General features: G+C 39.4%; 3 protein-coding genes across 4 annotated transcripts; 2 read left to right on the forward strand and 1 right to left on the reverse strand.

The window, feature by feature from the left end:
* The first annotated feature begins 3364 nt into the window (after window positions 1–3364).
* On the forward strand, window positions 3365–20899 carry ACAT1 (acetyl-CoA acetyltransferase 1). The gene is made up of 12 exons (XM_061374507.1): window positions 3365–3486; window positions 5508–5555; window positions 8643–8760; window positions 9701–9796; window positions 10254–10354; window positions 12775–12918; window positions 15662–15812; window positions 16379–16474; window positions 17637–17750; window positions 18152–18216; window positions 19151–19308; window positions 20529–20899. Exons 1-12 carry the CDS (start codon window positions 3430–3432, stop codon window positions 20647–20649), a joined length of 1269 nt encoding a protein of 422 aa, XP_061230491.1. The 5' UTR covers window positions 3365–3429; the 3' UTR covers window positions 20650–20899.
* Window positions 20900–22173: 1274 nt separating this feature from the next.
* On the reverse strand, window positions 22174–50821 carry LOC133223577 (protein NPAT). Of its 2 annotated transcripts, XM_061374387.1 has the most exons (18): window positions 50640–50821; window positions 46490–46608; window positions 45057–45117; window positions 43683–43755; window positions 41960–42000; window positions 40855–41085; window positions 40273–40357; window positions 38425–38551; window positions 37366–37457; window positions 37201–37288; window positions 34228–34324; window positions 33575–33706; window positions 31080–32762; window positions 29295–29410; window positions 29098–29206; window positions 27997–28054; window positions 24765–25920; window positions 22174–23467 (listed from the first exon to the last, which is right to left on the reverse strand). In XM_061374387.1, the coding sequence occupies exons 1-18, from the start codon at window positions 50674–50676 to the stop codon at window positions 23390–23392; spliced, it is 4383 nt and encodes a 1460-aa protein (XP_061230371.1). In that variant the 5' UTR covers window positions 50677–50821; the 3' UTR covers window positions 22174–23389. The 2 variants fall into 2 exon arrangements, with proteins under 2 accessions (XP_061230371.1, XP_061230370.1); XM_061374386.1 differs by having other exon boundaries at window positions 22174–25920; window positions 40273–40354.
* A 26-nt stretch (window positions 50822–50847) lies between these two features.
* On the forward strand, window positions 50848–116248 carry ATM (ATM serine/threonine kinase). The gene is made up of 63 exons (XM_061374388.1): window positions 50848–50992; window positions 53094–53195; window positions 53281–53393; window positions 54622–54767; window positions 55210–55374; window positions 57942–58107; window positions 58395–58633; window positions 59481–59644; window positions 60013–60182; window positions 61608–61979; window positions 64283–64477; window positions 64810–64905; window positions 65915–66140; window positions 66740–66871; window positions 67480–67605; window positions 67718–67807; window positions 70580–70751; window positions 71929–72128; window positions 72599–72681; window positions 72793–72948; window positions 73301–73376; window positions 73528–73658; window positions 74762–74882; window positions 76999–77175; window positions 77934–78103; window positions 78407–78653; window positions 79256–79371; window positions 80858–80984; window positions 81934–82133; window positions 83070–83244; window positions 83798–83962; window positions 84250–84382; window positions 85348–85443; window positions 87046–87217; window positions 87587–87728; window positions 88408–88584; window positions 88977–89148; window positions 90297–90384; window positions 90729–90884; window positions 91794–91902; window positions 92641–92729; window positions 92825–92927; window positions 93972–94120; window positions 95498–95602; window positions 96148–96267; window positions 98480–98714; window positions 99256–99423; window positions 100706–100825; window positions 101842–102059; window positions 102827–103034; window positions 103973–104086; window positions 104472–104630; window positions 105727–105865; window positions 106218–106300; window positions 107758–107898; window positions 108677–108793; window positions 110149–110298; window positions 111032–111197; window positions 112053–112139; window positions 112218–112332; window positions 113860–113923; window positions 114570–114706; window positions 114841–116248. The coding sequence occupies exons 2-63, from the start codon at window positions 53124–53126 to the stop codon at window positions 115019–115021; spliced, it is 9201 nt and encodes a 3066-aa protein (XP_061230372.1). The 5' UTR covers window positions 50848–50992; window positions 53094–53123; the 3' UTR covers window positions 115022–116248.
* Window positions 116249–131886: the final 15638 nt, after the last annotated feature.

Raw genomic sequence — 131886 nt, forward strand, 5'->3', positions numbered from 1 at the left:
TCGCATTAAAGTTTGCCAATCCCATGGCACCATAGATCCAGCACTAGCCACCATTTCTACCAGACCTAATGTATAAGGACTTTGAATTCCATTTTCCATCACTGATTTTTTTTCAATTCCTTAAACTCTGCTTACAGAATACTTTCATGTACCGGTTGTTGTTGTCCCTGCCCTTCTGTAGTAGCCTTCTGGTTAACTAACAACTGGCCAAATGGTTCTTTATCAAGATCAACCAAGGGAGGTGTGGTAGGCTAAGGAGCATGAGGAATATTCAGTGTGAATGCCTTTAACAGAGTCAGAGGTGGGTATAATTTTGGCTCCTTTTCTGAAACTATGGGGCTGGGATCAAAAGGATTATCAGCCTTCTCAGAAAAGATATTTGCATCGTTCTGTCCTTGCTCTTTCAAATTGTCAGTATTTTGATTATTTGTTTAATCACATTTCTGAATTATATCCTCAGCAGGTTGTAAATTATATAATGCAGAATAGATAAATCACCATGTCACTGTTAAATCAGCAGGAACCTCCATACCGAGGGGATTTTGAGTCTGTAAATGTTCTCCCACTCTCTCCCATATCCGAGTATGAAATCACCCTGTTGCTGGAAACCAGTTGCAATTTGTTTTGACCCATAACAAAAGATTCGTTACTTGCCTCTCAGACAAACGATATCCAGAGGATTTTAAAATCTGTTGTAAGACTTCCAAATATAATTTCTGTTCAGCTGATTCTACTTGTCCAGTTTTTCCAACACAACCCCGTAATCCCCCATTCAACGGGTTTTAGTGACCTGTAACAGGTGAATGGGGGTACCAGAAATTCCCCTTCGGAATGTTGAGCAGTTTAGTGCCTCACACGGAGCACCATTTGTGGTGTCTGTAAAAAAAAGAAGCTAAACACAAGAAGCTGAACACACAAACACACACACACCGTGCTTGAATACTAGTTCCACTTGTTTTGCTACAGCATGGTAATATATAGCATATAGACACCAGTGTGAGCTAGGAAGCCAAACAGAAACCACATCAACCACAGTGACTGTTTTCAGTCACTATAAATTCCATTCTGTAAACAATCACTCCCCAGGTGGTTTTCGAGCCTGACCCATGCACACGAACACTCCTTGGCTTGCTCAAGACCCAGGTGCACTGTCAGCAATTCTTCTTTAATCATCCACACAGCAGGAACAGAACGGCTTGCAGTTCCCAGTTACCGGCCTCTTTCTCTTTCTTGTGTGAGCTCCAGTAAAGGACCTGTTAACATCTTGGAGGGTCTTTGTGCCTTTCTCACTGAGATGGTAGGAATGTTAGTCCTGGAGCATAAGCAGGCTATAACCAGGCCTTATCACAGTAGGGCCTTATACTGCAGGAGTAAAGGCAAAGTTAAAGAAGAGATTCTTTTTTTCTTTGTTCTATATGCTTTTTGGCATTACTTGTCTGAAAAATATCCTCATCTAACCAAGCTGGATGTCTTTCCTACATGATACATATATATTTTCAAGGTAAAATCTTCAGATCTTCCTGAGTCAGTATTTGTGAGTTCCTGTGTTATCTCTGGCTTGTACTTGATAACTTCGGCTCTAAACCAAAGGGCTGGACTAGACTGGTCAAACTCTCAGAACATCAGCTACTGACAGCCAAGGAAGCAGGGTGCAAACACTTCCTCCATCTCTGCCAGTCCCCATCAGGCTCTTGCCACGTGTCCAGAGAAACTGTACACACACATGGAAAGCAAGAAGTATTTTAATTTTGAAAACAGACAAAGTGAAATCTTCTCTCAAAGGGAAATGAATGAGAACAGAAAATGAGCTGAAGCAGTTTTGATGAATGTTGCTTTACAATGTGAAAAGAAATTAATTAAAAAAAAAAACCAGTCAAGATAGCAAGTGGATGGTAACAAATTGTTGAGATACTCCTGCTTTTCAGATGTAATGGTTGGATCTGATGATCTTAGGTCTTTTCCAACTTAGTGGATTCTATGATTCCATGCTGTGTCCAAATGCTTCTTGGTGTTTCAGCTGTGGTCTGAAGTGAAGGGATAAGTAAATGCTGCTTTACTTGGCTTGTAGGCACCAGCTCCAGGGAATGTAGCTGTCAGCTGTGGGTTACTGTAACAGACTCCTTCAGGAATCAAAAGTGGCTGAGAAGGTAAGCAAGACTGATGAGAAACAAATACAGAGCTGCTTGTCCTACAAAGTGTGCAGCAGCACAGACACAGAGGAAGGCATCTTGTCTTTTGAACCTGTTCTTTTGAGATGTAAAGCTCAAGACTAGGAAGGATCAGGCTTTTCCTGGCCCAGCTCTATGCATGTTGGATAGACAGAGGGGAGAGGGACACTGCAGGCAGGCAGCTGTAGAGATTTAATACTGGCCTTCATCTAGAAATCCAGAGGCAGAGAGCATGAGGAGGGAGAAACAAAGTGTAGGACTGTGGAACCACTATGGGCATCCTGAGACCAAGTTGCCGTCAAGCAGGTATCAGCCTCTCTGTAAAGGCAGCTGCCAAGCCAGCTTGCAGCCAGGTTTGAATTCTGGGGTAACAGGTAGATAGTTATGCCAGGGCCAGACAGGAGGAAGTTAATGGGAATTAAGCTGTTGGCTCTTCTGAAGACAGCACGCAGCTACAGCACAAGGGCATGCAAGGGCCTGGTGCACTCCAGGACCTGCAACCCCCAGACCTTGTAACTGCATACGTGTGTAACTGCATAGGTGTGTAACTGCATAGGTATGTAACTGCATAGGTGTGTAACTGCATACGTGTGTAACTGCATAGGTGTGTTTCTGACACGGGTTCCACGAGGGGATTAATTTCTGTGGCTCATTTCAGTTTAACGCTGACACGTGGATTGCCCAAGGGCAGGTACAGGGTGGCCTCAATCGTTGTTTTCCCTTCCCTGGGGAAAGCAGAGAACCCTGAGCGCTGGTTCTCACTCCGCAAAGATCTTCATTCCGTTACTAAGTTACTCAGAACGAAAATCAAGGTTTTCTGCCCCCCACAGGGGGTTGCTCCTCCGCAGGCCCCCGCCTCCTCCTCAGGGCATGCTGCGGCAGCCCCGCTCCCGCCGGTCCCTAATCTGCAGCATCGGCGCCGAAAGAAACGCGCCCGTCACCGCAGAAAGAACCCAGGGAGGGCGGAGGTCCCGCGGCGACGGCAGGAGCTGCCGAGCACCAGCCGGGCACACACCGACATCCCCCCTCACACCGCACGGACTCCCGGTACCGAGCCGCTCGCCCTCACTGTGTCAGGCGCCGGGCCGCGCGCCGCCCGGCTGACGCTAAGGCCTGCCTTCCAGTTCAGCCAATGGCGGGGACGCGATTGGCACCGCCCTCGGCGCCAGAGCCAATGGGAGCCGGGAGAGGGGAGGAGCGTCGCCGTCTATAGGCCGAGGCGGGGGTGGCGGTGAAGGTGACGGGGGCGGCCGGTGGCAGCATGGTGGTGGTGGCGGCGATCCGGGGGTGGCGGCGCCCGGCCGCGGAGCTGCTGCGGGTGAGGCGGCGGTGCGCGCCCTAGCCCTTCCCTTCTCCTTTTCCTCCCTGCACAGCCCCGGCCCCGCCAAGGCTCCGCCAAGGTCACACTGCCCCTGTGACGGGGAGGGCTGCGCCCGCACCACCTCACCCCTGCGGCGCGGCGGGAGAGAGGGCGAGAGTGAGGCCCCGGCGCGGGAGGGAGCGGAGCTCGGACCGGCTCCTGCCGCGGGGCCTCGGGCGGGGCAGCGGTGTTTGCTGCGGCCTGCGGGCCTGGGCGGGCCGTGCTGTGCCGCCCCAGGGCCGGCGGGTCGGTGAAGGACGGCTCCCTCGCTGCAGCCCCGCGCCGGTACCGCGCTAAGCCGACGGGACCTTTAGCCGCGATTTTGAGAGTGGCTTTTTCCACTGCCTCATGACCGGCTGTCGCGCCGGGAGCGCAGCCGCTAGGCAGGGCCCTCCCCCGGCTCTGCAGCCCGGTCCCTCGCAGCCCGGGGCCCTGGAGGTCCCCTGTATCCGGCTGTTACCCGGAGCAGCGGTGGGGATGTCAGAGACTTTCAGCTGTCAGAGGCTTTCTCTAGCCAAGGCCAGGAGAGGAATCGGGTGGGCAGACAGGCTGCCTTGCTGTGCCTGAGGCAGGGCCATCAGAATGGCGGCTGAGGTGCGGTGCTGGGTGCTCCTGCCCACAGCTCCGTGCAGGCCTGCACTGGGACGCTGCTCGCTTCCCTGGAGGTGCTTTCCCTGGAGCGCCGGGGGTCCTGTCAATGTGCTAGGGAGAAAAGGGCAGAGGAAGCATCTGCGTTGTGCTGGATTGCACACGTATCTCCATATGCACAGCTGCAGGTGTGCCTGGCGTGGTTTTTTGTTTTAAAAGCCTGTAACTGACACAGAGCATGAGCACCACCAGCAGATGCCGGTTATGCTTAGAAGACTGTTGTGTGGTTTGTCCAGTTTACAGCAAAGGTGAACTTAAGCTGTTGCCCCGTAGGGACATGTTACTTTGCATTGCCCTTGAAAGCGACGTTATTAAAGCCCTGCAGGGACAGACTTCGTTTACAGGTAGAGGTTTAATTTAAAACTTCCTGCTGGTTATTACAACATGAGCTGGGGAAGGGGAAAAATATAAATCCAAACCAAAACCAACCCAAAACAAAACCAAACACCTCCTAGAAAAAACAACGGTGGTGGGGGGAGGGGGGGGAAATCTGTCTTTTGTCGGTTGAAGGTTGTCAAATGAAGGGAGAAGCAAACTAAATTCCCACACTGTGGGCACGATGGTAGAAAGCATTCTTTGATTTATAAAACTGGTGTTTTTGTGGTGTCCTGAAGTGGTTATTTCTATTAGTATTTATCTAACTGTAGTTCAGTAATAACCAGAAGTTTCCAATGTACTGAAATGTTGCCTAAGGAAGTGGCTAACAAAGTGGTTTAAAGCAGTAATTGAAAGATCATTCTGTTAGTATCTGTAACAGTGCCTACAGATAGACATTTGTATCTTTACACTGCATATTTAGATAAATCTAGTAGCTGGTGAATTAGCCTGCTCAGTTGATTTGTCTTTTTTCTTCATTACATTATCTTTTATTGCAGCATTCCAAGTTCATTATCCTCATTTTTGTTCATGAAACACCAGTGAAATGAAACTGTAGATACAAACTGCTACTGTTTAAAAAGCAGGGAAGTTAATGTTAGGAATGAATAAACCAAAGTCCAGAGAAGCAGACGGAGGGACTAGTAAACTTTTCCAAGACAGCACCACTCACTCCCTGGTTTAGACATCCATTGTATGTGCATGTAACACACTTGGCCAAAATGAATTGGGTTTTGTTTTTAAAGGAGTGCCTGTTTATTTTTCAGAGAGTTTTTTATCACAGATACGATAACACTTCTCTTAAAAGGCATGTTACAATTTTTAGTTCAGTATTTTTCCAGTGTTTCTTAGATATTATTTTTTAAAATAATGACTTCTATGAAAATGATGCATTACTGAAATGTCATGGCATTGCCTTTCTTGATGTGAAATTCTGAGGATTTTCTTCTTTTCAGGCTTTGAGGTGCACAAGCCGTGGCTATGCATCACAACGTACTTTAAATGTAAGTACAAAGCATCTGACCTACATTTTGACTGTTATAAATCACTGGTTTAAATTTGTTTCTTAATCAATTAAGATTTTTTTTAAAGTTACCACAAAAAATCCCTGTTGAAAACAATGTGACTTGTGCCCAAGTCACACTTTAATGCAAAATCTGGAATAAAAGTCAGATTTATTTTTTTATTATGGCTTGCTAATAGTTGGATAGTGTGGGACAACATTGGCTAAAGTGTGTCAGCTAACTTCTGTGTGATGCAACTATTTGCCTGTTCCTGAAAAACACAGCTGATGCCAGCTGACCCCTTTAGGTTATTTGAATGTTGTCCTGGAACTTGCTGGTACAATGTAAAAGATGAGGACAAGTATGTTACTATCACTGAAGTCAATCATGATGAAGAAGGGGTTACAGAAACAGACAGCCCTTCTTAGTTTACAACAGGTATAATTTGTCCGTTTATTTGGTTGATGCTTTTTGTAGTTTTTTTTCTTGGCCTGTCTCTCTAAATAAAGAACTCATGGTGAGATGCTGTAAAGTTTTGTGTCTAACTTCCACAGAAACCAGCACAGCTGGAGGTCTTCATTGCTGCTTCTAAAGAGCTGTCTGGAGCAGCCAGAGGTCAGAAATGTGCATCATCTTGGTGCCAGTTTCTCATGCTGCTCTCACAGGGTTAGCAGGTAGACATGTGGATGTAGCAAAAAAGCTAAGAAGCAAAATAAGAATAAATCTGTTTTGTGGGGCTACTAGGTATAGAGCTGAATGCCATACCGTGTCTTAAACTACTGCTTATGTGTTATGCTGGGATCTGGGCTTTTGGATATCTCCAAGGATGGAGACTCCACAACCTCCCTGGCAATGTGTATTCAGTCACAGTGAAATGTTCATGGGGAAGCTCATGTGTGTCAGTTTGTGCCCATTGCTTCTGGTCCTGTCACTGGGCACCTCTTCCTTCAGGTATCAGTACATGTGGATGAGGTGCCCCTGAGCTTTCTTTTCTCCAGGCTGAACAGTCCCAGCTCTCTCAACCTTTCCTTGTGTGAGGAATGCTCCAGGCCCTTAATTGTCTTAGTGGCACTTGGACTCTTCTCCCTGTAGTATTCCCAGGTCTCATACCCAGGAGCTGAGCACTGGACACAGTACTCAGGTGTAGCCTCACCAGGGCTGAGTAGAGGGGAAGGATCACCTCCCTGGCCTGCTGGCAATGCTTTGCCAGTCCAGGATGCCATTTGCCTGCATTGCTGCATGGGTCCTTTGCTGCCTAATGGCCTTGTATGCATGTTGGTGGCAAGGACTCATGGCTCATGTGTCCACCAGGACCCCAAGGACCTTTTCTTCCAAACTGCTCTTTCCAGCTGGGCAATTCCCAACATATGTTGGTGCCCAGGGTTGCTCCACACCAGTGCAGGACTTTGCTCCTTGACAAACTTCATGAGCTTCCTGTCAACCCATTTCTCCAGCCTGCTGAGGTCCCTGTGGATGGCAGCACAACTCCCTGGTGTATCAGCCACTTCTCCCAGTTTGGTATCACCAGCAAACACTGCCCATCATTCGGATCACTGATGAAGATGTTGAACAGGACTGGACCCAGGTTTGACCCATGGGGAACACCAGTAGTTACTGGCCTACAACCAGACTTTGTGCCATTAATCACCACCTCCTGGGCCCCGATGTGCAGCAAGCTTTCAGTCCACCTTACTGTCTGCATATCCAGCCCATGCTTCATTACCCTCTGTATGAGGATCTTCCAGGGGACAGTGTTAAATGTGTTTCTGTAGTCTAGGCAATGTCCACTGCTCTTCTCCCATCTACCAAGCCAGTCATTTCACTGTAGAAGGTTATTGGGTTGTTAAGAGTATGGCTTCCCCTTTGTAAATCCATGCTGATGACTACCTTCTTGTTCATGTTCCTGGAAATGATTTCCCGCATTAGTTGTTTCATCACCTTCCTGGGGATCAAGGTGAGGCTGACTGACCTGTAGTTCCCTGGGTCCTCCTTTGTGCCCTTCTTGAAGGTAGCAGTAATGATTGCCACTCTCCAGTCCTCAGGCACCTCTCACAATTGCAGTCGCCATTCCAAGATTATTGAGAGTGACCTTACAAAGACATCAGTCAGGTCCCTCAGCACTTGTGGATGCTGCTGAGCAGGGCCTGTGGGTTTATCTATGTTCAGTTTGCTTAAGCATTCTTCTTAAGTATTCCCTGACCTGATCCTCTTCTTCCAAAGGTACATGTTCCTTGCTCCAGCCTTCTCCCTGGTCTGTGGGGCCTGGGATTCCTGAAGGCTGGACTTGCCAGGTAAAAAAGGCATTCAGTACCTCAGCCTTCTCCATGTCATCATGTCCCCTGCCCCACTCAGCAGCAGGCCCAACTTTTCTATAGACATCCTTTTACTTCCTTGATCCTTATGGAAGCACTTCTCATTGCCTTTGACATCTCTGGCCAGTTTCAATTCCAGCTCAGCTTTTGCTTTCATAACTTTGTCCCTGCATGCTTGGACAGTGTCTGCCAGGTTTCCTGTCCCTGTTTCCACCTTCTGTGTGCTTCCTTTTTGTGTATGAGTTCTTGTCATCCATGCAGCCCTCTTGGCATTTTCACCTGACTTACTGCTTTTTGGAATGGACTGCTCTTGAGCTTGGAGGGGTAATCCTTGAACATGAACCAGCCTCTTTGCCCTCCCACCACTTTGCTCCAGAGCCTTTGAGACTCTTGCAGGCATGATGTATCTGAAGCTGAATGCACTCCAGCTGTTCTGTCGCACCAGGGACAAGACCCCACCCCATTGTCTTCTCAGCCTGTCTTTCCTAAAGAACCCATATCCTTGCATGCCAGCACTTCAGCCATGGGAGCCATAGCAGCACAGGTCCATGATCCCAATGTTGGAGTCGTGTAGCTGCACACCAGTCTTCTTATATTTACTTCCCTTGCTGGATGCATTAATAAAGATTTATTTTAGTTCTCTGAAATACTTGCAGGATAAAAAAGGAGTTGTGACATCAATGAAAGAGTAAAAGTTGTTATAGTTAAAAAACACTGGTACATATGTGCATATGTAAGAGATACTGTGACTTCTACTCCATTCTTCTCCTCTTAGGAGGTGGTGATAGCAAGTGCTGTAAGAACACCAATTGGATCTTTCCAAGGATCTCTTTCATCACTGCCAGCCACTAAACTTGGTTCCATTGCAATTAAGGGAGCAATTGACAGAGCAGGTATATGTAAATGTTTTATTTTGTGGCAAAGAAGAGCTCAAGTGGCTCCAAACAGTATCAGTGTGTCTTAAATTGCTTGGTAAACAGAAGGTGCTGGTTTTTTTGATGCTGTGGCACTCTTTAAGTCTTTATCCACAAATGATATTTAAGTAAACTGTTGGGCTTTGTTTCGGTCTGAATTAAGTGCTGCTTCTCAGAGCAGAATATTGTTTAGGGATATCTGTGCTAATCCAAATCTGAATAAGGATGCTGATTGTTTTTCTTGTGTGGTTTTTATGACACAATTAAGCTGATGCAGAGGCTACTTGCTGCTGAAACCAGTGGCCCTTCCTTTCAGTGCCCATCTTTTCCATGGGCACTTCTAGGACAGCCCTGTGAGTATATTGATGGATTCAAATTGGCAAAAAAGCCTTTCTGGGGGAAAGGAGGGCTAACTTTCTATACATTTGGCTCTTCCTGAAACAGCATATTACAGGAACTTGGACACCAGGGTTGTTGCAAGAAATCCAGTGGGAGAGCAGGCCTCGTGGCAGCTACCTGTGGCCTTGTATTGCCCCTGTTAAAAAAAAAACAAACCAAAACTGTTTCTTTACACGTAATTGTGGCAGGTAGAAAGTTTTCTGCATTTAACCATCCATGGAAATTGAGCTTCTCAGGTGACTAGTGAGACTTGTAGGTGTTTGCTTTTGTTAGCTAACTGTAGCTTGTTCTGTAGGGTAACAAAGGAATTCTTTCCTGCAGGGTCACCAGTTCATCATGATTCATGAATATGAGGGTAGTGTTTTGGGATGCACCTAAAAGGGGCCTGTGTATTGTTAGTACACAGGTTGGACATGCCATGTTTCATCAGTCTTTTGTAGAAAACTTCAACGGGAGGGTTGGTAGTAGGAAGTTACGCCTTCTCTGCAGAGTCCTGACTGGAAACAATTTTGTTTTATAGGTATCCCTGCAGAGGAAGTGAAAGAAGCGTATATGGGTAATGTCTTGCAGGCTGGACAAGGGCAAGCTCCAGCAAGACAAGCAGTCTTGGGTGCAGGTATTCATTCTCTTGATACTGGGTTTAAAGGTTTTCTGTCTTTCTGTAGACAGCATCCATTACTGAGCTGTGAGTTAAAGCAGAGTTGTGCCCAGACTTTTGCCAAAACAGCCTGTTTATACTTTTCAGTCTTTAATACTTCTTAGAGGTGGGGGTTGGGGTTTCAGGAGGAGGAATAGTTCTGAAATCGCTTTGCTGATCTGCTGTCTCTGATTCTTCACTTACTTGCCCCTTCATCTGGAGTCTGTGTTTGAAGGGGGGAAACTGGATTCTTCAGGAAGGATAGTAACTAAGGGTGAGAGTAGGTGAACTGCCCTGGCAGGCTCAATACTGCAAGCTGGACACCCTGGGCTTAAATAAAAATTGGTCCCACATGAAATATTACTTGAACACCAATAAGGTATTAGTCTACCCTTTAAATAATACAGTTGTTTGTTTGTACAACTTCTTTACTCAGGACTGCCAATCTGCACTCCTACTACAACTGTCAATAAAGTCTGTGCTTCAGGAATGAAATCAATCATGATGGCAGCACAAAGCCTGATGTGTGGGAGTCAGGTAGGTGAATTCTTATGCTGGATTATGGAAGAAACCCACACAACTCATGTTGCAGATCCTGTCTTACTAATGAGAGTGATCTTTGATTTGGGTCTGTCTTTTGTCTTGGGATAAGGAAGCTAATTAGGCAGGTTTTGTTTTGCTTATGCAAAACCTCAATTTTATAGACACTTATGTGTGTTTTGGTTTAAAACAGAGAAAAAAATAAAAAAAAAAGGAAATATTAAACTTAGGAAAATGTCAGGTGTATTTTTTGAGCTGAGCAGATAAAGTGGTTTTTTTTTTGGGGGGCTGGGAGGTATTTGCATGTTCTCCCTATTGCCCTTCTCCAAGCCCTCTCCCAACCCCCAAAACATGATTTTCAAGCTTTGTAGTCTGCGAAATTGAAGATATCTTTATAGATTTGATTTTTGCTAATGCACATTTGATCTTCACATTCAGACACTTCTAACACTTCAGTAATTTCAATATACATATTAGAGCAATGTGTTTCTAATTATATTGAAGATGTTTTAGGCTTTTTTTATTGTTCTAGAAGACATTAAATCTATTGTTGCTGATTGAGCATTTTAATTGAAGAGCTTGGTGGAAGAGAATTGCCTGGCTGTGTCAACTGTGTTCTAAGATACTCAATATGATGGGGAAAATAGTCTCACTTAATAGGAGGATGGGAGAATACATCTTGTTCAGCAAGCCACTAAATGCTATGCAGCAAAGTGTGGGAGAAGTGTGAATGTGAAGAAAGACATTGCAGTTTTGTGTTTAATTCCATCCTCAAAGCATCTTGGCTACATCTCCCCTTCCCTGAAGTGAAAGTATTGTCAGTTCAGTATGTATTTTTGGTTTATAAAGTAAGTGGTTTATAAGTGAGAAATGTACTTACTTTTGGTCTTTGTTGTTTAGAACAAAAGTATAGTATTTAAGTTTTCTTGTCCCTTCTGTGAAAATAACAGTATAGCTGAGGTAAGCAGCTGCTTAGTGCTCTGTGGAGAGCAGCCCTTGTCCTGTGTCTGCTGCAGTTGATAGAAGTCTTGTCACTGGACTTTGAACCAGGCCAGCATGTTTATGTAAGCAGCTACACTTGTATTTAGTCATTTACATCCAATACCTTCATGACAGTGGCTGTGCATTTGGTTGGTTTGACAGATGCAGTCCATGAGCTCTGAGGAGAACTGGAGTTTTTTGCTGAGCTGATCATACATGCTGTGCTGCAGTCTCAGCAAAAGCAGAGGCTTGGCTGGGGATTAGTGTCTTAGAGTTATAAATTATGGGGGTCATTTTGTGTTTGTCTTTCCTGGCTGTGGACTGTAAAGTATCTGTGGTAAAAAAGTCAGTGATGGTTCCCATTGGTTTGAGTCAGTGTGCATCGTCATATAAATCACTGTAATTTCTGTCTCCAAGTCTTTCAATTTATGTAATTGAAATGCCAGGGACTCTCATTCCTTTGGTCTGTTGCTGCTTCCATATCTCGACTGCCTTTCCAGTTTGTCTCTAGCATTCTTTCTTTTCTTTATTACTTCATGTCACTGTTCCTGGGTCTAGTTTATAATTTATTTTGAATGAGTTTTGGTCCCTGCTATACAAAAAAATGTGGACAGGCTGGAGAGGGCCCAGAGAAGGGCCACAGAGATGATCAAAGGACTGAGAAGCTATATGGGGAAAGGCTGAGAAATGAGTTTGTTTAGCCTAGAGAAAAGAAAGGTCAGGGGAGAACTTATCACCATTTTCCAGTATGTAAAGGGTGGCTACAGAGATGACAGAGGCTTCCCTTTTTACAAAGAATCATAGAATTACAGAATAATTTGGGTAGGAAAGGACTTTAAGATGATCTAGTTCCACCCCCCCTGCCATGGACGGGACACCTCACACTAAACCATCTCACCCAAGGCTTCGTCCAACCTGGCCTTGAACACCGCCAGCTATGGAGCATTCACAACTTCCCTGGACAACCCATTCCAGTGCCTCACCACCCTCACAGTAAAGAACTTCTTCCTTATATCCAATCTAAACTTCCCCTGTTTAAGTTTTAACCCATTACCCCTTGTCCTGTCACTACAGTCCCTAATGAACAGTCCCTCTCCGGTCCTTGTAGGCCTCCTTCAGATACTGGAAGGCTGCTACGATGTCTCCATGCAGCCTTCTCTTCTCCAGGCTGAACAGCCCCAGTCTTCTCAGTCTAACTTCATAGGGGAGGTGCTCCACAAGACAAAAATCCAGTTGTCCTCAGGGTGGGTTAACTGTCTTCAGCTGTTGTTCCTGCCGTTTGCTTTTCAAATGCATGAAGATTCTTTTCCTCTTTCTCTAAGATTCCTCAGAAATATAAATAATCCGTTTTTAAGTTTTGCTAATATGTGTCTCTACAAGAAGTTATGGAGAACACACTGCATTATTGTTAATTTAAACTTGTTTCCTTTGAGCAGGATGTGATGGTTGCTGGTGGAATGGAGAGCATGTCTAATGTTCCCTATACAATGAGCAGAGGGTCAACGCCTTATGGAGGAGTAAAGCTGGAAGACCTGATAGTAAAAGATGGGCTGACAGATGCTTATAACCATATCCATATGGTAAATATTCCTGTATACTACTGAAGTATCAACTGTAGACCTGGTACAGCTTTAAAGAGCTTGCTTATGATCATTATGAAACTGCTTTATCTAGCCAACCTAGAAATGAGGAATAACTTTATCAGAGGAGGAAAAAGTCTTCCATTTCCAGGCTCCCTGTAAGACCTGTAATGGAGGGATAGACAGTAGGCACTGTGTGTTAATATTCATTTGTCCCTGATTGAAGTCTGAATAGCCTAGAGCAGGGATTAAAACAAAAATAATCTGCTCCTGATATATTGCTGTTGCTCTGCCTTTGGGAGACAGCAGACAAGTTACTTGGTGTCTTTGAGGGTATGTATTTGGTGCAGTTCACGAGGCTTTCATATTTTTCCCCTCCCCCAATGTACATATATCTTCTGTTGGAAGGTTTGAGTTGGCTGATAAGCTTATTCATTACATGGCAGCAACTGCAAGCTTAGGCTGGGTTTGGAAAACAACTGATATGAAGGTAGTGAAGAACAAGCAGGAGGGAAGAACAGTTTGAAAAGAGAATGACTACTTTCAGTTTATGAGTATGTCTGACCTTTACCTATAGTAATTCACAACTGTGGGACATCACTGACTGCTTTGTTAGTGTTTTTGCTGGTGTACAGGAAAACATGTCTTGGAGAATATTCTGCTGTGATCCATACGTTTCATAGAATCATAGAATAGTTAGAGTTGGAAAGGACCTTAAGAACATCTAGTTCCAACCCCCCTGCCATGGGCAGGACACCTCACACTAAACTATCTCACCCAAGGCTTTACCCAACCTGTCCTTGAACACCACCAGCAATGGAGCATTCAGAACTTCCCCGGGCACCCCATTTCAGTGCCTCAGCACCCTCACAGTAAAGAACTTCTTCCTTATATCCAATCTAAACTTCCCCTGTTTAAGTTTTAACACATTACCCCCTGTCCTATCACTACAGTCCCTAATGAAGAGTCCCTCTCCGGTCCTTGTAGGCCCCTTTCAGATACTGGAAGGCTGCTATGAGGTCTCCACGTAGCCTTCTCTTCTCCAGGCTGAACTGCCCTAACTTTCTCAGCCTATCTTCCCACAGGAGGTGCTCCAGTCCCCTGATCATTCTCGTGGCCCTCCTCTGGACTTGTTCCAACAGATCCATGTCCTTTTTATGTTGAGGACACCAGAACTGCACACAATACTCCAAGTGAGGTCCCTCTGGATGGCATTCCTTCCCTCCAGCGTATCAACCGAACCACACAGCTTGGTGTCATTGGCAAACTTGCTGAGGGTGCACTCAATCCCACTGTCCATGTCAGTGACAAAGATATTGATCAAGACCGGTCCCAACACCGATCCCTGAGGGACACCACTCATTACTGGTCTCCAGCCGGACATTGAGCCATTGACCACAACTCTTTGTGTGTGGCCATCCAGCCAGTTCTTTATCCACCGAGTGGTCCATCCATCAAATTGATGTCTCTCCAATTTAGAGACAAGGGTGTCGTGTGGGACAGTGTTGAACGCTTTACACAAGTCCAGGTAGATGCCATCAACTGCTCTACCCCTGTCCATGAGTTCTGTAGCCCCATCATAGAAAGCCAGCAAATTTGATACAGGCCTCACCGCTTCTATGTGGGATTGTATTTGTTTTGCATTATAGGTTATTCTGTCTGGGCTATTTGTTGAAATCCATTCCTGCATTTCAGCTAGAATAGGTATTGATTGTGAGGATTTCTCTAGGTGTGTAAGTAGGGGCTTTGCTACCTCCTGTATGTGGGGAGAGACTCTAGGAGTTGGTTTTAATACACAGAGTTTTAACAGACTGGGGCAATACTTCAGAACCTTTTGTCTTTATAGCAGCTGCAGGTTGCTCAGAACACATTAACAGTCTGTGTGATAATATCCAGGAAGGCCCACCCAGTGGCATGAAGAACTGACTCTGGTCTGTGCTTTGGCAATAGACTCAGCTGCTGGTGCCACAGAGGCTTAAGGTTCTTGAATAACTGCATAGAACTGAACCTGCTTTTTTGAGGAATGTGATACTAATGGGTTTTTTTCTCAATTCATTGAGTTTTCTACAGAAATTAAAGGTGAAACCTTTAAAACATGTTAAAGAACAAATCCGTCAGGTTGACTGAATGAGTGCCTTTTGGTTTCTGTCACCAGGTATTTAAGCAGTATTGGTGATGAATAATGATTGTAAATTATCATTGTGCTTGACCTGCACATAACATAGATTATTTCATTCTACTTGCCTCATTCCAGTGAGTTGCCAAAAGGTATATACATACTTTTATTTGTACAGTTTTTAGAGTATGAGACCCTGAAGTCTGAGCAAGCCCTGTGTGCTGAGCTGTTCTGTTAACCTTTGGAATAGGCAAGCTAATAATGGAACGAAAACACCAGTAAGATGATGTGAACAGACTGTTCTGTGGCTGAACAAAGATCTTCAGTCTCTGAAGATGTCAGCCCCACGCACTTTACAACTTACTTTGCATGCAGTTTTTTAATTAAAAAAAACGGGATGGTTCCTTCATGGAACCAAATCTAATAATCTGGGTCCAGAAAGCATTTGCTAAATCTGAAGATTGCATTCCAAACCCAAAAATTACTGTTTGATTATGGCTATAAATTAGAAGTGGAAGCCAGATTGTCCCATTGAGTTCTGGAAATCTGCTGGTTGAGCTTTTTCAGTTACATTTCTACTTCCCATCTCCAGAAACAGCAAACCTAACATGCCTGGTTTTCTCCAAGGGCAACTGTGCTGAGAACACTGCGAAGAAGTTCACCATTTCACGTGAGGAACAGGACTCTTACGCCATAGGCTCTTACACCAGAAGCAAAACCGCCTGGGATTCAGGAATACTGAAAAATGAAATTGTTCCTGTCACTGTTTCAAAAAAAGGTACCATGGGAAGGTGTGACAGATGAATTGTGTCTCTCATTAAAGGCTGTATTCAGTGCAAATTGTGGTGTTTAGACATGTAGATCCCAGGAGCACTGATTTTGGACTAGCTAAGAGTTCTCTGTTATGCAGGCATTCTGGTGAGCTGCAGGCAGTGTCATCTGGTTTTGGTTTCTTTAGTGTTCTTCAGTGTTATATGTCATATGTCATATAGTGTTATATGCCATATCTTTTTCCTCTTTTATATTGGCGGAACACTGGCTATTGAACATAGCTAATATGGCTTGAGGACATCTGTGGTTTAATTTCCATTGTAATTACCATAAAGATGTGTTCCTTGTCCCCTTCATTCAGCCATCAGGACTTACAAATGGATTTGCTAGGAATAAATAGGATTAAGGACTAATTTTTTTTCTTTCAGTTTTTGACATGCATTTTTACATGTGTTTACGTTTTTTTAACTGAAATAGGTTGTTTAAATAAGGCAGCATTGAATCGAAGTACTGTGTTGGAATGTCTTAAGAATGGATTGTTCTGTAAAATACTAAACCAAATCTGATTTTCAGGAAAACCAGACACAGAAGTAAATGAAGATGAAGAATACAAACGTGTTGATTTCAGTAAAGTTCCAAAGCTGAAAGCTGTTTTCCAAAAAGAAAATGGTAAATATGGTTAAATCAACTGCTTAATTCCTTACTGAGTGCAAGGATTCTTTTTTACAGTCCACAAGAATCCAGTCCACAGAGCTTGAATGCCCAGCAGCAAGTAGTCCATTAGCCTTCAAGTATCTGAGATAACCAGCTGATGCTTCACCACAGCGTTACCTAGTTTGGATTGAAAGGCGGTCGGAGAACTTCAAACTAGTGACAACATCTGTTTTGGACATTCACTGTAACATGATTGGAACAGATTGGTTTCTATGTGGCTATTGCCTTCCCCTCTACCAGGTGTAAGCCCTTGTTTCAGTGGCAGGCAGAGTGCCTGTATAGAGTTCATAGAATGGTTTGTGTTAGAAGGGACCTTAAAGCTCATCCAGTTCCAGCTCCCTGCCACGGGCAGGGACACCTTCCACTAGACCAGAAGTTTCTTTCAAATGGTAGCTCCAAGCCCTTGTGTCCAACCTGGCCTTGAACACTGCCAGGGACGGGGCAGCCACAGCTTCTCTGGGCAGCCTGTGCCAGTGCATCACCACCCTCATACTAAATAATTTCTTCCTAATATCTAATCTAAAACCACCCTTGTTCAGATTAAAGACATTCCCCCTTGTCCTGTCACTACAGGCCCTTGTGAAAGTCCCTCTCCAGATTACCTTGTAGGCCCCTTTTAGATACTGGAAGACTGTTACAAATTCTCTCCGGAGCCTTTTCTTCAGGCTAGACAGGCCCAAGTCTCTCAGCCTGTCTCTACAGGAGAAGTGCTCCAGACCTCAGAGCATCTACATGGCCCTTCTCTGGACCAGTACCGGTTGCCTGGTACTTCCCTGGATCTGTATGCAATCAATCTTTCTGGCCAGATCAAATCTGCCACTTGTTCACAACCATTTTTGAGTTGTGTTAATTCAGTGTTAATGGCAGTAATGCAGCCAACATAGAAGGGATGATCCAAACCACCACCCACGTGAAATACAAATAGATGTAATTTACTTGTTTAATCAATTCCAAAAAAAAAACCCGAACAAAACAACACTCATTTTTAGTCAACTCATTGCAACAGGTATCACCGTATTGTCAAGACCTTGTATTTAAGGGCCTAAGGTTACAAAAGTTGTTAACAAAATGTAAGTTGTATTTCTCCTCAGTTTAAACATTGCTTTACCTGTTCCAGGAACAGTTACAGCTGCCAATGCCAGTACTTTGAATGATGGAGCAGCTGCTTTGGTGCTGATGACTACAGAGGCAGCCAAGAGACTGAACGTCAAACCACTGGCACGGGTAGTAGGTAAGAGGTAACTTTTCCTGTCTCTGAGAACAGTCCTGGAAACAACTCCCATAGTTTACTATCGGACTGGGAGTCCTGCTCAGGTGGTTACCTGATGTCCCTGCACCACAACAGGTGAGCCCTTGGGCATGATGGCCGCATCTTCTCGGTACAGCCCTGGCAATCTCAACTGTTGTGCCAGCAGCTGTTGACCATAAACAGAATTTTCTGTATGGAATAACATTAAAAATCTGAAAACATTATTATGTGGCTCACTTAAGGCACTAAACTTCAGCTGTATCTATTTTTGGGGCCATTCAATTCAGAATTTTTCTATCTTAGCTGGGTTTGCTGCTTGCACGAGTAAAAATCATGTGTGGTAAAAACCAAAGGTTTTGAAACAGCTTTTGCCATTTTTCCAGCTTTTGCAGATGCTGCTGTTGATCCTATTGACTTCCCCATTGCGCCTGCGTATGCAGTTCCCAAGGTAGGAATAAAACTGAGGGGTTTCTGAAACCCAGCAGACTTCCTTAGCACTGATCCTTGGCTCATGTGGATCTTCCTCTAATTAGGACTGAAATTATTACAACATAAATACACAGAATACCTTCTTCAGAGGCTCACTTTATCACTCGCTACAGCTACCTGAAAGTACGTTGTAGGGAGGTGGGGGTCAGTCTTTTCTCCCAAGTAACAAGTGCTAGGACAACAGGAAATGGCCTCAAGCTGCACCAGAGGAGGTTTAAACTGGGTATTAGAAAACATTTCTTCCCCAAAGGGTGCTCAGGTGTTGGAACAGGCTGCCCAGGGCAGTGGTGGAATCACCGTCCCTGGAAGTGTTCACAAATGGTGTAGATGCCCTCAGTGACATGGTTTAGTGGTGGACTTGGCAGTCCTTGGGTAGCAGCTGGACTCGATCTTAAAGGTCTTTTCCAGGTACTCTGGATTCTATGATTCTCTCATTGATTGGTTGATTCTTGATTCTATGGTTCTGTGATTGTTTTATAGTACTTTCACCAACTTTGGGCTTATTTCATACTTTTGAAGCTTTGCAGCTACTGTGGCTAAAAAGACAAAATGAACAGTTACTCAAGTGCAGCCAAGTTCAAAAATGAACTGAAGACAAGCGTGTGGTCTGAGGCAACACTGCACCAGTTTAGATGCACTTTCTGTACCAGTGGTCTTGGTCTCTGTGTGATGAAAGCATTCTGAGCATAAGGTACTCCCCACTTCTTTTGTGAAAGCTCAAGTTTGTGCTTCAGTCTCCCAGTTTTGCTTTTTCTGGCAAAGAGGTTCCAAAATGTGAACATGAATCAGACTATGGGCAGCCTGAGTCACCCACTTCAAAACTGACCTAGTTACTTCTGTAATTACCTTCCCAATCTTTTAATCAGAGTAATTATTTCTGTTGTTATTTCTAGATTCTGAGTGAGACAGGCCTGAAAAAGGAAGACATTGCAATGTGGGAAATCAACGAAGCATTCAGTGTTGTGGTGCTGGCCAATATTAAAATGCTGGGTATTGATCCACAAAAAGTAAACATGAATGGAGGTGCTGTCTCTCTTGGACATCCTATAGGGTAAGCAGAAGAGCACTGGCTGTTTTTCCACACAGAGGCACTGTTTTCTAGCCATACTGCTGACACACCTTCATTTTCAAGTGTAATGGAAGCAGGAAGGGAAACAGAAATTGGCTGTCAAGTATGTAGTGACTTAACTCAGGCATTGAGTTTCAAAGTACCTTGAAAAGAACAGAAGCCTATTTTTCCCTTCACCGTTTGTTATAACCTACTTTTACAAGGAGCTTGCTTGTTACCACAGCTGTGTTGATTTATGAAGTATTAAAACTAAATCACCATTAACATGAATGAAAATGAACCATCAAGTAGTTAATCAAATTTACATGGTAAACTTATGAAAATAGTGAAGGATACGGGCACAGGGACTTGTATTTTTCTTACCTGAGCACAGTGAAATTCCAGGTCTTGCCAAAGTATTTTTGGCAGTGCTCCAAGCACCTGGGGCAGCAGACAGGGTGGTCTGGGGGATGGTGGTGGGTCATTTGAGGTTGCGTCCTCTGGTTAGAGGAGTCACATCACCTGCTGTCTCCTCAGCAGTTGTAACTTTTGACTTTATCCCATTAGTTCTCCTAAGAGTGATCATGCTCCAGTGTCGAGGCCTGTAAGGAAACCTCTAACTAAATATAGGTATGAAGTAACTGTTATACATCAGGAACAAGCAGGAGTACTTCATGGTTCATAAAATGCTCTGGCCACAGCCTAATCCCGCAAGACATAATGACACCTCTGCAATATCAGTTTCTGAGAGAGGAATATGTTTTTGGGTTTTTTTTTGTCTTAAAAGCTAATTTTGTCAGTCTAATGACACAATTTAAATATCTGATTTTGCACATTAAGAGGATCAAAGTAGGGTGCTGCAGTGTATCAAGCGAGTAAGAAACTGATGTTCATTATTACTATTGATTGGTTTTTGTGGTACATTCATTACCTTCCTTGAATGAGCCTTGCTACCTGTAGAGCTCCTTTCATAACATATGGTGGTTTCCTTTTCCAGACCATACTTTAGATAAACACAGTTTTTATTTGTGTGTATGTAACAGTCTTTCTGATACAGCTTGAGAAAAATAACCTCTATTGCATCTGAATGGAGGTGAAAGGGGTTTTGTGTATTTTTTTCTCCTCCAGTGCATCACTTCTATGTTCTGCCAACTGTCCTGCAGGGGTCAAATTAAGAATTTCCTTTAAATTAAGCTATATGCATTTTTTTTTCTTTTATTTAGAATGTCTGGAGCCAGAATCGTTGTTCACATGGCCCATGCACTGAAACAAGGACAATATGGCCTTGCGGGAATTTGCAATGGTGGAGGAGGTGCTTCTGCAATTCTGATACAGAAGCTTTAGGCACAACCAGTGTCAGAAACAAAGCTGTAAATGCTCTCGGATCAAAGCATGAATGGTACCTGTTACATCTTATTCATAAATAAGTGGATGAATTCCATAACTGCTACTCTAAAAATTTCTTAAGCTATCATTCATACAGATGACTGAGCTTTTACACTGAGCTAAAGCAGTAAGTTTTTATACAGGCAAAAAAATGCCCAATTATGATAATGTTTTGAGACCTGACAATAAAGAATGTTTGTTAACTGTGGCTCCCTGTCACTGATGTATGGTTTCTCAAGTGCCACTGAAAAGGAATGCTCTTGGTAACTCAGTTTGTGCTGTTACTGCTTTTTTGCAGTTTTGTTGCTTGATTTTCTTAACTACTGAGTGATTCTCATGGAAAACGTAAGTTTAGTCAAGGGTTAGGTTTCTACTGCTATGTACCTTGAAGCCAAGTCAAAGAGCTCTACTGTAACGCTGCCCTGGGGGCAGCAGCAAAGCAAGTAGGAGACGGTGTTGCAAATTACACGTGCAAGTACTAATAATGGCTGAAGATGCTACTGCTCCATATTTGTTCACATAAACCCCTGTGATGTCAGTTCTCTCAGCTGTTTTCAAATAGAGGCATACAGGGACTGGAAGAATACAGTTGCCCTTACTACTGATTCCCTAGGCGCTCCCCAGCACCTGCTGTACTCCTGCATCCAGAGATGAGTTACGTGTTTGTATTGCAGGTGTGGGGAGACAGAGTAAAATACTGTCCTGGAATGAATTGTGTTCAAGAGGTCATTGTCAACTCATGCAGTTTCCTCAGCTGTCTTTTTACCAGAGGGCAAAACTTGACTATTGCCCCAGTATAAAGCCTATTTCCCTCACCTTTTCTTCAAGGGACAAACATCAAACACTTCAAAGTTTCTTAGCTGGGATTTAGGACACCTGCTTTCTTAATTTTCACAGGGATTTCAACAGGAAGTCATCTTCACCGACTTACATTCTCCTCCATGAAACAGGACTAAATACATTGGGATACAGTGGGATCTGTTTTTTCAGGAAGGAACGTATGTGTGGAGGGAGCAGATGAACAGTGGGGTTTAAATGCTTCATGATAAGAAAACACCTTCATTCACGCTCTGACACCGGCTCTGCTGCAAATTCTTTGCCCTGTGACAGCAGCTTGGAACTGAAGATGTTTTTTCCAGTTGAAAGCGAAAGTGAAGGGATAATGCACTTCAGTATCACCAGTTTACCTGAACTGAAAAATACTATGGTGGATAGCAGCTGTCCCATGCACGAGCTATGCCAGGTCTCAAAGAACTAGCAAAGCCATTTACAAACATCACCTACCAACTGGCAGAAAACTATTACTCATTTTTGATGCTTAAGACAGTTTTCTTTGCTCACCTCCCTGAGCCCTCTGACAGCTGCTGTTAGACCACAGTGGTTAATACTGAATTCTTTAAAATGACCGATCAACATGACTCGTCTATAGAGCCTCCTTAGAGCTGCTTCGTGGATGTACAAAATACCAACCAACGCACAACATTGTTATTAAACTAAAAATATTTATTCAAGCTGTGAATGCTATGCAGTATTCAGTTATTGGATGGGTTTAATATAAACATCTACTGCATAATATTGGTTCCTTAGGAATCCTTGTATACTATCTGAACCATTGCCCTGTCGCTGTACAGATCTCTTACGAGAAAACTTGCAACTTTTTAAGACCTCAACAATTTGAGAACAAAGAAGGAAATACCAGTAAAAATCCTGCAGTACTGGAGCAAGGCTAGTGTGGTAATTTTTACCCATGCTAATTATTACTCAAATGTAGGGCTGGGCTTCTCCTGGGCCTGTCTGGAAGACAGTTTGTAGAAAAATTCTGCATCAAACAGAAAGATTAGCTGCCAATTCTTCTGTGTCTGGCTGAAAGCACAAGGGGGGTTAACAAACGCTAACTCACCAGTACAAATGACAGTTAAAAGAACCGACTTTTGCAACAGAACACCCCAAAATGCTTGTCTGGCTGTTGCAACAGGTTCAGTGTTCATACAACTGGGGTAGGCATAGGGGAATTAACCCAACAGCACAGCACACTGTCTGGAAACAGCTTCTGCACTCAACTGCCGCTACTGCAAACAGAGGCTCATCCAGATGAAAGCTTTACCTGGATAACTGGCTGGGCAGAGCTTCATTAGATGAGAAATATGTTTGGAGGTTTTATACTGGCCTTATGTTTAGTTACCGGCATTCTTGTTAACTCATTCAAAGCCTTACAGCATGGGTTTGACAGTTAGGAGGGAGAGACGGTTAGAACAAGGCAGTTTCACCCAAAGATTAAATCACTTTTGGATTCAATGAGACAATGGGAAGTGGCCCCTGTCTCAGAATAGTGAACTACAAACACCGCCTTTCACAAACTGTCTAAGCGGTTTGGAGGGGAAGTAGAGAATGCAGCAGAACACAGACAACGTGGTGTAACAGGAAACATACAACTTTTCTTACAGTACATTTATACAAATTTACAACTTTGCAAATTAAATGGCTCTATAATTACGCAAGTGCTTTTTCAGAAATAAACACAGACCAACTCAATGATATTTACACTTAGCAACCTGCTTCAGGAACAGCATGATTTTGCTATAAAGTGAAACTCCAGTGCACTGAAAGTGCAACTCACCCTTTAGAATTAACTTCTCATGCAAAACCTCGGCAAATACCACCTGGCTTTGAACAGTCACAGCTCAGCTTCTTTATTTTTTCACTCATCATAATGCAAAGACAACAAGAACTTGTCCACATCCATGCCTGCTGGGAAAGAATTCGGTAACTTCTTTTTCTGTAGGAGAGGAAGAGAACAGTTAGGTTAAATACTGAGAGCCTGGGGCTACTGATGAAGCATCCCTTTCTTCCTCAGCCTTCCATCTGTGCTGTAGACATAAATGCACTAAGCTCCCATTGGAACAGACACGGGAATGGCTGTATGCTGTTGGCTTAGGGGACAGGAGTAGCTGCATGCTCTGATCCAGCAGGAGCCAACCCAGGCTTCAGGAGGGCACGGCCTCTGGCTTGTCATGTACACAGGAGTAAGTCAGTGTTTCTCAGTATTTCAGGAGTGTGTTCTAAGCCCGGTGAGTTACAGAGCTATACCACGTTTTCTTTTGGATTCTTTGCATGTATCACCTTTTCTCAACTCATCTTTGCTATTTGTCATTAAATCCTCAAGTCAAATGCATGGTGCTATGGACTGCAGGGACTGGGAATACATAAAATGTGGGTTCCTAGTCCTGATGGAAAATGGGGATGCAAGAATGTATAGAATCCTAGCAAGGCCTAGTTTGAGTTTGTCCTATTTCCTACATTCCACCTGGAAACATAGTTTGAAGTTAAGAATTCAGAAACTCATTTAACAGATTCCATAGGTATGTGCAGCATCAGTAGGAGTTTACTTGTGGGTATCTGAAGACTGTCATAGAATCACAGAATGGTTTTGATTGGAAGGACCTTAAAGATCACCTACTTCCAAACCCCAGCAACAGGCAGGGACACCTTTCACTAGACCAGGTTGCTCAAGAGGGGCTTGAACACTGGCCTTGAACACTGCTAGGGATGCGGCAGCCACAGCTTCTCTGGGAACTTGTTTCAGTGTCTCGCCATCCTCACAGTAGCAAACAACTTCTCAATACTTAACCTAAATCTCTCCTCTTTCAGTTTAAATCCATTCCCCCTTGTCCTGTCACTATATGCCCTTCTAAAAAGACCTTCTCCAGATTTCTTGTAGGCCCCTTTAGGCACTGGAAGCTACCCTAAGGCCTCCCTGGAGCCTTCTCTTCTACAGATGGAACAAGCCCAACTCTCTCAGACTGTCTCAACAGGAAAGGTGCCGCAGCCCTCGGACAATCTTCATGGCCTCCTCTGGACTCACTCAAACAGGTCCACATCCCCCTTGTATTTGGGCTATACTAATCTTAAGAAAACTTAGTTCAGAGGAGGCTGAAGAGTCAAAGTTAGTAAATCTGACAAATATAACTAGAGTATCTGGGATTTGGACTAGCACCTCTGAACCATTTCTTCATAAATATCTATATAGACAACTAATGTATGTTTAGAATTAGCAAGTAAATGCCAGCACTTGCCTTTATTTTCTTCTTTTTTGATGGTGTTGGAGAGCTTTGAAGGTCTTTCCTAGTTGCAGAACGAGAATTTCTCTCACCCTCGTTCAAGTCCTCCAGTTTCCTTTTCTTTACTGCGCTCCTTACGGATCGGAACTGCTGGGTGTTGTCCTTCAGGGGGGTTGCAGTGCTAGTCCTGGCAATGGCTGCCCGGGACAGGATCATGAGCGTGTGAGCAGCCATGCTGACACTGTTCTCACTGCCTGTTTCACTGGCTGGGCTGCAGGCAGGCAGGTCTGGTGTAGCAGGAGGCACCATGATTCTAGGGGTGGTGCTGTCCTCGTTGAAGCGCCGACACATCGGTGTCCGCACGCTGTCTGTAGTATCATCTGTGTGCCTGTCCCCAACTCCAGACGGCGTACGGGGGACAGGCAATTCTCCGTTCTCAACTGTTTTACTAGTGGGGCTGTGCCACTGAATGTCTTGCAGCATTTCCACACACTGCTTAGTGAATGGGCTTGACAGGCAAAGGCCTTGGCTGGAAACTTTAGCTGGTTCTCTCTTTGGCTCCTTCGAAGACAAAGAAACAGACACTGAGGATTTGCCATTTCCACTCGACAGCGACCCTTGCTTTTTGTTCAGCTCCGGCACTGAAGCAACTGTCTTCTCATTCCACAAGCTTACGCTCTGTTGGCCATTTGAGAGTTTGGCAGTGTCCTGGCTCTTCTGTTTTTCATCAGTATCCCTTTGTAATTCATTTTCTTTATTTGCTGTAGTCTTGTGGAAGGGATCTAACGGAAGCCCTGCAGCTGATGCCTTCCGCTCAGGCTGCAGCTCCTTTGCAGATGCGCTTCTGTTGCTACCAACTTCTGGCTTACAGAGAATTCTAGGCAATGTTTTATCTTTCTCTCTCTTTGCTACCTGTGCCTTAGCAGAGGACGATGCAGAGTCAACAGCAAATACAGTATTTTCATTTCTTTCTTTCTGGGATAAACTCTTAGTAGTCTGAATTTGTGTGTTTCCTCCTGGAGCAGGTAGGACGTTATCAAAGCAAAGCACTCTTCTGTGGCTTTCACTTTGCCTTGAACTCGAGCTTGTGCTTTCTACTGGTGCAACAGGTAAGTTCTCCTCCACCTTCCTTCCTAGCTCTGCAGTGATAAGCTTGTCTGAGTTTCCAGTTCTGAAAATGAGATGAAAACACTTCAGCAACATACTTGTTATTACTAGTCAAGTCAGCTTCATCTGGCTGGAAGTGCTCACCTGCCCCTCAAAACACCTGCTTAAAGCTCTCACTATTCTCTAAATGTATTTATCAACACACAAACACCAGGAGTAAGGGATGACAACCACAGAAAGCTCAGAGAAGGTCAAAAGGATGACAAGAGAAGTATGAAATAGAGCCTGTACAAAGAACAAGTAGGTAGACTGGGGCTCTTCAACCAGGAAAGAGAGATGACTGAGAGGAAATGCAACAGAACTCTGAAAAAAAGCCAACTAAAAGGAAACTACTATAACTTCCAATGGAAGAACTAGGAACATCAAGTAAAAGTAGTATCAGGGTCAAACGAAAACAAGGAGGCTTTGAAGTGAATGTAATTAATCCTGGGAACATTTTACCCTGGGGTATTTGTGGATGCTGGTAGTTCACTTGAGTTCAAAACAGAAACAGAGTGCATTCATGACAAGATAGTCCACCCCAGAGTACTGGTTGTGGCTCTGGAAGCCCTTGGAGCTGAAGCTGCCAAGAGGCTGCCAGAATACTCTGGGCAATATCATCATATGCACGGCTTGTACTCTCCCCTGTACATTGCTGTAAGTGACAGGAAAGAGAGCAAGACACAAAGTTTTCAGTGGGCATCTGGGCAAGAGCACACAAACTACCTCAGGCTGAGTCTGCACCTGACAACCAGCCACGAGTGTGGAAAATGCCACCGCTGTGCTGCAGTGACGTCAAGAGAAGGATATTACTGCTCTGTCAGCTCATACCACTATTACGTCTGTGCCCTCTTCCTGCTTACACTGTGTTTCCAAGAAAAGCCTCTTCATATTCATCTCTGCTGGTAAGATAAGCCTGTGCAGATCAGCCTTTATGGTTTGCAAGAGGAAATGGCAAATTAACTTCGGGATGGTAACTCTGGTACCTTTGGAGCAGTAAAGGAAGGACAGGTGGGGACACTTTGTTCTATTCCCGTGAAATTTGAGATGAGGCAGAAAGCATAAAGAGTAGAAATGGGAAATGACATCTCTTTACAGGGAACATTTTGTTCTCTTTGCTCTGCAAAACATATATTTGGAGATTGACTACAATTAACAGAAAGCTGAATTATCAAAAATCTTGCTTCTGTGGCTTTTTAAAAATTGCTAGTTTTTCCAGGCACATATACTGTATACATTGAGATACATTTTTTTTAATAAGCTGACTTTATTGTTCCTGTTTTTTTCACTTTCCCAATATTTGAACTGAGTTCTGAATAGGTAGATTTTTTTAAAGTATGTTTTATTTTTAAACAATAAAAGGATGTTTCACCTCTACTATTTAAACTGAGCTTCTTATCTTCTCGTACACTTTTGCTCATTCCAACATTCTCTTGTTTCTTAAGTCCATGAACAACAAGGAGAGTTATTACTGAAGCCTTACCTTCTCTTCTCTCACTTGCCCAACAGAAAACTAGTACCTATCCCAAGTAGCATTTAAGTGATACTCATCACTCACAAAGTTAGCATGCTGTTCTCCTCACCATCTTTCCTTTGGCTTTTCACTTTAAAGGACCAAGCAGTGCTCTGATCTGCACAGCTAGAACACACAGCTGCAGAACCCAATCTAACAAGCTCTACGGTCTTTGGGCCAGAGAGCAGTAAAGGCAACAAGGCTGTACTACAAAACCGTGGGCAATACTCATCTGAAAAGGTGGGGGGAAAAAAAGAAAAGGTTTTAGTCATTAAAATCTCCCGGTAAATGTAACAGGCAATTGCTCCTTGCTTGCACTCCCCTCCAACAGTTTTTATTTTACAACTGAGATAGAAGTAAACACAAAGCCATACAAAATTAGCCTAGGAACAGTACCACCAGAATTCTAGCATGTACTGCACCAGTACTAGCACACATCTGTACCAGTGCTCCTAGCAGAAAGACAGGAGAAATAAAGAGGGTGCTTGTACCACCGTTAATAAAACTTGCTCTCCTCTCCAGCAGTACTGTTCAAAGCAATTCATGGCAGGAAGAAGAAAGCAGGTTTGAATAGCTGGCTCTACTGACCTTTGTGTTCGAGAACTTGCGTGGTTCAAAGGCTCAGCTGCGCTCGGTACCAGTTTTCCTGGAACAACAGATGAAATGTTAATAAACCACAATATTCCAAGGAAATCATCTCACAGCGAGTACAATGACATTCCACATGACAGAGAATCAATAAAGAAAAACCCAAGACAGAACTCTGCCTTATTTTTGTAATTTTCAAGTTTACAGATTAATAGATTAGCAAAGGTCACCAACTAAGGACAGACAAGAAACTTGCTGCCTACACCTAACAGGTAGTCCTGGCAAGACAAAACCCAGCACACAAACACATGGCAGGGATTTCCAAGTGGGAAATAACTGCAGGGAACTCTCAGTTATCCATCAGCAAAGCAGAATGCAGAACTAACTATACAACCCCAGCTTTTTTCTTCATTTGCAGCTTTGTTCCATTTTATGTGTAAGCCGTCTCTGTTTCAAAAAGGTAGACAGGCTAAAGCATAAACTGTCCTTACAACTCAATTTATTTTCCATTTTCGATTATTTTTCTTTACCCCCTCCCAACACTGAGAAATGAATGGAACTCCAGTCTTGTTTCAATTCCTATTTAAAGCAGCAAGATGTCAATGAAATGAATATACACAAGCACAAAATATACACAAGTACCTGAAATGGCAAAGAGAAAACAGGCAGCAGAGTGTATATGCATCCCTTCTATTAAATATTTTCCTTAATAAATGTTTAGAATTGCTGACTTCCAGTAATTTCTTTGTTATTATGTGGCTTGGTTTCAATGGTAGCAGTCAACAGTACTCACAACCAACAAGATTAAAAATAATCAGAAATATAAAGAAAATTAAACTTTCAAAACTGCATTAGAGCCTTGAAACATTACACTGCAAAATAAGCTTGATCCCAAACTGGAATTATTATTATTATGCTGGGAGTTCTTTGTAAACTGAGCAGATGCAGTTACTAACTGCAGATACAGGCCTCTTGCAAAGCCATCCCAGCAGTTATCTGGCAGAGCAGCAGTGGTATGTATAAAACTTTATTCCTCAGAACTGACATGTCTTTAGAGCCCCCCCTTTTCTTGCACCCTTCTCAAGAAGGCAAGTCAGGTACCTGTATTAGTCTTGTTTCTTGCTCCAGGAATCTTTTGTGATTTGGGAGGGATGGGTAGTTTTGGGACACTTCTGTTGCACACTGTATTAGCCACAGGCATATGTAGAACCTTTAAGGATCAAAATATTCCATTATAATTTATGACAAGATTCCTGATCACCTCAGCTTTAATTCTGAGAAGTTCTATGATATGCTACCTGACGGGCAGGTGCCGAGAATGTATTTCCATTTTGTCCTACTACAGAGAGAGGTATCATTCCCACCATTCCTTGCAAAACAGGCTGCACCGGAGATGCAATTATAATGGCAGAACCTAAAAGACATCAAAGTGTTACAACTGTACAGAAACAAAGAACACTTTACTGAAAAGAAAAGCTTCAGAACAGGTTTTCTTAAAACAATGCATGCTCAAACCTGTGGCAAGAAAAGCTCTGGCTTTTTAGTAAGCCTTCACTGTCCTTACTATACATTACGACCAGAAAAACTAGAGAACATTATATTGAATTCTTTCACTAAAGTCTGTTTTCCTTTTTAAGACATGTTTCAAAATGAAGCTTAAAGTATGACAAATCCATGTCAAGGCTTGAACTTTGAATTGGTTTATAACAAATGGTAACACCAAAATCTCATTTTGCTGCTTAATAAAAACAAACAACTCTTTGCATCCTGCCCTCTACAATTACAATGATTAAATGTTATTACCAGAAGCATGGTTTTTTTTCTTCCAGTGTACCCGTAACACCCTCTGCTTACAAGCACACAACATTCTGGGATAGCTTTGTCCCTATGTATCCATGATCCATCATGGATATTCCTGGCTGGTAGGAAGTGTTAAACATAGTACACAAAGTTTAGTTAATTAGTGGGTTTGAGATTAATTACTGAATTAAAAAAAAAAAAGCATAATAAGACTGATTTGGAATACTGAAGCCAAAGTTCCCTATTTAACTATTTAAATTGCTGTTAAAATAGTTATTTTCAGTTATTCTAACAGGTTGTTAGTGTCTGGCTGCCAGACATACAGGAATTGTAAAACAGGGAAACTATTATAGCACATTCATTGAAAAGTGGAAGAAAAATTCCAAAAGTGAACAGAAAATTCATTCCACGTTGTTCTTCAGTTAAATAAGCACTACCAGGAAAACTATCACATGCAGAAGAAAAGGCAAACTTGTGTTTCTCTCTCTGTTAAAACAGAAGGTAATAGCTGCTTGAAGGAATCCCCATGACAGAAAATGCCTCTCAGTGCTCCAAGGTCTTGCTCATACTGTCACAGTGGCCTCTGAGCACAACCAAATCACTACACACAGAAATTCAAAGATCAGTGTAATAAGTTTTTAGTTTTGGAAATAAATCTAAATGTGTAAACACAGCTGGCTTATAGTTTGGTTTCACATCTTAAAAAGCACTGACATTTTTATTGCTGTAGTAATAAAAATGTTTGCACTAGGAGACATTTAACATTATGGAAAGAAAAAATGTTATACTTCCAGAACATACTGTCTAAACATAGGAGAGGTTCTTGGAAAACGGAACAAAACAAAACAAGTGAGTAATTTTGGAAGGATCATCTGTATCTAGCCAGTTACCAAAGCTGAATATGGATACCTGTAACACAGCATTCTATTTGTAACAGGAAACTTATTAAAACAAAACAAACAAAAATGGTTTATTTAGCCAAAGCAACAAAATCTTTTCTTGTATAAGCCAAAATATGCTTCCTAAATTTATCACTGCTAAAACTGTATCATGTAAGCTTCTGAAATACAAGGCTACTTCTTTCAAAGCAGCCTGGTCGATGACTCTTCGTAGTTTTAATTTCATTTTCAGTAGCAACTACTATACTCACAAGCTACATAACTCCTGGATAGTTTCAACAGGCAGATACAGCAGTGTTTAAAAAACTGGTTTACTTTTCATGCAAAAAAGGAATAAAACCACTATATAAATGCCACATTTTCATTTTCTAACAATGAGGTTACCTTGTGCGAAGTTTGGGGAGACAGCCTGATTTGCTGCAAATGTACTGCTGGATCTAGGAGGAGTCCGTAACTGTTGTACTGCTGGAGCTTGGGCAGCAAGTGGCATAGAATTGCCAGGCAATACAACTACATTTGATGGTGTTACCGCTGTGCCCAAGGCAGCTGGATCAGTCACACAGGTGGCTATGTAAAGGTTGCTTGAATTCCCAAAAGCTGTGCTTGTTGCTGGCATCAACTGTATAAATCCCCCTTCCTTGGAAAGGTTAGTTGTACCTGCAACTGAAAACACAGGGCAGTCTTCATTCTGAGTGTTGACTGAGGTGACCACAGGATCCTTAGGTCTAAGTACAAGAAGATTCTGCTCTGTCAAATCTGAATCCACGTTTTTTTCAGTGTCTTCTGAAGTCAGACATTTGGACAGGCCTGCAGTTTTGGTTGGGGATTTGGCTGGAGAAGACAGTATTATAGTTGGCAAATTTTCTCCTGTGATGCTGGAAACAGCATTATTTAACTCTGTGTCAGATGAAATGAATGGATCATCGCTGATGATGATCTTGAGGGACATTATATTAGAAGGATCAACATCCATCGGCTGACTGCTAGAAGATACACCGCTTACACTTTTGGCCTCAGTACCTGACTCATCTGTTGAGGATGCAGTTTCTGGGAGAGGAGAGTGGCATATTTCAGATGTAGTAAGAGTATTTTCAGTGGGTACTACAGAAATTTCTGTACATGCGTCATCACCAGAAGAGAAATATACATTATCAGCATCTACTTTTGTAGAAGATGAAGGTTCCTGCACTTCCCCTTGTGTTCCCTCCAAGCTTGACAGTTCTGAAGGGAAGCTTAAATATTTCTTACAAGGCTTATCAAGTGTATGCTGATCATTTGAGCAAGTTTTGTTAGAGGTATCAACAACTTCAAGCTGCAACTCTGCTTTGTCAAGATCAGAAACCTTCACTGCAGCTCTTGCAGCACAGTCTGATTGCGTACTCTGCTCCTGATGGACAGAGTTCTCCTGTAAAATACCAGGTAAGGCAGCTGTACCATTTGTTGTGTCCTGTTCCTTTCCTGCATCTGCTGATGGGCTAGAAATTGAGGAATTGGTTTTTCTCAGCAGTACACTGTGGCCAGGGCTCCCATTAGAAGGGCTTTCAGTAAGTATTTTTTCAGATAGTGATGTATCTGGTGATAAGTGACATTTACTTCCAGAATGTGTTCTGTTTTCACTGGCTGTACTTCCTTCTGCCAATGAAATCAAAGAAATCTGTGGACTACCAGAATGAACATATTCTAAATTAGGAGTACTTTGAGCACTATGAATTAATGGTCCTTTTCCAATTTCCATAGCTCTTTCACTTTCAGCCACTAATGCAGGCAACTCTTTTTTACCATAAGAATCTCCACAGCATTCATTACATTTGCTATCAGAACTCTGTCTCTTGTCAGGTTCAGTCAAACCAGACACAGAGTCAAAAGCGATTTCAAGCTCTCCAATATGTTCAGGGGTAATGGTTTTAAGTACTTCAGTCTGCTTCCTTGGTGTACAATTCCCATGCAGCTGGTCACTAGTTGTATTTTTCTTAGCTGCATCATCATTGTTAATGCTGGTCTTCAAGGCACATGATGTTTCTCCTAACTGAAAACCTTTACAGGATAGCGATTCTCTAGAATTATCACCTGTAAAACAAAGAATAAATTAGCTCCATAACTATCAAACAGATGATCCTTTTACAGTGTTTTAGAAGCAACTTAGTTTCATGTGAAACAGTTTTTCATTGAACTGGTAAGTGGGAATAATGCTACTCATCCTTACTTTCAAGATAAGCAGAAAGTATATGAAACAGATAGTTACGTACATTAGGCAATCTGGCAAATCAGTTTGTACGTAAGTAGTAAGCATATAAATAACAAGCAAATGTCTTAAGTCAATAAATCAGACTTCGAGAAGCACAAAAAGCCATGTCAGGATAAAGACCTTTTGGCTCTATTTCTCACAGGCTTTTGCTGAATAGTTGCTGCTGATGGACAGTTGCTAAGAATGGGGTAGACAGACTAAATGCACCTTTTGTCCAGAGCAAGTATCTTTTTGTGTATTAATTAACCAATACATTACAGAATAGAGAGAAAGATTAATATGCTTGGATGTAAGATATTAACTTTATGTGTTCCACAATGAATATTGCAAAGCATCTCTATTCTGAATGAGAAAACAGATTTGCAGGTATTTTGATTTCATTTAGGAGCTTATCAAGTACAGCTTTTACGTACACTGATGGATTACTGTTAAATTTGACAAACTTTCTAACAGAACAGGTATATCCATACGTTCACGCAATGTACAAGTCAGACTGCATATTACCATTGAAAATAAAAAGCTTTGGAAATGTACAAGTTGTCTGAAAATATTTTCATAATGAAAAGAGATTAGAAGACATCTTAAAGGAAAAAAATAACCAAAAAACAAGCCGAACTAAAACACAACAACCTACATATACTAGAATCTTCTGTTCCTAAAGAACTTTCAAGTGTTTCCAGGTTATCCTCATCCACCAGGATTCCATTTTCTACTCCACTCTGACCAGAAATACCAGCAGGTAAATTCTTGTTTACTTTGCTCTTTCCTATTTTAAAAATAAAGCAATAAGAATGATTAAATATGACCTTTACACATAAATGCAATTATTACATTTAAAATGAAGCATGGAGATTTCATATTCAAGAAACGCAATCCTAAACTCGCAGAACTATTTGTCTATATTCATTACAAATCCAGAAATAGCACTAAAATGTCCTTTTTATGCAATGATATTCCTGATCAGACAGATAGAAAAAATTTGCAACAGCATAGAAGACCACGTATGAACTATCATCCTTCAGACCAGAAGAGTCTAAAGCAGTATCAATAAACCGTCACTGAACCAGCACAAACCCAGAATTTCAGCCACAAGAAAACGCTGTACTTTACAGTCATGTATAAATATAAAAAGCTGATTCTGAACTGAGGGATGCAGATGCCCTACAGTCCATTCCTGTTGCAAAAGAGGCTTGCTTAATTACCTTTGCTTCTTCAAGCAATACCTGGGGAAACTCATCATTCATGATGCTCTATGTTAATGGTACAATTGAGTATAATATGTCCTACCATAATCAAACAAGTCAAAGAGTGCCTGAAAAGCTGGATCGGATTCTGTCTGTTCTAGAATGTCCTGTATAGCTTCTTCTGACATATGGATTTCACCCTGAGAAAAGACAAAACATAAAGAACTGTTAGACACCTACTTCCGTAACTTAAAAGGAAAACAGACAAGAACTGCTTTCTTTACAGAGTGCTTTTTGTTCTATTACTTCTGCTGAGCACTGAATCATAAAAACTAACGTTGGAAATATTTCTGCCACAAATTTAACATCTGTTAAACAAAATATTAGTGACTTAGTTTAAGAAATAAAGTCCCTCAAACATCTTCATCAGACGTTACACTCTGCACATGCACACTGGAGTATTCTCTTCGTAATGACCAGCACTGTTTATGAAGGTCGAAATCTCAGGTCACACGGGCAGCTTATGAAGATAGTATGAACGCCGTAAGCGTGCACTAGCCAACCACTGAGGAAAAAGTCCCTAAATTAACCTGCATTTTTTGGTTATGCATGTGTCTAGAAGACAATATTAAGCAAAGCCAAGTTTTGTTTCCTTTATCCATTACAAGTTGTAGAATATAACTTCCAACTACTTTTCTGTGGAATAGAATTGGAAAGCATAACTACACTGGATGCTGCTCTACGGTTCCTTTTTCAAGCTGACTTGTTTGGTAGCAGCCCAGGAGGAAAATGTGCAGAGCACTCAGTACATATTCTAGCATTCAAATACAAAGTTTCTCCCAAATTCCCAGAGATTCTGTACAGTCTTTGATTATGGTGGTTCTAAGGGTGGATATCCCATATGACAGACTTGATTATTTTGTCTCAGCTACTCTTACTAAACCAAGAGCAGTTGATGTCATCTACCTGGACTTGTGTAAAGCGTTCGACACTATCCCACACGACATCCTTGTCTCTAAATTAGAGAAACATCAATTTGATGAATGGACCACTCGGTGGATAAAGAACTGGCTGGATGGCCACACACAAAGAGTTGTGGTCAATGGCTCAATGTCCAGCTGGAGACCAGTAATGGGTGGTGTCCCTCAGGGATTGGTGTTGGGACTGGTCTTGTTTAACATCTTCATCGCTGACATGGACAGTGGGATTGAGTGCGCCCTCAGCGAGCTTGCTGATGACACCAAGCTGTGTGGTTCAGTTGATACGCTGGAGGGAAGGAATGCCATCCAGAGGGACCTTGACACGCTTGTGAGGTGGGCTGATGCCATCCTCATGAAGTTTAACCATGCCAAGTGCAAGGTCCTACACCTGGGTTGGAGCAATCCCAGGCACAGCTACAGGCTGGGCAGAGAAGAGATTCAGAGCAGCCCTGCGGAGAAGGACTTGGGGGTGCTGCTTGATGAGAAAATCAATATGAGCCAGCTTCAGTGTGCACTTGCAGCCCAGAAAGCCAACCGTATCCTGGGCTGCATCAAAAGGAGCGTGACCAGCAGGTCCAAGGAGGTGATCCTGCCCCTCTACTCTGCTCTCGTGAGACCTCACTTGGAGTATTGTGTGCAGTTCTGGTGTCCTCAACATAAAAAGGACATGGAACTGTTGGAACAAGTCCAGAGGAGGGCCATGAGAATGATCAGGGGACTGAAGCACCTCCTGTATGAAGATGGGCTGAGAAAGTTGAGGCTGTTCAGCCTGGAGAAGAGAAGGCTGCGTGGAGACCTCAGAGCAGCCTTCCAGTATCTGAAGGGGGCCTATAGGGATGCTGGGGCTGGACTCTTCATTAGGGACTGTAGTGATAGGACGAGGGGTAATGGGTTGAAACTTCAGCAGGGGAAGTTTAGATTGGATATAAGGAGGAAATTCTTTCCTGTTAGGGTGGTGAGGCACTGGAATGGGCTGCCCAAGGAGGCTGTGAATGCTCCATCCCTGGCAGTGTTCAAGGCCAGGTTGGACGAGGCCTTGGGTGATATGGTTTAGAGCGGGATGTCCCTGCCCATGGCAGGGGAGTTGGAACTTGATGATCTTAAGGTCCTTTCCAACCCTAACTATTCTATGATTCTATGAAGAAACTGCTTTGATTTTTTCTGCTCAGAAAAAATGGGATACAGCTTTCAGCTATGTATTTTCACAACAATCGATCTAAAAATCACCATGCGACAGAAGAATAGCTTTTAAAAAACAGATACCTCTACTTCATAAACAGGCAACTGCCTCTACTCTCCTGCCTTTTTCATGAGGGCTATGAAGATTATACCTTCATTAAGAGCCGTTCATAACTCTGTGATTGCCACACTGAGTGTTGCAGGAGCACAAAGGAAAAATACCAGAAGTTTAGTTTGCAGAACTCCAAAAGCAAGAAAATACTAAATTTGAAGAAAAAGCATCCTTATTTAGGCTCCAAAGACAGTTTCTCTTGCTATACTAGATACTCCATGTTTATCTTGCAGCAAATCAGAGTATCAGATTAGACTAAACATGTTTGGAGACTGCCAAGATATTTTTAATTCCCTTGTTTTTTATAAGGTTGTTGATCAGATCCCCAGTCAGAAGCTGATCCCCAACTGCCAGTGACAAGGAGGCAGCTGGTAACTGTGGGAAGCATACTTAAATTTCAGTCTGAGGGTAATGTTAACAGCTGACCACTGCCAGAAGCAGTCCCACTCCCCGGCTTCTAACCCTGCTGCATGCTTGTGCTGCCTTGTACAGGCACTGGAAATGAATTCAGAGTGCTAAACTGGCTCAAAACAATCCTGTTAATTCAGCTCTTGGAACCTGCCCACTACCAAACAAGATGAGTTAATGCCTATGCAAGGGAAGCTGTGGAACTGCCCCTGGGCAGAAGCTAGACATTAGATAAACTGAGATGTACTGTAAAACAAGCAAATGAATAAAAAGAAAGAAAGAGGAGAGCAATCTCAGATATTAGACAGTAGACAGAGGTTCAGTACAGTTCCCATAATTGATTATCCTCACGTGCCTGGTCTTAAAAAAAACTTTGAGCATGGCAATTTACACTTACCTGGAGTCCAAGGATTTCATCAATTGAAGTCTCCTGTTCCGAGGGACCACTGTCTGTCTGTTTAGGGGCCTGAGCAACGTTGCCATCACTGGAACACATTATTCATTAATTCAGAACTCAAAAATAAATCAAATCAGAATACATATGAAGTTTTCATTTTATTACCTGCCCAGGATTTTGTTAATGTTCTCAGCAAGCTTCTCCTGAAGAGATTTGTTGCTCAAGATTTTTTCTCTGGCATTTTCAATAACCAGTTGCTAGAAAACACAGTTCCAAAGTGGTCAGGTTTCTATTTTTATCATTACTAGAGAAGGAGCATGAATCTTCAACTTAGTGGTAATAAAAAAAAATAAATCAATAAAATCAATTCAACAAAGAGAACATTCTTGGTAACAGAGAGACAGCCAATCTGTGACTGCATGACATTGCTATAGAAACAATACCAAAAAACATTCCTCTACTTCTACTCTCAAAGTACAGCAAGGCTTATTCTGCTTTGTTTTCCATTCTCTACAAAATTACTGTATTGTAACAGTTTACAGGTATCTTAACAAAGCCAATATATCAAGGAAAAAACCCTCTACATAGCCATGCCATTCTTATGGGAATTGCTTGAAAGAGTCCAGCACAGAGCCACAAAGATGGTTAAGGGAGTGGAACATCTCCCTTATGAAGAGAGGCTGAGGGAGCTGGGTCTCTTTAGCTTAGAGGAGACTGAGGGGTGACCTCATCAATGTTTACAAATATGTAAAGGGTGAGTGCCAGGATGATGGAGCTAAGTTTTTTCAGTGATGTCCAGGGATAGGACAAGGGGCAATGGGTGTGAACTGGAGCATAGGAGGTTCCATGTGAACATCAGGAAAAACTTCTTTACTGTGAGAGTGACAGAGCACTGGAACAGGCTGCCCAGCAGGGTTGTGGAGTCTCCCACATTGGAGATATTCAAGGCCCGCCTGGACAAGTTCCTGTGTGATGTAGTCTAGGTTAACCTGCTCTTTCAGGGGGACTGGACTAGATGATCTTTTGAGGTCCCTTCCAACCCTTGTGATTCTGTGATTCGCACTAACTTATTACACAGCATATAGTTCAAATGCAAAAGAATAACTTTATCTTCTAAAGGCAATTTCTATAAAACCCAAGATAAACAACATGTAGAAGACTAGCTCCCTTTAGTCTGATTTTTTTTTTCTTAAATGTAAGTACCTTCCATAAGTATATACTCACTGGGAAGTTACCATCTATGAATTCTTCAAGAGGCTCACTTTCTGTTATTACTTCATCAGTGTCTTGAGAACTTCTAGTTGCCGAAAGAGGTCCAGATGTTGTAATACTTTTCCTCTTCTGAGATTCACTGAAACATTCCAGGAAATTTATGATGTATTTTGTGAGAACATAGCAAACAATAGACCTAATGGTCAATAAATCAAGAGTTTCTCTTCCTTCTTACCAAATGACAAACTTTAACCAACAGAAAACTTACTACATATTGGAAATACAATAAAAGCCAATACCTGATTCACTACGCACATGCATACATTGTGTCCCACTTCACAGAGATTACAAACAAATATGCAGACTGTGGATAAACAGCACAATGGCAAATGGAATTCTAAGCCCACTATTCAGTTAGGATCTTTTTCCCCTCATAGTAAACATGACTAACTGGTGTTACAGGTTCTAATTAACTGCCACTCAAGAAAAAGATCTGGACATCACCATTGAAAAGAAACACCTCTCAAGAAGCAGCTGTTGTCAAAGAAGCAAACAAATGTTATATTGCATAAGAATTTAGATGATGAATGAGAAATGTAATGTTTTTATATGAGATCAGGGTATAGACTCTTCTGAAACCATCAAACAGCAAGGGCACTAAAATCACTTACATACAAAAAAATCATTTAGGAATAGAAAAGGACTTGGAAAGAGTATATATGAGTAAGGATCAGGAAAAATGATACACAAAACCACTACTGGGATTTAGTCAGGGATAAAGTCAACAAATGCAACACAAGAACAGTCAAGTCATTAAAAAGATACTGGAACGCAAAGATAAAAAAAATGGAAAGCTAGCATAGAAACAGGTTTTACACCACTTTTAGTGTGAATATGAAAGTTTTTGCTGACAAAATTTACTGAAGCCAATAGCTCTTCTAAGTTAAAAATAGAAAAAATGCAAATTTATATATTGAGAAATTTTATAACTAATATTTTGGAAGGAACACTAAGTCTCAAGATCCAAGATTATTTCCCTACGTCTACTAATGGAATAATGTAAAGACCAGCTGTAGGCAATAAAGAAACACAGCCTCCTTTCTGTCTGTCCTGGGTTCAGCTGTTAACAGTTATTTTTATCTTTCCAAGTAGCTGGTGCAGTGCTGCTTCAGCTGTAGTCTGAGAACAATGCTGGTAACACACTGGTGTTTTAGTAGTTTGCTCAGCAGCGCTCACCCTGACCAAAGACTTTTTTCAGTCTTTCAGGCTCTGCCAGTGACAAAGGGCACAAGAAGCCAGGAGGAAGCAGAGAGAGGACACCTGACCCAAACTGGCCAAAGAGGTATTCCATACCACAACACGTCATGCCCAGTATATAAATGGGGCTGGGGGGGAGGGGGAGGTGTTTACTCAAAAGGCCCAAATCTCTGCTCAGGTCAGGCTGGGTATTGGTTGACAGGTGGTGAGCAACTGTACTGTGCATCACTTGTGTTTACTGTTTTTTTAACTTTCCTGTTTTATTTTTATATTCTCTCCCCTTGTTATTTCCCTTATCATGATTATTACTGGTGGGAGCAGTAGTGATTTGTGTTATACCTTAGTTACTGGACTGTTCTTATCTCAATCCATGGGAGTTACGTTCTTTCAATTCTACGCCTCATCTCTCTGAGAGCAGGAGGGAAGAAGAGCGGGGAGTGAGTGAGCAGCTGCATGGCTCTTCTGGCTGGGCTTAAACCATGACACTGTCTAATGTTAAGTTCTTTGACTTTCCTTTCCTTAGAGAAACATCACATCACTGGCCACTTTCAGTGGATCTTAAACATGAAGCATTCCAAATAACAAAAAAACCCCCACGTTTACCTTTTCCGTCTTCCTGGAGAGAGCAAGTTTGAATGAAGCTTTCGTTCTTGTGATGCTGGTACCTGAATGTGGATGAAATCTCCTGCTTCATAAAGGGAAAAAAAAACAACCCTGATGCCAATACTTTTTCTAGTGACACTATTAAAGCACTACAGATATCAACACATTACTTATTATGGTTCAACGAATTTTCTTGGGAATTCATAAAAAATAATTTGGTATTACAATGAAAATTATTATTTTTAAATATATCCTGAACAAAACCATGCACTTGATGTGGATCATCCCTATCTACTAAAACAAGTGTTTGGGTTAAGGGTGAGACCACAGGATAGAATGGCAGATTAATGCACTTCTGATCTCTGCACTCACATTAGCAAGCAAGTATACAAGAGCCATTTCTCTTTTGGGCACTCCTTTTTTTTAATCATCTGAACCAGTCTGAAGAGCTAGGGGAATAAAGCATGAATTTTCTGGAACTATTTTGGTGGAAGATGATAAGCCCTGATTTCAGACAACTTCCATCTATATTCATGGATTTTTCACAGAAAAAAAAACAGGTTAAAAATATGAGTAACTTACTGCTGCTCTTGTTTTCCTGGGTTTGTGACTGGTGCACAAACAATGTGTTCAGTCTTGTCTGTGATATGCTTTGATTTATTGGTGGCCTGTGAATAACTTGAGGAGATACAACAGAAGAGGAATTCTGCGGCCCTGATTGACAGGCTACTGATAACAATCCTGAGTTCGTAGGAGCTGACTGCTGAAGCATTCTCTGTCTTTTCATTTCCACAATTCCACTTCTTGTACGTGCTGAAGACAAAAAGACAAGATGGAAATACAAGATACAAGAATTTGAAAAGATTGCTGATTTTCCAAGACCTGATTAAGCATACTCCACAGAAACTTTTTTATGCTCAACAACTAATTCATGAAACTCAAAAAGCAAGCAACACCCTTTTTTGTCTTCTGTGTTACAGGTTTAAGCTTGTAAATAATTCAAGAAGTTATTAAAAATAATTCAAATTAATTCAACAAGTACAGCCAACTTCCATAGACATAACAGGCATGCTTGTATCACTGCTTAAATATTTACAGGCATAAATCATAGCAAAAATACATTTTATTAGAGAATATATCATTCATTAACTGACACTAAATGAGACAGCTAAACCAATAAGTTTCCATTTATCAGAAACAATTTTAGATAAAACAAGTATCTTATAATATTTTTATTAGCTATATGTTTGTATGCATAAAAATTATTTCAAGATTGTAAAATGTTTTTATATTTGCCTTCTACAGAAACGCAACTGCATCATAATTAGACTGATTATGTTTTCAGTTCCTCTAAGAACCACAAATTCAGTCAACAGCTTCAGGACTGAAACAGCAGCTTTTAAAACTTTTAACACTGTAAGCATCTAAAAGATTTTCAGCAGAGAAGACAACATTACATAGAGAATTGATGTGCCTTGCAAAAAGCTCAGCTTTTGTTTTCCTTCTTTGATCACTGCAGTAACCCAGACTGCACTGAAGACATCAGACATGCTGAAAAAAAACCACTGCATAAGAGATCTGACATTTTAATAGTAAGGCTGCATTAATGTAGTATTCCCCCATTTTTTGCAAAACATAATCTGAGCATAAAGCCTACTGATCCCATGGAATCGGAACAGTTACTTACTCCTTTGATTAGCAGAAAATCCTGTGGAATTCTGCATGCTCCTAAAAAATAAAGTAGGTGACATTAATAAAAGAAGCACAACGGAAACACACAGCTACACAAGGAGACAGTATCTATCATAGAATCATAGAATAGTTAGGGTTGGAAAGGACCTTAAGATCAAGTTCCAACCCCCCTGCCATGGGCAGGGACACCTCGCTCTAAACCATATTACCCAAGGCCTCGTCCAACCTGGCCTTGAACACTGCCAGCAATGGAGCATTCACAACCTCCTTGGGCAACCCATTCCAGTGCCTCACCACCCTAACAGGAAAGAATTTCCTCCTTATATCCAATCTAAACTTCCCCTGTTTAAGTTTGAACCCATTACCCCTTGTCCTATCACTACAGTCCCTAATGAACAGTCCAGCCCCAGCATCCCTATAGGCCCCCTTCAGATACTGGAAGGCTGCTATGAGGTCTCCACACAGCCTTCTCTTCTCCAGGCTGAACAGCACCAACTTGCTCAGCCCATCTTCATACAGGAGGTGCTCCAGTCCCCTGATCATTCTTGTGGCCCTCTTCTGGACTTGTTCCAACAGTTCCATGTCCTTTTTATGTCGAGGACACCAGAACTGCACACAATACTCCAAGTAAGGTCTCACGAGAGCAGAATAAAGGGGCAGGATCACCTCCTTTGACCTGCTGGTCACACTCCTTTTGATGCAGCCTAGGATATGGTTGGCTTTCTCGGCTGCAAGCGCACACTGCTGGCTCATGTTGATTTTCTCATCAACCAGCACCCCCAAGTCCTTCTTCGCAGGGCTGCTCTGAATCTCTTCTCTGCCCAGCCTGTAGCTGTGCCTGGGATTGCTCTGACCCAGGTGTAGGACCTTGCACTTGGCATGGTTAAACTTCATGGGGCTAGCATCAGCCCACCTCACAAGCGTGTCAAGGTCCCTCTGGATGGCATTCCTTCCCTCCAGCGTATCAACCAAACCACACAGCTTGGTGTCATCGGCAAACTTGCTGAGGGCACACGCAATCCCAATGTCCATGTCAGCGACAAAGATGTTGAACAAGACCGGTCCCAACACCGATCCCCGAGGGACACCACTTGTTACTGGTCTCCAGCCGGACACTGAGCCATTAACCACAACTCTTTGTGTGTGGCCATCCAGCCAGTTCTTTATCCACTGAGTGGTCCATTCATCAAATTGACGTCTCTTTGATTTATAGACCAGAATGTCGTGTGGGACAGCGTCAAACGCTTTACACAAGTCCAGGTAGATGACATCAACTGCTTTACCCCTGTCCATCAGTTCTGTAGCCCCATCATAAAAGGCCACCAAATTGGTCAGGCAGGATTACATCAGTCTAGTCCCAATCTCACATTACTTTAAAAACCTTCACTCTACTGATTGCTATTTTTATTCTTTCAGACAATGTTCACAGATACTTCAGATGAAGCTTACTGTTGTATGTTTGATCAAGTAACCACAATGGTATCAGACTCTACAGGAGTCATAGTGTATTGTTTTATTACAGGAAGGCATGTTCTCAAACTAATGCCCTCCTTATCTGCTGGTCCTGCCTTGAAATGTCAGCCATCAGCTCTCACATACCTATCTTTTTCACCAGAGGAAATAGGGAGCAAAACAATTTTCATACAACGATAAAGGGAACTGATCAACACAGGGACTGAGAGTGAATTTTTACTGTCTTTATTTCAAAACTATATTACCTGATCTGAGAAAGTGTATAGTCTAATTTTTTCCACAGAGATGACATCATTGCTGGAACTTCACTTGTTGTTTCTAAAACACGCCACAAAACCAAAAAGAAAAAACAAAATTACAAATGCTTAAGCCAGACACATACTGAGAAAAAGTAAAATCACAAGCAAAATCATTATTATGGATACAGTTCCTGGGTTTGAAAGCCTAAACGAAACTGGAGAAGACATTCATGATTATAATTCTCAATGAAATCTGCACACAGTGTCATGGGCAAACACAAGCTAATGTAACCTAATTAACTTCTGGAAAGGGTATTCATATTTCCAAATCTCTTGAGTGCTTTTGAAAACTGTAACCTGGCAGGCAGGCCTTGAAAAGTAATGTTTTATTTTAAGGTGTCCTCAGAACTGGTAAAAAAATAAAATAAAATAATCACTTGCTATATTTGAAGTGGAGAACATTAAAGTAAAAATGAAAAGACATAAGAAGATCAATTTAGAATGTTTTTCAAGGTGCCAAGTACGAAGTATTTTGAAGAAAGTATGTTTGTGTCTAAGCTACCATTTCTATTAAACCTAGTGTGAAAAGAAAAAACAATCAGAAACGTTCCAAACATAAGTCTTAACTTGCAAGTCTTAGAACTAGGCCCACTACAATCTGATCATACAACACGTATCAACGAATTGTTAGACTTGGAAACATATAGAAGCTCAGTACCTGCTTTTAAAACCAGGAAACACTCTAACTCCACCTCAATATTCATACAAAATGGTAAGTTATTCTGCAATTATTTTAGTTAGTTTAAAAACAAGACAAAAAACATTTCACACCATAGGACTCTTCCCAGTTATATCACAGAATACCTCAAGTTGGATCCATAAAGATCATCTAGTCCAACCCCTGGCTCCTTGCAGGATCACTAGCTAAACCTAAACCATATGACTAAGAGCACTGTCCAGATGCTCCCTGAATTCTGACAGGCTTGGTCCCATGACCTCTTTCCTGGGGAGCCTGTTCCAGTGACCAACTGCTCTCTCAGTGAAGAATCTTTTCCTAACGATGTCTGAACTTCCTCTGATGCAGCTTCATTCTGTTTCCACGTCCTGTTGCTGGTCACCAGAGAGAGGAGATCGACATCTCCCCCTCCTATTTCTAAACAGTACAAATTTACAAGCATAAACCCATACCATTTGCACATTTTATTACATCTTTGTACTTTACTACCTTAGAAGTTCTGCTCAAATTTGAAATGAAAATACATGGTGTGTGCTGAAGTGAAAATATATGTCCATATATAGGTGAAGATGTTGCCTCTTCATCAAGAAGTTCACAATGGATCAGTAAGAAAAATAAACCAAAATCTCATTTTCAAGGCTTACCTTTTGTTTTCATGGCCACATATTCATTAAGAATGGTTGTCAAGTTTTTTCCACACAGGGACTGGAAAAAAAATACTGGTCTTAGAACCTTTACTTGCAACTTATATTTCATCTGCTGTACCACATTATATTTAAGCAGCTCATTAGAATACTACACCCTGCTGACACTCAGCACAGGAACTGTAATTTATGCTGGTCTCAAGCTAGGCAGAGGGCAACCTACAGAACAAAATGCCATTATGAACACAGAATCTGAAGTGCTGCATCTCATTGCACAACACTGATACAGCAGTTAGAGCTGCATGACCTCCACTCACCTTCACTGTTAAGAATAAACCCCCAAAATAAGATGATGAACTGCTGTAACAGAATAACGAGCTTGTATCATCCTGGAACACAACACGTGTTAAGATGCAAACATGAAGAGAACTTCTGTCTAATGTAAAATTCTTAAAAGTCACAAAGAATTAACTTTCCTATCATATCTACTTGTTCTGCCAGTGAGAATTTTTTCTTACGAACCCAGGTAATTTGTTTACATTTGGGTTTTCTAATTTTTGCTGGCCATGGCTCAGTTCGCCATTTCCAAATCCCAAAGTACACTAAAAAGTTGTAAATGAAGTTCAGTGGCCTGTTCTGAATAAATACATCAAAACCTTGGATCTCAGAGAAGATTTCCACAAATTTTGAACACTGTGGACAAAATCTCAGATCATATATTTAACTGATATATTAGAGGACTGAAACTGAAAACAGGAAGAAGATGCGCTCATAAACATTAAAAAGTTGATACTTAATATCTAATCCCTGTAATATGCACACTGTATTAAATCCCAATCTGTATATATTAAAAATGCAAAGTATCTAATTATCCTGTAGCAGTATGTACTTATGTACATACAGATAGATACACGCTGTATTTATGCAAACCCAAAGTTCCACATATCACGTGGGACAAAGCAGATGATAATGATCAGAGAGGAAGCTGAACTCAAACAATATTTGCCAACAAAATCTGGTACCCCAAGATAAAGCCGAGGTATCTTACCTCAATATTTAATACGTACTTGAAATGGAGTCTAGGACAGAAAAGCAATCTCTAATAAATTACAAAAGCAGCCTTGAAATCAATAAAACTCTCGAGACACCCTTCCATATATCAGCCTCAAAGCTATAAAGCAGACCAAATATAACATACTGAAACCAATTTGCATATTTTGCACTTAAATGCTTCTTAGATTAAAAACTAGAAATCAAGTAACTGCTAATACCGCAGGATGAAAAAAAAAAAACAACAACAAAACCCAGAGGACATGACCCAACTAAAAAATTTAAGCAGCATTTGAGAAACACTTGTTACACTGAGATATCTCAATTTTCCTTCCCATGGATGCAAGACGATTTAACTTTCTGCTTTGCAAACACAAACTCACCAGCAAGCAGGCTGGAATAAACCCATCCTCTGTACAGTGCTCTGCATATTCTTTCAAATCTGAGCTTTCCAAAATAAATTCACGGCAGGTAGCCAGAAGTTTTTCTTGTTGTAAATACCCTGCAAGAAATCAGATGGAAATTTTTGCTATTTTATTCATCCCTCCTGCTCAATAGGTATCAAAACATTAACATAACAGCTGCATACAGCGTTGAAATAAGATTTGTATGTTGGACAAGGATAGGGAGGTTATTTTCAAAAAAAGAAACATCTTTCAAAATATTTCTGTAATAGTTAAAACCAGAAAGAGCACAAATATATTAGTGATACCACACAGGACTTACAATCTCTTCCAGACTGGAAGTGAGGCAATATGAAAAATTTCTGATTGACCTTTAGCACAAACAATACTGTACAGACATGAAAATGAAAGCTCTTGGCTCAGGAGGCTGACAAACCAACCCTTGCACAGGCTGAACAACTCGGTGTGATAATTAAATGGAATTCTCTAACATTCTGTTAGTAAAGTGCATTGCTATGTAACAATAGCTCTCCACACATCCTCCTGTTTCAAAACAAGTAAAATGTGTGTGGTTGTTACAACAGCACGTAAGATTTATTAAAAAAAAAGCATTGTGCAAAAATTAGTAACAGCAAAATGTTTCCCCCCACTTAAGTGTAATTTTCATTTCAAATAGATGTACCAGCTGCAACCTGTGCTCTGCACACACCCCAAGACTCATAACTTCCCTTAACAGGACATACACTAAAAAGTTTACTTTTCCAAAATTCCATTCCTCAGCAAGTATGTTCTGCTTTAATCAAACTTTTTAAGACCTGCTTTAATCTTCAAATACTCTAAACATTAAAAGATAGAAATAGACCAATCTGAATGAAGGATTCTAGAACAAAGAACCACAAAGGAAAATGTCTCTTCTTTTTTGCTTGTAGCAGAACTGAACATGCAATGTTTTAAAGAGAGGATAAAATATGTGCCTAATTATACAATCCAGGATACATATACATCAGCGTATCTATTTCAGTGGAGCCCCAAAATGACCCACATCAGTTCAGGAATGCCTATAGGAAAATGCAGCATTACGTCTGTATGAAGAGAAATACCCTTCAGCAGATACAAGCATAGCTGGAAAAAGCAGATCATATTTCAGACACACAAGCCCTTGCTCCTATCTTCAACAAATACGCAAACTTGAAAGTTAAACACAGTTTGGGAATAACTACTGTGAGTTTAATCACAGTGTATGAGCTGGCCTATCTGACACAAAGCATTTGTGATACCCGTGGAAAAAGAAGGGCTGTCCTATTTAATTTTTCAAATACATTTAGCTATAAAACTCTCAAGCCACAGATTGCTGGAAGCTGAAAGGGTGTTTTGGGAAAACACAATTATATGCCAGTTTTATGCTTATAAACCATCCACTGCTGGCCAGGATGGGAGATGGGGTGTTAGGCTAGGTGAAGCTTTCATCTGTGTGTCATATTTTTGACATACTGTCAGATCTGTCGTTATCTCAGCGTTTTGTTGGGTGTCACAAAGGACTGTCCTGGTTTACGCCCAGCTGGTATAACTCATAACCACACAGCTGCTCGCTCACTCCCCCACTTCTTCCATTCCACCTCCAGGTGGGATGGAGTAAAATCTAAAGAAATAAACCCCACAGGCTGAGATAAGAACACTAAAGTATAATACAAAACTACTACTACTACTACTACTAAGGGAAATAACAAGGGAAAAGAATATAAAACTAAAAAGGGAAGGGAAAAAAACCAACAACAAAGCTGATTTACAACAAAAAATGATGCACAGTATAGTTGCTCACCACCCACTGACCGATACTCAGCCCCGACCCAAGCAGTGATCTGGGCCTTCCAGGTGACTCCCTCCAGTTTATATACTGGGTATGACGTGCTGTGGTATGAATACCCCTTTGACTAGTTTGGGTCAGGTGTCTTGTCTCTGCTCCCTTCCGGCTTCTCATGCTCCTCCTCACTAGAAGAGCATGAGACTGAAAAGTCCTTGATCAGAGTAAGCTCTACCAGGCAACAACTAAAACACTGGTGTGTTACCGGCATTGTTCTCAGACTGAAGCCAAACACAGCACTGCACCAGCTATTAAGAAAGAGAAAAATAACTGTTACAGCTGAAACCAGGACAATTGGTACAGCTTTCTTACAGTCAAGCCCAGGTAGACACTTACGTAGTGTTGCAATTTTTCTTTCTTGAACCTACTACTACAGTATTACAAGGCATGACCAAATGCTTGCATACAGGGAAAGTTGGCTCATACACCAATTTCTTGCAAAATAAGGCATTCCCAAGTTTAAAAAATGCCTAAATTAAGATCTGTGCAACTGAACCCGTGTGCACACGTCGTATAACGGCATAACAGTACACAATGTTTAATGTCACCAAAAACAAATTAAGGGCACAAAAGGCACAGTACCTTCTGAACTACCTTAAGAAATGTTATGACACATCTAACTTGTAGTACACATTCACTTTTGTATTAATTAGAAAAAGATATATTTTCTTATGTATTTTTCTAAGGGTGAGCTCATCGTATTTTAGTTTTGTTTGTTAAACCAATATTCATCAGCCTTCACAGGACCAGAAAGACTATATAGAGAGGGAAAAAAAAAAGATTAAAACAAAAAGGAAGAATTATTACACTAGGAATCCTGTTTATTCATCCAAATTCAAAGATGACTCCTAGGATGTGAATCCCTATCAGAAGACAGAAAGAGCTACAGTGAATATCCTGTTCTACAACCTTAAATGCTAAGAAGATTGATAGACATGATCCATGCACCATGCCACAACAGAAACAAAATAGGATGGATCATCCTTAGGATACTTAATATTGCTCAGTTGTATAAAGTCCCTGGTAAGCAAGTGAGCAAGGTTTTCTACCCAGACACCCGTAACTTAGCCATATTTTTAATAGAAAAGTACAGCAAGATACCTCTCTTTTATAATTTTAAGTGTTTTTTTTTAATGCACGGGGTTTCTAGCAATCTTCTGTTACTTCATAATAATAAAAACATCACACCTCTTACTAGCCTTGCTTCTCAGGACAGTAGCAAGAAATACTTAAGGTAATATTTAAAACTAAAACGTGCTAGTGGATCACTGAAGAAAAGATACAGTCTTAATGGCTTTGAATTCAAAAACGTGGACAACTGAAAACCGAATCTCAACGCAAGCTGCCAGGTAATCCTGGCAACCTGTGCCAAAAGGTGGATAGAATCACAGAATGGTTTGGGTTGGAAGGGACCTTGAAGATCATCCAGTTTCAACCTCCCTGCTATGGGTGCAGGCACCTTTCACTAGACCAGGTTGTTCCAAACCCCATCCAAACTGGCCTTGAACACTGATTCTCTGGGCAACCTGTGCCAGGGCCGCACCACCCTCACAGTAAAGAATTTCCTCCTAATATCTAATCTGAATCTCTTCTCTTCCAGTTTAAATCCATTTCTCCTTGTCCTGTCACTACATCCCTTGTAAAAATCTCTTTCCAGATTTCTTGTAGGCCCTTTTAGGCACTGGAAGCTGCTCTATGGTTTCCCCAGAGCCTTTTCGTCTCCAGGCTGAAAGACCCAGCTCTCTCAGCCTGTCTTCGTAAAAGATGTTTTGGATCACCTTGTATTCCTCCTGGAATCGCATACTTTTAACAGCTCCTTCACCAGACAGCTGTCTGTACGTGGACACCAGAGACCATCACATTCTCGTAGAGTCACAGCTGAGGAGCAGTGACCGCCGGGCGGGCTCCCCTGCTCCCGCAGCGACTCCAGAGGCCCCAAAGCCCCTCAAGACCGAGCTGCGTTTGCTTCCCGCTGGAGACTGGGCCGGAGGAGAGAGGGGGCAGCCCAGAGACCGCTGCCATGGGGCTACGCCTCGGAGACAGAAGCAACGACAATCCCGGCCTAGGAGAGCCGATCACGGTGCGGTCGAGGGTCAAGGACGCAGGGCTCCGTACTCCTGCCGCGCCGAGGGCGCTACCGGCGGCTGACAGCCCCCAGCGGAGACCCCACGGCGCGGCCGCCGACCTGCCCCCACCCCGGGAGACCCGCCGCGCCTCAGGGGGGAGAGGCGGCCTCACCCGCCCTCGCTGGCTCTATCATTCACTCACCCAGCACCAGCCGGGCCACGTCGGACGGCAGCAACATGGCCAGAGGCGGCAGCGGGAACGGGGGGAGGAGGGAGGTAGTGGGGCACAGCTCCTTGAAGGCACAGCTCAGCCGCCCCGCCACCGAGGCGAAGGCGCGGAAACTGCCTGCTAGCGCCAGCCCAGCTCCTTCCGCCGGAACTCGCTGCTGCCGCTCATTTACTTCCAGGTCCCCCCGCAGCCGCCGCTGTGTGTGCACGCTGCTCTGCTGCGCACTGCTCAGGTACACGCTGCTGGGAGGAGAGGGGGACGCGCACCGCAGCCGCGGGCGCCCCTTCCACCCAGCCGGCTCCCACTGCCCGCCACGCCGCTCGGAGGTGGGCCCGCTCCTGTCCCCCTCTTCCGACTCGCACCGGGTTGCGGCGGCGACGCGGCTCCGGCCTGAGGGGCTACTCGGCCTCCCCTTGCCTTGCCCGGGTTAAGAGCCCTCCCGGGTGGTGAGCCCAGCTCTGCCGCCCTTGGGCAGCTGAGGTGACGGGCCCGAGCTCAGCCCAGCGGCCGTCGTGCCGCTGTTTGGGGGGTGGCCGCCCCGGCTGCGGCCGCGGGGGACTCACGACTGCTGCGGGGATACCCGAGCGGGAGGTCGCCGTGCGGGAGCGGCCTGACGGCGGCCGTTAGAGTAACACCCCGTGCTCTGGCGCGGGAGCATCTCGGGGGGGGGGGGGGGGAATGCCGGGGGAGCAGTGATTTATGCACTGCTGATGTATGCCCACCTTGACCAACGTAGTCTTTACCACGAAGTGACGGTGGTCATAATGGGTAGTTGGAAAACTATGCAACTGGTGAGAGAAACAGTAGATGGATTCTGTATTAGGAGTTTATCGCTGTTGTTATTATCCCTTTAAATGCTCTTAATTACGAACTAGAGGACTAATCTCTTCCTGTTTGATACCCGGACCCTACAACCTTAAAACCCATGTTGCTACAGTTCTTGGTCCACCATTTTTCAGCCCATCGGCTTTTTAGACACTGTTAGTGTTAAAATGTTACTTCCTCCTTTCAGTTTCTCTTTCAGCAAAAGCATCAAGTTTGATTTCATTTCATCATTTAAATGAGTTCAGCTGTACTGTACAGCCAGCCTTCCTGCTTACGTTTTATTTTCATACATACCTATTAGTCAGTGTATCTCTTGATCATACTTAGTCCCAGCCAGATCTTGACTGAAGCCAAAAACAATAAATAAAAGGCAGTAGATACTTCTGGTTTTGCTTGTCTAAATGTCGGTTTTTATATTCACACTGAAGTGCACAAGACGCAGTGCTGTGTGTTGTGAATGCCCATTCTCAGTCGCTTACTGAAGCCTCAGCAGCATGTGCTTGGAGTTACTTTGAGTTTGTCTTATCTTTTTCTGACAGAGTTTCTCTTGGGTCTGCTTTAAAGGTGTAAAAGGAGAAGCATGAAAATTGTGTACAATGTCACTGTTGTGTTCTGCATCAGCATAACTAGGTAAACTAGAAATGCAGGATCTGGCTAATTCCAACCTCTGTTGAGGAAGATGAGGCATCATTTTGAGTGGCTACAGAAGAAAAAGGTTGTTTTCTCTTATGATTGATACTTGAGCATTCTTTGACATGTTGAGTCCAGAGGGATTTGGCAGTGTGGTAGTGCACGCCTATAAAAATGTGGGGTATGAGAGAGGAAGTTTTCAAAGTGCTACCTTCTGCTGGCAGCATGAGATTGACAGGTTCTGATAGCAGCTGGCTATTGAAAGTTGGTGCTGTTTGCCTGGGTGTGTTCATCTCTGTGTCATTTGAATCTTCTTAAAACGTCACTCATATTGCCTGACCAACTCTACTCTTAACACTCAGAAAAAGGGAGAAAGTCACGTGAAGGGGCTCTCTGCTGTTATTCTTTGACCATTGCTTTTGGGAATAGGTTATGTTCTTGGCATGAGATTTTTCTTCAGTCTTGTGATCAGTAAGACTAACCCAGACATGAATGAGATTTTCAGTGAAATGGTACTGCGGTTGTTTTTGATGCTGGAGGGGAGACCTTATAACAGTCTGCCAGTACCTAAAGGGGCCTACAAGAAACCCTGAGGGGGACTTTTTACATGGGCATATAATGACAGGACAAGGGGAATGGCTTTAAGCTGAACGTGGGTAGTTTTAGATTAGATAAAAGGAAGAAATTCTTCCCTGTGAGGATGCTGAGGCAGTGGCACAGGTTGCCCAGAGAAACTGTGATTGCCCCATCCCTGGCAGTGTTCGAGGCCAGGCTGGATGGGGCTTGGAGCAACCTGGTCTAGTGGAAGGTGTCCCTGCCCATGGCAGGGGTTGGAACCAGAAGATCTTTAAGGTCCCTTCCAAGTGAAAGCATTCTGTAATTTTAAATATATCACATTGCCATTTTTTTTTGACTCGTTGACTTGGCTCTGTATAAAATAATTACTGTTTTATCCTTTCCTTATCTTTGCAGATACAAATGACCCTTCTGTTAAACTGAACCATGAGTCTTGCATTACACAATCTGCTTGTTTGTTGTCGTCGTCTTGAAAATGAGAAAGCTGTGGAGCGAAGGGTAACAAGTTTTCTTCTGGTGTGTGTGCCTCAATTAGCAATGAAGGGAATAATTAATAATTCTTTTTCTTGAAATACATTTCCAGAAGGAAATTGAAAATTTCAAGCGACTTCTCTGTGATTCTGAAACAGTTCTCCAGCTGGACCGGAATTCTGATTCTAAACAAGGAAAGCAGCTCAACTGGGATGCTGTATTTAGGTAGTTTCCTTTGGATTTTTTTCCTTTGTTAATGGTTGCAGTTTTCTTATTTGAAACATCATTCTTTTGTTTACTGGGCCTCTTTTAATGCTGATCTTTCTACAGGTTGATTTAGCCTTCTTGTCAGCTTGTAAACAAGAAGTGACTTGTTAGTCTCTGAAAGAAGTGAATTTAAAATAGCCAAAATGAAACACATGCAGAAAACTTAACTGCTAGGAAACTAATCATTAATTAAGTGGTTGTTTTTTCTTGCAAAAAATAATCGTTGCTTTCTTTTATTGAAAATTATCCTCTGCATCTGAATTTCAATGTGTAATTCATATGTAGATTGTAGATAGCTCATTAGAATGTTTTGTGTTCCTGAGTTCTTCAAGATACAGTAGAAGGAGCGTGGCTTGTGAATTAAAGAAGCTGGAATGAGGTTTATAGAGGCCCTTTTCTTATATAATCTGCTTTAGGTGTACTGTGAGACTGGTCTGAGCATTTGTGCAATCTGTTCTTAGAGCAAGTGGGCCCAGTGTTAAATTTCATGTTAAAAGTGCTTCTGAAATGTTAGCTTTCATAGGCTGGTGTCTGGTCAGCTTTCCATTATGTTTTTAATTGCTTAGCATTGGAGTAGTTCTTGTTTCATAGCTGTACCAGTAATACCACAAAAGGTATTTGATAAATTTTATATGTTTCTTTTGAGATGGCCAGAAATACATTAGAAATGCATAGGAGGAATACAGAAATACAGATTCTGAATAGGAGGCCAGAAAATTGACGGTAATTGCTAGTGACAAAGCCAGTGAAAAGTTTAATCTAGTTTTAGATCTAAAATGTAATCATGTTAATTTTTAACAATAGTGAAATAGGACTTGGAAGGTTTTCCCCAGTAAAAACAGTGAAGAATACTTCTTACTGTTTTGTTGTACAATGTTGCAGCTTAAATAGAAAGACTTGTCATTGTTTTTTTTTTCCCTAATTATAAATTGTATGTTTAGCATTATACAAAGTTTAAAGGAAAATTTGGTTTCTATCTAAGGTGCTTCTGGATTATTTTAGAATTTACAGGTCCTTTAATACAATTATTTCTGTCATTCTAAAACTGTAATATATTCCAGTTGGTTTTAGTCTTTGATATTTAGAATTGTGAGAAGAACAAGCACTGACAATCTAGGCTAAAACTGTAATTACCTATTTTGCTTTAGTCATAAATGTGCAGATACTTAATCTTTTATTTTTGAAGTGTCTTGCAGAAGTATTTCCAGAAAGAAATGAAAAACCTGCAGCAGACAAAACCAAATGCATCTACTTCAACCCAAACTACCAGACAGAAAAAAGTGCAAGAAGTTGGAAGCTTGGTCAAATATTTAATCAGATGTGCTAATAAAAGTCAGTAACATCTGTTCATATGGAATTACTGTTTTGTTTTGGTGTTTTGTTTTCAACTTTGAGTTTTTACTCTGATGTAAGTTACCAGGGTAGGGTTCATCTTGCTCACTTCCAGGTGTTCACAATTTAAATATCTTGATGTGAATCAGTCCTTTGTGCTCTTTCTCTGTCCTTGTTGATGTTCACAGTGCCTTTTTCTAATTATTCAATGGGTATGTGAGTGTTGTGTCCTCTCATAAGTAATTTATTTCTTAGAAACTATTTAAGCTGATTCCTAAGAGAACTGTTTCTGAACTGTTGAGGTTTTTTCTTTTAATTATTATTTTAAAATAAACATTTACAAGTAATTTATTTGCTACACTTATTTTTTACTTAATTTGGTACTCAGATTTATTTGGTACACTTTGGGTTAATTACAGTCTCACGTTCTTTCTTCATGTAGGAGGACCCAGGCTGAAATGTCAGGAACTTCTGATTTATGTGCTGGAAATTATAAGAGATCCAACAAGTTGTGCTGCATGTGGATCTGATTGTAGTAGTATACTCCTTAAAGATATTCTCTCAGTAAGGAAATATTGGTCTGAGATATCCCAGAAGCAGTGGTCAGGTAACATTTTTAAGCCTACAACCAATGTCTTGCCATTATAAAAGCATGATTAGGTACATTGTGGTTTTTTTATGCCCTGTTGTGTGAGATGCTACACAAAAAGTGGACTAAAAAAGTGTCAGCCTTGTAAGCTTACAGTTGAATTAAAGCTTAGAAACTTAGGAACTAAAGATTAGGAATTGTTTTTTTTTTTTCTTTTTTCATGCTGTTTGCCTATTGCTTGCTGGAAGCATATGTACTCATATAGAATCAGGTTCTATATGAGTTAATATATAAACACATGGTCTCCACAGGGCTTAATATGTGTAACAAATACATGGAATGTGTGCGCTGCAAATACCCTCAATAAAACTTTACTGATGTGCTCCTGTTCACAAGTAATTAGGTAGTAGCTAGTGTAGTTTTGATAAAGTATTACTATTAAATTTTATTATCAGAGTTTTGTTGGCTTATGAAGGTCCTAAAAAGCCTGTTGTGTCACTGTTATATGCACATATTTCATACCAAAAAAAAAAAAAAGACAACCTAGAAAGCTTAAGATTTCAGTAGATAAAAGCAGATTTAAAAGTTGAGTGATGACAAGGCATGTAGCCTGAACTGAGTGGGAATACAGATAGGATTTTTCACTTTTCAGAGGATTGAATTTGACTCCCAAGATATTTACCTTATTTATCATGGGGAATAATTTTTATGTATTTTGAATCATTTGATGTGTGCTGAGCTCTCAACTCATCTGTTTTTATTTGTTGATGGACTAGAACAGTAATTTGGAAAAAAAAAGGTAATCAGAAGTTTTGCAGTCGTGTTTGCTGCATGTTGCATGTACAATTTTGGAGAAAGTGTAGAAATACTTTATTTGCATGGCATAGTGCTGTAAAGTCAATTTAAATTCCTGAAAAGCATTTTATGAGAAAATACTCTGCTTTGTAGCTTGAGAAACTGATGAAATAGAGAATGGAAATAAACCTGCAAAGAATTCAGAAGAAGGGCCTGGTGATACTGGGAATGAAAGGGCGGGCAAAAAAACCCTGCTGAAGGCTGGTAAAGCAGAGCAAATAAAATGGTTCCATTGAGATTGAGAGGTGTGGTTTGGTAGTTAGAGAGCCTGAGGGTGAGATCTCAGAAGTTAAAGAATTTGGTACCATTTGACCATGGATAACTTGAATCCTCAACTGCATAGGAAAGCTGCCTGTGACTAGGAGCCAGTGAGTGGGGTAGAAGACAAAGGGCTGTAAGCCTGCAGGTTGGCACAGGATGTGAAGGTAGGGACTGGTCAGATAGGGAGACTGGAAGCTGGAGTTCAAAGTACTAAATAGGAAAGGCATTTGAAGAATTGGGTACTTGGGTAGAGCTGATGGTAGGTGGGTAGAGAATGAGACAAGAAACCAGGGTTGTTAAAGACATGTTGAAGAAGTCATAGAAGGGAAGCTAAGACTGAGTGTCACAGGAAGGATACATGCAGGTTGCATGAGGAGCCTATGAGAGTTACTGTGTGCCAGTTAGGTAGGTTAGGAACATGGAAGTTAGCTGAATCTGTACGGATGGAAGCTGGAAGTGTGACAGAATAAATGTTGGCATTAGATCTTAAGGGGCACAGTTGAATTCAGTTACTGAACTGAGGTTGGACTAAAGGCCATAAATCTAGAGGAAGTCAGACTTTAATAAAAGAAGCTTGTTTCATTTAATGGATTTGAGGAGAGATATATGAGCTTTGTAAAGGTTATCATAACCTTTTTTAGCAATTCCACCTTGTTTATAATGCTTGGAGTACAATGGAGAAGTCTGTTTTCTACTTACAAAATCAGTGATCTGGTGCAGCAGTTGAGAGTAAGAACATGGATTCCAGTTCTTGGCCAAAGTTAGATAAACAAGTACTAATTTCATGAGGTGCTCTTATCTGCTGGAAATTCTGAGCTTCTGAATGTTGATAGTCATGTTTGTAAAAATTATGACAAGCTGTCATATTGGCTGCATCATCAAAGGAGTCTTGTGAGGCCAGTAGAAGCTGAACTCAATCTTACTAAAAGAAACTGGAGGCTGGGTGAATTTCCATGTAATGGAAATATGGGGAGCCTTAGTTTCAACTGTTCTGATAGGTTTACCTACTCCTTTTACACCAAATTCTTTGTTAGTGTGTGTGTGGCTGTAAATTGTTTCCAAGTATTTTATTGTGTATTCTGCAACAAATGGAGCCCCTGCTCTACTTGATGTAGAGTAGAAATTGAGCATGGAAGTAGTTGTGCAAATTGATCATGAGGCGATAGGTACTTTGCTCAGTGTAACACAAAGCAGACTATATCCCAGTTCAGAATGAATATAGCTTTACTTCCAGTGTAGACTACATGCTTTATTTCCCACATGCACATTCCCCCTTCCCTGTTAACTTTTGTGAATAATGAAATGCAGCTCAATTCAGAACGATCATTTCTATATATTTAATACAATATTTTGCTTCAAGCATTTTTTATGTAATCCTCTGTAGTATATATGCATATATATGTTTTTATATTTACAACATATTTACACATTACATCATATACACTTTTTTTTTCTTAATATGTTTCCAGAGTTGCTAATCCTGTATGGCCAATTATACCTCAAACCTTCTGGGAAGATTAATAGAGTCTTGGTGGCTAGGATAATTCACACACTTGCAAGGGGGTACTGCTTCCAAACTGATGGGTTGAGTTCTGATATGCTTATCTTCTTTTCAAAAGCAATGCAGTGTGCAAGGTATGTTGCAAGTGCTCCTTTTGTATGCTAATACTTACTTTAAAGAATAACTCATTTTAAGTATTTGGGATAATACTTTAATAACAGCAGGTAATACTTCTTCAGGCATATTTTGTTCTGTCTTTGAACACCAATTTAATAAATTACTGAAAATATTAACTTCTGTATTTAGTGGGCAAATAATATTCTAAATATAGTTACTTGCTAGTATTTGTGTTTAAACAATTCCTGTGAAAAGAAATAAGGTTATTTATTCTGGAAGTTTGAGTGTTAGGTTTATGTTGCAGGCAAGAGAAGAGTGCTGCAGGCCTGGATCATATTGTTGGAGCAATGAATATCTTCTGCAATAAGTTTGCTGTCAACTGTCGCATACGGATTTGTAAATTAGGGGAAGAAATTTTGCCTACAGTCCTTTATATATGGACTCAGTATAGACCAAAGGATTCCCTGAAGGAGTCAATAGTTGAATTGTTTCGTTTCCAAGTTCATATTCATCATCCAAAGGGTGCAAAAGCTCAGGGAAAAGGTACAGCAAAAGTTACCTGGGGTTTTTTTGAGTTTTTTCTATCACTGTATGTTATTGTTTGAATTGTGCCAACTTTCTGAATTTTGATATTGAGTCTTGGAAACATTAATGGGAGTGACGACTACGTGTCGGTAGTTTTATGCTATAGATTGAGTGAAAGTGAAAATGAGTTTTCAAATTGTATGCAGTAAGAGAATATTAACTGTAGTAAGTCCTGTAAGGGTTGGGGTTTAAATCTTTTAAATCAAAAGGTGATTTAACAGAATCAAAGCACACAATATTTGGGAAGGGAAATAATATTTTAGATTGTTTTTAGCTTGTCACATGTGCTCATATCTTACGAGGTCTGTTTAAACCTAAAAATTACTACTATGGTCTAAATCTGACTTACTGTAAAAAATTTTTCACAGAAGATCACTCAGTAACTGTGCTTGTCTGTCATGGCCTATTTCAGTTACAGCATCTTTTTAAAGGTATTGGGTTTTTTTACTTTGTCTGCAAATGGCAAAGAGTTTATAATCAGTCCAAATTTATCCATTGCGTATCATAGTAGTTTTTCCAGTTAGAAAAAAGAACTGTTTATTACAAACTTTGTTCCTTCCCTAATTACTTGTATACACTGATTAAATTCTCTTTAACCTTTTTCACTTTTTTTGTTTTATTCATTCTCCATTATAAGGTTTCTTTTGCATGTCTGCATTTGTTAAGCTTTTTATGCTTTACTCTGATTTCGGCTGTACTTTGCATTGTCTAGGTAGGTGTGTACTTTGCATCATATAGGTAGGTTTGCATATTGTATCAATACAATGTGGTACAGGTTATCTTTTCATTGATTTTGCATGTACAGGTGCATATGACTCAGCAAAATGGCAAAGTATCTTATATAACATGTATGATCTGCTGGTGAATGAAATAAATCTAATCAGTAGTAGAGGAAAGTATTCTTCAGCCTCACGTAATATTGCTGTAAAGGAAAATCTGATTGAATTAATGGCTGATATTTGTCATCAGGTAACGTTTTTATTTGAATATAAAGTTGACTATTTATTTGCTGTGTTGTGTGTTTTACTTTTTTAAAGTAATAGGCTTTAGCATTTCCTCGTAGTCATTTACTGATGTATTAGTACCTTTTGTCTGTGTTCTGTTTAGTTGTTAATTTTTGTGCAGTTTAGAAGCGTGTGGACTCCTGAATCACACTAGGTTTCACTAGTGTTGTTTATTAGACTATAAACAAAGGTTCTGTTGTAGTAAAGAATAATTCTGGTTGCCTCTTAAGAGGCTTTATGCACAGTAAAAAATGGACCAGTTTAGCTTGTCATTTCAGTTTTCCCTACTTTTTTTTATTTATTTGCATACTTCTTGATTTCTCTTTACAAAAGGTTTTTACAGAGGATACCAAAGTCCTGGAAGTTACCCAGTCATATGCTGTTTCACAAAGAGAGCCCAATAATGAAACATTACCAAGCAAGCGCAGGAGGATTGAGCTAGGCTGGGAGATAATTCGAGACAACCTGCAAAAATCCCAGAAGGATTTTGATGTCATACCTTGGTAATACCATCTTTACATGAAACAAATATTACTAGAGACATCTTTCTACATTTACATACGTTCTGAATGTGCTTTCAGATGAAGTATCTGGGCATGCAGACATAGATCTAAGCACTCAGGTTATCATAGCATTTAGAAAGTAATGAGTAGCATTTGTGGCACCCTTGCTGTAAAAATTTTGTATCTTTGGTTTCCTAAGTAATAACACATGAGGTCTGGTACACTGTGTAGTAGTGTATAAGATATTACTGCCTCTGATGTGTTTTTTTTTTCTCGTCTCTTGTGCTAGATATTGCCATTCTTTATGTAAGTGTTGTGTATGTGATCCAGCTTGTTAGTATTAGGAAGCGAACGTGAGATTTACTGATTTCTTAAACTGGCTGTGTCACAAGACAGCAGCCATTAACAGTTTGGGCATTTTGGGCTGGTTCACACACTTTGTCAGAATATCTGGCCTGAAAACTGTTGAAGGGCAAGGCCTAGCACCTTAGCTTGGACCTTGATAGAGGGTTATTTTGTTTGATGAGGGTCTTCTGCTCTCGAGGTATAGCTACATACCATCTTCCACTGAGTGCTGCAGGAGGATTCTGTAGCAGAGAGCTTGACAGGGAATCAAGATAAAAGATCACAGCTAGACTTTTCCAGAACTAACCAGTTTTAGTCTGAAGCCCAAGAATGTTGACTTTTTAGCTGCAATAGATTACACCAGATGGTTTTTTCCGCTAGTGCTCCTTTCTGTCTTTCTGACTTTTCTTGGAAAACTGCTGTACAAGGCTCCACAACAGTGCAGCTGCTAGTGGTTTGAGTTCTGAGCTGGGGTGGCAGGTTTCTGTGTGTGTGTAGGTATGTGTGTTTATTGCTCTCAGTATTGAGGAAAAGTGCCTGTTTTGAGTAATTAACATGCCATTTGTGTGGAGATGGCCATCTCCAAAAAATACTGCAAGTATTGTAATTTGAGTAGAGTTGCAACCATTGCTATGAACAGCATCCTTCCAACATACCATGCCCAGCTTAACATTTTGTTCATTTGATGAATTTTACTTCTCTTATCTGAAGAGATGTTGCTGTAATGTTCTGTTTATGTAATTTCACCCTTAAGGCTACCCCGTGGGCCAGAATGTATAACAGGCCAGTCCAGGAGAAGGAAAAAAAATATTTTTCTTCCTGAAATTTTCTTCCCTTGTGGTCAGAAATCAGTGAAAACAGCTTGTAAGAAATTATTAGTGATAGTGAAGCAAGGTGAGCAGGCTTTACAAGTGAAAACAGTACTAATACAGAATCTTTAACCTTTGTTAGTAAACAAATCAGCTCAGTACTGGAAAGTATAAATGTAAAATGACAATTGGAGAACACTTCGTTCATTTGCTTTTGAAGACACAAATTTACATATGTCTGATATTAATTGCTTCACTTTGTGTTTTCAAGGTTACAGGTTACAGCTCAATTAATATTAAAGTATCCCATGAGTCTTCCCAACAGTGAGCTACTTCCCTTACTCAGTATACTTCACCAGTTACTGCCTCAGCAGCGCCGAGGAGAAAGAACCTCATATGTGCTGAAGTGTCTTAGAGAGATGGCTTTGTGTCAAAACCAGAAGACTGATTTGAAAAGCAGCCAGAAGTTGGAGCTCCAGAGAATCTGGGCAAAGATTTGGTCTCTTACCATTCGTAGTGTTAGTTTCCAGCAAATTGAAGTGGAGAGCTTTGGGCTGCTTGGAGCTATGATTCAAGGAAATCTTGTTGTGACAGATAAAGAACTCTGGAAAATATTCTCAGGACCTGCATGTAAACCTTCAAGGTAAAATGGGAAGCAAGGATAATATTTTTGTGTCTGATTCACATTACTATTATTGTGCAACCAAAATCACTGTATTATTCAAAATAACATTATTGTTGTGGCTGTATTTCTGTTCAACTGTACACATTTGAGTTTTAAGCATTTGAAATGGGCATAAATACAGATAATCATAAATACATAGATTTCAGACATAAGTCTGAAAGCAGGCAGAGAAGAGGCAACATCTTCAAATGTAAAATGACTAAAAACGTCAAATGGAGAGTGAAAGAAAAGTTGATTTTTGAAGTTAAAAAGTATGTTTTCTTCTAAATTTTGATTCTGAAATGAGTATTCAGAAACAGTCTAAAATAGACAGGAAATGTCTGTAATAGCCAAAATGTGGCTTTTGAAAACACACTTAAAAAAGGAGATTTCCAGTGTGTGTGCGTAATAACTTGCTTATATACTTGATGCTCCCTGAGCATGCAGAAGTAGTGACTTTGCTTTAGAGTGCTGATCACTCTCTGTTCTCGGGAGAACTAGCTACACAGGATTTGGAGAAGGCTGAGGTTCTCTGTGACTTCTTTACCTCGGTCTTCACTAGCAAAGGCTCTGACTGCACCACCCAAGTCTTGGAAGGCAGACACAGGGACTATGAGAATGAAGACCTTGGGACACTGTAGGTGAGGAACTGGTTCAAGACCATCTCTAAGAAACTGAATATGCACAAGTCCATGAGTCCTGATGAAATCCATCCGCGGGTCCAGAAGGAGCAGGCGAACGAAGTTGCTAAGCCACTGGCCATCATATTTGAAAAGACATGGCAGTCAGGTGAAGTTCCCAACAACTGGAAAAAGGGAAATATAACCCCCATTTTCAAGAAGGGAAAAATGGATGACCCGGGGAATTACAGACCAGTCAGTCTCACCTCTGTGCCTGGCAAAATCTTGGAGCAGATTCTCCTGGAAGGCATGCTAAGGCACATGAAAAACGACAATGTGCTTGGTGACAGCCAGCATGGCTTCACCAAGGGGAAATCCTGCCTGACCATTTAGGTGGCCTGTTATGATGGGGCTACAGAACTGATGGACAGGGGTAGAGCAGTTGATGTCATCTACCTGGACTTGTGTAAAGTTTTCGACACTGTCTCACACGACATCCTTGTCTCTAAATTGGAGAAACATCAATTTGATGGATGGACCACTCGGTGGATAAAGAACTGTCTGGATGGCCACACACCAAGAGTTGTGGTCAGTGGCTGAATGTCCAGCTGGAGACCTGTAATGAGTGGTGTCCCTCAGGGATCGGTGTTGGGACCGATCTTGTTTAACTTCTTTGTTGCTGACATGGACAGTGGGATTGAGGGCGCCCTCAGCAAGTTTGCTGATGACACCAAGCTCTGTGGTTTGGTTGATATGCAGGAGGGAAGGAATGCCATCCAGAGGGACCTTAACACACCTGTGAGGTGGGCTGGTGCCAACCTTATGAAGTTTAACTATGCCAAGTGTAAGGTCCTACACTTGGGTCGGAGCAATCCCAGACACAGCTACAGGTTGGGCAGAGAAGAGATTCAGAGCAGCCCTGCGGAGAAGGAGTTGGTGGTGCTGGTCGATGAGAAAATGAACATGAGCCAGCTTCAGTGTGCGCTTGCAGCCCAGAAAGCCAACCGAATCCTGGGCTGCATCAAAAGAAGTGTGACCAGGAGGTCGAAGGAGGTGATCCTGCCCCTTTGCTCTCATGAGACCTCACTGGAGTATTGTGTGCAGTTCTGGTGTCCTCAACATAAAAAGGACATGGATCTGTTGGAACAAGTCCAGAGGAGGGCCACGAGAATGATCAGGGGCCTGGAGCACCTCCCATATGAAGATCGGCTGAGAAAGTTGGGACTGTTCAGCCTGGAGAAGAGAAGGCTGCGTGGAGACCTCATAGCAGCCTTCAGTATCTGAAGGGGGCCTATAGGGATGCTGGGGCTGGACTCTTCATTAGGGACTGTAGTGATAGGACGAGGGGTAATGGGTTGAAACTTCAGCAGGGGAAGTTTAGATTGGATATAAGGAAGAAGTTCTTTACTGTAAGGGTGGTGAGGCACTGGAATGGGTTGCCCAGGGAACCTCTGAATGCTCCATCCCTGGCAGTGTTCAAGGCCAGGTTGGACGAGGCCTTGGGTGAGATGGTTTAGAGCGAGGTGTCCCTGCCCATGGCAGGGTTGTTGCAACTTGATGATCTTCAGGTCCTTTCCAACCCTAACTATTCTGTGACTCTGTGATCAACAAATACCACATTGTTTCTCACAGATGCCCTGTGTTCTCTTTTTTTTTTTACAGTTCTGCTGCATATTGCTTATCATTATTGATGACTGCCTATTCAGTGCCAGCAAATTTGGATATAGGAATGGAACAGAATAATTCTGAAAGAAGTCTGGGTTCAGTGTTAAGGCAAGCAATAATGAAATGGCTACTGTCCAGCTATTTGGAAGAAGAAATGGAAGAATGTGCAGAGTTGCCTCCTGTGCTCTGCAGGTAAAGTCTTTGTAGCCTATTTTTATACGTAAATTCACTCTGTGACACAGGAGATTACACAGGAAAAAGTGGATTTGCAGAATTGCATAATATTAGTGCTTTGGTAGAGCTTATAGAGTTTGTAAGCTTATTTTGGAATGTCACTCTGAGGCCATAATTTACTTAGCTGTCCATAGCACAGCAGATACTTGAACTATGTTTAAAATCTTAAGTGAAAACTTAAGTTGCTTAAAAGATATGCAGTTAATCTGGTCAATTGTTGGGTGCAGTTCAGGAATCCCAAGAGCTTGTCTGATGGCAAGAAACTACAAAATGATTTTCTTTTTCTACAGTGATTTTCCTCATCTTATGTTACAAAAGATTCTTGTGAGCCTTACAATGAAGAACTGTAGAGCTGCCATGATTTTTTTCCAAAATGATGCTAAATGGTATGTTTTTAATCAATCTTTATAGATACTTATGCTTCTTATATTTGTCAGTTTAGCAAGCAGAGATAATGAAATGCATAATTCCTCAAGTTCTTTCGCATCTTACTGTATAACACCTTTGAGACCCCATGAAAATAACAGTGCTTTTGTGATTTGTTAAGATGCTTTAAGCATATGTTAAAATAGTCTTTTGCTGACAGTCAAAGCTTCAGGTACTGAACAAAATACCTTATATGGGCTACGTGTATTATTTATCTTCAGTGATTTAGCTAAATATTTGTCTCTTTAACCACCAAGTACGCTAGGTATATCAACTCATTATATTTTTCGAATAATATGTAGTTTTATGGAAATACCTGTTCATGCTTTATAACATTACCTTCCATTCTAAAGGAAACATATCTAAAGATTTTTCTTGAAGATTAATGTTAAGTGAAAACTTGGCTAGATGTTTACTGTCCATATATCCTCATGCCACTCCACCTGTATTTGTGGCCCCAGCCTCACTTTACTTGATTCTGTCAGAGTCACTCTTACGCATGCTGTTACATATTTCAGTGATAGATATGTTCAAGCCCTTGGACTATATCCAGTTTCCTCTTAATAAACTAAAATGTGTATAACTTGTCATGATGAAATATAAGACCTTCCTACTAGAAGCTAAAAATACTATTTTTCAGGGTGGTTTTGGATTTCTGTGCCAGTTGTGTAAAGTAGACTGAGGTTAGCCATCTTAACGCAGAACAGATGCTGCTATATGAACTACAGTAGAATATATGATGCATATGCAGGCTTCACTTTTGCTTGCAGTTTCTTCAGATAGAGCTAAAGTTGTATCCATTGCCAAATCAAAGTCACCTCAGAAATTAGAAATCTACCAGAGTTTGGAAACACAAAAAGATAAAATATTTTATTTTGCTTTTTTTGTTTCTTGTATTTAAATGATAGTTTTAAAGTCTTGTAAGTTGTATACTGACCACTAAAGTAAGAATTATGTCTCCTCTTCAAGTATGCAGCATTTGCAACGGAAAGAAGAAAGCAATTTTTCCGATGTTGAAGAGCTGTATTTGCAGACAACATTTGATGAAATGGATATTTTCACTAACTTTGCAGTAAATGTTGCAGATAAAAATGTGACTGGTTCAAGACTTACTGTCAACCAGAATCTTAGGGAAACATTGGAGCAATGTCTTTTAGCAATGGCAGAAAAGCTTTTAAGCATCCATGCTTCTAAGGTAAGTTGGAAATGACTGTTACATCTTTGTGCTCCCAAACAATGTGTTTTCAAGGCCAAAGTACATAGATTTTAATTCCTTTTGCCACTAAAAGTTCAACAACAGGCATTTAAAAAACTATATCCAATAATACAAGGTAGAAAAATCTGCATTTCTTTATGGATATTTCGCCAATGATGTCATTTTCAAAATTATGGGAATACACAGAAGCTGTATAGCAGTGGAAATGCGTGCAAAGCTGCCACATAAACCACCTGCCCTGCTTTTTGTGATACTGGTTTCAGTTTCTGTGACCCTGTAATGCTTTAAGCCCTTGCCAGTTTTCAGCCAAGATAGCCTGAGACACAGAGGTCTCAAATATTTAGGTTTTGTAAAAAGATGCAGCTTGTGTAAAGGACTAGTTGTAAAAGAAAGCTGCAAGTATGGATTATATTAACACTGACTTGAGGCAGCATCTGAAATACTGCATCAAGTTTTAGGCCTCCAAGGCGCTTCATGCATGCAGAAGAGGCCACTGAGATGGTAGGGGCTCCAAACAATTCTGTGTTTTGATGAAGAAGTTTCATGGTAAACCATGGTATTCATACTGTGTGTTTTAGCCTAAGGTGGTTACAGCAGAACACCTTGTCAGATGTGCCAGTCTCTTGACTGGTGTTCTTGGCTGCTATTGCTACACTGGTGTACTTAAAGAAGAGGATGCCTGTAAATCAGCGCTGTTCCAGAAGGCTAAGGTAAGCAGCAATGCATTAGGGAGCTATTAAAAATGAAATAAACCATTAAATGGAAATAATTTTAAGAACTCTATTCATGTTGTCAGTACACCAATGCATTAGTTTTGCAGGGGAAGGTTGTAAATACTGATACGTTTCTGAGTCACCCCTTTTTAAATATAAATTTATAAGTAACAATGGACATGTAGACATGTCCTTAGGTCTTTCATGCAGGAATTTGTTAAGATCGTTTGATGGTTTAAACTGGTACGAAGACAGCTATTATTATTATTGCTGATACTACTACTACTGCTGTCAGAAGTTATTTTTTGCCTAAATATGGAAACCTCAAACTTACACATCATGGAGAGATGCTATATTTTTCTTTTGTAATGAAAGTGTCAATGTTACAGACAGGTCTGGGCCTTTTTTTGTCACTTCCAGAGCAGAAAGTGCAAAAAAACAAAGAAAGAAAAAAGGTCAAAACCCATTGATACCACACTGTAAATATCAAAGCTATATGAATGAGAATGTATGAATGAGAATCATATCCTTTTGTCTCTATGTGCACTGTGTATGTACCAATGTATAAAGGAATATAACTGGTATTTTAACTGTTGTATTTTTAGTCTCTCATTCATTATGCTGGAGAAAGCATTTCTCTGTCTAAAAACAAAGTAAATGAAGATGCCCAGATCAACTCCCTGAGGACTTTGATAATGCAGTGTACAAAATGCTTATGCAATTGTGTGAAGGTAAAGCTTTTCAAGGAATTTATATTTCTTTCTTCATTAACGGAATCATGAAGTGAATATCACATACATGGTACCTGAAAAAAATGAATTAACCTATCTTACTTTCTTACAGAACAGTGCTAATAAAATGCACTCTGATATATTCCTGCGTTTGTTAACATCAAAATTTATGAATGACCTTGTAGATACTTGCAAAAATCTGGTAAGTATTTTCCATTGTTTCTGATGTCTGCTTCTAAATTCAGTGCTCTTCTGCAAGAGGATTATTTTTACATTATAACAGTTTGGAGGCAAACCAAATGACATACATATTACTAAACAAATGAACCAAAATACATTGAGTTTTGTAGAGAATTTCTAACTGTAAACTTTTCTATTTAGCATTTGAACACAGGCGTAGGGGAAAAATGAGAGCAGGCGGATAAAGTCTGATGAGTGCTAGCATGCCAGCTGACACTGAAAACCATAGAATCATAGAATAGTTAGGGTTGGAAAGGACCTTAAGATCATCAAGTTCCAACCCCCCTGCTATGGGCAGGGACACCTCGCTCTAAACCATCTCACCCAAGGCCTCGTCCAACCTGGCCTTGAACACTGCCAGGGATGGAGCATTCACAACCTCCTTGGGCAACCTATTCCAGTGCCTCACCACCCTAATAGGAAAGAATTTCTTCTTTATATCCAATCTAAACGTCCCCTGTTTAAGTTTTAACCCATTACCCCTTGTCTTATCACTACAGTCCCTAATGAAGATTCCATCCCCAGCATCCCTATATGCCCCCTTCAGATACTGGAAGGCTGCTATGAGGTCTCCATGCAGCCTTCTCTTCTCCAGGCTGAACAGCCCCAACTTTCTCAGCCTATCTTCATATGGGAGGTACTCCAGTCCCCTGATCATTCTCGTGGCTCTCCTCTGGACTTGTTCCAACAGATCCATATCCTTTTTATGTTGAGGACACCAGAACTGTACACAATACTCCAAGTGAGGTCTCATGAGAGCAGAGTAAAGGGGCAGGATCACCTCCTTCGACCTGCTGGTCACACTCCTTTTGATGCAGCCCAGGATACGGTTGGCTTTCTGGGCTGCAAGTGCACACTGAAGCAGGCTCATGTTCATTTTCTCATTGACCAGCACACCCAAGACCTTCTCCGCAGGGCTGCTCTGAATCTCTTCTCTGCCCAGCCTGTAGTTGTGTCTGGGGTTGCTCCGACCCAGGTGTAGGACCTTGCACTTTACATGGTTAAACTTCATAAGGTTGGCATCAGCCCACCTCACAAGTGTGTCAAGGTCCCTCTGTATGGCATTCCTTCCCTCCACCGTATCAACCGAACCACACAGCTTGGTGTCATTGGCAAACTTGCTGAGGGCGCACTCAATCCCACTGTCCGTGTCAGCGACAAAGATGTTGAACAAGACCGGTCCCAACACTGATCCCTGAGGGACACCAGTCACTACAGGTCTTCAGCCGGACATTGAGCCATTGACCACAACTCTTTGTGTGCAGCCATCCAGCCAGTTCTTTATCCCCCGAGTGGTCCATTCATCAAATTGATGTCTCTCCAATTTAGAGACAAGAATGTCGTGTGAGACAGTGTTGAACGCTTTGCACAAGTCCAGGTAGATGACATCAACTGCTCTACCCCTGTCCATCAGTTCTGTAGCCCCATCATAAAAGGCCACCAAATTGGTCAGGCAGGATTTCCCCTTAGTGAAGCCATGTTGGCTGTCACCAAGCACATTGTTGTTTTTCACGTGCCTTAGCATGCCTTCCAGGAGAATCTGCTCCATGATTTTGCCAGGCACAGAGGTGAGACTGACTGGTCTGTAATTGCCTGGGTCATCCATTTTCCCTCTCTTGAAAATGGGGGTTATATTTCCCTTTTTCCAGTTGTCAGGAACTTCACCTGACTGCCATGGTTTTTCAAATATGATGGCCAGTGTGTTAGCAACTTCATTTGCCAGCTCCTTCAGGACCCACAGATGGATTTCATCAGGACTCATGGACTTGCGCATGCTCAGATTTTTAAGATGGTCTTGAACCAGTTCCTCTCCTACAGTGAGCCCAAGGTCTTCATTGTCACAGTCCTTGCATCTGCCTTCCAAGACTTGGGTGGTGCAGTCAGAGCCTTTGCTAGAGAAGACCGAGGCAAAGAAGTCACAAAGAACCTCAGCCTTCTCCAAATCCTGTGTAGCTAGTTCAGCTGAGAGCTTCCTGAGCGGGCCTACGTTCTCCCTAATCTGTTTTTGTGTATGTTATTTTTGGATTTTTATTTAATACTGTGTTGAAGTAAAAATTTTACGCCACAGGAAAAATTTCTATAAGATATGAGACTTTAATGCACTTCTAAACTTCTAAAAGCTTCTGTTTGGTTTGTATTTTGATGAACTTATGTGCCTTAGAACACTTTGAAGGTGTTTATTTTGTAAGTATTGAATTTAACTGTAAATGACCCTTTTCTCATTGAAAAAAGTAATTGGGGTGGACATCATTGTGTTTAGTACAACTCTTAAAATGTCTCGTTTTGGCCTGTCGTCTCGTAATCAGATTTGGTTAGGCAAAATCTTTTTTCAGATGAGAAGAAGCTGAGGTCTTACCTTCTGTTAACTTGTCATCTGGTAGGGAAAGTAGTACTTAATTTGCCCTCGAAAATGTCATATGCATTCTTTTAATTTCTCTGTAATTATGTAGTGAAAAGTTTGAGAGTCTCATAGGGAGAATTGTTTTTCAGACACTGACAATGTCCTTAGCACCATCTAAAACACAGAGACTAGTACCTGGCATAAGAAGCTTCTATGCTAAAGAGAATAGTTCACATCAGAGAATTCACATATGTAGATTTGGTTTATTCCAAAGGCTGAAATTCATTAGTTCAGTGTAGCCCATGTTGACTTCAGCCATTCTAGGTCACTGGGAAACAGTAGTGCGTTACCTTGTCTTATGCGAACTTTAAAAGTATGTGGTGTTTTTGTCAGATGACATTTACTGGAAAACCAAACATACTGGGAGAAGTGGATCTAGTGGGTAATGATCCTGAGGAGAGTATAATGGAAGGAGATAACCAGGTATCTGATGATCTGTTTGATGATCCTGCAGTGACTGGCATCAGTGATACAAGTGAATCTAGTGAGATGCAAAATGTAACAGGTAAGTCTTCTTTGTGTCCAAAACTATTTGCAAAAGCTTATTTTTACAGATTGCTCTTTGTTTCCTTAAAAGACAGCGACATACAAAACTATGTTGCTTTATTGAAGCACATATTGATTGAACCAAGTACTTTCTAAACAATAATTCTTTTGTACGTCATTAGTGTTTTAAAGATATTAATGAATTGTTCTAGCTCATTTAGAAAGGAGTTTATTTTTTATTTTATAAATAGTAGAATGCAAGCAGAGAAGCTGTCTAACTTGTTCAGTGTCAGGCAGAATTGTTGGCAAAGAGGAGACTGAAAAGTGTGTCAGTAGGACACTTCTCTCTGTCATTAGACTGAGCTTAATTTTCTCAGAAGTATTCCTATTTAACTTTTCTCCTTTTCCTGATAAGTAGTTATTGACAGGATTGGATTCTTATATCTCTGGACGTGCAGAGGTACAGGAGCATGAATCCTGTTAGGAGCTACAAGTTTTGATGTTCTTTTTGTTTTAAGTTCTTTCTTAAAATGGTGTGTATCTTAGTTTGTAATCAGGACTATGTCTTCCAATTATTATTGAATGAGAAGGAAATCAGGGTGTTTGTTAATGCCACAAACAGCAGCTGGTCTGTTTTCCCCATCATGTTGAATTATCTTTAGAAGTATCTTCCCAAACCATCTAATAAATCTAATATATAAAGTTTGCAATTGCAGAAAGTTACAAGAGTTCTATATGTGACAGAAGAATTGCATTTGTAACTACTTTGTTTAGGTTATAATTGACATTTCAGTGAGGGTGTTAGAGTAGCATTCATTATAATAGTTTCAATTTTGGGAAAGCTTTGAATCTGTAGTTTAAAATATATCCTGAGTTATAGTTAATAGCACAAAAGAGCACAGTTGTAGATAGTCTGATGAGTTCACTGTAACCTTGATGGAGAAATCAGCCATATATAAAAAAAATTAAAGCCTTTGTTTTAGAGAAGGCATTTGAAAAAGTGGTAAACACACTCAAGAAGCTGTTACTGATACAGTAACTTCTTAATAACAAATAAACTTAAAGGTTTCTAGTATTTTATTTATTCTGGAAATATAAATTAGTTTTGTAAAGACCTGAAATGTTACCAGGTTGTTGTTGTTTGTTTTTTTATGGTCCTTGGGGAAGCATTTCTTACATGAAAATCTTATTTTCAGGTGCTTTGAGCCCATTAGCTGAAGAACAGTTGACAAAGCAGGATTTACTTCTCCTTGAAATCCTGAGATTCTTATGTATTTGTGTAACTACAGTCCAAATTCAAACAGTGAGTTTCGGAGTCTCTGATATACGGAGGAAGCTATTAATGCTTACTGATGGTAGTGTCTTTGACAGTGCTAAGCCACTGCACCTGCATGTGGTGAGTGTGAGCTTTTTCTTACAGCCGACCCATCTCTGTGTTTGATTGGTTTTAAACTTGCATATTCTCGTCAATTATATATTCTTGTCTTTGTCTTGTTATATGTCCCCTGAGAAGACATTAAACCAGCTTTTAGTGTTTTGAAGTGCATTGTAAGCCAGAAAATAGAGTTGAGAAGTGTAAACATCCTGTCTTTATCATTAATTAATTGTTAAATAGAAATAGTGGTACAATAGGCTCTGTGTTTTAGTTTACAAAGAAAATATTTTTGACTACCAAACCAAAAAATTTCATGAGCCATATTACTGTGTGACAGTCTTTGCATGAAAAGATGGTCAGAGTGTAACATGTAAGAGCTGTTATACACTAGGTATCCTTACTGCATGATTTCATGTAAGAGTTACAGGAATTGTGCTAGAGTTTTTGCTTATTTTCCATTTTGGTTCTTTCTTTTTTTTTTAATTCCCCAGTACTTGGTCCTTTTGAAGGAGCTCCCTATTGAAGAACACCTCTTGCCTGAAGACGATGTTCATATGCTTCTTCAGCCTCTTTCGTAAGGGAGAAACTATTCAGCATGTGTTAGAGCTATTTTAGTTCAACAGCTAGAGGATTTGTAAACAGCTGTTTAGTGTTTCAACATGCTTTTTCTTTCTTTCTGTCACAGTTCCCTGTGTTCTTTGTACCGCCGAGATCAAGAAGTTTGTGAAGTCATTCTGAATAATTTGCTTCCTATAGCAGTACAGTTGGCCCGGTCCAACACAGATGCTGAAAAGACAGGACATGCGCGAGGACAATTTTTGACAGTTGTTGGAGCCTTTTGGTATGTTTTGTCTATTTAATGCAGAAGTCTGTTGGACATAAAAATTTTAACTTTTGCTATCAGTGTGAAGACTGTAGTACTATTGTTTGTCTTGCTGTTGGTATCGTATGATATTTTTATCTAGCATTTAGCTTTCTAGATTTTCTGTGTCATGTTGTATTTGTAGCAAGGAATCGTATTGTCCTTAAGATAGTGTTAGAACAGTAAATTCTGCACTGTTGTATATTGACAAAGACTGCCTATTGAGCACGAAAGACTGAAATGTGAGCAGCAGAAACTTGTCAGACTTATTTTCAGAACTGCTTTTAATTTATTTAAATATTTTCATTTATTCAAATCTTCTTTATTTTAGGCATTTATCTCAAGGAGGGAAATGCACAGCACCAGTAAGAGTGGCCCTTTTAAAGTGCACGAAAGCCCTGCTTGAGGTAATCCCATATTTTCTGGCATTCATTAGCATATCAAGTATATACTCAAGGTGTACCCAAAAACAGTATCTGAAGATCTTTTGTATACATCAGTGTATATTCCATTGTGGATCTTCTGTATATTTTAAACCACAATGTTAATATTCTTCAGGCTGATCCTTACTGCGAGTGGGCGATCCTTAATGTGATAAATGAAGATCTATCTGTGAGCGATGCTTTTCCCCATTTTCTCGCAGATAGCCACCATCAAGTTCGCTTTCTTGCTGCAAAGTCAATTACCAGGTGATAATGTAGCTCTTTTTTTCTGATGATAATGATGCTTAATTTCACTTAACTATATTTATGATAGCAAATTTTGCACTACGTTTATTATGCAAAACTTGAATAGGAAATAGTTAATCCTCTAGAAATAGATTATGTGCATTGCGTAGCATAAAAAGCTTTTCAAAGGATGTTAGGTTTTGAATACTGTATATAGTTGTTCATACATAAAAAGGGATATAACTGAACTGGAATAGGAGTAAAGGAGGGATGTTCAAAATAATGAAAAACTTTATGCACAGCTATTGGTTGCATAAACTAGAGCTCTTTAGCATAAAAAGAGTTGAAATGCAGGAGGTATAATAGAAGTACAAAATCAGGAGTGGAACAAAGTGAGGATTGGGAGTCTTTTCCAGTTTAAAGACTAGGGGACATCAAGTGAAGCTAACAGGTTCAAGATGCTAAGAAAATATGGTTTACTTCTTCATACAACATTCAGTTATCCTGAGTGTTATCCTACCTCCTTCAACTCTCTGAATGTTTTGAGGGATTCAAAAAGCAGCAAATTCATGAGAGAAAATCATAATATGGTCTGGTTAGAGCATCTCTGGACAAATATTATATTCAAGGAATTATTATGCATACAAGTCAAGCATATGGTGATCTTTTTTAGGTATCTGCTAATAGTCATGTAGAAATAAATGGCTAGAGTAACATTTTGTCCAATCCACTGTGATGTTGCCAGTTTTTTTGCAAAGAGGAAAGTGGGTTGGGCCTCTACAAAAAAATAATAATAATTCTTTCAGACACTTTTTACATATTCCCAAAGTAATTCATGACATGAAATGTTGCATTACAATGGACATCTGAAGTTTGGCTTCCTGCACTTGGCAGAGGTTGGGAGACTTTTATAGCTATTTATAGACTATATTTTCAGGCTATTCTCTACCATTTTGGCCTAACAGATAGTGTTTGAGGCAGAGGAAGGAAAGACTGCTGTACAAGAAAGTTAAGAAGAAAATGATGATATTCAGAAAATTGGAAACTTTTTTTTTGACGTGCACAATATGCAGTAATTCTGTGGACTGAATGTTATGCTAATAATTATTATTCTTTTCCTAAAGTTTGTTTCAAGATGTGAAGCAGAGAGATTCTTCTGGAATGTCGAAACCTCTTCCCTTGAAGCTCCAGCAAAAAGCTTTTGAGAATGCGTATCTCAGAGTTCAGGAAGGAATGAAAAATCTGGTACCAACATCTAGTCATTAGTTTTACCTAGTTTCCGTTTTATGAATAAGACGATCATTTTAAAATGATCATGTTTTATTTTCCAAGAGCATAATTTGTTCTGGACTTACGATATCCTGAGGTGCTGTTGAAAAAAGATGGTAGTGAGGAAATTCCTTACACATCCAGTCAGTCACTATTTGACACATATTAGAACTTTCTGAACTTTTTTACTGTATGTTCCAGGCTGCTCTTTTGTATCATACTATTTCTTGTTGCAGGTTTGTGTACTGTAGCAGTTGAGAATTAAATTAAAATGGAGCCTCAATATTCTAGACGACATATAGTGAATAAGAGGCAATGTAAATTAAAATTATGTGTTCACATAATATAAAAACAGATTTATAAGCTCCAGTAAGATCATGTTTCCAGTGGTATTAAAAGCAGTGGTTTTCACAAGACCAAAATTTGCTTAAAAATCTAAACTAGTCAGAAGAAACTTAAGATGAAAGAATGGTTTTACTTCAGTGCAGTCACTAGAAGTGCCATGGGGTATGTTACTGTGGAATTTCTTTAACTGTTAATTATTCTATTAGTGTCTTAACTTTTCATCCTTCCCTGCTACCATGCTAAATCTTCTACATCACCTACATTTTCGGCTTATTTTCTGTCACACTATCATATGACTCTCTGCTGTGTTTTGTCTCTGTAACATTTGTCTTCTCTCTTGTAGCTTGGGCTTGCTGCTGAGGCCTCATCTTTCTGTCATCTCGTGTCATATCTGTACTGTCACCTCCAGTTCTTTGCCGTCTTGTCTCTCTGTTGCCTTGGCTCCCTGTTCTGTCACCTTAGCCTGCTGTTTATTAGCTTCTGCCCTTTCATTGCCGTTTCTTGTTACTTTTCAATGTTTATCACTTTGTCAGCACCTTGCTTTAATAAGGGAAGGTCTCCATTTGAATTACAACGCAGTTCATTCCTTTATGCATCAGGAGCAGAAAAGAGGCGTGTCTTATGAGTCTCTCCATCATTTCTCTTCCAAGTGCAACATTTTCAGCAGTATTTATGCCAATGCCCCTATTTTTAAATTATTTTATGGTGTTGGGACCAATCTTATTCAACATCTTTGTCAGTGACATGGACAGTGGGATTGAGTGCTCCCTTGGCAAGTTTGCCAATGACACCAAGCTGTGTGGTTTGGTTGATATGCAGGAGGGAAGGAATGCCATCCAGAGGGACCTTGACACGCTTGTGAGGTGGGCTGATGCCAGCCTTATGAAGTTTAACCATGACAAGTGCAAGGTCCTACACCTGGGTTGGAGCAATCCCAGACACAGCTACAGGCTGGGCAGAGAAGAGATTCAGAGCAGCCCTGCAGAGAAGGACTTGGGGGTGCTGGTCAATGAGAAAATGAACATGAGCCAGCTTCAGTGTGCGCCTGCAGCCCAGAAAGCCAACCGTATCCTGGGCTGCATCAAAAGGAATGTGACCAGCAGGTCAAACGAGGTGATCCTGCCCCTCTACTCTGCTCTTGTGAGACCTCACTTGGAATATTTTGTGCAGTTCTGGTGTCTTCAACATAAAAAAGGACATGTAACTGTTGGAACAAGTCCAGAGGAGGGCCACAAGGATGGTCAGGGGACTGGCGCACCTCCCATATAAAGATAGGCTGAGAAAGTTGGGGCTGTTCAGCCTGGAGAAGAGAAGGCTGCATGGAGACCTCACAGCAGCCTTCCAGTATCTGAAGGGGGCATATAAGGATGCTGGGGATGGACTGTTCATTAGGGACTGTAGTGATAAGACAAGGGGTAATGGGTTAAAACTTAAACAGGGGACGTTTAGATTGGATATAAAGAATAAATTCTTTCCTATTAGGGTGGTGAGGCACTGGAATGGGTTGCCCAGGGAGGTTGTGAATGCTCCATTGCTGGCAGTGTTCAAGGCCAGGTTGGATAGAGCCTTGGGTGGCATGTGAGATGTCCCTGCCCATGTGTCCCCTTAGTGCGAGGTGTCCCTGCCCATGGCAGGAACTAGATAATCTTAAGGTCCTTTCCAGCTCTAACTATTCTATGATTCTATTTATTAATTAGAAGATTGCTTTAACAGAATGTTTGTATGAGTGCATTATTTCTTCTTGAAGATCAGGGGTGATGCAAGTCCTGAAGATCTTTTGGACAGACAGTGTAATGGAAAAGCCTCTTTGCTGATGCTTATAACCATGGTTTTGTGCTGCAGTCCAGTTTGTGAAAAGCAAGCTTTGTTTGCTATTTGCCAGTCTATGAAAGAGAATGGATTAGAATCTCACCTTGTGAAAAAGGCAAGTATAAAATTCCTTTTTATACTTAGGTTCTAAATTTAGGTTAGTTTAAAATTGGAATGTTAAAATACGCTTTTGTCAGTACTGAAAGTTAAGTTTTGTAAAAGTGTGACTAGTGTAGGACTTGAATATCTGAATGTATTTGTCATTATATTTAATGACTTCCATAGAAATAATGACATCATAAAAGGAATTTTAACTGTAAATCTTCTATGTCAAAATCTGTATCTGAAATACTGATTTTTATACATTGAAGATTGCAGATCTCATTAAAAAAAGAAATAAATCTTTCTATCCAGTGGAAGTAAAATGAATTTTCCAGTGTGAAAACATGTAAAATAAATGCAGTGTATTGGAAGATAGTATGTATCTTGTGTACTTTAATTTTGAAGTTCATAAGGGTGTGCTGAAGTAATTGCTGTTTATATGTCAACCTTTCATGCCAGTCACCTTTTAGTGCACTTGTCCTTTTTATGCTTTCTTTCTATTTGTTGCCTGTTGTTTTTACACACAGTCTCTACCCACAAAATGTGTACTGTCCTTTGTGTACCACCTCATACTGGGTAGTTGTAGTTTCTTAATTGAACTGTTTTGAGATACAGCAATACAAATGATAAATTGCTTATGCTAAAGAGGAGCTGAGTTATAAAAGCAGTCATTAAAAGGCTGGGGAGGGCATGGAGGTGTAGTACTGCACGTTTGTCATAGTGTCACTGTGTACTCTGCATGCTGTTTCTGCAATCCTATTTCATGCACAGGTTTTGGAAAAAGTGTCTGATATTTTCGGCTATAAAAGTATAGAAGACTTCATGACTTCACATTTAGACTATTTGGTGATGGAATGGCTGAAAATAAATGACAGTGGATATAGCCTGTCTGCTTTTCCTTACGTTCTTCTGAACCACACTAGCCTTGAGGAATTCTACAGGTAAATTTGTTACATGAAAGCATTTTATTTAGATTTATTTACAATTATGACAGAGGGTTTCAGATTTCTAAATGTATTAATACATGAGGTTTTTGTTGAATATAACATATTGAGACCTTCTAAAATGTATTCCAAGGATCTTGTATTATATTTGTGCTGGCAGTATTCAAATTTTTTTGTATAGTAGTAGCTAGACAATAATCACACAGTTATGCAGTAGAGGAATGGTATTTGCTGTATGACACTTGAGACTTCTGAAAATGTACTACAAGGACACTCAGGAAATGTATTTACTGTGTGTAGGTCTTGTTACAAAGTTTTGGTTCCACACCTGGTGATTAGAAGTCAATTTGAAGAAGTGAAATCACTTGCCAACAAAATTGAAAAAGACTGGAGGCAAGTTCTAGGAGACTGTTTTCCGAAGATACTTGTGAATATCCTCCCATATTTTGCCTATCAAAGCCATGGAAACAGTGAAGTAGCAGAGCAAAGAAGTGTGGCTTCTAAAGTCTATGACATGCTTAAGGATGAAAACTGCTTAGGAAAACAGGTATCCGTTTTAAATGTATAAATTGAGTGCTCTGGCATTTAATAGATTTGAAAGAAACTTCTTTATATTCTGTAAAAGTACAAATAGCTCAAGTTCAGAATTATTATTTTAATACAACCAAGCTAGCCACATTTTTATCCCAGGGTTCTCAAGTAGCTCTTCAATAGAAACCTTCAGCAGACAGTTGACTTGAAATATGATTTTTTTTCAGAATGTAATAACAACTTTTTTACCATTCATTTACAACCCGGAGTTTACTGGTCATATATCTGTTTAAGAAAGTCATGTTTTCCTCATACAATATTTTATTAATAATGCTTTATGAGGAGTCATCCTCTCTAGAGGCAGACTATATTCAGAACTATCAGGTAGTAAAATGGTTTTTCTTCTAAGTACTGTAGGAAAGTAAATTGTTCTACCTGTAACTGCCATAGGTAAGACTTAACCAGGCTTAATTTTTTTATTGAATTGTATGTCATGAATGATTGAACAAATAGAGAATCCATACAGGAAAAAATGGGATTTCTCAGAAAAGGCATGTTAAATTATTTTAGCTGAAATGGTTTTTTTTCCTTCTTAAACCACTATTTTTCTTCTTCTAGCAAATTGACAATTTGTCTCATAGTAACTTACCAGAGATTGTGGTTGAACTGTTGATGACCTTACATGAACCACCTGATGCTCCAGAAGGAGGAGCTCAGCTAAGTAAATATGTAAGGTATGTGTTTGTATATTTTCTAAACTGTGTTTGTATAATATAGTGCATTAAAATGTGCCCTCATGTATAAGAAGAGGTGGCCTTGAAGTTGAGAATTCATGTATTTTATTGTCATCAGTAATGATGTATCATAGCCATGGTTTCTCACATCATTATTCCCCAGTAAGAAGAACCTCTGTAATACTACAGCTAGGTTAGATATTGGGAAGAAATTCTTTACTGTGGGGATGGTGAGGCACTGGAACAGGCTGCCTGGAGAATTTATAGCTGCCACATTATTGGAAGCCTTCAAGGTCAGGTTGGACAGGGTTTTGAACATCCTGGTCTACTGGAAGGTGTCCCTGGCCGTGGTAGGGGAGTTGGAACTAAATGATCTTTAAGGTCCCTTCCAACTCAAACCATTCTGTGATTTTATAAAAAATGAATAGGTGTGCCAGGGAATGCCATTGTATGTTGGTGAGCTGGACATGTGGCAATGCCAATTTAAATTAGTTCAAATTTGGATGTAAGATTGGTCAGCTTTTAATGTCTAAATTTATATGATTCTTTTAAAGGCCTTTAAATGTTTAGAAGTCACTGAGAAGTGAAGTGAAACGTTTCTTAGCAGTTCTTGTAGTGTCTGCTCTTGCCATTGGTAAGGAGATTGCTTAAGCAATGTCAAATAAATGATAGAAATATTCTAATGCCATAAATATCTTCATTTTTTCTGAGCTTTTCAGGCTTTGTTGTTATGAAAATACCACTATTTGCATAATTGCAAATTGCAAATAGTTTTACGGATTTTTGTGTTTAGATACAAATGAGGTGGAAAAATATCACATTTTCTGAAGCCATTGAAGAAGATACTATTATTGTAGAAACGTAAAGTTGAAAGAAACCAAAGCTTTTCTATAAGATTCTGCCAAAAGTTAAATGGTTGAGGATTTCAGAACTTTTTGTAGAAGAAATTTGTTTCAGTGAGTTTATTAACAGACTGTGGTGTCTGCTTGTAATTGAAGTTTTTCTTTCCAAGAAGTGAATGGTAAGAATGAGAGCAATGAAACTTAGATTTTGCTGGTTTGTTACTATCATGTTGCGTTTCTTTTTGAGGTCCCAGCAAAGTCAACTACCTTATTCTAATGGGAAGATTCATGGTTACTTTTTTCTCAAGCAAATTGTTCCCATAATTGCAAAGTGCAGAAGCCTTTTTCCATGACTTTCAGTTATAATTTTCTACTAGGTGGCTTAGATGAGATGAATATGTGGGGTTTTAGAAATACAGTTTTTCAAAAAATAGTAGAATAATGTTAAGAAAGTGCAACTTATAAAGCTGGCATAGAAGGAAACAGCTAAAAATAAGATGTAGTTCACTCTGCTGGAGGCTTTTGGTTACTTAGTTACTGAAAGCAGAAAAAATTTCCTAGGAGTTATACATTTATTCAGTGAGACTTGTTAACATGGGGTTTGATTTTGGGAAGGAAAAAAATAGTCTCTTTCATTCATTTAGGGAACTGGATCCTGCTCCTAATCCTCCTCATTTTCCATCTTATGTGATTAAGGCAACCTTGGACTATATTAATAGCTGTCATAAAGGCAAATTGAAAAATCTTGTAGCAGTTCTTTCTAAAAGCCCTGTAAGTATGTAATGATGATTTTGTTTCTGTAGAATGTAACATTTCTTTTATGGGTACATTTTGGTTTAACTGGACATTTTCGTCATATGTATAGGTGGAAAAAAATACAACCTTAGAAACCTTTCTGTTCCTTTGTTTGCCTTCTGAAATGGAAGAAATCCTAAGCTCAGAGACACAGCAACCTTGTACACATCACATGCTTGAACTATTACATGTGTTATATAAACATAAAAAATAACAAATAATGTATAAATAGAGAAAATTACTTTAAAAGATGGGGAAATCTGTGTGCACCAGACACAGTTTAGATGCAAAAGAGCTGTTCAAAGTACACTGTTTTACTGCATATGCAACTTGTTTTGCCTATCCATAAGCAGTCTCAGAATAAGAAAAAAACCCTTTTCATGACCATGTTTGTCTAAATCCTTTGAATCTAAAAGTTAATATTGCCAGCCAGTGGAATAAATTCTTTAAAATTTAACACAACCCACCTACTACTTGAAGATAGTTACTTTTTACAATTGCAATCTGTATTGATATATTCTATGAAATACTGCAATTTGTACAACTGAACACTGAGTTTGAAAGAATATGGATTGAAGCACTGTTCAGGTTTCTAATGTTTTTAATTTGATGTTTTTTGTGTTAGTGAAAACTGCCATAACCGTTTTCTGCATAACCTTTCTTGGGATAGGGGAGAGTGGGAAGCGGGAAGGGAAGGGAGGAATGACACAGGAAAAAGAACATTAGGACGTATGTGGCTTATAGTCCTGGTTGGAGAATGAGTTTCAATCAAGGTCTTTTGTTTGTTTAAAGCAGTAAAAATAATAAAGCCTTTTTGTCCATGTCTTTTAAAAAATCTATATATAGCTATTGCTGGAGGGTTTTTTGTATACAAAGTACATCTGTATTGGCATTATGAATTTTTTTTACACATATTTATTTTTAGGATTCATTCCAGAAAATCCTTCTAGCCCTTTGTAAGCATGCGTCAGATACAACCAACATTTACAAGAAGCACAGAGCTCTTCTAATTTATCACTTGTTTGTTAGTCTTCTACTTAAAGAGATAAAAGATGGTTTAGGAGGAGCCTGGGCTTTTGTCCTCCGAGATGTAATTTACACCCTGATTCACCACATTAATAGCAGGTAAATACAGTAATTATATCTTGTTCTTCCTGACTGATTTTGATGACACAAAGGATCTTTGGGACTTTAAAGGATCCAGGAGAAATACTCAAATCATGGACTTAAGTGCAAAGTAAATGTCAAAATGTGCTTATTGAGTTAATAAAGAGTATTGACGTTTACATTCTCACCAAAAAGTAGCTAATAAAATGAGCAAAAATTGGTACATGTGTGTGTTCAGATTGAGGAAGTACCAGTTTTCTCAATCTTAAGATTTAGATGGAGATTCTTACCTTTCATAAGGACTAGAGATACTCTCTTCCTTGAGGTTTAGCTTTCGATTTCCAAGACAGTTATTCATCTAAATGTCATTTGGTTTGCATGCAAGTTGATTCCTTTGCTTGTTGGAAGCATTTCAAACCCTGGAATATTGAAAAGAGACGTGGCATTTATCATAAATCCCATTATTATGAGATTTATTGCAATGAACCCTGAAGTCTGTCACCTGGGATGGAATACTCCCATGTGTGAGTCCAGGCTTGAGAGCTGACTGGCTAGAAAGTAGCTTTGCAGAAGAGGACCCAGGCATCTTGGAGGACAATCTGGATGAATCTGTAGCATGCCTTTCATCACCACATGTTGATGGTGTACTGAACTGTGCTGGTGAGAGTGTACCCAGCAAGATGAGGGAAATAGCCATTCTCCTCTTTGAGTGTTAGGAAGCTGCAATAGGCCCATGTCCAATGTTGGGCCACTCCAGGCAAGACATGAGAGTTAAATCCTTAGAGCTGATGGATTTGGTATATTTTAAAGTTTAGAATCAGTTCCTCCTATAAAGTTTATTTATATTTCCCCTTTCCCCCTATATTTTCCTGTTGTATAATAGTTTAATACTTGAGACAATGACAATTTGTATTTCTTTAATTTCACTTTTTTTTTTTCTGTTTCTTGTGACAGACCTGTAACTATCAGAGACATATCCATGCGCAGCTTTTCACTCTGTTGTGATCTTCTTCATCACGTTTGCCACACAGCAATTACATGTTGCAATGATGCCCTGGACAGCCACCTTCATGTTATTGTAGGAACCCTAATACCTCTTGCCGTGGAACAGCCTGAGATTCAGGAACAGGTAGTTTTGAGTGGCTGCTTATTCCTTAGCTATTAGCTTTTCAGTTCATGTTCACTGTCGTTAAAGCTGTATCTATACTCCTGTTCACCTGCTGCAGAGTGGGGTCCACCCCAGGCTGCAGGTGGATATCTGCTCGACCATGGACCTCCATGGGCTGCAGGGACACAGACTGCACCATGGGCTGCAGGAGAATATATCTCTGCTCCAGTGCCTGGAGCACCTCCTCTCCTCCTTCTTCACTGACCTTGGTGTCTGCAGAGTTGTTTCTCTCGTGTATTCCGACTTCTGCCTGCAATTGGTACTGCACAGTAACTTTTTCCCCTTCTTACCTGTTACCCCAGAGGCACTACTACCATCACTAATGTGCTCGGCCTTGGTCAGTGGTGGGTCTGTCTTGGAACCAGCTGGCGTTGGCTGTATTGGACATGGGGGAAGCTTCTAGCAGCGACTCACAGAAGCCATCTCCATAGCCCCCAGCTACCAAAATCTTGCCACAGAAAAAAGGCTCAAAAATGTTTGTATTTTTTGGTTTTCATTTACTTTTTCTGTTCAGGTCCTAGGCGTGTTGAAGTATCTGGTGATAGATAACAAGGATAATGAAAATCTCTACCAAGCAATCAAATGCTTAGATCCTTTTCCTGAATATCCTGCTTTTAAAGATTTGCGAGCAACTCAACAGAAAATAAAATACAGTAAAGGACCATATTCTCTTTTAGAGGTAATTACATTTTAAAATATATCTCATGACAGAGTGGTTTTTGTAACGCAAACTTTCAAGAGGAAATTCTCTAGCCATAGATACGGCTAGAGAAAGTAAATCTTGAAAAAGATTTAAGTTAGACATGTGGATTCTTTTTCTTGCCAATTTCAGACACCGAGGTGTTTGTAGGTCTCCATTTATTTTGCGTCTATTCATATCCACATGTGGACTGCTGAGAGCCACTTTTTTACTTGAAGCTTTTATTTGTATGCTGTATGTGCTTAATGCAAAATGTTGCTTTGCAGGAAATCAATCACTTTCTCTCAGTTGGTGTTTGTGATTCATTGCCCTTAACACGACTTGAAGGACTGTATGATTTACGCAAGCAATTGGAACAATATAAAGATCAGATGAAGGATCTCCTGAAAAATTTCCAGGGTACTGACATCTACTTTTCTATTGTATCGTATATTAAACTATGATGGGCAAAACCTGGGAAAAAATACTTACTCCTTTGGAGGCGGGTGAACAAGCTTGATGAGCCTGTTGCCTTGATTTTGCCTTAAAGTCTATGAAGCACTTCTGTAACAGTACTAGAAGTATTTTAGCTGTTAAAAAGAATTTAAAAAACCAGTCACTGATAAAGGCTATAAAATGGTATTCTGAAAGCTGACATTTAAGAGATAAATTATTGCAGTTTGGACTCGAGTATTCATTTTTATAAAAATGCCAACAAACTTGAAGCCTGATTCCATGTTTCCATTCCAATCAACAGGGCAGCAGGATTTTTTTTAAAGAAGTACTGCTTTTATTCTTTTTCCCATTGGTGGATCATCATATTTTTTCATAGACTGTTCCTGAACAGCAAAATCAAATGCTTGTTTAAAAAAAAGAGACCTCAGCCAGGCAGCAAATATGTAGGGAAGTATCCATCTTGGGAGTTTATAAAGCTAGTCGAATTCTGTGAGGTTTCTGGCAAAAACCTTTATTTTGGGATATTCTTTGATTTTGTGTTTAGAACAGAAACATTGATGTTGGCCTAAGTGCTGTCAGTGGAGTCATATTGTGTGATTTTACTTTTTAAGTAATATTTTTATGCTGATACTGATATATCATGTGTTTAACGGTCATTTCTACATCAAAATACTGAAAATAATAACATTTGTGTATTCTAGTTTTGGGTATTCTTTGGCATAGTCAAATGCATAAAAAAATTTTCAAGACATGATCAGTAAGACAAAATGCTTAATTTTTTAATGTACTGTTTTAATACCAACTTCACCATTAATAAGGCATGTTGACATTAGTGGATAAAAGATTCTAAAGCAGTGTGTTCTTCTAATATGTTCACGGTACAAATACACAATGAGACTTTTGGGTTTATTTTTCTTTCTGAATGATAGAAAAGCCAGAAGATTGCGTAGTAGTGAAGTTGGTGGTGAGCTTACTGCAGCTAGCCAAGATGGCAGTTAACCATACAGGTGAAAAAGCAGTGCTAGGTAAGTTCATTAGTGCCACAGGCATCCTAAGGTTGCCATTGCAAACCCCACGTTGAAGGTGTGACCACTTTTGCTGTTACTTCCCACTGCTTTTCTGCATATGTCTTAATTTCTTGACTAATAACTTAATTTTTCATCAGTTTAGAGCCTGGTCTCTTCTAGAGTAAGTAAAGAGTCACCTGCTGTTATGTGGGTTACTTCATTAAGTTGAGAAATAGTAAGCAAAATTTGAAGAGAACTTATCTGAAAATTTGAAAGGCATGTCTTGGAGGAATTGACAATTCTCCATCTTAAAGCCTCTTATGTATTATTAAAATTGTTCACTGTTTACTGAGTACCTGATTAATGTTTGATCCAAAGCACTGCAGCTAATACCCAAATTCCATCTTCCCCAAGTGGGGAGTACCTCCGTGAAGATGATGTTTACTAAAGTTAGATGTCTAAACTAGACAGAAACACAAGTAATGAAAACATTTCCTTAATAGATAGTTGTCTAAAAGACTAATAACTGATAATTACAAATGGTGAGGACCTGAACCTCACAGTGATGTCAGTATGATACGTTCTTCATCATCTTTGCAAGCTGTATGTTTCAGCTTTTTCTGCATTGCGTTTCTTGTTTCTTAGATGATTTGTTAAATTTAGTTAAAAATACAGCCTGTGTATCTTCAGTCTGTTCTTTATTTGCTTTGGTGGCTAATACAATGTTGTAGAAAATGGAAACATTTTCAAGACACTTGCCAATTATGGGGAAAGAGCAGGGAAATAGATTTAGATTTCTTTCTGACAAACATTAAAACCTATTTTTTAAAAATGTTTTTAAGGTCAATTTTGTTTTATTTTTTGTTGTATGTAGTCGTGGGTTTGTACACTATTTTTTCTGGAAAACAAGTGAGGAACACACCGATACATCATTTTATGTGAAATGTAGGTTAATTCTCACTGAGTTTACAGGCTACTGTTTATATTTCACACAATCATAGAATAGTTAGGGTTGGAAAGGACCTTAAGATCATCGTTTTCCAACCCCCCTGCCATGGGCAGGGACACCTCGCTCTAAACCATATCACCCAAGGCCTCGTCCAACCTGGCCTTGAACACTGCCAGGGATGGAGCATTCACAACCTCCCTGGGCAACCTATTCCAGTGCCTCACCACCCTAACAGGAAAGAATTTCCTCTTTATATCCAATCTAAACTTCCCCTGTTTAAGTTTGAACCCATTACCCCTTGTTCTATCACTACAGTCCCTAATGAATTTATCATATCCTTAGGGAATGAAAATGAGTGTCTCTTAGTGGCCTTTTGCAGTTACCTGTTTCTGGCACAGATAAATATAAAATCCATATGTGATACAAACTGCAAAACCCAGAGCCATAGGCACTCCTAGAAAATTGAGTTAGAGAGCATAACTATATTAACTGAGTCGTAAGCTGCAAAATTTATATGCATATAATTTTAAAGTTCCCTAAGTGATTATAAATGTTTGCAGGTTTTACCCCATAATAATCTTAGTTCCAAAATTAGTTTGTATTAATTACAACTTTTAGGGTGGGACCTTGTTTTAGCATGCTTAAGATTATAAAATTACCTGCATTTACAGAGGCTGTTGGAAGTTGTTTGGGAGAAATCGGTCCAATGGATTTCTCTACCATAGCTCTTCCGCATGCTGAAAATGCACTGGATCCTAAAGCAGTGGACTTACTTGAAGATAGAAAACTTCAGTGGGTCTTCATAATGTTAACTCAAATAAATATTGCTTTAACAGATAACTGGTGAGTATACTTGCTTCATTTATTTTGTTCAAAGCTTAATGGGAGTTTCTAAGTTGTGCATTGCTCAGATCACCTCAGAGTTAATGTCCAATGGTGTGTGTCTTCAAGGCTTAGATTAGTTATCCAGTCAAGCTCAGATGTTTCTTAGACATTCTCCAGTAGGGCTGGAGCCAGAGGATAGCAGTGCTGTGGAGTAAATACCGAGGCTTTGCTTTATAACAAAATACGCAGTGGCATAACCTAGCCCACAATTTTCTGATTTGATGGACATGTTGGATTGCAGAATTACTTATTTTGTGTATTTATAAAGGTGATTTTAAAAGTAAAATATCTGAATGAAATTAATGACAACATTTTGTACTCTTTCAGTATTGATGTTAGAGCTGCTGCTGTTTCCTGTTTGAAAAACATACTAGCCACCAAGTCTGGCAGTGAATTTTGGGAAGTTTATAAAAATAAAGCTGATCCCATGTTAATCTATCTACAGCCTTTCAGAATATCTAGGAAAAAGGTACTTCTTCTGATATACCTTGTTTAGATAGATGTGGGGCAGAGAAAACTTGAAAATATATATTTTTAGAAAAGAAAATTTGAAAATGTTTTTGGGATAGGCTTTGCTGAATGTAAAATTCAGATTGCAGTCAGATTACAAATGGGATTGTTTGTGTCCATCAGTTTCTCCTTTCTGTTTCAGCATTTGTGGCTTCTTGACGTAGGAAATTACCAATTTGGCATTAGAAAGCTGTGTACTTTCATTATGAGGCAGACAATTTTTGGTTATCTACTCGGTAATGTAATACACTCTTTCTGAGGATTCCAATATCATTTCTTACAAAAAGTCAGTGGAAGATAGGTCAGAAAGAACCATAAATAATGAATAATTAAGTTTTCAAACTTGATTTATAACTTAAATGTGGTGTCTAGTGTGGCCTTATTGATGTTAACAGTAAAATTTTATTTCTAATATTTTCACATTTCCTTGGAAAACTCTATATGGACAAAATTACATTTACATGACAAATTATGTTAAATTTACATGGAAAAATACTGTCAATCGGTTAAAGAACAGTTAATATTTAATGTTTAATCTGTGCTGATGGCAGTATCTTTTTTCGAATGTGTAGAATTTGTTTACATTTGCAATTTTTTCCTTTTTTTTTCTTTTTTTTTTCTTCCTTTTTTTCTTCTAGTTTTTTGTAGTACCTGCTAATGATACAGAGGCTCCTTTAGAATCTTTGGATGATGCAAATTTATGGATTCCTCTCGGAGAAAGTCATGAGACCTGGATCAAGCGCCTGACTAGGTCAATACTGGACAGTAGAGGTGTGCAGAATGAAGTTCTGCAGCTAATGAAGCCACTATGTGAGGTGAGCTAAATTATACATATATGCGTATGTACATGCATGCGATATGTGATGCATAAAAGTACATTATTACTCATCTTGATAGCAAATAGTAATTTCTGCTACTGAGGTACTACTTTTTCTTAACATTAATTGAGGTGTTTTATAGTCAGATATTGCAGATACCTAAAAAATACACTCCTGAAATACAAGATTTGAGACAATCGTAAACATAGATGAACTTTACATGACTGTTTAACTCAATGCCAGCATAGCTCCACTGAGTGGTTTACAGTTTTCATATTACATGTTCTTAAGCAATAGCTGTTTGAGTAGTTGTCAGTTTGATTATAACCCGAGAAAGAAAGTCTTTTGGCTGTTTTTCTTAGCAGCTGCTGTGCATGATTGTTTCCTAGGTGAAAACAGACTTGTGTCAAACTTTGCTTCCATACTTGATTCATGATATCCTTCTTCATGACTCGGATGAATCTTGGAGAAATCTTTTGTCAGTTCATATCCAGAAGTTTTTCACAGCCTGTTGCAGATTTGCCTCATCTACTAGATCTACACCTCCAAATTCAGATTCAGGTAATGTCATAATATTTTTGTTTCATCTGAAAGAGGGATTCTGGTTGTGAAAAGATTATTTTCTGACATTGAACATGATGATTGCCAGCAGACAGGATTTTGGAAGCTTCTGTCCAATTGTTTGATCTTTTTTTGGTGGAGATACCTGTTCATTGGCAGCACCTAAGTAGTTTCTTCTGTATGACTTCTTTCCTTATTGACCACTGCATAATGTTTTTACTTGCTGAATTTAGATATGATCCAATGTTGTGTGCTGCGAGACTGAGTCATGGACTGCTGCTCAAAATGACCAGTTGGCAGTTAAATTCCTCTCTGACTCTGAAGAGCAAAATGTCATGATGCTTTAGGAGCTGGGAGTCACATGTCCCCACTGTATGTCTATGTATGTTAAGCAAGTAGGAGATGATGTACAAAGAAGGAGGTGATGTTCCTTCTATAGGGTCTTTGGTAGCAGTGAAAAGTAAGCATTGTTCATTTCTGTTTATTAGAACACAAAAAATGCCCAGATACTTATTTTTTACAAATTTGTAGTTCTACATCTTACTATAGTGTAGTACTAATCAAACCTTTGCTTATGCATTCCCTGTTTCTAGCTTCTTGTAATTTATTAATTAAAAATGTCCATAAAAAGGAAAAAACTATTAACCCAATAATCAGAACACAGCTTGTAGCCATCTGTTTGTTTGGTATTTCTGAAAACTAGGAGCAAGGCATGGGAATATAAATTCTTTAAAAGTATGTGTCTGTATGTGGGAAATTGTGGGTTTTGTACAAGCATACATGTTATAAAGTCTATAGTAAAGCTACTAAAAAGTATTTCTGTGGCTTTGGAATAAATTTACATGTCTCAGGGAAGAGCTGTGCAATGATGTTGGATGGTCTCTGAATTCTATAAGCAGCAATAGGATATATACATTATTAACGCAAAGATAATTTGATAAAGAAAATTGCAGCATAAACTACCGTAATGTCACTAACATCATATAAGGAGAGGAAGTAATTTGGTGACAAACTATTAATTTATTTGGAAATGTTGTCCAAGGAAGTTTTTTTAGTGTTTTTTTTGTACGAAATACATCTTTTTATTTTTTAAAAGGATATGTTCTGATGGAAGTTCATTCTGTTCTCTTTTGAAATCTATATCCCAGATCAAGAAACCCATAATTTTAAAACTTTGGATAAAGTATCTCGACGAGCCATGCTTGCTGTTGTTGATTACTTAAGAAGGCAAAACAGGTAAATTATAGCTTTCCAAAATGTTGCTTTAATTTAATTATGACTGTTCTCAGATCAGTTGACACTGTAGATAAAGGACAAAGTTGTGGTAGAGACAGTGTCATTTCAAAGAACTGAGGATTATAGTAGTGACCTTGCATTTCTTACAGAATTGATATGGCTAGCCTTAAAGGCTGAAAGATTCCTCTAAAAACTTTTTGTCTGAGAAACTTTTTGTGGTATGGGTTTTGAGGGGACTAAGATAAAATTAGCCTTCACAAGGCTTTATAATTAGATTGGATTTATTTTGTTTAGCGTCAGAGAGAAGGTCTGTTACAGCAATCATGACCTTTTTATTTAATCAGATCTGTTTCAGGTACAGTTTTTGATGACAGCTTCTGGCTAGATCTGAATTATCTTGAGGTTGCTATAGCAGCACAGTCTTGTGCTGCTCACTTCACAGCCTTGCTCTACACAGAAATCTATGCGGACAAGATAAATAGAGACAAACAGCAAGAAAGGTACAGTGCTTGAGAAATTCTCTTTTTTGACATTTTGGGTATAACGGATCATGGGTTTTGTGTCCCAGTAGTATTCTATTACATGAGAAGTCAGGGAAACTAAAAATATTCTGTAGGTGTGTTTATTGACATTGAAAATGTTTCTGCCAGTGTGATCCCAGCCTTGCTAATTTGCTAGCTTTGACACACTCAAAATAATGTCATTTTGACTTCTAACCAGAATATCTTCTTAGTAGTGTGTATTCTGGAAAACTTCACTAAAGGTAATAATGCTGAATACTAAATGTATTGAATCTCACTTTTTATGTTGAACACTTTTCAGATTCTGTTTCACATCATTAATAGTGTGCCAGTAGTTAAATTATGGCCAGAAGTGAATCCACAATAATGACCAGAACTGTGTGGGTAGACCTGAATGATCCTTGTAGAAGGAGATTTCTTCTGTAATAGACAGTTATGTTTGTCTTCCATTGTAGAAACATTAAAACATGGAGCTAGTTTGCTAGCTTCACTTTGGCGACAAATAGCTCTAAGGCAGTGAATGTATTACGAAAGTATGGTGATAGGCATATATATTATGTAGTTGCTTTTATTCTTTCCCAAAGGAGGGCATTCTTGCTTCAGGCATTCACAAAAGCAGTGCGATTTAATAAGATTAGATATTATAAGGTGGGGTGGGATTTTTTTCTCCCCAAAAACGCCTTGATTTTGAAATCCCTTGATGTTGATAGTTTAGCTGATTATTTTCTTATTCTGGTGGAGAGCCATTTTGAATAACCTGAGGATACAACAGGCCTGATCTTGCATTTTGTGTTTGGGCCCAGTGTGTTGGGTTTGGGTGTTGTTTCAGAATTTTAGTTCTTTGTATGGAGTTCCGTTTAACTTTACTGGTTGAAACATTTCTTTTAGGTCTTCCTTTAAAGCAGCTAAGAGTTTGGCATTTGAAGAAGAAAGTCAAAAAACAACTATTACTATGTTGAATGAAAAAAGCAAAGAAGAAACTGGCCTAAGTTTACAGGTAAATGTGTGTGCTTCATAATCTGAAATCAGTCTTCTCATAGAAATACAGTTATCAGGTTTCATCTGAGCTGAAGTCAGATCTAGTTGAACTTCAAAAACAGTATTTGAAAGTTCTCCTAATTAAAAGTGGACTCAATGGCCTTTCCAGTTAAGTATTTGTTCTTCTGAAACTAATTAATTGGTGCATTTTCAATGGCAGCAAAGCAGACTGTTCCTAAAAAAACTGACCTCGTGGTGGTAACCAGCCAACTAGTTTTCAGTGTGTTTTGTCAGAGATACTTACTTAAAAAGTCAGCAAGTGGTGTAGCAAGTTGTAATAATCAAAGCCTAAGTAGTATTATCCAGTTTATTGGATAGATAAAATCTGATATTCTTGTCTAAGTTACTGCTTAGTTCATTATTCCAGAACTGTGCTTGCATATGTTTAAAGTGCATGGTTAGCTGGTATGTCAGATGCTCATTCAGTGTTACTGCCTTTTGCTTTTGAACCTGCCCACTTAAGGTCAAGTGCTAGGTTTTAGTAACATTGCAGAAAAGTTAGATAGTCCTGAGGAGTTTTGCTAGACGACAAAACTTGTCTTCCTGTGGTGGTACCAGGCTCAAATAAAGGAAAACAAGCAATGATAGCAACATGTTACATGGAAGGACTAGTATTTATAAACTCGTATGCTATGTGTAAAACTCACTTGAACTGATTGCAGAGAGGTAATTCTTTGGTTTATGGCACATGTTCTAGGACCTTCTCATGGACATATATAGAAGTATTGGAGAACCTGACAGTCTGTATGGATGTGGTGGAGGAAGAATATTACAGCCATTAGCACGGTATAGTTTATTAATGTTCTTATGTTCTGTAGAGTCATTGCTTTCATTTATTAGTAAGGAACTTAAATTGAGAACTTCTCGTTAACTTACAACAGGATAAGGACGTATGAGCATGAAGCAGTATGGGAGAAAGCCCTTGTAACACATGACCTTGAGGCAAGCATCTCACCGTCTACTCACCAGGCAGGAATAATAGAGGTAATTTTATTTTATAATAGGAAATGAATGTAAGAATTGATATCCATCATACTGAAGAGTCATTTGTAGTAAATGCAAAATTCTTTTAGGACAAAAAGAGCCCACTGTCATAGGCATCCAAACCATGTAATATAAGGCAATTTAATATTTGTCCTGAAAACCTGAAGGCTTCTGGTCCTTTTGTCATTCACCCGTAATCCCTAGTTTAGGTAATGAATTTTGTGAAATATTTCGAAATAAATATATTTAATTTTATACAGAATTTGGCCAGCTCCTAAAATGACAGCATATAAACAGTAATGTAATTGGTTGTTTTTGCCATCTCATTCTTTAAACCTCTCCATTATGGCAACTATTGTACTGAAACTGTGGTATTTCTGATAAAATAAATACATGAAATTGATGTTGTCTTGTTTTGAGCCCTTAAAAATATGTTGACTTTTTATCCTAAAAATATTTACACCACTTCTGTAATAACATTGCACAGATATATCGTATTTCTCCTCATTTTCCTAAGGTACTTTTCCTACCCCTTAATAATTTGGTACCATTGCAAAACTTCCATTGTGTTCTTCCTTCATAATGGCTGCACACATTTGGATAGGTGGTCCCAATTATAGTCATTATGGTCTACAAACAGCTAGTAGTTTTAGAGGGCTGGGAAACTTTTTCAAGTCCCCCCCAGGAAAAAACAGTTCATTAGAAATAAAACCAATTTAGACTTACTGCCTAGGAATGATTGAATGGAGAAATGTGAGCAGATACTTCATTTGAAACTCAGCATGGAAGTTTATTTCAAGAAAATGCCAGCCACAGTAGTAAACAAAACTCTTTTTCTGGGGTTGCAGTTACCAATAGTGTGATTAGTAGTCATTCTTGTGTAAAAGCTTTCACTTTATATAGCGTTGAGTTTAGAAATACTTATGGTCCTGCTTTGCCCCCAAAGGCTTCTTTTGTTTCCAAAGTTAAAACAAAGCCTTCTAAAAAAAACAGTTCATTTATTAAAGGAGGAAAACCAACTTTCAGTAATTTTGTTAATTCCAGGCTTTGCAGAATTTTGGCCTTCGCCACACTCTTTCCATGTATTTAAAAGGACTGGAACATGAAAACACTGAGTGGAGTGCAGAACTACAGGAAATCTGCTATCAGGCAGCATGGAGGACTACACAGTGGGACCATATATCTTCTGTCAAGTAAACTGACTTACTTTTTTGCTAGTTCTTTAAGTGAAAGGCAAAGGTTTCAGTTCCAAACAAAAGGATAATGTAGAATATCATTTCTATGAAGCAGGTCACCTAATTTATCTTAATAATTGAATGGAAAAGTAGTCTTTTCTCACTTAGACCTGGCTGTCCTTTAAGCACATCACTTCTCCTTTTCTTGGGAAATTGTACACATTAATTCTTCCTTTTGATTGTCCATAACTATAAACTGAAATTTTTCCATTTTGACACAGATAGATGTGTCTTAAGTACATATGAGGGAGAAATAGTTTTAAATGTTTAATTTATAAGCAGATGGGGAAAATATTACTGGGTAAGCCACAAGAGGTTATCAAGACCTGAATAAGCAAACACCAGCGTTGATTCATGGCTCCTCCCTCGTAAGGAACAATCTCCTCTCTTGTGTAATGTTGGATCCCTGGTGTTAGTTATTTTGTATGACTGGCCAGGATCTAGTATGAACTCTTGAGCCTTCCTAATACAGCTACATCATCACACATTTTAGGAGGAATACAGAGATTTGCTACATTTTGCTAAAAGCAGAAGTTACATGATGGGTTCTTTAGTAACTCCTTCTATGTTAACTTTTAGTAGTTAAGGAAATGAAGGATTTTTTTTTCGAAGACTTGTACAAAGAGATGGGTCTGGGAAACATGCTTCTGGTGTGTTCATTCTTTCCTCCTGCACTGTCTTTAGATCATTGTTTAGAAGCACTTGAAAGACTTCACAGACATACCCTGTCAAATGGCAGGTGTCATGCCACAGTCACAACCTCTTATGCAAATAGAATATTCAGTTTTAATACAGGATCACAAAAATAACATGAATGAGATGGCAGGGAAGAGGAGGATCAAGAGAAGTGGAAAGAACAGAGAGAAAATTGAATTGAACTCTGGGTTCACTGGAGTTTTTTCAGCCTTCTGATTTTCTTTATTTATTCCTTTTATAAATATTTCTGAAGTTAAACGTGAAAAATTGTACATCCTGAACTGAAGCAGCATACATACCATTATATATGTCTTTTAGCATAACATTGTGAGAAATGTTACAACTGATTTTGTTTTTTACTGTGCAGTTGGTTTTGTGCCATATTTTTGATACAACCTTGAACATCTTGTATGTATTACGAACATTCTCAGTTCTTGTTTTTTCTTTGTTTTAAAAGCACATCTTGAATTTGTAAAATATTAAATTTATTTAAAATTTATTATTGATTACCATGCAAGACAGCAATCCATCCAACTGCAGAAAATGTACTACTAGAAATATTTGTCATAAAGGTAAAATGGACTTCTTTTCAAAAGAACTATAATTTTCCTTTTATTTTATGTTACTTTTATTTCTAAGCGATGATGCAGGAAGACGAGGCTACCATGAATCACTGTATGATGCTCTTCAGTCTTTACGAGATAAGGAATTCTCTGCTTTCTATGTTGGTCTTAAAGACGCCAGGTAACTGCATGCAAATATTGTGCTCTTAGAGAGAGATGGAGTGTGTGTCTGTAGTCACAAGTTATGTTTAAAAAACTGTTGTGGGATTTTATGGGCTTAAATAAAGACTTGTGCATAGAATTAATGAATATTTCTGTAGTGCAGCTTCATTTGTAAGCTTTTTTTGGTTTGGGTTTTTTGGTTTTTTTTTTGTTTTTTTTTTTTACTTCAGTTTGTCTTCTGTGCATATACAATTTGTGTGCTAGTTGAAAATGCATTTCCTGTGGCGTACATCCCTTACTTCATGGTCCTTTTAAGTGGATTTGATTGCTGACTACTCTTTAGCTGATCTGTCACTTACGGTTTGGAGTTCATACATGCTTACAGTGTTTTCATTTATTTAAAAAACTAATGTTTTGAACTCTTATGGTAATATGAATAATTCTGAACTTAATAGTTTTGCTGGTTAAATTCTGTTCACTATAAGGAAATTATGTTATGGATATTTGGAATTACTTCTGAATATTATAAACCCCTAATTTAGTATTTCTGTATTAAATCCATAGAGTGAATGAAGTAGAAGAGCTGTGCAAAGGCAGTCTTGAGTCTGTTTATTCATTATATCCGACTCTTTGCAGACTACAGCTAATTGGAGAGTTGGAAAATACAGGTCTGCTGTTTTCCAGGTATTTTTTTAAGCTTCTTTCATACTCCTGAGTTTTCAGATTTTTGGTAATCAAGTCTAGCACAAAAAATAAAATCACCTCAACAGAATTTACTTATGAGCATTTCAAACTTTGTCTTTAAAATTATACAGATTTTTAGCTTTACTATGTGAAGACAAATCTAGATTCTCTTTATTTCCAGACTCGATTTATTTGTGATTTAGTTTTAATTATAGTGACCCGCAGGTTGAAGGAGGTGATCCTGTCCCTCTACTCTGCTCAAGACCTCACTTGGAGTATTGCATGCAGTTCTGGTGTCCTCAACATAAAGAGGACATGGGACTGTTGGAACAAGTCCAGAGGAGGGCCATGAGGATGATCAGGGGACTGGAGCACCTCCTGTATGAAGATAGGCAGAGGAAGTTGGGGCTGTTCTGCGTGGAGACCTCATAGCAGCCTTCCAGTATCTGAAGGGGGCCTGTAGGGATGCTGGGGATGGACTGTTTATTAGGGACTGTAGTGATAGGACAAGGGGTAATGGGTTTTAAATAAAACAGGGGAAGTTTAGATTGGATATAAGGAAGAAGTTCTTTAGTGTGAGGGTGGTGAGGCATTGGAATGGGTTGCCCAGGGAGGTTGTGAATGCTTCATTGCTGGCAGTGTTCAAGGCTTGTTTGGACAGAGGCTTGGGTGACATGGTTTAGTTTGAGGTGTTCCAGCCCATGGCAGGGGGGTTGGAACTTGATGGTCTTAAGGTCCTTTCCAAACCTAACTCTTCTATGATATGATATTATGCCAATACTGTATATAAAATAATTGTTTTATTTCCTTTTTTTTTTAGTATACTCCAAGGTAGCCATCATAGAATCATAGAATAGTTAGGGTTGGAAAGGACCTTAAGATCAAGTTCCAACCCCACTGCCATGGACAGGGACACCTCGCTCTAAACCATATCACCCAAGGCTCTGTCCAGCCTGGCCTTGAACACTGCCAGGGATGGAGCATTCACAACCTCCCTGGGCAACCTATTCCAGTTCCTTTGGTTTACTAAAGTAACTGAGTTATTCTCTTCTAGTTTCCTTTATAAAAAATGTTTTCCATTTCCTTAGTGATACTCATAGATCTGTTGAAAGTTGTTTCAGTTTGAATCACTTTCTTCATGGAACACTACTACTGTCAGTATTGTACCTGAATTCTTAATATTATTTTTTAATCATAGGAGAGTATTTGTATCTCTAGTGCTATTAATGTTGGACTTTTTTCTGCTGTAGTGGTATTGGTTTCACAAAATTACAGAATGGTTGAGGTTGGAAAAGACCACTGGAGGTCAAGTCCAACCTCTGTGCTCAAGCAGGGTGATCTAGAGCACATGGATCAGGATTATGTCCATATGACTCTTGAGTATTTCCAGGGAGGACACTCCACAACCTCACTGGGCCACCTAGTCCAGTGCTCAACCACCCTCACAGAAGCGAAGGTTTTCTTCATGTTCAGGTGGAATTTCCTGTGTTTTAATTTGTACCCATTGCCTCCTCTTCTGTCACCTGGCACCACTGAGAAGAGTCTGGCCACATCCTCTTGGCACCAGCCTCTCAGATACTTATATATATTGATCAGATCCCTCTGGAGCCTTTTCTAGGCTGAACAGCCCCAGCTCCCTCAGCCTTTCCTCAAACGGGAGATGCTACAGACCCTTAATCAGTCTAGTGGCTAATAGTTGTCCTGCAGTCCTTTAGCATGTCCAGGACATTATGAGCCGTTGCTATTTGCAGTTAATGAATTGTCTAAGAAAATAATACATATAATGACAGCCTACACAGCTACAGTGTCACAGTCTAGAATATATGCTTATTTTAATCCTACATGACCTATATAATAAAATAGGAATCTTGCTCTCTAATATTTTAAGTAGTCCTGTGTTTGGAGGCGATTCCCCTTGCTGATAGACCTTTAACCACAACAGTTTTTGATGCATTATCAAGAATGTTTATGGTGGGGTTGTTCACCTTACAAATGTTGATCTCTTTTTAAAACTCTTGATCAGTTTTTAAAACTGGAAGCCTGACAGTTTATTCTGCATATTAATCTTGTAGGGTTTGATGGACTGTTTCTTGGTTTTGAACTGTAGATTGTGAACTACCTCAGTAATTTACTTTTGTTACTTATTTGGCATTTTACTAATACTTAGCAAGAATTAATAACAGGTCTTGTATTCTTTTGGTGACAATTACAGGTCTGTTACTACTCAACAACTGAATGATACTTATTTGAAATGGCAGAGGCAGTCCCAGCTTCTCAAGGACAGTGACTTCCGTTTCCAGGAACCTGTCATGGCTCTGCGCACTGTAGTTTTGGAGGTCTTGCTTGAAAAGGAAAACGAAAATATGAAAAGAGAATGTATTAAAGACATCCTGACCAAGCATCTAGTGGAGCTGTCTAGATTGGCAAGAACTGCTAAAAATACACAGGTACAAATTGCAGAAAAGATCAGTGATGGATGTTTAGTTTGTTAGTTTTCCAAAGAACTTCGTTTTTCAACAGTACCAAAGATGAACTGTATTCTAAGTTTATTTAATAATCAGTTAGTTAGAGACTTAAACTATGTAGATCTTAATTCATTAATTGTATTTATGGCTTTGTTGTCCAAGTTTTGTTCGTAACTGTAAGCTACTCTATGAGGAATATAATATAAAAAAAAATAGTACTTAATTTTAGTGCAGCTTTATATATCCAGCTTCCACTTGCATCATACTGCTGCAGAAAGAATGTGATACATTATTTTATGGTTTGTAAAGTTTAATTCCATAGTACATTTTTGTTACAAATCAGGATTTTCTGCAAGTGTAGGAAAATAACTTCATCTCATTGCTGCAGATAAGTTCTTAGCATTGGCGAGGCAGAATATGCTGCACAAGTAGAGCAAAGGAAGATGGAGTTTAAAAACAAAACTTGCTGTGAGATACATGTATTTAACTTAAAGAAATGATTATAGCGTGTTTTCAATTTCAGCTTCCAGAAAGGGCTATGTTTCAGATCAAACAACACAATCCAGTGGGATATGGAGTTTCTGAATGGCAACTAGAAGAAGCTCAGGTTTTCTGGGCTAAAAAGGAAGAGAGTCTTGCACTGAATATTCTTAAAAGTATGATAAAAAAATTAGATGCAAATTGGTTTCAGGTATGTGTTATATAATCTATGAAGTTATGGGAACTCTCTTTCCCCCTTTCATACATCACTTTCTTTTTGTGCTTGTAATTTCATCAGGTTTTTTTTATTCCATTTATTGTCCTTTATTTTTTGTCTACAGTTCTTCATCTGTCCTTGTTTTCTAAATAACTTGTTATCATCATCAGTGTTTGTGTTCACTGTTCATTGCCTCCTCAAGATTAGTATCTTTTCAACAGCACAGATGACTGGAGAGATTCCCCAAGGAAAAGCCACCAGTCACAAAGACCTCAATAGTTTGGAAAATCGTGCCAATAGGAGTTGCTTTAGATGAGCAGGAAGTTCTTCACTTGAGATAGAATAATCTCAAGCAGCATTACAGGGAGGGTTTTGATTGGCTGGAGTGTAACTGTCAGAAAGGACCTGCTGGTCCTAGTGAACAGCAAGCTGAAATGATTCAGCGTGTCTTTGTGGCTATGAAGGTAAACAGCACCAAGAATGTAGCCAGTAGATTAAGATATAGGAAGAAAATTCCTTGCCTCTAAATACTGTGACTAGTTTGCCCTGAAGAAATGATGGAATCTCTCTTGCTGGAAATTAATAGTCAATAGTTTTTTGCTAATTTGTCCACTTCTGATTAAAATTTTACTGATGTGTGCTTTCCTGGAACTTGCTAAAATACTGGTGTCAGGTCTGCCACCTGCCACTCATATTAAGGCAATTTTAAGCAAAAGCTTTTATACCTCTTTTAGTAGTTCAGCTATTTAATCTGTGAATTCATGTAGACCTTTTGGAAAAATACTCTTTGGAAACCTGCTCCATCATCTTTCTGGAGCACTTTTAATCACGTTTCCATGTGCCTGAAAAATTTAATGATCACACATAGTTACTGCAATTCCTGAATGTTTCCTACAGAATGCACTATGGTATTTCAAATTAAATGGGGATATTGGCAAATACAACCCTGGAAACGGGCTGTGAATTTATTTATTTTTTTTTACATTTTATCATTGATTTATTCTAGTTTTCATTGTTCAAACTGTCAGGTATTTAAAAATATATTCACTCTTTTACTCACATAGGATGTGAATGTGATTTAAGGTTATTGACTACTGTAGATGTGGATGGTAAATGACTCTTTAAATACATTACATTCAGAGACCCAAGTGATTGAATTATATTAAGGGTTTAAAAGCTTTGTAAATTGCTTACCTCATATGTAAAAGATATTTTTATTTGATGTCTCCCTCTTTTTTTCTTTTTTTTTTTTTCCCCCAAACTTGCTTTTCTAAAGGTTGAGAATGATCCTTGTCTGAAATTGATATACACAGAGTGTCTGAGGCTATGTGGAACCTGGTTAGCAGAAACATGCTTGGAAAACCCTACGGTCATCATGCAGAAATACTTAGAAAAGGTGCGTCCAGTCTTTGAAATGTACAGTCTTGGAGATAATGCTGTGCTAAAATATGGTGTTAAATACATTTTTCAATCCAGCCTTTATTTTTCTGGATTGAAAATACGTCTTCTTATAAAAGTATTCACATAGTACTGCATAACACTGAATCTTATAAAATATTTAGAATATGGCTTTATAAAATTCACAGAAAAACTTCTGTGTAATATTAGTTTAGAAGTGCAGTCATTACAACTACTAGTCCCCTTTTCCTTTCCTATTCCACTCCATCCCCGTCTTTTCCCTTTCAGGACAGATCATTCACTTACTGTATTTTCGGTATGGGTATTGTATTTGTAGTGTTCTTTTGCCAAGTGCTGGAAAGTTGTGTTCTGGTATTTCTATATACTGTATTATTTTTTTTAACTCTTAGCAATAGAAATATTTTTATTAATATTTGTCCACTCTGAATTTCTTTATTTCGTGCTAACTTGTGAAACTCTCCGTAGTTGCTGTTCTCTGTTACTCTGTACATGCTCTCTTCACTCTGAAGATTTGAATCAAAGACTTTCACGTAGAATTGCTTTTCAGTTTTGGCACTTTTGGGACTGCCTTTTTTACCATCTTATGATATAAGTTGTAAAATTATTGTAAAACTATTGTAAAACCTCATGCCTAGTTACTCTAAAAGATAACTGTAGGAGACTTCTGTATGGTTATTAAAGCTGTTTCATACGGCATTATCTTTTTGACTGTTCTCACTGAAACACTCCTCAAAGATAAAATTCAGGTAAGAGAAAAATACTCAGCCTGGTAGGTTTATTTTATATGCATACATATTCCATCATAGGCAACATTAAATAACCTGTTTGAGCAGATGACCCTGCTTGAGCAAGGGGGTTGGACACAGTGACCTCCAGAGGTCCCTTCCAACCTCAACCATTCTGGTTTTCTCTGATAATATGAGTTAAATCAAGTATTATGCAGTATTATTAATTTGATTATCAGTCTCATATTTACTGTAACCTCCCTTTTAGGCTGTGGAAGTTGCTTCAAGCCACAGTGGAGACAGGTGTGATGAGCTGAAGAAAGGGAAGATGAAGGCTTTCCTGTCTTTAGCTCGTTTCTCAGATAATCAGTACCAGCGAATTGAGAATTACATGAAATCCTCAGAGTTTGAAAATAAGCAGACATTACTGAAGAAGGCCCAGGAGGAGGTCTTTCTCCTCAAGGAGTGTAAAGCTGAGACAAATAGGTGAGCATTCAAATGAAGAGGTGGTGACTAGGGAGCTATCAAAGGCTCCATCTTTACTAATTCTCTGAACAAGTGGTACAGCATGAGTCACATCTCTACAGCTGAATTTTTCCTTCTGTACAAAACAGTGGCCAAATCTGTAGTGCTTCTTGCAAATAGTTTCTAAACTGTGCTTGAATATGGTCTAGGAGAGTGCTAGGTAGGTAGTGTGGGCGAAAACTAAGCCAAGGAGAATTACAACAGTAAAACAGCACGGATGGTCGTGGCCCAGAATTCACATTTATTCCTTGGATCTGTTCAGTTTATTTGACAGAGAGAATGCTACAGAGTAAAAATAAATAATGTTGAGATTTTTCTCTATTGCGCATTTGGTGAAAGAGTAGAATTCATCTTAATACAGAATTCTTGAAGATTTAGTAAATGCAATTGCAAGTGAGCAGAAAAAAATGAACTTCAGCTGTTGGAAACTAAAGTCCTTAGAGAAATAATCGGTATTGGATATTCACATTTACAACCCCGTAGAGAGTAAATCATTAAAAAGAAAATCAAAACCAAACCACTGAAAATTTACTTAAAGTGGTGGGTCTGTGTGAACAAACATTAAAGGAGTAGCTCCCACAATTTGGTTTCTCAGTTGTCTAATTTATTGTGCTTGTACATACAAAACAAGTTAAAAAATGTTAGATTAGTGAGAGAACTTGTGACAGACCTGCTGTAAGTTCATGAAGAGGTAATCTGTTGCTTAAAAATAATTTCTGTTTACACAGATATACAGTGAAAGTTCAGCGAGAACTTCAACTGGATGAATGTGCCATGCATGCCCTAACTGAGGATCGTAAACGTTTCTTGTGTAAAGCAGTGGAGAACTATATCAGCTGTTTACTAAGTGGAGAAGAACATGATATGTGGATCTTTCGACTCTGTTCTCTGTGGCTTGAAAATTGTGGAGTTGATAGAGTCAATGAACTGATGAAGGTATATGTCTGTTGCTTTTCCTTATGCTTTGACATGGTATTATCCATGTTCCTTCTTGTCCTCCTTGTTTCTAGAAGATGAAATACAGTGATGTGCAGTATGCTTTCCTGTGTATCTCCTTAACTTTTCCTTCAAAAATTAATTTTTTCAGTCATTGCTCATCAGTTTGTTTTTCATCAAAGAGAGAGCTGTAATTCACAGTGTATTTTAAATTAACTCTATTTAAGTTAGCATTTTAATTTAACAAGTCTGTATGGTTAAGTCAGTATGACAATCTCATGATCTGTTCACTGTTATCACCTTGTTCTTTACAAACCTTGAAAGACTGTCTTCCAGCATCCTTTAGTACTTTGTTCTAGCTAATATTGTACCTAATATTAGGTGAAAGGATATACTTTCAGAGTGCCTGTATAACACAGTAGCCAGGGACCAGCAAAGTTCCTAGTTTAGAACCAGTTCTCAAGCTGGTTCTATCATTTCTAGAATCACACAGGAAATCTGATAATTCTTAACCTGAATGATTGTTTATAACAGAGGTCTGTATAATTGCTTTGTGTTACAAATAACTTTGAAAAATAGAAAGTGTTTCTTTACTCAGATTTTTAACAAACAATTATTCCGTGTCTTAAACTAGATTGTACTTGTTAATTAGGATTGTTTCTTGCCACAAAGAATCTGGAAATGAATTCTGAATCAGCATATCTAAGCTCTGCTCTGATAGAATAGAAAATAATTTTCTTATGAAGGACTTGCAGCATTTAGGAGACACTGACCAAGATGGTGTGATACTCACTTGATTGCCATTTGATCATACAGCAATAAATATTCCCAGTTTAAAAAAAAGCAAGACCAAAATTGCTAGCCCTTACCTAGTATTTTGTGATTCCAGGGGTTTTTGTGTTTCATACAGCTTTCTAACTGAATTTTTTCTACTACAGAAAAATGCGAAGAAGATCCCTTCTTACAAGTTCTTGCCTCTGATGTACCAGCTGGCTGCTCGGATGGGAACCAAGTCGATGGGTGGTCTAGGATTTCATGAAGTTCTGAATAATGTAATTTATGCTTGTTGTAGCTAAAGACAAGTTAATTGGCTTTATCATGCATACTTCTAAATGATATGTGTCTTCCTTTGTGCAATTACAGCTAAAGGAGTCATGTACGTGATAAAGGTGTATTAACAATGAGTACTGCAAAACCAGTATAGAGGGGAAGAGGATTGGGAACTTTTCCTTGCTAATTGATTTCCTTGTTGTTTAAGAATAGTCTTATGCAGGTATAGCATTATGCTATGAACATATTTTAGCTGTGGAAATGCAATCTAAGTTTTACTTTTTATTTATTATTAGGAAACTTAGAAGTTCAAAAAAATTGATAATTTTTAATGGTTTTTTTTCTTTACAGTTTTCAATAATGGGATCTTACTGTTTTTCTTCACAGCTAATAGCTAGAATTTCACTGGATCATCCCCATCATACTTTGTTTATAATACTAGCTTTGTCAAATGCTAACAAAGATGAACTCTTCACAAAACAAAATGCAATAAGAAGAAATGAGTTAATGAAAAATGCACCAAAAGATATCTCCCAGCTTGATGTGGTAACTACAAAAATTTCTATTCTATCAGTCAGATTCAGTCCTTTCATTTTGTTTTTTAAGAAAGAGTCGTAGGAGGAAAAAAGTGCTTTAATAATAAGAAAACCTGCTTTTATGCATACATTGGTCATTATTGCTGAAAGAAGTAATTATGGGATTGAACAAAACATATTTAATATTTCCTGAAAAAAAACAGCAAAGAGTTTTGTGATAAATGTCCTTGATGTGTGATTCTGTAAAAGGCATTTTAGATGCAACAAAGACTTAAGTGTTAATATTGTTAAAATTACACAAAATAATACTGAATTGAGTATTTTTCCTGCTTTGAGTGATAACATCTGTTCTATCTAAGTATTTAATCTAGTGCAGTGTATCTTTCATTCCTTTATATGACGTTTTTATGTTAAAAGCCACGATGATGGGTTATAACAAAATATGGCTTAATGTTAAAGTTGTTACTGCTTAATTTTTGCTGGAACCTGTCTTTGGAATCATCTCATATCTAGATTAATGCCCCTTCTTTACCCCATCTCTATAGACCTGGCATGGTTGTTTGTCATTACCTTTTTCCCTGCTCTGATACAAATTTTCACCATGTTTTCATGTGGCCTTTTTTCATGTTGCTCTCAGATTTGTTGTTTTTTGTGGTCCCACTCTTAGGAGTAGGATAACAGTCATCTCCAACAAGTGTCTCAGAGTTAGGCACAGAAGGGACACACAATCAGATTTTTGCCTTTTGTGTACAGGCTTTTTCTTCAGTTGGGAGGAAACAATAGAAACAGAAAGATGGTGGAAGAACATCCAAAACTGCCTGTCCCTCTTCCTGAAGAAATTTTGCAGGTCTTTTGCACATTCTCTTTACAGATGTGCACTGTCTCCATTCCCAGTAGTATTTTACTTATTATCTCAGATCAGACAACACAGAACATTTCTTCACTTTATTCCTGTTCATATCACAAAGGGCTGCCCATTATTACAATGTCCTCTGTTTTTATGGAATGTGTCTCAATTTTACTTGTTTGCATGTTATGATGCATCTTTAATATTACAAGGTATAGTTTGCAAGATCCAATGTTTGTATTCCATTGGGGTTTTCTAGGACAGAATGGAAGCTGCTAGCAATATAATCAATATCGTAAGAAAAACAAGAGCTCGTATGGTTAGACATACTGAAGCACTTTGTGATGCTTACATCATATTAGCAAATGTAGATGCTACGCCATGGAAATCTGAAAGAAGTAAGTCTTGGAAAAACATTTTTTGGTTTGTTTTTTTTTAATAGAGAAGTTACATTTTCTTGGATTAAAAAGTATATTTCTAAACACTGATATTTAGTTAAAGGAGGTACTGTGCTAGCACTGTGTCCTGTTTTTGGTAAACTTAGTCTGGATTAAAAGTCATAGTAATTACTTGCACTCTGAGGTTCATATGCCAAATATGAAACTCCAGAAAACTCTCGTCTGTGGTCATCTTTGTCAGCTCAACAGAAGTCTGCAGTGAGGTTCTGGGTCTCAAAATCCATGGTATTTGTGAACTTTGATGTATGTTTGTAGTTCTGAATTTAAAAACATGAATTCCTTTTAATTACAGAAGCAATAAGTATTCCTGCTAACCAGCCAATTGTTAAACTGAAGGACTTGGATGATGTTGTGGTTCCTACCATGGAAATTAAGGTAACTGAAGTTGAAATAAATATACACTATAATACCAAATTGTAGAATCAACTTCAGTATTTTTATAGTCGTAGTCAGGACATCTATCGCTTCATCAAATTCCTGTGTTTGTTATAGGGCAGCCAACCAGGGCTACTTTCCTGTCAGGTGGAGATGAGGGTGAGGTGATTTCCTTAGATTTTTAGAATACCTTGACCTTAAATATCCTATTTCCGTAGACTTTAGAATACCTTGACCTTAAGTATCATATTTGATGGATAGTGTCTTACTATGGCTTACTGTATATGAAGATGGCTTTGCCACTATTATCACTGACTAATTTTTCATTATCAGAAGGGGTGATTGGCTATTTGAATCACAGAGACAATTTGGGAATGTGAATATCCTGGTTTGTATGTGCTAGCTCAGAGTTTGTTCAGAAAGGGGTAAGAATTAATAGATACGCTGCTTCTGTTCCTAAACGGCCAGCTTATGTTTTTACCATTCAGTAATGGTAAATAATCCATTTTAAGTGTTTGGTGTGATGGGTGTGTAGGCACTCAGATGCCCCACACTCTACTGAGGATACATACCATTTTCAGGAGCGTAGAGATGCTTTTTGGGCCAGCCACCTAAAATTTAAATGTTATGCAGCTAAACTTCCCTGAAGTCCCTCAGGCTACAAATCGAATACAGATCCTGTAGACTGTAACGGTTTTAGGATTGTAGATTGGGTCCATTTGCAGCCTAATGTAAACCTAATGCCCTCCAACCGTACATGAACATTTTCTTGGGAAAAAGCCAGTTGGGACATGCTGAGATTCTGTTAGAGCTTGTGCTGTGGCAGTCTGCAGCACTGTGTCCTCTCTACCAGGAGAACAAGGAGGAGTCAAGCTCACTCCTTTGTTCAGCATATTTTTGTAGTCTTTGTGGGTATTATCCTTATAGATGGTGCAGTGCTCATATTAATATTTAGCACCTACTGTTCTAATGAGGTTTGCAAACAACTCACTACAATGTTCTCTGAGAGAAATGGAGGTAACCTCCCATATGAAGACAGGCTGAGAAAGTTGAAGCTGTTCAGCCTGGAGAAGAGAAGCTGAGTGGAGACCTCATAGCAGCCTTCCAGTATCTGAAGGGGGCCTATAGGGATGCTGGGGAGGGACTATTTATCAGGGACTGTAGTGATAGGACAAGGAGTAACGGGTTTTAACTTAAACAGGGGAAGTTTAGATTGGATATAAGGAAGAAGTTCTTTAAGGGTGGTGAGACACTGGAATGGTTTGCCCAAGGAAGTTGTGAATGCTCCATCCCTGGCGGTGTTCAAGGCCAGGTTGGACAGAGCCTTGGGTGACATGATCTAGTGCGAGGTGTCCCTTCCAATGGCAGAGGGATTGGAACTAGATGATCTTAAGGTCCTTTCCATCGCAAACCATTCAGTAATTCTATATTAATTTTAAACTAATTTATAATTCCAGGTGGATCCCACAGGACAATATGAAAATTTGGTGACAATAAAGTCTTTTAAGCCAGAATTTCACTTAGCAGGAGGCTTGAATCTACCTAAAATAATAGATTGTGTAGGATCAGATGGTAAAGAAAGGAGGCAGCTGGTGAAGGTAGGTTCTGTCATCTGTATGAATTCTGTACCACAAGGAGGCTTTTCACAGTTCAGTTTTCTCAGTTCAGGAATGCTTTAGTGAAGGAAATTACAAAGTAGTAATAAGTAATATAACAATTTAATATAAATAATCATAAAAGAAGAAGAATAATATTTTTGCAACAATTTTTTCAATAATGTATATAATATACAGTAGCTTACCTGACAGCTCCCAGACCTTCAACTTGTGTGGTCATGTCTCAACTAGTGAGACTTTTTGAAATGGAGTTGATTTTATTCCATCTGTCTTTGAATGTAAGGATTCAGCAGCTGCTTGGAGAATTCTGCTTTTCTGTTTAGTATGGGTAGTTTTGAAAGTTGTCAAGAGAAGCAAGCATCGCTACATCTGCATCCAGTAATCAGAGCTGTAGTAGCAACGGCTGCCTCTTCAGCTGTGTGCTGGATTGCTGAATGTGGTGAATGAAACACCTTGTTTTCAGAAGGGTACCAGGGTATGTGGGGTGACTGAAACCTTAGTCAAATAGCTTTTGTCCAAAAAAAACCAGAAGAAAAAAGGCAATGATTTAAGGTAGTGATGGTTCCACTTAAGGAGCTGAGCACTATTAGAAAACAAAGAGAAAAACCCCAATTGTTAATTACATTTTATTACAGGTGATTATAGTGGAAAAGTAAATTGGGGTTTGTGGATTTTTTTTTTAATAATTCTTCTAAAGTTACTGAACAAGCAGTTGAATGCTGGAAGTGTTCTTTAGCTGCTTTTTCTGCTTACTCTAAAGGGGCATGATGACTTGAGGCAAGATGCAGTTATGCAACAGGTTTTCCAGATGTGCAACACATTGCTCCAGCAAAACACTGAAACACGCAAGAGAAAATTAACCATCCGAAGATACAAGGTAACCCTGGTCAGCTACTGCAGCAGAGGAATAAACACTACCAATAAAAGCATATTTCCTCAGTCTTCTCTTTTTGACATGAAGTGTATTTATTTATGTTATTAACATAGGCACTGCTCCTTAAAGTAGAGAATAAACAATACAATTTAATATAATTATTACAATTCCTTTTTTTCCCAAATCCTTAGAAAAAATTCTGATGCCTAATATATATTTTGATATTTTTCAAAGCTGTCTTTAAATTAACTTATAATTGAAAAGAAATTAAAGCAGGCACTGTCCTTGAATTGTAAATTTCTACTTGAGCATACAAGTTTGTTTATGAATTCGCATTAATTTTAGTCTTGCAATATTCCTTGATTAATTAATAATTAATCTTAGTCTTATGGTATACCTTACAGTTGAATCCAGAAAATCCAGAAGAGCCATCTAGGGTCTGTTCATGCAGAATTTGAATTGCAGAACTGTTTTTATTGCAATTGGGAATACAGCAATAAATTCTTATGGCGAATGCAGAAAATGTGTTTGAACAGGAACTTTCCTCTCCTCCTTCCTTTTTATGTCCTTGGATTGTAATAATAGCTGTGAAGGTGACCTCTGAATAAGTACTCTCTATGTAAAAGCTCTTGAATTCGACAAATGGGAAGTGTGCTCTCCAGAATCTCTGAAGGAGCTATTCTGAATCGCTGGCGTAGTTTTAAGATTTCACAGGTGGAGTTAGAGTCACGTTTTTTGAATAATTTTCAATGAAGACTCAGGTTTCTATGTGTGAAAAAATGAGTGGGGGCAGGGAAAGAGAGAATGGGTGGATGGGAAGATAGAAACCTTCATAAGAAAACTGAAGGAACCGTCAGTAGCTGTTTCTCTGAGGACAGGGGATTGCTTGTTCTGGCCAGTTCTGTTTGCTACAGCAATTGAGGTAACTATTACAGCCAGTTATGAAGGGCTGTAGGTTCTGAAGGGTGGGAAGCAGAGATGAGCCTAGTATGTTCACGCAGGTACCATGTGTTCGCACAATGCTTGTATAATCCCAGTCACAAGTGCCAAGCTCTGGGCACTCTGAGATCATCTAAAATACTGATACAAACACTCAAGTTGAGTAGAAACATTGTAGTCAAGTAGGCAGTAGAAGGTTCTCTGTGTTAGGAAAAAAATGCAAGTATTTGGCAAAAAAGCCTTGAGTATATTTTATATGTGTATACATGTGTATTTAAAACGTGTATTGTGGTCAGCTGTATAGTTTGGTCTTTTGCCTTTTTAAAAAGTCCCAGAAATACGCATCCATGCTTTGCAGTATGTGTATTCACGTGGAGTGTATGACCCTCCCTGATGCAGCAGTGGTTTTGTTTCTACAGGTGGTTCCTCTGTCTCAGAGAAGTGGTGTTCTTGAGTGGTGCTCGAGAACAATACCCATCGGCAACTTCCTTGTGGATGTCAAAGAGGGAGCTCACAAGAGATACAGGCCAAAAGATTACTCCAGCTCTCACTGTCAGAAAATGATGATGGTGAGTCATAACAACTACAAAAGTAATAAAATAGCTAGCTCGCTCTTTACTGGGGGCTGAAGTTTATGGAGAATTGGATACTATTCTTTTAGTGTACTATAATGTGACCAGTGGCATAGATAGACTTAATTAATAGATCTTCAGACTTTTAGTTTAGTTTAGTTCCACAAACCACCTCACCAGACATTAAGAAAATTGCAGACAGGTTTGCCTGTTACTTTATAAAGCCATGGTGGTGCAAGAAATTATTTCCTTTTATATAGTGTATATATATATATATTTCCTTTTATATAGTATAGTATTAACAGGATAAAAATGTATTTAATTTTGGCATTGTGCAGCCTGTGCATGTGAGAGTGACCTTCTCACAGTGACATGAAATTATCAGATAGGCAAAGGTACCAGCAGAGTTGCAAGGGGAAATAGCTCCCAACAAGATGCATTTACCTGCACATGCACATAAAGTACATACAACTGCAACCAAAGAAAAAGGAGTGTGTTGTTTCCATGTAGCCTGTGAGTTATGTATGAAAACAGTTGTTTAGTAAATGTGATAGGTGCATTAGTGATTGCTGTAAAAAAGACAGTAATCCATAGGTCAGAGAAAGGACTGAGAACAGCATTTGATGGAGGGGAGGGGAGTAGAAAAAAGGAACGTATTCCTTTCAGAGGAAGAGGTAGTTGCCTTCCAGAGCAGTCAGTCATGGGGAAAATATTTCTTACATGTTTAAAGGCTGCACAAAAGAAAAGCTCTGAGGAGAAATACGTCATCTTCATGGAACTCTGTGAGAATTTCCAGCCTGTGTTTCGTTATTTCTGCATGGAAAAATTCCTGGATCCAGCTGTGTGGTTTGAAAAACGACTGGCGTATACCCGCAGTGTGGCTACATCTTCTATAGGTATGATACTAGACTTAACACTGGCTTTTTAGATTATGTAAACAAAGGGTTTATACCACTTCCGAGGTAATGGCTGTTCTGCTTTTGTCACACATAAGCAAAAGAGGAGCAAGGGGCAAAAAAAGCTAGCAAGAACACCAGCATTATTTTGGTGATGAAGATTTCTGATTAATTTCTCTCCACCCTCCCTTTCTGCAGTAGAAATACAGAATGAAATTCTGGGTTTCTTGGTTTTGTATTTCTAGTGATTTGTATTTTTAGGTTCTAGTAGGGTTGTACCTGACTGATGTTTCAATTTATCATTTACTGATTTCATCTGTAGCCTCAAATGTTTTAACTGAGTTGAAAAGCTTAATCTTTTACTTTGAAGTAAATCAACAGTTTAGCAGAATTGCGATGAAAGATTTTTGTAGGAAATGTTACTGCTGTCTGTGCCCATCAGCTAGTAGGAAACCAGTAGCAGACATAAACTGCAGTACAGTAATAATAACAAACCCTAATTTGTTGTGCACTTGCTTTATGTCTTTGATTTGTTGGGTTTTTCTGAAAGCTGTGAAACTGCTTAAACTATCCACGGAGACAAATGGGCAAGAAGTCTGTGGAGTAGCCAAAACAATACATGTCTGTATGAGAATAACCTTCTTGCAATTGCATTCAGTTAACCTTTTCTTTTTGGATTTGTGGAATGGCATTTGCCTCTTTACTGGAGTAATATGTATACATGGGTGAAGAAATATTCCCACTTTTAATTTGTTTGCACGTATTACCATTATTCTAATAATCCTCTCAGTTAAATCTTACCTCTGTTTTTTATGGTATGTAACTATAGTTTCAGCACCTGCCTTTTTGTTTTAGTTGGCTACATCCTTGGACTTGGAGACAGACATATTCAGAATATCTTGATAGATGAACAAACAGCAGAACTAGTGCATATAGATTTGGGTAAGTGTAACAGGCAAGAGGACTGTATTTTTTCTTTACTTTAACATTTTTAAAAACAGTTATTATCTTTTCATTTAGGGGTTGCTTTTGAGCAAGGTAAAATCCTTCCCACACCAGAGACTGTTCCATTTAGATTAACCAGGGACATTGTGGATGGAATGGGTATTACTGGCGTGGAAGGAGTCTTCAGAAGGTAAGTCCTCCTGTATCACACAGTGGGGAGGAGGCAGCAGAGTACCTCTGGCATTAGGATTGTTACATGTTAAATAGTTTTGGTGCCTTGGATATCATTCTGCTGATGATATCCAAGCTAAATGCTCTACTTTAACTCATATGCTCTTATTTATATAATCAATTGCAAGTTCATTATTGTTACCTGATTCTTAATATTCTTCACTAGCTAATGGGTTATTGTCACCCTCTTGTGGAATTCAAGGATGGCCCAGTGCTTCCAAAGGTTCCACAGCTAAATTTCATCACTTGATTTAGTCTGCCAGGTTCTTTTTCTTTCAGAACTATCCTATATATTCAGAACTATTTCTTTGAACCATTTTGTTCTATCTCTTATTTCTGTTCAGTTTTCTGTATCTTGCAGTCTTTTTCCTCTTTTGGATCACATATTTGATATAATTTTGCAAGTGCAAAATATAAATCCCACGACAAATTTGATCTGCAAACCAGAAACATCCCAAAAGGGCTGAGTTTTTGTCAAATTCTACCCTATCTCCTGGAAATGACCCAGGAGAGCCCTAAAAAGCAGAACATTTCTCTCATTCAAGACATCCCTGGTGTTCATGAAGATAGTGCTTGCAAACCCCAGATTTCATGTCTTTGAAAAAGTACATAGTGTAGGTATTGTCTTTGTCAGGTAGTAATTACCGTTAATAAGTGGTTATTAATATATCTTTGTCCTGTGAAGGACAGTCACTACCACTTATATTCTAAAGATGATGCTGTCAAATTCATAATTTCATGTTATTTTTGAAACCTGTGTCCCATGATACAGAAAAACATGAATGGTTTGGCTCCAGCTGAAGTAAATACAGTATAAAAGGCACTGGTGCAGATACTGTTTCTGCCTCAGCCAGACTGGCTGGTAACTAAAGGTGTAGGTGTAAGTGCATAAACAAGTCATCTCAGGATTTGGTGTGAACAGAGTCAGTTACCTTTTTTGGGTGTGTTCTTATCCTGAAGTAGACAGGCGGCCTAATCCATCTTTAACTGGAATACCTGTCCCATAAGGCACAGTCTCATATTCCTTCCACAAGTTTAGATTGCTCGGGAATGTGTGTAAAATTTTATTTACCCCTTTGGTAACTAAACTCATTGGAGAGATTTCAGAAATAGCTAATGTCTACCCACTGGATCTGCTCATTTTGGGTAAAGCAACCACACAAGTCTCTCACACACACTTTCCTCCAGCCAAGGATCAGTGTTAAAGTGGTGGTTAATTCTGCAGGTAGAAACATACCAAGATAGTGAAACAGGTAACCGTTTTCCCATAGAGAATATAATCAGTGAACTACCCAGTCTCCTTCTGGTGTTACATTTCTAAATTTCTCCTTTTTTTTTTTTTTCTTTTCAAAAATGGAAGTATCAGAGAGGTTACTCATATGCTAGAAGTCCTTTAAGAAGGGTACAAATATCCGTAATCTAAATGATAAAAATACCGTTCTATTTTGCCAAAAAGAACCTAAAAATACAGTAAAATGTTTTCTAGATGCTGTGAGAAAACAATGGATGTAATGAGAAATAACCAAGAAGCTTTGCTGACTATTGTGGAGGTGAGCATTTTGTAATTCTTTCTGATAGTAACCTGCTAAAGTATCTTTAGTTTCTTCTCTTTGTCTTCATATGCATTGCTATACCAAATTAGGGAGGTTTTATTGAATTTGAATGCAGTAGTGTTGACCAGATTTGTGAGTGCATGTAATCTTTAGTAAAATTATGACCAGTTTGCATTTTCTATGGGAACTCTTTGTTTCAGGCATATGCAGTTTTCCCTGTTCAGTATCTAAATGCTTCTAGCTATGGTGCAACATTCTTAGCATGAGCAGTGCTGACTGAATTAAATCCTCTTTGCATAAGTCACAAAGAGAATTCAAGTAGTTTTTAAAAGCAGCTTATACTATGCATTAAATACTAATTATGATGTTTAGTGTATTAAAAAATGACCTTTTCATTGCTGAGATGGGACTGAGTGGCAAAACTGAGTCAGGGGTGAACACCAATACCTGCAGATGGTCAGATGCAGTTTGTTGGATTGTCTACCAAGCAATTTAGCTCAATTCTATGGGATTAAGAAAAAACCCAAAACACCTCCTAATATTCTGATTAGTATAAGCATTATGAGTGTTTCTCTTTCTGCTGGGGCACTGAACTAGCTATAATGAACTATTTAAATTAAATAGATGTTTATTTACCGTGTAGGTGCTGCTCTATGATCCTCTTTTCCACTGGACCATCAACCCCTTGAAAGCTTTGTATTTGCAGCAGCGACCAGAGGATGAGGCTGACATGAGCTCCACACTCAATGCCAATCCACAAGAATGTAAAAGAAAAGCCAGGTGCAAGATTTTTTTCTTACTGCCTACCCCCTGCCCCACCATCTTGCTTTATGGTTTCCTATTGAATGTTGCTCGTGTTGATCAGGATCTGTACCAAGTGCACTTGTTTTCCTGTTTTTTCATTCTGCCAGCAGAGATGACCAGAGTTTTAACAAAGTGGCTGAGCGTGTTCTGCTGAGACTTCAGGAGAAGCTGAAAGGTGTTGAGGATGGAACAGTGCTCAGTGTGGGAGGACAGGTGAACCTCCTCATACAGCAGGCCATGGATCCCAAAAATCTGAGCCAACTCTTTTTTGGATGGAAACCTTGGGTGTGACTTGGAAGGATCCAGCACGTTTCTGGAAGAAACATATTTCTATGCAGCAAGTGTCATAACAGTTCAAGTTGGTATTTCAAAGTTTAAACTTAGAGCAGGAGCAACCATGAGGCTTATACTCATCAGTGTTTGGCGGATGTTCTGGGTTGTTTTTTTTTCTTCAATAACCTGTTACCAAGAAAATACTTTTTGTCCACTTATGTTCACCATACAGCGCAAGGCACAAACCAGGGGTTTGATGTTCCTTGTGATCTGCAAGGACTTTGCTTGGGCATACTGAATGTGTTATAATCTTAAAGCCTGAGATTCATCACTTTTGTATACTTGTGAAATAGCTGGAGCCTTGTGTGTAATAATTCTGCATGGTTACGTGACCGTGAGGAATGGATGATCTAAAAACCAGGAGTCATGCACTAACTACCTAAAGTACATTTCAAAAGGGGGGTTATACTTGAAAGATAATGCTACAGTGAATATAAAAGAAAACCTGAGAACCAAATGTTTAAGGACCTGAGGGTTCTTGGGGTTGGGTTTTTTGTTTTTTAGCTTGGTTAAATGGATGTTTCTTTATATAGATACAAACTTTGAGTCAAGTATAGTACAGCTGCTTTTTTTTTCCTGTTGTAAATTAAATTATGTTGGTATTTTATTTTTATAATACTGTTAGTAGTACGAAATAATGAATATGTAGCTTTTGTAGCTCAGGCTTCCTTGATAAAATAGGCTGACTGTACAATGAAGCTCAGCATACCAGATATGCCTCTAAAGCCTCTAACAGTCATTCTATATCGGTTGGAAACACTGAAGTTGTATTTTGAGCACAAAAATCCCGTTCTGATTACACAGAAGAGATTACTCCTTAAATAAAAATACCTACTGTAATTGGATAGTCAATGAATACAGGTAATAGGAGAATCCACTCAAGTAGCAGCTGTGCTGGTATGTTTAATAAATCTTTCAGAATCGTCTTTATATATAAAAATTTGAATAAAGTTTGGCATACTCTGACATTACCTTAGTTTACACCTTATGCTTTTTTACAGCAGTATAGTGAAGAATTTCTGTTCTAATTAGCATTTCAGTGATTTTTATTTGTACAGTATTCCCACTTTTTTTTATGCTTTGTTTTATAAGTTAATGTCAACATGGCAAGATGAATCTTTTGTTTTCATGTGATTATGTTTTCATGAAGCTGGCATAAATTTCTGTTGATCCTTGGCACCAAAAGCGCATCCTGGCCCTTTCTGTGGGGAAGAAATATCATCCTGGGATACAGTGATTTGTTCTCTGGAGATGAAACTTAACTGACAGAGCACATACGCTTTTGAATGACACTTAGGAAAGGGAGAAAAGTCCTACCAAGCAATTACACAATAGCAGGTAGGTAAGCACTAAGCAAAAAGCACAGACATAAAAAATATGGTAACATTTCTGGAAATACTTCACATGCTTCTTGTAGAGGAAGTTCTGTAGGCATTTTTGCAGTAATTAATACTAGAACTCCTAGGTGACATATGAATGAATAGTGCATAAAAGCAGATGACAGATCCTTTCCCTCCATCATGAGTTACTGCTGCTTCATTTGAATATTTTGTCATGCTGGGCTGCAGTTTATTTTTTTTACTTCCAGCAAATGGAGAACCATTAATATTAATATGATTGTCTCAGGAAAATCTAACTTCAGAGGAAAAAATTATTCCTCTGCAATGCTGTTAATGTCGTATTTAGTGCCTAAATTTTGAGTGTCTGTACATTTTCATTGTTAAAGCTGATTGAAATGCAAATGAAAATGCAGGTAGATATTGTAAATGTACTTTAAACCTGCTTAGGTTATTTCTAAGCCCAGTTAGCTGACAAACATATGAAAACAGTTTGAACTATTAACAAATTTTAGTGTCTCCAAAACACTGTCAAAATCCATATGACACAATCCTGTTACTGTGAGATCTGTTTTGAGTAATCTAATATTCTTGACATAATTGTCATCAGTCCAAAGCCTCATGTAGCCAAATAGCAACCATCAGTGACTGCTTTTCTTTTTGTTCCAGTAATACCTTAATTTTTAGAAGTCAAAATTAGAAAGTAAATTGTTTGCCAAAACATATCCTCTGTAGGTACACACTTTCCTCTTAGAAGAATAGAAAAATAAAACCTGGATGGAAATGCTGTTAATGCTGCTACTGATGGTAAGGTAGATCAGTATTTGTGAGCCTCGAATGTATTTACTGTAATAGTAAAATGGAAATAAGTGAGACAAGTTGGTTGGGGATTTTTTCTTTATCCTTGGAATGCATCTTAGTAACAGTAAACATTTACATTTAGAAAAGAGAATTTCTAAGAAAAATGAGTCTATGATCCAGTATGATAGAAGAGTTTTTAAATGGGAACATATTTATTTGAAATTGGCTTTTTTCTGTTGAACCATCTGTTGGAGAAATGTCCTTGGGAGTATGAACTGTGAAAAAGTGAAGTGTTGGCAGGTAAATCAATTTGAATTACGTACCTTGACTGAATTTTTCCATCAGCAAGAAACTGTCCCATGAATAGGAATCAGATTGAACAGGCCACCTAGTGAGATACTTACAACTTAAATTTTAAAAGGATGTCAGCCCTCATGAATGCAGATCTGAAAACTCCTTTTGTTCTTACAGATAAAACAACCCAGAATCTTTTTCTCAGTAACTCTGAATTAACTAGGTCACTATTCTATGCTACTGTGAAACTCCTGACTTTATACAAAGCATTCAACATTACTATATTTTATTTTAATGCACTAAAAAGCTAGGTTTCATATTTTCAGGGGATAATGTGCTCTTATACATTGTCATTAATTGTACTCCTCATGAATGTTATTACTCCATTCGTGTACAAGTGGTAATTCTTCAGTGACAAAGAGTTGCTTTTGTAAATGGGCAATTCCAAAATATGCCTGGGGGAATTTGGTTGCATGATTGGGAAGTGATGACTCTTTAGGTTCTGACTACTACTTTCACCCCTGTGAATTCAAAGCAAAACAAGCGTGTAAGGCAGCTGTGTTGTCTTGTGGAACCTGTAGACAGCCTGAAACAGCTCTTGGGGAGAGATTACCTAATATTAACACTTAATGATGACACTTTAATATTAGCATTAAATAAAACTGATCATTTCAGCAGGTAGGTTGAAAAGTGAAACCTCAGCAAGGAAGCTGGGAAGTGTGCAAAATGAGGGTTTAGGTTCTCTTCCCAACACAATTCAAAATCTTACTTGTATCCTGATTATATGAGAAGACTTACCATGTTGCTCGCATAACAAATGCTCTCATCATCTCTCCTGCACACAACACTGTTAAGTACATGTCAGCTTTCAGAGCACTATAGTGAATAATGTCAGTGATATCTTTAAAGGTGCACACATCTCTCTGCTCCCTCATTCTTTCCTCACTGCTGTGTATGTATCCACAAAAAACGTGATGCAAAGTGACTACACCCTTGTCTGCCCTGCAGAATTCCTGCTGCTACATCCACAACAGCTCCTCATTCTACACATCCATTTTGCCATACAACAGACAACATGCAAGATCTGAGCTTATTTGTTTGCCTAAGTGCTTTATACCATGTGTGCTTGAAGCAAAGAAGGAAGGATGATAAGAATATGCAGCTATGTATAGAAGAAGGATCAGAGGGCTGGAGGACCTCCTATGAAGAGACTGAGAATGCTGGAGCTGTTCAGCCTGGAGAAGGGTGCAGGAAGACCTTAGAGCAGCTGCCAGTGCCTAAAGGGGGCCTACAGGGAATCTGGAGAGGGACTTTTTCCAAGGACGTGTAGTGACAGGACAAGGGAAAATGGATTTAAACTGACAGAGGGGAGATCAGATTAGACATTAGAAAGAAATTCTTCCCTGTGAGGGTGGTGAGGCCTGGCACAAGTTGCCCAAAGAAGCTGTGAATGCCCCATCCCCGACAGTGTTCAAGGCCAGGTTGAATGGGGCTTGGAGCAACTTAATCTAGTGTAGTTTCCTGGTAGAATTATTTTTTTTGTTTAGTTGGTGTTTTTTTAGATGGAAGTATTTTAAGTAAATACTTCAGTGATATATATATGCTTGTATAATGGATGTGTAAAAATTACTGTACAGGCCCTTGTTAAATGATGCAACAAAATTACAACTGTATGGACTTTGCTCAAGCTTAAGGAACTGCCATTTTGGCATTCCAGGTGCTGACATCTCACACAGCATAAAGGAATTTTTCCAAATACTAAGAAATTAATCCTTCCCTCCAGAAAAATCTATTCCATAATGCTGATCAAGGCATTACAGGCTGAAGAACTTCATATGCATGATAGCTGTCCAACTCTATAAAACTAATTCTAGGTGTGCTGCAGAAACAGAACTACATTTTGGGAGGTTGCTTCATTCCTGCTATGCCATATGTGTTTCCAGAACGCAACATTTCCAGTCCATAAGCTCAATTTTCTCTGCTTTTGTGAAAAAGAATACTGTTTTGCACAAAATCAGTTTGTTGGCCAATTTTCTTCCAGACAGTGCTGTAAGTCCTGAATTTCATCAAGTATTTTTAATTATGTAAGTGCAAATAACAATCTGGCTCTTTATATAATTTAGTTTTGGTTTCTTGACTTGCCTCACTACCTTAATCGGTCGGTAATGTATGTTAACACACTTATACATTGCACAATAGGTAAGTAGATGATGCACACTAAAAGCCCTCTGGCTATGTCAAAACACAGAAGCTGAGGCCTAACTGATGCCCTATCAGCACACAGCAGTCCTACCAGTGTAATTAAAACCAGTTTTAAATCTATTTAGGTCTGTGAAAACCACTGTGGGTGCAAACCTCCATGTGACACACAGCTGTTTATATCTTATCTGCTTATCCTAATTCTATCATTTACATGCAAGGTCACCTTAAAATGATGACTATACATGAGGTTTTAATGCAGACATTAAATAGGGAAAGATAAACAGACCTTTGAAAGTGTGGTTCTCCTCAGGATATATAATGATTACTTAAAGCAGAAGTGTTCTGTCATCATTCAGTTCCAAATTACCAGCTTTACCTTATGTAAAACACAGAAGTAAGCTTGTGGACTCCGTATTTGCACTGTTCCCACTGTCCTCAACCGCTTTCCATCCCAACTTTGAGCCTTGGCTCTAATAGTTTCAAAGTACCTTTTTTTTTTTTATTTCAGAAGCCCTTACTGGATGCAGCTTTCAGCCTGTCTCTCCACTACTTCACTCATTGTTTCCTGTTTTCATTACAGCATCTGCATAACAGATGTAGCTGAGGGGGCTTTTTATATTTTGCTACTGTGAAAGAACTTTTCGTCATTTAATGGCATACTTGAAGCTTCTAAAGTTAAATAATGCTTTAAGAAATCATATGTCTGTAAAATCATTTTAGTAAATTAATCTGATGGTATAAAAAAAATTTCTATTTCTATCCTATTGCATTGTCCAATTACTTTTTATTAGAAATATGACTGTCTCAGTATGCAAGTGATCCAACTGACTATACACTGAAGAGTTTAATGGATTGCTTAGCTGGAGGAGGAGCCTGTTACAACATGTTCCATATATAAAATAGGTCATTTACTTTAAATGCTGCCTGTCACAATGCAGTTAACGTATCCAATTTATGAACAACTCATTATTTTTGACACTGGTCTTCCAAGTCTTTCTATGAACTAATTAGAATTTACTTAAAAATGCTTTATCATCCTCTAAGAAGAAAATCAGGGCCTCCTTGTAGAAGGCTCAATTTTGTTTTTACAGTCAGAGTGAGTTATCCCTGTGGAATAATATGAATCAGCTGTTTTTCCTGAAGGAGTCATGAGATCACTCCCATGTATTGATGTCTGGCCTTTGTAATGTTTTTTGTTATGTGCAAAAAGACACCCATTTCCTAATACTGGAAGTGCTAAATACAGACAGAAGGAAAGTGCTGCAAAGAACTGCATTTGCCTTTATAAGAGTGTCTTTTTCTCTTCAGAAAGTGCAGTCGAGAATAAAACAAACGTAATCCTAAAATACGTTCAGTGCACATACATTCATATTACAACCTTGATTAACTTTTGTTATGCATGCCAACAATAAAAGATGGTAACACCAGTTAATCCTTAGAGTAATTCAAAAGGATAAATAAAGTATACAGAAATCTTGGTGACTGCAAGAGTTGTGTATTTTAAACCACACTTTAATGGACTGCTAAAGCTTTGGGGTTGATCTGACTGATTACCTTGCTGCATATTGCTATAGAGGAAGGCTCACGGCAATAACTGCATATGATACTTCACTATGGAAAGACAATTTTCTTAGGTAATGTCAACATACCTGGTAAGAGTGCCTGGTATTGGCTTATTTTATCAAAGATGAAAACTATCTGTGTCTGGAGCAATGATCACTGAACTTCAGAAATAAATGCTGAACCATGATCAGCAATGACGAGTCCAGCACAAAATATCTACCTTTCAAGAGTACCCTCGCCTGGAGTTCTAACTCATTGCACAGATGATACATTAATTTATTTCTCTAGAAAGTTATGAAGTGGTTCTGTAGTTCCTACCTGCATACTTCTTCCTTACTCCATGCTAACTCTTACTGAAGGGGATCACCTTGTAAAAATAAATCTAACTTTTGCCCTGGCCTCTATACTACAGCTTGAACAGAAGTCCAAGTGCAGCCTACTGCTTTATTGGCCTCATGTATAATTGAGGCTAATGTATGCTAATGATTTGCCTTTGTTCATAAGGCAAACTTAAATAAGGATGTGAAGGTTTAAAACAGAAGCCAAATAATTATGGAAGAAAAGCAGAAATTTAGTAAAAATGCCAGACAGCTGGGGTCAATAATTTTAGCAATAAATTAGCTTCCTTCCAGCAATTTCAGGTGTTGTAACCATAATTCTTAGTTCTTCATTAAATAGCTTAAAAACATGAAGCATGAAGTAGGGCTACAATATCTCAGGTAATTTAAATATCAGAAATCAAGAGGCAAGTATTTTATACCTAAATCGAAGCAGATGCATGTACCATGACATTAGAAATAAAAGAATATTTAAGCATTTCATACCATTTTCAAATCTCACTGTAGCACTGAAGTCAGGAACCTATGCATCACAGGTTCACTCTATAGCTACCAGAGCTAGAAAGGTACTTCCCCAGAGCAACCTTATAACAGCTAATGTATTAATTGTCATAAAAAGATAACGATTTCTTCTTGTTGACTACACAGGGACCTTGATCAACTATACTCCTCTCTGATTCATCTTTGCTAAGTGACCAAAGACAGGTAAAATAAATCTGGCTGCTAAAAGTCTGTCATAAAAAACAGGTTCAACTGAAATCAACAAAAAACCTGATTGAGATGAAAAAGTGCTGTGCTTTTAGTAGGAGCAGACAGCCCACAAGTCGCTGACTCAATTAGTCTGACAAGCATTTAGGACTGCAGAGATTGTGGATTTAGGAATCTAGTTTAATCCACCTTAACTTGCTCTAGTTGAATACATTTAATGTATGCAAATCTGCTTAATACTTTCATAGAGTGGGGATTTTGTGCATCCAGATTGAATACCACAGTGAATATGACATACCATAAAATACTTAGAGCACCTAGTCTAAATGTGATGAAAGCATCTGCTGCAACAGCTAGCAACTCTGCCTGCACGTAGAAAAATAGCCATCTATAATGCTCACATCCCACTGAGAAATTAAGTTCAAAACAGTATGTTACTGTGAATACTGTTTCAATTTCTTAGTAGCACTTGCAGAAACAAGCTCTTGATCAGGTTAGAGAAACTAGAAAACATGGAAAACATAATGAGGTTTCTAGCAAGAAGACAAAAGAGTTAAAGAATACACCATCTACAGCCTCCCAGGAATAAGCAAAGGAAGTCAGCTTGGCCTATAAATATTTTTATAATTATCAAACTGCTTTCAAGTGGCTTGTAAGAAACAAGTTCCAGTCCATTATAATTAACTCTAAAAGACAGACTCCTTTTGTGTCCTTAGTTTCTTCCTTTCTTTCTTCACTTTATTTCACTTGTCTTTACTTTGATGTTCAGCTTTTTTTTCCCTTATAGTTTCAGTTGTTTTCAACCTCACAGTTTCTGCAACTGTAGGACCCAGAAAAGACTGAAGGCAAGCAAAAGTACTGTTTGATTTGCATTGCTGTAATGAGCCTTGGTTTACAACACTATGCCACAAACAGAAAACAATGATACAGGCCACTAGTAGGATGCAAAAAGCCACTAGTAGTATGTAAGTAACTGTGCAGTGTACTGTGGAACTTCAGCCTTTATCTCCTTAGGGTAAATGCTCTTCATCAGAAAAGGAGGATCTGTTCCTCTGAAACTCGTATGTTTTTTGTTGTATATATGCATGTCCTGTAGAGATGTGCAAATACACCCAAAAAGCCCCAGTCTTTGTATTTTACAATAATGGAAAAAAGGTGCAAACAAATTTTCCCATGTCCAAACTTACAGAGTTCAAAATGGTCTGACAAGTTGTATCCGTGTAAGAGAAATTGAACACTGTTAGAAGAAATACTTTATTTTGATATTAGAATAAGCAAATAGTGAAAGAGCTTTTACAGAGAAATACATACCTGTAGACAGTCCCACATTCATTACTTAGGAGGGATGTTGCAACAGAGCATCTTGATCACTCAATTTATTAGTCCTGAAAAAAAATGAGAAAAACTCTTCTTCTTCAGCTTAGATGTACAGAGCTACTCCTAAAAATATTTTAATCCTATCAATCTTTTTTCTTTATTTTTTGTTTTTAATAAAATCAGGTCATCATATCCAGATCCTTCTGTGACTTCTTCTGGAGCCATGAGTAACTAACTTGTAACACTCAAAGAACACTTTCCACCAGCAATACAGCACTGTCCTACTGATGAGAGCTGCCCCTTTGTACCTGAAGCTCCTGTAATGGGTCCTTCACCACACATTATGGACTACATCAGAAAAATACATGGTCCCCACTGATCCATGGGTTAATCTGTGTCTACTGGTAGAAGTAGACACACTGGCTGGGCCTCCGGGGGGGTTGCCGAGGCCTGGGCCCACTTCAGCGCTGCCAGTGGCCGGGCTGCCGCCCTGCCTCACAGGGAACCGACGGACAGGGCAGGCCATAGTGGCAGCGGGAGCGGGATGAGGGCTCCCCGCAGGCGGACCTTCTCCCCCTCCTGTGGGGAATGCTTCCTGAGGGCCTTTCGTCCCCGGGCCAGGGCTCTCGGGAACCGCGGCGGTCCTCCGCTGGCCAGAGGTACGCTGACAGCCCCTCTGGAAAAGGGGTGGTTTCAGTAAGTGCTCAAACCCACAGTAAGCACTCCGTGTCCGTGTCCGTTTCGCTAGCCCCGCTCTCCCGTCCCTGAAGGGCAGCCTGTAGGAACAGCGTTTTCCAGCAGAGGAGGTAAGAGCTTTGTTAGTGTTCTCCAAAGTTAAGGTGGGGCTTGTGCCAGGGGAGCACCGGTAAGACCGGCGTTACACGGAGCAGTATGCAGGGGATGCGAGAAGGAATCTTCCTTTTTCCTTGAGGAGGCGGAGGAGGACGGGGTGACTTACAGGGAGCTGGTGGGGAGCTGGGTGCCTGCACAGCGTCCAGCAGTAAAGCGCTCCCGGGCACGGTGTGCCAGAGGTCCGGGAGAGACCTCAGCCCCCCACAGGCTGCAGCCAGCTGAGATCAGGGCCACAGCAGGCTCCTCCAGAGCAGGGAAATGAAGACATTTGTTTACCAGAAACAGCTACGAGGGCTTAAAGACAATCGTTTCAGACAACGAATCCAGTCAAATGCGACTGCTTTGTGTTTTCAGCACTTGAAAAGACAGACTACAAAGAAATCAGCGTGCTTCTGAACACTGCTGGATGCCACAGGGGCAAACCACACAGTTCCCCCTCCCTTGTTAGTTTTTAAGCATGTACCAAAGTCTGATGACTAAACTGAGCATGTGTGATTTAGGGCTTTTGATTACTCTGTTGAATTCTGTCAAGGGGAGAAGAAAAAAAAAGTGGTGGTTTTGTTGGTTTGGTTTTAATTTGATATTTGTTTAGTATAATACTTCTACTACTGAAGAGTTCAAGAGTTTCTCACTGAATCCTGAACATGCAGGAAGGGAAACATTGGTGAATGCCCTACCTGTCACAATCATAGAATCATAGAATAGTTAGGGTTGGAAAGGACCTTAAGATCATCAAGTTCCAACACCCCTGCCATGGGCAGGGACACCTCACACTAAACCATGTCACCCATGGGCTGCTCTGAATATCTTCTCTGCCCAGCCTGTATCTGTGCCTGGGATTGCTCTGACCCAGGTGTAGGACCTTGCACTTGTAATGGTTAAACTTCATGAGGTTGGCATCAGCCCACCTCACAAGCATGTCAAGGTCCCTCTGGATGGCATTCCTTCCCTCCAGCGTATCAACCGAACCACACAGCTTGGTGTCATCGGCAAACTTGCTGAGGCTGCACTCAATCCCACTGTCCGTGTCAGCGACAAAGATGTTGAACAAGACCGATCCCAACACTGATCCGTGAGGGACACCACTCATTACTGGTCTCCAGCTGGACATTGAGCCATTGACCACAACTCTTTGTGTGTGGCCATCCAGCCAGTTCTTTATCCACTGAGTGGTCCATCCATCAAATTGATGTCTCTGCAATTTAGAGACAAGAATGTCGTGTGGGACAGTGTCGAACGCTTTACACAAGTCCAAGTAGATGACATCAACTGCTCTGCCCCTGTCCATCAGTTCTGTAGCCCCATCATAGAAGGCCACCAAATTGGTCAGGCAGGATTTCCCCTTAGTGAAGCCATGCTGGCTGTCACCAAGCACCTTGTTGTCTTTCATGTGCCTTAGCATGCCTTCCAGGAGAATCTGCTCCAAGATTTTGCCAGGCACAGAGGTGAGACTGACTGGTCTCTAGTTCCTTGGTCATCCATTTCCCCCCTCTTGAAAATGGGGGTTATATTTCCCTTTTCCCAGTTGTTGGGAACTTCACCTGACTGCCATGATTTTTCAAATATGAAGGCCAGTGGCTTAGCAACTTCATTTGCCAGCTCCTTCAGGACCCGTGGATGGATTTCATCAGGTCCTATGGACTTGTGCACATCCAGGATCTTAAGATGGTTTCTCACCAGATCCTCTCCTACAGTGGGCCTAAGGTCTCCATTCTCACAGTCCCTGCGTCTGCCTTCCAAGACTTGGGTGGTGCAGTCAGAGCATTTGCCGGTAAAGACACTTCTTACAGAACTAGAAGAAGGAAAAAACACTCCCTGCCAACAAGGTAAGTTTTGTCATTGATTTCAATGACAGCTGAAGATACTGAATAGAATTTCTCAGTTGATCCCTTTTTAAAAGAATGTGTACGTCCATTTGTATTTTCATGCAATGCCAATCACTTTGATAAGTGGAATCTCTGTTTCTTAAATGAGACTGCTTGATAACCTGACCAGTCCCTTTATTTCTCAATAGACTAAATTGTCCCATGATCAGTTAGATATCGTACGTAAGTGTACTACACTGACTTTGTCAGTAAAGTGATAGATGACTTTCATAATCACACTGTAGGTGCATTCCCAGGTAATGGCAGTTTTAATCGGAGAAAGAAAAGACTTTATTTCATTTTGATTTATTAATCCTTCTTATCATGTATCATATTATCCTGTATTATTTATTTTATCAAGACCAAAAAAAACCCTTTTAAAATATATCTTTAAAGTAAAATTAATGCTGTTAGATCAGCTACAGAGATAAAATCAGATAGGCAGAAGAAAGAATGCCTGTACTGAATAAGCCAGGAGGTACTGTTTCAGGAAAGCTTTTGCCAGTACTCTGACCGAGATTCAGAATCCTTGAATGAAGAAGACATAAAGCACATGCAGAAACCAACCCTTGATTTACATCAGTGACATCAGTTGACATTGCAACTTGGTTTCAAAGACAAAGACTTTGAAATAGTGATCAAAAAGCTGTAAGTAATCTAAATCCCGTTTGAAAGGAGGCCCAACTATATAACCCACAGATACCTTTTAAAAGGTGCTCAGGCCAGTTTTAAGAACCAGATTTTGCCAGAGGCTTTCATCCTCATCAGTGCTCCAAATTAAAATCTATTAAAGAAAGTAATTACATGTAATTTCATATTAAATTAAAATGCAAAACTAAATCCAGGCAAGTATTAGTTTGACAACACAGGAAGAATACAAATGTATGTACATTATACGAATAGGTAGCTATAAATACATGGCATTGTTCACTGGAGGACCCTGTAATATAATAGGTGCCAACCTAACTGAAAATATAGGGACTAGTTTCACTACTGTAAGTGAATTCTGCTTGGCAACAGGGAAATGCATGGAGAGGTGTTGTGGTTCTCAGATCAAAAGGAGCTAACCAAGGGAGTATCTGCCAGCTCCATGCCAGGAACAAGTGTTCCTGTGAAGTCTGAGAGCTAATTTTGCCACTTAGGATTTGTTTGCTTTACTTGTTTCCTCTTCCAAAGAAAAGTCTGTGTCAGCAGCCAATGAACAACTGATTCTTCATGAATAGATAATTTTTCAATAAGAGAAGGAGGATTTTTGCCAGATAAAAGTAAAAGCTAAAGCATTTTAAGTGAGGAGCCCCCAGAAATGTCTGAGTTTATTCACTTATTAAATTAGGTTATTGAAGTGACTAGCAGCATTCAATATTTTCTCATTTTTCTATGGAACTGAGAATTCCTTAAGAACAGATCATTTTATTCTCAGAAACATGTAGCAGACAACAGTCTGATATGATGTAATTTTCAAGGACCAGTCTTCTGAGTTCCATGAAAGTTGATGTTGCTTCTGTTGCCCTGAAAATTACATAGTTATAGCAGCTACATTCATTAGGCTTTTCACATCTGATGATAGATTGTTAAAATTGTACCTGATGGTGTAACAGTAACCCTAACTGGAAAGCAATTAAAGTTCCTTATCTGTAACTTTGCCAATTTTGCATATAATTTTCCTACTTTCTTTAGGTTTTTGGCTAGTCTTGACACATGATGGTGTAATTCAAGGGAACTGATTTAGGGGACAACTTGTCAAGGTATTAAATCCCTAGAAATATGAAACTGCTTAGAAGATAGCCTGTGTCTCAAACCCAAAGATGTCAAAGCTAGTTTTTATTTTGCCAAAGAACAGTAGGTGCATTTCCATCACGTAATTTTTTCACTGGAATAGGTAACCTTCTAGATCTTACGTTTTATTACAAATATGAATGCACTCAGCAAAAATTCTATGCCATTTACTGTAATGGGACCATAATTTGGCCTTTCTATGTGACTGTCATTTGTATTCCTCATTAGAAGTGATTTTATAATGACTTCCTTAACAAGACAATCCATCAGGGAACTGATGACAACTGCATCTAGTAACCTACTTAACAGATCCAGTTTGACAACTATTACACATTAGTGCATGTCATCAAAGCAGGGTGTAACGTAATATTAAATTAATGTAGCAAACACATTTGATAGTGGACCATAGTTGCTTGAGAATATGATAGGTGATAACTTAGGAGCAGAAGAATTGGCTTGGGAGTAATACTGTCTGTGATTAGAATGAGAAAACACCTACTGCTTACAAGGGTAGTTCAATCACTAGATTGAACAGATCTGGTTAGCAAACAGATTTGTGCTTGAATCTGCTAATGATACTTAGAGCAGTGTTTTCATGAAGGACTTCCCCAAGACTTCATTTCATTTGCTTCATAAACAGGTGTATGATAGTAGCTATCACTAAAGGAGACCTCATTCAAGTTGGCATCTTCCAGTCCTCATATTGCCTGTTGATCGGGTTAAGTTTTACACAGTTTTCCTGTGTTGCTATTCATTTTGAAATAAAAGATCCAATTGCTATTGTATGTTTCTATGACTGGAATGGAAGTGTGATGGATGAAAGTTGTTATCCTGCAGAAGAGTAAATAGCAATAACCATGGTCTTAATTCCAGTGAATGATTAACTATACATAGAGTATTATTAATAGTCAGGAAAAAGTTGCAGTTTTTCTGGATCTTGGGAATATTTCTTATTTGACACATTTTATCACAGGAAAATTAATTTTCCTGCAGTCATCAGAGTTTAGAAACTCTTCCATAAGAAATGCTTGGAATTATTGTGCATCTTATATATGTACTACTTGCACTTAAATATTGCCAAGCATTAATGATATGCTCTGAAGTCATATCTGTGTGATTACTACCACCTTTAAATGCCTGTTGTTTGGGTTTTTTTAAGAGTGAAAAGACAAGTAAGTGGAAATGAGGTATTTCAAATTTACACCTTCAGGTTCAGTTACAGGAAGTTTTGGATCAGTGTGGCTGTTGATTACCTTGCAGACACAAGTGGACCGTTCAGGGAATGGAGGACATGCTGAAGTCTATAAAAAAAGTGGAGTGGTTGTAGTGTGAAAAGGCATGCTGGAGTTGGTCAACAGGAGTTAGTCCACATCCAAGTAGCTTTGTTCATAAGGCAGAAGAAAGCAGACTTTATTGGCAGAGATGCATCTTCTATCAGCAACATACATTCCTGATGTGTTTTAAAGAACTCACCAAACAGCATAAGTTCATGATCTTAAAGACACCTGCCAGAATGAGTTTAATCTGTGTATAGGATTTTGCTTGTGTGGTTATGTCAGAAATATGATGTTTCTTGACGCTTCTTTACCTTTATTTTAGCAGATAAAATCTTATTGTATAAACCTGACTCAATTTCACTGTTGTGAATTACCTTGTCTTGGAGTTCACTATTAGTGTACAGTAATGCAGTATAGACTATTTCTGAAGTATCCCTTTAAACTTACTTTGTTTATAAAGTTCATTTCATGCTTTGCCTTCAGTAGAGAGAAAAGACCAAAGTATCTGTAACAGCCATCTTTCTTTAAAAGACTAATAACTTTTACCACCAGAGTGGTTTTGGATATTATTTTTTATAATTCTTTTAAAATTCATTATATAAAATTAAGTGTACTGGCAAAATTACCTTCTTGAGGTAACAGCTGATGGTTTTGAACATAACAGCAAAACCATCATCATTTGGAAGTAAAGCCAATTTTCACTCTAAACCATTTTCACTCTGTCAGCAGAATTAATAAAATACTCAAACCTCTTTCTGTTGCAACAGTGAAAAAATGTGGTGAGAGTAACATGCAAGATGAAACCAGGTGTTGGATGTACAGGACGCTAACTTGGTAGCAAGCATTTTGTATTTTCCTAGCTATCAGCTGTGAGCTGGCTTCTCTCTACAGTCAGAGTGGTGTAGCAGCTTGGCTGGAGATTTTGGGAGAGAAAGAGTAGCTGGAAGTGTGGTTACTGTTGCCCCAAAGTTAAACAACAACATCTGCTAATGCTGAACAACCCGTTCGAGTTACATAAGCTGTAGTGGAAATTAGTCTCACAAATATAGCTTCAATTGCTCAGCTTTTAGACAGAACAACGTATTTTCATGGGTTTTCAGCAGAAAGGTAACCATGCAGAGCTCTGTCCCATTTCATGTGAGCCTTTCTGGTATTCTGCTTACTTATCTTGACTATCTCTATGCTACATATCTGTGGTACAGATGGATCCTGACTAATTTATTTTAGTGCTGGGAGTAGGGTGGAAATATGTCATGCTCACTCATCAGTGACCTACAGAGTACGCTGGCGCTTAAGTGTATGCGTAACTTATAAAGTATATTAATATTCCTATTGACTGCTTAAAATTACTTTGATGGTTCATAACTGTACACAGAATCTTTCATAATTGTCTCATACATATTAAGTGTATACTCAGAATCTTCAAAGATCAGGTCTTGCACTTTCAATCAGTCCAAGCATGTAGTGCCAAATCAATGTATTCTATTTCTGTTGAATTCTCTGTGTACTGCATAACTATGGTATATTGTGGTAATATGTATGTCCTGGGTTCAGCTGTAGTACATATATTAATATATAATTTACAGCCTTGTAAGCCAACATTAAAATATCTGCAAATTCAATATTATTAAGGGAGACATAAACTGCAGTGTCAGAAGCGTCGGCAAAGAAAGACTACATTATCTCTTGGAGACACTCAGGAGCTGGATCCTCCTACTATGTGACTAGATAAAAGCTTGGTCTATGACTGAAATGTAGTTCATAGGATAATGAACATCTGGAGGTCATGTAGGCCAAGCTTCATCTCCTTGGGATTTTTAACTGTGAAGATTTTTCCCCTTAACCTAATTGGAATTTTCCATTTTGCATCTTGTGTCTGTTATTTGCAGGACTTCTGCTGTGTACCTCTGAGAAGTCTGGCTTCATCTTTCCTACACCCTCCCTTTACAGTTCAGCATTGTAATTTTTCCTCTGGCTTCTCTTTTTAAGGCTGACCTAACCCAGCTCACTCAGCTCCTCCTATTACTTTATGTGCCCCAACCCCTTTATCACCTTGGTGGTCCTTGGTTGGATCTGCTTCCTATGTCAATGTATTTTTTTGCATAGGGGAGTCCAAATTGAACACAGTTCTCTAGTTGCAGACTCTCAACTGCAAAACAGAAAGGAAGAAACATCTCCCTTGACGTGCTGGCAACACTTTTGCTAACACACCTCTCGCTATCACAACTCCATGATGGGACTCAATGTATATGCTACAGATGTCTCAAATATCTTCAAACAGACATGCAAAATACTATTTTTTCCCTTATTCTTACAGCAAAATACAAAATTAGTGCCATAACACTCTATAGTACAGATTTTCTTACATTATTAAGAAGTCAAACAAAAGCCAAGCATTAGTATTCATATAGCCTCACTAAAATGCTATAAAAGTATTCAGACAAGAAGATTCTAGTGGTTGAATCCTGTGAACTTAAACAATAACATGTTCAT

Source organism: Neopsephotus bourkii, unplaced genomic scaffold (assembly GCF_033783945.1).
Source record: "Neopsephotus bourkii isolate Nb327-2 ecotype Australia unplaced genomic scaffold, CSIRO-AGI_Nbou_v1 NB_1638, whole genome shotgun sequence".
In the NCBI taxonomy this organism is placed as follows: domain Eukaryota; kingdom Metazoa; phylum Chordata; class Aves; order Psittaciformes; family Psittacidae; genus Neopsephotus; species Neopsephotus bourkii.

Bases quoted from the DNA above. Each gene is read 5' to 3' on its own strand.
- ATM (XM_061374388.1), top strand. From the start codon at position 53,124: ATGAGTCTTGCATTACACAATCTGCTTGTTTGTTGTCGTCGTCTTGAA. The intron at 58,634-59,480 runs GTACAGCAAAAG...TTGCATGTACAG, and splicing joins TGCAAAAGCTCAGGGAAAAG to GTGCATATGACTCAGCAAAA. The intron at 64,478-64,809 runs GTAAAGTCTTTG...CTTTTTCTACAG, and splicing joins TTGCCTCCTGTGCTCTGCAG to TGATTTTCCTCATCTTATGT.
- LOC133223577 (XM_061374387.1), bottom strand. From the start codon at position 50,676: ATGTTGCTGCCGTCCGACGTGGCCCGGCTGGTGCTGG. The intron at 34,325-37,200 runs GTAAGTGTAAAT...GTCTTTTCTCAG, and splicing joins ATGAAATCCTTGGACTCCAG to GGTGAAATCCATATGTCAGA. The intron at 28,055-29,097 runs GTACCTGACTTG...CTGTTGTTCCAG, and splicing joins AAGAAACAAGACTAATACAG to GAAAACTGGTACCGAGCGCA.
- ACAT1 (XM_061374507.1), top strand. From the start codon at position 3,430: ATGGTGGTGGTGGCGGCGATCCGGGGGTGGCGGCGCCCGGCCGCGGAG. The intron at 3,487-5,507 runs GTGAGGCGGCGG...TCTTCTTTTCAG, and splicing joins CGGCCGCGGAGCTGCTGCGG to GCTTTGAGGTGCACAAGCCG. The intron at 19,309-20,528 runs GTAAGCAGAAGA...TCTTTTATTTAG, and splicing joins TCTCTTGGACATCCTATAGG to AATGTCTGGAGCCAGAATCG.